Consider the following 144,179-nt stretch of genomic DNA (forward strand, 5'->3'; position numbering starts at 1 on the left):
TTTCAAAGTTCATTTTGAATTTCTGTCGTGAAATGCAAGAGTTGGAATATTTCAGTAGTGAATTGTTGTGCTTTACCTTGTCACAGTTACATTCTCTTAATTTTTCGCAGTTCATTTTGAATTTCTGTCGTGAAATGCAAGAGTTGGAATATTTCAATAGTGTTTTGTTGTGCTTTACCTTGTCACAGTTACATTCTGTTGATTTTCATAGTTCATTTTGAATTTATTTCATTGAAATGCAAGAGTTGGAATATTTCAGTAGTGTTTTGTTGTGCTTTGCCTTGTCACAGTTACATTCTCTTAATTTTTCAAAGTTCATTTTGAATTTCTTTCGTGAAATGCAAGAATTGGAATATCGTTTCTTCAACTGAAAGTAAGGAGCAACATCAAAACTTCAAAACGGACAGAAAATAGAGGCTGTTAAAAGCATATTGAGCCTGTTCATGAGACACCAGTAAAAATTGGGTATGATTAAAAATGGAATAATGATTATTCTACTGATTACGAACTAAAAGAAGACAATAACTCCATTATCAAGAGGGAACATGGTGAACTAGTTTATGGAACAGATTCAAAATTTCCAACGTTAATCATTGATATTAATAATGCATAATAATATATTTTTATATTAATATTCTGCATAGAATTATTTCATTAAAAATATTACATTGTTATGTGTTCATTATTTTTTAGAGTAGGCTAGCATATCAAGCGTTTAGAATGTCCATTAAAACATCAGAGATGTAAGAAAAGAAATTTGCGTACATCTATTGTCAGACACACTATTTCCGTAAAATCTGATCTATTAAGGGTTTTTGACCATAAACTCTAGTTTTTTGTAAGAAAATTATGAAAAATACAGTTCTCTGGTTCAAATGTGAAACTTAAGTCTATTTTTGGATCGAAAAATAAAACTATTTCCTTAAAATGTGAGCTAATAAAGGTTTTTTGACCGTAAACTCTAGTTTCTTGTAAGAAGATTATGGAAAATACAATTCTCTAGTTCAAATGTGAAACTTAAGTCCAGTTTTGGATACTCATAATGATGAGGACTGATGGTTCTAATTCAATATTTTTTTTTTTCATAAAACAAACTATTTTTTTTTAAACTTCGAAATTATTCAACTTTATTTATTTTTTATCTTTTTCTTTTGTACATATTTTAAAATGACAAAATATCTTTCTTGAATTCACCTCTTGGATACACAATATAGAAATTATAAAAAAAGAAAAAAATTTAATTTCCAGACTTCATTTGCATGCAAGAGATACCGAGAGTTCTATGACTCCTCCCCAAAATGAATTCAGATACTTTTAGGAGTCATTCCCCTTAGCCATAACTCCATTCGACCTTGAGCGAAGGTATAAAAGTTTGATTATGTATTTCTCTTTTTAACAACTAAATTAATACCTTCCAAGATGATAGGACTCTATGACACAGAATTTATTGGTTTGAAAAAATCATCTTGTGGTGTTATATTTGAATGTGCATTTTTATTATTGTCAATGGAACTTGAAGAAATTGACTGTTATCATTGGATAGTGAACTACAACATGAATGAGTATGATAAAACCTTGTGGAGTACTACATTACATCGTATAAACAGACTGGGATTCTACGATAGAGTGATTACACCACTTAATAATAGTGGTCAGGAACTGATAAATGTCCAGGAGGAAATCAGTGAAATTTGAACCTTTTTCGGGGTTGAAGCACTCTATGTAAAGGGTAATGTACCTACAGATAAAGTTTTAATTCAAAAGTGTAACCCTAGGATTCCACTTTTAAATCTAGAAGAATTTAAGTGTCCTAAATTTGAAGGGGTTTATCATCGTTCTGAAGACGAGGTCAAGTTCTTCGCGCACTGGATACCTAAGGTCATACCTGATCGTGATAAATGCATTAGACATGGTAAAAACTATTCCAAATCATGGGACCATCGTTTCTGGATGTTTAAGAGTGAACGTGTGTATGACTATTGTCATAATATAATTTTGTATTAATATTCTACGTAGCATTATTTCATTAAAAATATATTACGCATTACATTGTTATATTTTCATTATTTTTAGAGTAAGCTAGCATATCAACAGTTTAGAATGTATATTAAAACATCGGAGATTTGAGAAAAGGAATTTGCATACATCTATTGTCAGACACATGAGGTAACATTGACAAAATCTAGGTATCAGAATGAATAAATTATTTATCAACATCCGTTGTTGGATATGTCATTATGTCATTATGTCATTATGAAAAAATTGTAAGTAGGTAAGTAAGTAAGTAACAAACTCTTTCTGGAATTCACCTCGTGGACACACAAAGAAGACATTTCATTCAAGAAAATATGAAAATATTTGTAAGTAAGTAACACACTCTTTCTTGAAGTCACCCCTTGGATACACAATACAGATACTTTATTCAAGAAATTATGAAAAAATCGCAAGTAAGTAACAAACTCTTTCTTGAATTCCCCATTTGGATGCACAATACAGAAATTTAATTCAAGAAATTATGGAAAAAAATGTCAGTAAGTAAGTAACAAACTCTATGCTTTTTCTGCATCAATTGTCGGATATGTTGAATAAAATTTGCAAAGTCGACATAGCTTTATTTCATTTTTAAGGTTAATTTAGACGAGGTTACATGCGCGCACGTAACCTCGTCTAAATTAACCTTAAAAAATGAAATAAAGCTATGTCGACTTTGCATATTTTACATTATTAATATCAATGATTAACTTTGGAAATTTTGAATCTGTTCCATAAAATAGTTCACCATGTTCTCTCTTGATAATGGAGTTATTGTCTTCTCTTAGTTCGTAATCAGTAGAATAATCATTATTTCATTTTGAATCATACACAATTTTTACTGGTGTCTCATGAACAGGCTCAATATGCTTTTAACAGCCTCTATATTCTGTCTGTTTTTAAGTTTTGATGTTGCTCCTTACTTTCAATTGAAGAAACGATATTCCAATTCTTGCATTTCAGGAAAGAAGTTCAAAATGAACTTTGAAAAATTAAGAGAATGTAACTGTGACAAGGTAAAGCACAACAAAACACTACTGAAATATTCCAACTCTTGCATTTCAATGAAAGAAATACAAAATTAACTCTGAAAATCAAGAGAATGCAACTTTGAAAAGTTAAAGCACAACAAGTCACTACTGAAATATTCCAACTCTTGCATTTCACGACAGAAATTAAAAAAGAACATTTAAAAATCATGATAATGTAGATGTGACAATGTAAACCACGAAAAGACAATACTGAAATATTCCAATTCTTGCATTTCACAAAAGAAATTCAAAATGAACTTTGAAAAATTAATAGAATGTAACTGTGACAAGGTAAAGCACAACAAAACACTACTGAAATATTCCAACTCTTGCATTTCAATGAAAGAAATTTAAAGTGAACTATGAAAATCAACAGAATGTAACTGTGACAAGGTAAAGCACAACAAAACAATACTGAAATATTCCAACTCTTACATTTCACGAAAGAAATTCAAAATGAACTTCGAAAAATCAACAGAATGTAACTGTGACAAGGTAAAGCACAACAAGTTACTACTGAAACATTCCAACTCTTGCATTTCAACGAAAGAAATCCAAAATAAACTTTGAAAAATAATGAGAATGTAGCTGTGACAAGGTAAACCACGACAAGACACTACTGAAATATTCCAATTCTTGCATTTCACGAAGGAAATTCAAAATGAACTTTGGAAAATCAAGAGAATCTAACTGTGACAAGGTAAAGCACAACAAAACACTACTGAAATATTGCAACTCTTGCATTTCAATTAAAGAAATTCAAAATGAACTATGAAAATCAACAGAATGTAACTGTGACAAGGTAAAGCACAACAAAACTTTACTGAAATATTTCAACTCTTGAATTTTACGAAAGAAATTCAAAATGAACGTCGAAAAATCAAGAGAACGTAACTGTGAGAAGGTAAAGCACAACAAGTCACTACTGAAATATTCCAACTCTTGCATTTCACGACAGAAATTCAAAATGAACTTTGAAAAATCATGAGAATGTAGCTGTGACAAGGTAAACCACGACAAGACACTACTGAAATATTCCAATTCTTGCATTTCACGAAAGAAATTCAAAATGAACTTTGAAAAATTAAGAGAATGTAACTGTGACAAGGTAAAGCACAACAAAACACTACTGAAATATTCCAACTCTTGCATTTCAATGAAAGAATTTCAAGAAATTCATTGAAAAATCATGAGAATGTAGCTGTGACAAGGTAAACCACGACAAGACACTACTGAAATATTCCAATTCTTGCATTTCAAGAAAGAAATTCAAAATAAACTTTGAAAAATTAAGAGAATGTAACTGTGACAAGGTAAAGCACAACAAAACACTAGTGAAATATTCCAACTCTTGCATTTCAATGAAAGAAATTCAAAATGAACTATTAAAATCAACAGAATGTAATTGTGACAAGGTAAAGCACAACAAAACAATACTGAAATATTCCAACTCTTGCATTTCACGACAGAAAAACAAAATGAACTTCGAAAAATAAAGAGAATGTAACTGTGACAAGGTAAAGCACAACAAGTCACTACTGAAATATTCCAACTCTTGCATTTCGCGAAAGAAATTCAAAATGAACTTTGAAAAATTAAGAGAATGTAACTGTGACAAGGTAAAGCACAACAAAACACTACTGAAATATTCCAACTCTTGCATTTCAATGAAAGAAATTCAAAATTAACTATGAAAATCAACAGAATGTAACTGTGACAAGGTAAAGCACAACAAAACACTACTGAAATATTCCAACTCTTGCATTTCATGACAGAAATCCGAAATGAACTTTGAAAAATCATGAGAATGTAGCTGTGACAAGGTTAACCACGACAAGACACTACTGAAATATTCCAATTCTTGCATTTCACTAAATAAATTCAAAATTAAATTTGAAAAATTAAGAGAATGTAACTGTGACAAGTTAAAGCACAACTAAACACTACTGAAATATTCCAACTCTTGCATTTCAATGAAAGAAATTCAAAATGAAATATGAAAATCAAGAGAATGTAACTGTGACAAGGTAAAGCACAACAAAACACTACTGAAATATTCCAACTCCTGCATTTCAATACAGAAATTCAAAATGAACTTATAAAAATAAAGAGAATGTAACTGTGAAAAGGGAAAGCACAACAATTCAATACTGAAATATTCCAACTCTTGCATTTCAACGAAAGAAATCCAAAATGAACTTTGAAATATCATGAGAATGTAGCTGTGACAAGGTAAACCACGACAAGACACTACTGAAATATTCCAATTCTTGCATTTCACGAAAGAAATTCAAAATGAACTTCGAAAAATTAAGAGAATGTAACTGTGACAAGGTAAAGCTTCACAAAGGATCGTATTGAACCAGAGGTCATAGAATATTGAGAGAGTGGTCATTTAAAAGAAAATCATAACAGATAGTGCTCTTTTTAAATAATAAAAGAGATTACAGGACAATACTACTACTACTACTACTACTAACAACTCACCACAGCACCAAGCCACCTGAGGCCAACACGGCTACGTACGCTCCTCCTCCATCCCAATTTGTTCAAAGCCTCCCTCTTTGCACCCTCCCAAGAAGGTCCCAGTTCCTTTAAATCTTTCTTTATGACGTCCTCCCACCCCAGACGGGGACGACCTGCTTTCCGTTTAGCCCTAGATGGTTGGCCGAAAAGAACAATCTTTGGCAATCTGTGATCCTTCATCCGTACAACATGCCCTAACCACCTCAACCTTTCTTTCATTATAGCCCTAGAGAGCGGTATTGAGCCACATTTTTCGTATAGCCTATTGTTTGAAATACGGTCAGTCAGCCGGGTACCCAGAACAATCCTTAAGCAATTTCTCTGGAAAACATCTAGCAAATCATCATCCGCTCTTCGGAGCGTCCATGCTTTAGAGCCAAATTTGACCACTGTCATGACTGTAGCTTCTAATATTCTAATCTTGGTTTGCAGACTTATCTTCCTGTTCTTCCAGATTTTTATTAACTGTGAAAAAACACCCCGAGCCTTGGCTATTCTATTTTTAACATCTTCATTGCTCCCACCATCTTTACTAATATTACTACCAAGATAAGTGAAGCTGCCCGCCTGATCAATCTTTTCATTACCCAAAGTCACCTTTTCATCATCACTTATTCCTAGCCTTAGTGACTTAGTCTTCCTAACATTAATTTTCAAACCAACTCTAGCACCCTGAAGTCGCAAAACCTCTAAAACTTCATTCATTTTGCTCACACTTTCATCTAAGATGCTTAAATCATCAGCATAATCCAAGTCCAGGAGACTTTTTCCTCCCCATTTGATTCCGTGGTCTGCCATTGCCTTTCCTGTGCTCCTTAATACAAAGTCCATCAAAATAATCCATATAAAGGGGGATAGAACACAGCCCTGCTTAACTCCTGATTTAATACAAAACCAGCTGCTAACCTCATTTCCTACCTTAACCGCAGCAGTGTTATTCTCGTACTTAGCAGTAATCACTTTAATGTATTTGTCTGGTATATATACCATACAAGGATAAAAACCTTTACTAAAGCTCTTCTATCAAAAGAATCGAACGCTTGCTCGTAATATATAAAACTGAGGACCAAAGGTGTTTGAAAACTCAGGCACTTCTCAATTATTAGCCTAAGAGTGAAAATTTGGTCGACGCATCCTCTACCTTTTCTAAAACCGCACTGCTCTTCTCTTAAAACTTTGTCTATCGCATCTCTTAGTCTAAAAAGCATCATATTACTAAGTAATTTACTACCTACAGAGACCAGAGTAATGCCTCGATAATTACCACACTCACTTTTATTACCTTTCTTATAATGCGGCTTAATTAAGGTTCTTCTAAAAATCGCTAGGTACTTCCCCGTTTTCAAAAATTATATTCATAATCATCAATATCATATTTCTCACCTTAAAACCACCATATTCAAGAAATTCATTTACCACCCTATCAGCACCTGGAGCCTCATTATTCTTTAATCCTTTTAGTACTGTTGCTAATTCCTCCTCACAAAACAAATCTTCCTTCACATCTAAAGTATCACAAACTTTTTCATTTTCCTCTATATTTTTTCCTGCAACTCTATCTCGGTTAAGCAAAATCTCAAAATGTTCGGCCCATCTCTCTTTAGTTTTTTCCTTATCGCTAACTGCGACCCCATTCCTATCTTTAACTGGGACAAGTCCGGATTGACTACTCCCTCTCAATTTGTTAACGTGCCAGTACAATATTTTACTATTATGCCATCTAGCTGCATCTTCCAGATCCTCTGCTTTTTTATCCATGGCCTCCACTTCACACCTCCTTAGTTCATATTTTAATGCTTTCTCCACTTTCTTTACATTTCTTTTGTTTTCATACGATCTATCACTTAGATAATTCTTGTACAAGTCCTTTCTCCTTTCTATTAAACATAAAGCTTTTTCACTAATATTCTTAGCTGTAGTTCTAGCTTTCTTCCCTAATACACCTTCAGCAACTTCACAAATTATTTTTCTAAAATTATTCCAACCATCTTCCACATTATCAAATATTAAACTCTCAAGTTTAGTATTCAATTGTTCCTGGAAAGTTTGTCTCAAATTCTCATCCTGGAGTCTACCAACATCATAACTTCCCGGGAGGTAGTTACCCTTCCGATATTTCAGCTTTAAATTAACCCTTGACACTACTAGATGGTGATCTTTACTTTTAACATCAATAACAGTACTCTTGTATACCCTAGTATCTTTTATTGATCCTGCCAGTCTTCGGTTTACTATAACATAATCAATAAAGTTTGCTGGCTCACCATCACGTGAATACCATGTTAACTTATGAGCCATTTTATGACCAAACACCGTATTGGTTATAACTAGATTGCTATACCTGCAAAATTGCAAGAGTCTGTATCCATTACTGTTTTCTTTTCCTACACCAAATTTACCTAGGCTGGGATACCATCTATCCCTATTTCTACCAACCTGGACGATAAAATCTCCCAGTAATAACATCATATTTCTACCTGGGACCTTGTCTATTTGCTCCTGTAACTGTATCTAAAATTCATCTGAGTCACTAGTATCTACGCCAGTTGATTGTACAGGGGCGTGTACTACTATAACTGATACCCTGAACTTTTTAGTCATAAAATGAACAATTAGCATTCTATTATTAATACCTTCCCAGCCTAAACAAGACTTAGCAGCTTCCTTATTCATCATGAGACCTACTCCCTGTCTATGTACCCCATCCTTCCTGTTTGAGTAAACAAATTCTATATCACCTAATTTCATACTTCCTATCCCTGGGATATGAGTTTCTGAAACTCCTAATAAATCCAGTTCGAATCGTCTGCATTCGTCAGTCAAAATGTCGATACAATAGTCATTTTTTAATGTCGTAACATTCCAAGTTCCAATTTTCATGTTCTTTAAATCATTGAAATTATTTTCGCCTCAGGAAAAGCAATGATCCCGGATACCAGTGCAGGATGGGGATCACATGTCTTCTCAAGTCTACACCGAAGTGCTTAAGCCGGCTTAGAACCGTACAGCAAGAAGTCCCTGGGACCTCCATGAATGGAGGGTTTGTGCAATCCTGGGCTCATCTTTGTCACAAAATGGTTTTCAGCCCTTGGCAATGCTCTTATATCAACAAGAGTCGAAATCCTGCAAAGACATTCTCAAGCCTATTACCTCCGACTCATTATATATTCATGCCTACAAATATTATGCTACTACGGGGAGGCAACCCATAATAGATAAATCAGCTAGGAAGAGGGTTTTCAGCCCAAAGACGCCCATCTAAACATACTAAGCCCAGAAGAATTGTTCATTAGTCGGAATCCCCTGCGAATGCTGTGTCGTTTACTAGGCTATAATTTCCTCGAGGGGCGCCACTCCTCAAGTGGGAATAGAGTTGACCGCAAGGTCCCCAGTCTTGCAGGTACCCCGAAAAGGTCGAGGCAACCCTTTCCAGAGGCCTTTGTCCATAGATCTGGATCTTACGCCCTGCCACAGTTGTCCTCCTATAGAGGATCCTCCCGTGATGGTGTTCTGCATCACCATGCAATTTAACCCATTACTGGGAGAAGGCTTGCAACTCATGGGACTTGTGGACAAACCAGTGGGTCCTTTTGAGTGTATATTTGAGGGGCCTTCTTCCTCCTCCGCTTGTATTTATGACCCCAGGCGAGGGTGCCACAGTTTTTATTATAGACTCCCAGGGACAAGATCCCCCCTTGGTCCATGCCACCTATGGAGGTACCGAAACATGCAAACTACTTATAAATATATATAACTCACTGAATATATAAGTTATATACAGAAATATAGAACTCACTGAAATATTTAACCTACTACTTATAAATATATATAACTCACTGAATATATAAGTTATATACAGAAATATAGAACTCACTGACATATTTAACCTACTACTTATAAATATATATATAACTCACTGAATATATAAGTTATATACAGAAATATATAACTTACTGACATATTTAACCTACTACTTATAAATATATATAACTCACTGAATATATAAGTTATATACAGAAATATATAACTTACTGACATATTTAATCTACTACTTATAAATATACATAACTAACTGAATATATAAGTTATATACAGAAATATATAACTTACTGACATATTTAACCTACAACTTATAAAAATATGTAACTCACTGAATATATAAGTTATATACAGAAATATATAACTTACTGACATATTTAACCTACTACTTATAAATATATAAAAATTCTGGTGAAATTACCTCCTCCTTATAAATGTCTAGTCAAAGAATTTAGTTCATTCTGAAGACTTTTCTGGCAATTCGACTACCATTGGGTCACGGCCCAGTGTCAAGTACTCAAAGTTATTATTTTAAATAACGAAAATCGTCTAAAGACTGTAATCTAGAAGGTACGAAACCAGATGATAAGTTTCTCTTGAGCGAAAAGGAAAAGAAAAATTAGTTTGTCGCCTGGTTACCAGCCATCCCAGTTTTCGAAAGTCTTTACAAACGACTTAGAAAAATAGACTATGAAACCAAAACAATCAGTCATAAGGACGTCTGTCCATTTCCATTTCACCCTCCTCAAAATCTTTAATATGCTCGGGTTTTTGTATAATATCTTGTATCTTCCCTTTATAATTCGCGTATTTTGGGATTTTTTACGTAAAACATTATTACAACATATACCATACTACAAATGGGAGTGGTTGAGGGGGAGAGGGCTGTCTCCTGCCTAAGATAGGTCCAAAAGACCCTAATCAAAGTAATTATGGCATAAAAGGCGTATATAGAAATATTAAGAACTTCCTTTCGTGGCAATATAGAAAAACATGCTCGATACCCTCCTGTGGCAAAATATTGACTTTGTGACCCTATACCATACAGCAGTGAATATGACACAATTTCTATTGAACTTGTAAAGGCAGGCGGATCCGAGCGAAGTTAACTAAAGCAGCTATAATAGCCCTTCCACTTGAATGATCACCTTTAGAGGCTATTAAATAGAAAAAAAACAATTTTTTTTTAAATTGAAAGTAAGGATCGACATTAAAACTTAAAACGAACAGAAATTATTCCGTATATGAAAGGGGCGGTCCCCTCCTCAACGCCTCGCTCTTTACGCTAATGTTGATCTTTCAATCCAATCGTTAGTCAGTCATATTCAAAGTAAAATTCTAACTGATAGTTACATTAGCAACAGCCTCTGGATTTACCTTAATATAAGCCTATGTTATATATTTTAATACGTTTAGCTATATTTGGACCTCCCATCCTCAAAGCGAATAGACGAAACTGTGAATAGTCCTTGCTATTATTTCTTTATTGAAACAATATAAGACGTTTCTTTTGAGTGGTGCCAATTTTATTGTTGTCATTATAAAAAAAAAATAATGAAGCGACATTTCTAAGAAATATTCTTTCTACGCATGCTTCTTGGACATCGGCTCCATCCGCATATAACGATTCCACATACAGGAGAGGTTTCTGAATTCTCTCGAATTATCTATCTTAGCAGCGGAAATTCGCATGGATAAACACATCTGTTCAGTCACGAAACTAATGTTTATCATCACGAAACCATGAACTTCGCTTGCTTTTTATTATCTAACATGTTGCTCATACCAGGCTTATAGAAGCCATAAGCAGGCTGAGAAGGAGTAAGGTTACTTGCGAGATTTGTCTACTATGTTCTGTTAGCCCCACAATGGCATATTTTATGCCACAATGGCATAAAAAGGGCTATGTTTAGTGCCATTTGGCACTTGCAGATCATGAAATTTATAAAAAGCACATAGACATGAGAAATAAATTTTGAATGAGCCGTTAAGCCTCTCTCTATGATGTTAAGGTAGGAAATGAGGTTAGCAGCTGGTTTTGTATTAAATCAGGAGTTAAGCAGGGCTGTGTTCTATCCCCCTTCATATGGATTATTTTGATGGACTTTGTTTTAAGGAGCACAGAAAAGGCAATAGGAGACCACGGAATCAAAAGGGGAGGAAAAAGTCTCCTGGACTTGGATTATGCTGATGATTTAAGCATCCTAGATGAAAGTGTGAGCAAAATGAATGAAGTTTTAGAGGTTTTGCGAGTTCAGGGTGCTAGAATCGGTTTGAAAATTAATGTTAGGAAGACCAAGTCACTAAGGCTAGGAATAAGTGAAGATGAAAAGGTGACATTGGGTAACGAAAAGACTGATCAGGTGGACAGCTTCACTTACCTTGGTAGTATTATTGGTAAAGATGGTAGGAGCATTGAAGATGTTAAAAGTAGAATAGCCAAGGCTCAGGGTGTTTTTTCACAGTTAAAAAAAGTCTGGAAGAATAGGAAGATAAGTCTGCAAACCAATATTAGAATATGAGAAGCTACAGTGATGACAGTGGTCAAATATGGCTCTGAAGCATGGACGCTCCGAAAATCGGATGAAGACTTGCTAGATTTTTTCCAGAGAAATTACTTAAGGGATGTTCTGGGTACCCAGCTGACTGACCTTATTTCCAACTATAGTTTGCACAACATCTAAATTTCCATAACATTCTCTATAGTTATCATGAAAGAATGGTTGAGTTGGTTAGGACACGTTGTGCGGATGAAGGATGACAGATTGCCGAAGATTGTTCCTTTCGGCCAACCATCTACGGCTAAATGGAAAGCAGGTCGTCCCCGTCTGGGGTGGGAGGACGTCATAAAAAAAGATTTAAAGGAAATGGGAACTTCGTGGGCAGGTGTAAAAAGGGAGGCTTTGAATAGATGGGGGTGGAGGAAGATCGTGCGTAGCTGTGTTGGCCTCAGGCGACTTGGTGCTGCGGTTAGTTGTTAGTAGTAGTAGTAGTATGATGTTTTGGTAACCCAATAGAACTGGAAAAAGAAAAAAAAAAACGGGAGACAGATCACAGATACCGATGCAAAAGTGATTTTCCTTGTTGTTGTGTATAGAACTAACAACGACAATAAAAGGGCGTTTTCTACCGTTTTGTGCCACAAAAACATAAATCTTGCCCGACGTCCAAGACTCTAAACAGGAGGTATCCAACAAGTCCAAATTCTTATCTTCAGCATTTCTAGAGACGTAAATGACGTCAAAAGCTAGGAGGATTGTTACTTGAAATGATGTGGATTATGTGCGGATAAGTTACACCTGCTAACCCCAGAAAATGCAGGATCGTATGTAACCAAAAAATTCAATCACCAAAAAAAAAAGAAAACAAAATTTTCCAATGAAAGTAAAATGCCATTTATTTTGTTTTTCGTTAAAACAACTGATTTTTTTGTGAGCCAATTCTCAAAGATACCGATGAAAACTGAAACGATGAAAGATCCCAAACTCTTTATTTTTGTGGTGTATTTATTTGCCCAGCCTGGGGGTGTGCAACAATTACATATATTTTGTGAGAAACTTTAAAGGAGATAAGAAATCATACCTAAACTTAATGACCTATTTTAACAAAAAAAAAAACAAAAAAAAACAACATCCTGACTTATTCAATTTCATCGCCTGAAATATCTTTTTTAAAGATTTATTGCATAAAAAAGGCTTTGCAGATTACACAAGAAATATTGACAAAACCAGCACGAACAAAATAGCTCGTGATATTTCTAGAAAAGACTTTAAGAGTCTTTAGAAAAGACTACTTACACACAAGAGCCTTGATTTTAAATGAGAAATAGTTTTGAAGAGCTTTAGGACTTTAGCGCAAAGAACGAGTGTTGAGGACGAGGTAGCCCCCCCCCCCCCATAATATACAAAATAATTTCCGTTTGTTTTAATTTTTAATGTTACTTCTTACTTCCAGTTGAAAAAACTTGTTTGTTTTTTTATTCTATAGGAAGAATGACAACTCATTGTGGTCTAGAATTTGAAAATACTATAAAGCTAACCTTGATTTAATAGTACAAGTAGGGAAAGAGGTACCATTTTGCCCAGGTTATGTTCCCTGGCAGCTTTCCAAGACAGATTACCAGACTAGTTATTTGGCAGTGCATAATGTGGTCAAACAGGTTTTTTTTTGTTTTTATTGTCAATTGTACAATGAATGTACGTCATGAGTTCACGTGCACATTCTTAAAAAAAACTGATATGATATAAAGTAGTCAAACATGTTTTGACAGTATGGTCGTAATAATAATATAATTTAAGCAGACAGGTTTTTTTCTGTTTTTGATAAGAATTGCACAATGAATGTACATCGTGAGTTCACGTGCACATTTTTCTTAAGAAACTGGTACATTTAAAAAGGGGTAATGAGATTTGCGAATTGGAGTGTAGAATCCGCGAATTTGATCCTATTAAGGTGGAGAAAAAAAGAAAAGGGTTTAGCATTTGCAAATACTTCAATGTGTTGTCAATTTAAAATAGTTTAGAAATAAAAAAATTTAACAAGAAGTGAGTGAAAAGTGTTTTGGGGGAGATGGGGTGATTGTGTACTGTATAATTCTCATGTGATGTTTGGACAGTGTTGTCAATTTAAAATAGTTTAACGTGCCCTTCGTTCCCCCATTTCTGAGAGCAGGGGAGGGGGGTCAATTTTGGAGGGACAACAAAAAATACTCAGAATCGAAAATAAAGTGTGATCTGCCTCATGGGTAAGGCTCAAAGGCCCCTCCTTCCTCCATTTCTGAGGGCAGGGGAGGGGAGGGGGTCAATTTTGGAGGGAAAACCAAAAACACTCAGAATCAAAAATAAACGGGATCTGCCTCAAGGGGAAGGCTCAGAGGCCCTTCGTTCCCTCATTTCTGAGGGCAGGGCAGGGGAGGTCAATTTTGGAGGGAAAACTAAAAATACTCAGAATCGAAAATAAATGGGATCTGCCTCAAGGGGAAGGCTCAGCGCCCCTTCGTTCCCCCATTTCTGAGGGCAGGGGGAGGGGGGGGGTCAATTTTGGAGGTAAAACCAAAAATACTCAGAATCGAAAATAAAAGGGATCTGTCTCAAGGGGAAGGCTTAGAGACCCTTCGTTCCCCCATTTCTGAGGGCAGGGGAGGGGGGTCAATTTTGGTGGGAAAAACAAAAATACTCAGAATCGAAAATAAATGCGATCGGCCTGACGGGGATGACACCGAGGTCCTGCGTTCCCCCATTTATGAGGGCAGGGGAGGGGGGGGTCAATTTTTGACGGAAAATCAAAAATACTCACACGCAAAAATAAATGGGATCTACCTCACGGGGCAGGCTCAGAGGCCCCTCCTTTCTCCATTTCTGAGGACAGGGGAAGAGGGTGGGAGTAAATTTTGGAGGGAAAACAAAAAATACTCAGAAGCGAAAATAAATGGGATCTTCATGAAGGACAAGGCTCAGAGGCCCTTCGTTCCCCAATTTCTGGGGGCAGGGAAGGGGGGAAGGGTCAATTTTGGAGGGAAAATCAAAAATACTCAGAATCAAAATAAAGCGTGATCTGCCTCAAGGGCAAGGCTCAGAGGCCCCTCCTTCGTCCATTTCTGAGGGCAGGGGAGGGGGAGTCAATTTTGGAGTAGTGTTTTGTCGTGGTTTACCTTGTCACAGTTACATTCTCTTGACGTTTCAAAGTTCATTTTGGATTTCTTTCGTTGAAATGCAAGAGTTGGAATATTTCAGTAGTGTTTTGTTGTGCTTTACCTTGTCACAGTTACATTCTGTTGATTTTCATAGTTCATTTTGAATTTCTTTAATTGAAATGCAAGAGTTGGAATATTTCAGTAGTGTTTTGTTGTGCTTTACCTTGTCACAGTTACATTCTCTTAATTTTTCAAAGTTCATTTTGAATTTCTTTCGTGAAATGCAAGAATTAAAATATTTCAGTAGTGTCTTGCCGTGGTTTACCTTGTCACAGCTACATTCTCATTATTTTTCAAAGTTCATTTTGGATTTCTTTCGTTGAAATGCAAGAGTTGGAATATTTCAGTAGTGACTTGTTGTGCTTTACCTTGTCACAGTTACATTCTCTTGATTTTTCGAAGTTCATTTTGAATTTATGTAGTGAAATGCAAGAGTTGTAATATTTCAGTAGTGTCTTGTAGTGCTTTAAATTGTCACACCTACATTCTCATGATTTTTCAAAGTTCATTTTGGATTTCTTTCTTTGAAATGCAAGAGTTGGAATATTTCAGTTGTGACTTGTAGTGCTTTACCTTGTCACAGTTACATTCTCATGATTTTTAGAATTTAATTTTGAATTTCTGTCGTAAAATACGAGATTTGGAATATTTCAGTAGTGTTTTGTTGTGATTTACCTTGTCACAGTTATATTCTGTTCATTTTCATAGTTCATTTTGAATTTCGTTCATTGAAATGCAAGAGTTGGAATATTTCAGTAGTGTTTTGTTGTGCTTTACCTTGTCACAGTTACATTCTCTTGATTTTCATAGTTCATTTTGAATTTCTTTCATTGAAATGCAAGAGTTGGAATATTTCAGTAGTGTTTTGTTGTGCTTTACCTTGTCACAGTTACATTCTCTTTATTTTTCAAAGTTCATTTTGATTTTCTTTCGTGAAATGCAAGAATTGGAATATTTCAGTAGTGTTTTGTTGTGCTTTACCTTGTCACAGTTACATTCTGTTGATTTTCATAGTTCATTTTGAATTTCTTTCATTGAAATGCAATAGTTGGAATATTTCAGTAGTGTTTTGTTGTGCTTTACCTTTTCACAGTTACATTCTGTTGATTTTCATAGTTCATTTTGAATTTTTTTCATTGAAATGCAAGAGTTGGAATATTTCAGTAGTTTTTGTTGTGCTTTACCTTGTCACAGTTAAATTCTCTTAATTTTTCAAAGTTCATTTTGAATTTCTTTCGTGAAATGAAAGAATTGGAATATTTCAGTAGTGTCTTGTCGTGGTTTACCATGTCACAGCTACATTCTCATTATTTTTCAAAGTTCATTTTGAATTTCTTTCGTGAAATGCAAGAGTTGGAATATTTCAGTAGTGACTTGTTGTGCTTTACCTTGTCACAGTTATATTCTCTTGATTTTTCGAAGTTCATTTTGAATTTATGTCGTGAAATGCAAGAGTTGGAATATTTCAGTAGTGTTTTGTTGTGCTTTACCTTGTCACAGTTACATTCTGTTGTTTTTCATAGTTAATTTTGAATTTCTGTCATTGAAATGCAAGAGTTGTAATATTTCAGTAGTGTTTTGTTGTGCTTTACCTTGTCACAGTTACATTCTCTTAATTTTTCAAAGTTCATTTTGAATTTCTTTCGTGAAATGCAAGAATTGGAATATTTCAGTAGTGTCTTGTCGTGGTTTACCTTGTCACAGCTACATTCTCATGATTTTTCAAAGTACATTTTGGATTTCTTTCGTTGAAATGCAAGAGTTGAAATATTTCAGTAGTGACTTGTTGTGCTTTACCTTGTCACAGTTACATTCTCTTGATTTTTCGAAGTTCATTTTGAATTTCTGTCGTGAAAAGCAAGAGTTGGAATATTTCAATAGTGTTTTGTTGTGCTTTACCTTGTCACAGTTACATTCCGTTGATTTTCATAGTTCATTTGAATTTCTTTCATTGAAATGCAAGAGTTGGAATATTTCAGTAGTGTTTTGTTATGATTTACCTTGTCACTGTTACATTCTCTTAATTTTTCAAAGTTCATTTTGAATTTCTTTCGTGAAATGCAAGAGTTGGAATATTTCAGTAGTTTCTTGTCGTGGTTTACCTTGTCACAGCTACATTCTCATGATTTTTCAAAGTTCATTTTGAATTTCTGTCGTGAAATGCAAGAGTTGGAATATTTCAGTAGTGACTTGTTGTGCTTTACCTTGTCACAGTTACATTCTCTTGATTTTTCGCAGTTCATTTTGAATTTCTGTCGTGAAATGCAAGAGTTGGAATATTTCAATAGTGTTTTGTTGTGCTTTACATTGTCAAAGTTACATTCTGTTGATTTTCATAGTTCATTTTGAATTTCTTTTATTGAAATGCAAGAGTTGGAATATTTCAGTAATGTTTTGTTGTGCTTTACTTTGTCACAGTTACATTCTCTTAATTTTTCAAAGTTCATTTTGAATTTCTTTCGTGAAATTCCAGAATTGGAATATCGTTTCTTCAACTGAAAGTAAGGAGCAACATCAAAACTTAAAAACGGAGAGAAAATAGAGGCTGTTAAAAGCATATTGAGCCTGTTCATGAGACACCAGTAAAAATTGTGTATGATTCCAAATGGAATAATGATTATTCTACTGATAACGAACTAAGAGAAGACAATAACTCCATTATCAAGAGAGAACATGGTGAACTATTTTATGAAACAGATTCAAAATGTCCAAAGTTAATCATTGATATTAATAATGTATCATAATATATTTTTGTATTAATATTCTGCATAGCATTATTTCATTAAAAATATTACATTGTTATGTGTTCATTATTTTTTAGAGTAGGCTAGCATATCAAGCGTTTAGAATGTCCATTAAAACATCAGAGATGTAAGAAAAGAAATTTGCGTACATCTATTGTCAGACACACTATTTCCGTAAAATCTGATCTATTAAGGGTTTTTGACCGTAAACTCTAGTTTTTTGTAAGAAAATTATGGAATATACAGTTCTCTGGTTCAAATGTGAAACTTAAGTCTATTTTTGGATCGAAAAATAAAACTATTTCCTTAAAATCTGAGCAAATAAGGGTTTTTTGACAAGAAACTCTAGTTTCTTGTAAGAAAATTATGGAAAATACAATTCTCTAGTTCAAATGTGAAACTTAAGTCCAGTTTTGGATACTCATAATGATGAGGACTGATGGTTCTAATTCAATAATTTTTTTTTTCATAAAACAAACAATTTTTTTTTAAACTTCGAAATTATTCAACTTTATTTATTTTTTATCATTTTCTATTGTGCATATCTTAAAATGACAAAATATCTTTCTTGAATTCACCTCTTGGATACACAATATAGAAATAAAAAAAAATAAAAAAAATGTAATTTCCAGACTTCATTTGCATGCAAGAGATACCGAGAGTTATATGACTCCTCCCCAAAATGAATTCAGATGCTTTTAGGAGTCATCCCCCTTAGCCATAACTCCATTCGACCTTGAGCGAAGGTATAAAAGTTTGATGATGTATTTCTCTTCTTAACAAGTACATTAATACCTTCCAAGATGATCGGACTCTATGACACAGAATTTATCGGTTTGAAAAAATCATCTTGTGGTGTTATCTTTGAATGTGCATTTTTATTATTGTCAATGGAACTTGAAGAAATTGACTGTTATCATTGGATAGTGAACTACAACATGTATGAGTATGATAAAAGCTTGTGGAGTACTACATTACATCGTATAAACAGACTGGGATTCTACGATAGAGAGATTACACCACTTAATAATAGTGGTCAGGAACTGAGAAATGTCCAGGAGGAAGTCAGTGAAATTTGCAGCTTTTTCGGGGTTGAAGCACTCTATGTAAAGGGTAATGTACCTACAGATAAAGTTTTAATTCAAAAGTATAACCCTAGGATTCCACTTTTCAATCTAGAAGAATTTAAGTGTCCTAAATTTGAAGGGCTTTATCGTCGTCCTAAAGACGAGGTCAGGTTCTTCACGCACTGGATACCTAAGGTCATACCTGATCGTGATAAATGCATTAGACATGGTAAAAACTATTCCATATCATGGAACCATCGTTTCTGGATGTTTAAGAGTGAACGTGTGTATGACTATTGTCATAATATAATTTTGTATTAATATTCTACAAAGCATTATTTCATTAAAAATATTTTATGCATTACATTGTTATATTTTCATTATTTTTAGAGTAAGCTAGCATATCAACAGTATAGAATGTATATTAAAACATCGGAGATTTGAGAAAAGGAATTTGCATACATCTATTGTCAGACACATGAGGTAAAATTGACAAAATCTAGGTATCAGAATGAATAAATTCTTTATCAACATCCGTTGTTGGATATGTCATTATGTCATTATGAAAAAATTGTAAGTAGGTAAGTAAGTAAGTAACAAACTCTTTCTTGAATTCACCTCGTGGATACACAAAGAAGACATTTCATTCAAGAAAATATGAAAAGATTTGTAAGTAAGTAACACACTCTTTCTTGAAGTCACCCCTTGGATACACAATACAGATACTTTATTCAAGAAATTATGAAAAAATCACAAGTAAGTAACAAACTCTTTCTTGAATTCCCCATTTGGATTCACAATACAGAAATTTAATTCAAGAAATTATGGAAAAAAATGTAAGTAAGTAAGTAACAAACTCTATGCTTTTTCTGCATCAATTGTCGGATATGTTGAATAAAATATGCAAAGTCGACATAGCTTTATTTCATTTTTAAGGTTAATTTAGACGAGGTTACATGCGCGCACGTAACCTCGTCTAAATTAACCTTAAAAAATGAAATAAAGCTATGTCGACTTTGCATCAAGGGCCTCTGAGCCTTGCCCTTGATGCAGATCACGCTTTATTTTCGATTCTGAGTATTTTTGATTTTCCCTCCAAAATTCGCCCCCCCTCCCCTTCCCTCAGAAATGGGGGAACGAAGGGCCTCTGAGCCTTCCCCTTGAGGCGGATCCCATTTATTTTCGATTCTGAGTATTTTTGGTTTTTCCTCCGAAATTGATCCCCCCCTCCCCTGCCCTCAGACATGGGGGAACGAAGGGCCTCTGAGCCGTCTCCTTCAGGCAGATCCCATTTATTTTCGATTCTGAGCATTTTTGATTTTCCCTCCAAAACTGACACCCCCTCCTCCCCTGCCCTCAGAAATGGAGGAAGGAGGGGCCTCTGAGCCTTGCCCTTGAGGCAGATCCCATTTAGTTTCTATTCTGATTATTTTTGGTTTTCCCTCCAAAATTGACCCCTCCCCTCCTCTGCCCTCAGAAATGGAGGAAGGAGGGACCTCTGAGCCTTGCCCTTGAGGCAGATCCCATTTATTTTCGATTCTGAGTATTTTTGATTTTCCCTCCAAAATTGACCCCCCCCTGCCCTCAGAAATGGGGGAACGAAGGTCCTCTGAGCCTTCCCCTTGAGGCAGATCCGGTTTATTTTCGATTCTGAGTATTTTTGGTTTTCCCACCCAAATTGACCCCCCCCCATCCCCTGCCCTCAGAAATGGGGGAACGAAGGGTCTCTGAGCCATCCCCTTGAGGCAGATCCCCTTTATTTTCGATTCTGAGTATTTTTGGTTTTACCTCCAAAATTGACCCCCCCCCTCCCCTGCCCTCAGAAATGGGGGGACGAAGGGCACGTTAAACTATTTTAAAATGACAACACAGTCCAAACATCACATGTGTATTATACAGTACACAATCACCCCATCTCCCCAAAAACACTTTTCAGTCACTTCTTGTTAAATTTTTTTATTTCTAAACTATTTTAAATTGACAACACATTGAAGTATTTGCAAATGCTAAACCCTTTTCTTTTTTCTCCACCTTAATAGGATCAAATTCACGGATCCGACACTCCAATTCGCAAATCTCATTACCCCTTTTTAAATGTACCAGTTTTTTAAGAAAAATGTGCACGTGAACTCACGATGTACATTCATTGAGCAATTCTTATCAAAAACAGAAAAAAACCTGTCTGCTTAAATTATATTATTATTACGACCATACTCTCAAAACATGTTTGACTACTTTATATCATATCAGTTTTTTTTAAAGAATGTGCACGTGAACTCATGACGTACATTCATTGTGCAATTGATAACAAAACAGAAAAAAACCTGTTTGACCACATTATACACTGCCAAATAACTAGTCTGGTAATCTGTCTTGGAAAGCTGCCAGGGAACATAACCTGGGCAAAATGGTACCTCTTTCCCTACTAGTACAATCAAAACTCTTAAGAAAATGAGATTTTTGTTTTATCAACATTCAACTTAATTAAAATCCAATATCAGTTACAATTTCCCAAGCATTTCCTATTTCAATTTCACAACAGTTTATGATTCTTCTTGAAAACGACAGCCAAGTTTAAAATTTGTGGGAAGACCTATTGGTATAAATCTCTCTGCCTACTTAGTAGATTCCGACCATGATCCTTTTTGTGAGCCTTACACGGAGAATCCAGTTGACAGGTCAATACACTTACAACCCATCACTCACGCCATGTATATGAAATTATTTTCGAGATGAAAAGTAGGTCGGCGGATACAGATTCAATTAATTTTTATGTGTTTAAAAGACTGTCTCCTTACATTTCGGACGGTTTTACTTCTCTTGTTAACATGTGTTTTAAACGGATAGATTTACTGACAGTAGAGGAAAGACACGGGAAAAAATGGTATCGGGGAAATTGCAAAAAAAAATTTTTTACAACAAAATGTTTAGAAAAAGCAGTTGAATTATACAAGAAATCCACCAAAATCCCCCTTGCACAAGTGTCCCAAATTTGCCCTTGAAGGGGGAAATCGATTTTTGGGTTTATAAATACTTCGGAGTTTAAATAGTTGTTTCCTATCAAATCAAGCATGCTGACTCCAAATTTGAATTCAGGTTTCCATTTTTCGCACCCTTATATCCATTTCCAGCCTAAAAGGATGGGGATGGGGGTGGGAGGTTTAAAACTCGAAATTAAGGGGCTGTCTTATTTTTTCATCATTTCCTATGAAATGAATGGTGTCAATTCGAAAATAAAGTTAAAAACGTGATTTTACATAGTCAAGTACCTCATCTTACCTAAAACAGTTGTGAAAATTGATCTTTATAAACTAGTTATTTTAATCTTCTTTGGTCGATTTACTAATTCCTATCAACCTAGGAATGGCGTCTTAGAATATGAGTCTCAAACGGTTTAATTTCAAACCAGCATTCTAGAATCCTCTTCCGCCTTCAGTTTGCGGTTTCAATTCCCTAGTGCCATTCGTTAGCTGATCTAATCGATAGAGCCATCTACCATAGTACTTGCTACATGACTGGGTTCAAGGCTATCTAAAAGGTTCGTGCCGTTTTATTTACTTAAAAAAAAAAAAAAAAAAAAAAAAAAAAAAAAAAAAAACAAACTGGGATCCGCGAGCATTGAGTAGAAATATTTTGTGAGATATTGTTTAGGATTATCCTTCCGGTTTTAAAAAAGAGTGGATAATCATTTCTGATTTTCAATAATTTTGAAAAACTCTTGTCATTATCATTGACCAACCACTTTACTGAAAGGCAAAGTGTATCGTCGATGCATAGCCTGCCACAACTGCTTTAAGAAATGCTATTGTTGTCCTAGGTCGATTTAACACCCGCATCAGTTTTCTAGGACCCATTGGCTTCCTTATGGCTGACTCGGGACTTTTGGAAATCATAAGTCAAGTATACGTGCCTAACACTGGGCGAAGTATGTTACAAGGCAAAGCTGTCTCTCATGCTTTGCGAGGCCACGGTATGTTAGAGATAGCCATTTATGCGAACCTTTCATCATCAGAACTGAATAGCAGAGTTTTTGATGGCAATGATATACTACCAGAACCCCTTGAAAAGGCAAAACAGGCATACGAGTCGCTCCTTGAGGGAGATACCATTGACGAAGCGCAGGTGTCGGAAGCAGCGGAACTTATCCACGAAATCTTGCATAGTATAGAAGACGGATTATCAAACAGTTCGTGGTAACGAACTGTAAGTAAGGAGTAACCCGGCTCAATGGTAACCAAAACTGTAGAAAACGGAATTTTGATACCAATAGATACATCAAAATAATCAGATCTAAATGCGGCTATCAAATATATAAGTTATATAAAGTTTGGTCCACTCCATCAAGTTACGCGCCTGAAAAAATTTGGCTCATTTTCGAAAAAAAGGGGAAAGACCCCCTAAAAAGTATAGAACCTTAATGAAAATCATACCATCATATTTAGCGTATCAGAGAACCCTACTGCAGAGGTTCCAAGCTCCTATCTACAAAAATGTGGAATTTTGCATTTTTTGCCAGAAGAAAGATCAGGGATGCGTGTTTATTTGTTTGTTTTTTTTGCCAGGGGTGATCGTATCAACCCAGTGGTCCTAGAACATCGTGAGAGGGCTCATTGGAACGGAAATTAAAAGTTTTAGTTCCCTTTTTAAGTGACCAAAAAAATGAAGGACAACTAGGCCCCCCCCCCGCTCATTTTTTCCCAAAGTCACCCGATCAAAATTTTGAGATAGCCATTTTGTTCAGCATGGTCGAAAATATGATAACTATGTCTTTTAGGATGACTTATTCCCCCGAAGTCCTCAGGGGGAGGGTTGAAAGTTATGAACTTTACCCAATGTTAACATATAGTATTGGTTATTGGGAAGTATACAGACTTTTTCAGGGGGGATTTTTTCTGGTAGTGGGGTGGGGGGGGGAGTGGGTCGGGGGTTATGTGGGAGGATATGTCCATGAAGCAAGTTTTCATGGGGGAAGGGACATTGCTATGAAGGGGCGCTGGATTTCCCTGCATTATTTAAAAAAACATCAGAAATTATATATAAAAAAATAAGTTTTTCAACTGAAAGTAAGGAGCAACATCAAAACTTAAAACGACAGAAAACATTACGTAAATGATCGGGTTCACACCTTAGTCAATACCTCACTCTTTAAGCCAGAAATTATTCCGTGTATGAAAGGGGACCTCCTCAACGCCTCGCTCTTTACGCTAAAGTTTGACTTTCTCACAACTCTTTTTTTTTAAACAATGAAAAACTTTAGCGTGAAGAGCGAAGCATTGAGGAGGGGACAGCCCCTTTCATACACGTAATAATTTTTGTTCGTTTTAAGTTTTAACGTCGTTCCTTAATTCAGTTAAAAAACTTGTTTTTGTTTTTATTTTCCTAGTCCAGAACTGCCCGCCTTTGGTTTCAGTATCTGGGCCTGCTTGGAATCTCGAGGAAGAACCGGAGAGCTGAACAAAGTGGTAATTTTGAGCTTTATCTACAGTCTTTGTTAGAAATGCTTCCTTACTTTGCTGCTTCCCACCACAATCTTTACACGAACTCTACTTGGCTGTTCGTGCAGTCGATTTTTCAATTGAGGAAAACAACCCAGAGCAGTACAGAATGTTACAGGAATACCTGTTCATCCGGAGAACTGATAACTACTGTGCGGCACTTCCTCCTGATTTGGTGATAAAACAAACGTGAAGCATGAAAACGAGTGGCGGCCTGACGAGAGGTAGAGGCATGGCTGAATTGCAGCAGATAATTTGGACATCTGCTATGCCTACTTTGGTTCTCCTTAACAAATGAATGCAGAACCTGACTGGTCTTGCAGAGTTGACTATTAAAAATCACGCAGGAGCAATATCTTCGAGGAATGCTAGATATCTAGTGGACATAGAAAAGATAGTTCGATAAAATGAGCCGCTAGAACCATTTAGACAGGATTCACAGCTGTTGAACGTGGTTACTAGTGTCCGAGCTTCATCATCTGTAAACGTAGTCGATGACAAATCTGTGGGAGAAAAGATTCTAAAGGACATGGAAGCGAAAGAAATTGACAAACATGTTTTCAGGAGAAATCTGTAACTATAGCTGAGAAGCAGCTCTAGTCTTCCAACGTCTAGCCGCAGTGGCTAGACGTACTTAAAAATCAAAATATTTTTGTGATTAATTTAGCAGAGTTTTAAACGTTTCTTTTTATAACTGATCGATCTGAAGTTTTGACCTCGATTAAAGAATTGATTTTCAAAAAATTATACTTGTCAATCCTTCATATTACATGGCCCTCAGAGGTGGAAATCAGATAAATAGTAAAAATAACTACTTTTTGACCTCATATTTGGCATTTCATTACTTTATTTGATATACAATGGTTCTGCGTATTTTACCCGTCCCTCCCCCCATTCCATGAAGGTGGAAATTGATATCAAGATACAGAAAACTGGATTCCTGACGTCGTGTTCGGATTTGTCATGCTTGTTAGGAAACGACTATTTAAACTCCAAAACATTTATAAACGTAAAGTTGATTTTCCCTTCTTATTCTCCTCCTTCAACGGAAAATTTGGGACGCTTGTGTAAGAGGAATCTTGGTTTTTTTTTCGTAATTCAGCTGATTTTTCAGAACATTCTGGTGTAGAAAAAGAATCTGTTGCAATTTTCTGAGGTCAGACCGTATTTTTACTCCCCTATGAGTACTTAAAGGCCACTACAACAACTCATATTATTAGGGGATGTAATAGGAATGTTCCTGAGAATGATTAAATAAAAAATAAATAAGCTTTTTAACCGAAAGTAAGGAGCAACATTAAAACAAGCAGAAATTATTACGTATATGAGGAGAGTTGCTCCTCCTGAAAACCTCGCTCTTTACGCAAAAGTTTTTTTTCAGTACTTGAAAAAAACCCTTCTTATTGTTCTTATTAAACGATCCTTGTGTTTCAGGAGTTTTTTTTTTAAAGAATTGAGACAAAATTCAAACTTTAGCGTAAAGAACGAGGTGTTGAGGAGCAACCCCCCTCATATACGGGGTAATTTCTATTCGTTTTAAGTTTTAATGTTTCTCCTTACTTCCAGTTAAAAAGCTTATTTTTTAAATTTCTTATCACTTTTCTATATAACGCCAGGATATCTGGCTTCACTTCCAAGGAAAAATCCCTCCTCCCCACCGATATATTGTCTAGACAATTCAATCCAGGTGAAAATTTCCCTAGGACAATCGTCCTTAACATCTCCACGCGTAAAACTGAGTCAGCAAAGAGAAACCAAGACATAAGAAGAATTTCGTAGAGAAATTCTGACAAATTCACTCCCCATGGAAGGGGGTAAATAATTCCCAATAACAAATTTTATCATAGGCAGTGCGCTAGCGCTGCCTAAGTAAAGAACGATGTGGGCACAATGCGTTTTTTTTGTTCTCCAACCGGGCACTTCGCATCGAAGGAGTTGTCGTAGAAACTTCGAAAATGGCTCAGTCGATTTGAAATTGGAATGGCTAGTGCCCTTTTTAATAGTCGAAAGTGATTGGAGGGCAACTAGCCCCCCCCCCACGCCCCCCATTCCCCCCAACACATCCAATCAAAATTTTGAGATAGCCATTTTGTTCAGCGTAGTTGATTTCCAGATAGAAAATATGTTTTTGAGGAGTCCCCCACAACCCTCGGGGCAAGGGTTTTAAGTTATGCCCTGAGGGGATATAAGAACGATGTTGGCACAATGTACTATTCATTCTGTTTCCTTTAGAGCAGGGCACTTTATATGGAAGGCGTCGTCGTAAAAACTTCAAAAAGGGCTCATGAGACTGGAAATTGAGAGTTCTAGGGCCCTTTTTAATAGTCAAAAGTGATTAGAGGGCAACTAGCCCCCCCCACGCCCATCATTCCCCCAAACACATCCAATCAAAATTTTGAGATAGCCATTTTGTTCAGCGTAGTTGATTTCAAGATAGAAAATATGTTTTTGAGGAGGACACTCCCCAACAACCCGTAGGGCAAGGGTTTTAAGTTATACCCTGGGGGAATATTAGGTTTTTTTATAGACGGCGTTGACATAGAAACTTCAAAACAGGCTCATTCAAATGGAAATTCGAATGGCTAGTACCCTTTTTAATATTCGAAAGTGATTGGGGGGCAACTGCCCCCCCACGCCGCTCCTTCCCCCAAACAAATCCAAGCAATATTTTGAGATAGCCATTTTGTTCAGCTTAGTTGATTTACAGATAGAAAATACGTTTTTGAGGAGGACTCTCCCCCACAACCCTCGGGGCAAGGGTTTTAAGTTAGGGCCTGGGGGCATATAAGGTTTTTTTATAGAAGGCGTTGTCATAGAAACTTCAAAACAGGCTCATTCAATTGGAAATTCGAAGGGCTAGTACCCTTTTTAATAGTCGAAAGTGACTGGAGGGCAACTGGCCCCCCACGCCCATCATTCCCCCAAACATATCCAATCAAAATTTTAAGATAGCCATTTTGTTTAGAGTAGTTGATTTCCAAATAGAAAGTATGTTTTTGAGGAGGACACTCCCCCACAATCCTCAGGGCAAGGGTTTTAAGTTATGCCCTGGGGCATATAATTTTTTTTTTATAGAAGGTGTTGTCCTAGAAACTTCAAAAAGGGCTCATTCGATTGGAAATTCAAAGGGTTAGTGCCCTTTTTTATAGTCGAAAGTGACTGGAGGGCAACTAGCACCCCCCCCACGCACATCATTCCCGCAAACACATTCAATCAAAATTTTGAGATAGCCATTTTGTTCAGCGTAGTTTATTTCCAGATAGAAAATGTATTTTTGAGAAGAATAACCCCCCCCACAGCCCTCACGGCAAGGATATTGAGTTAGGCCCTGGGGCATGTTAGGTTTATATAGAAGACATTGTCGTAAAAACTTCAAAAGGGGCTCATTCGATTGGAAATTCAAAGGACTAGTACCCTTTTTAATAGTCGAAAGTGATTGGAGGGCAACTAGCCCCCCCCCCCACGCCCATCATTCCCCCAAACACATCCAATCAAAATTTTGAGATAGCCATTTTGTTCAGCGTAGTTGATTTCCAGATAGAAAATATGTTTTTGAGGAGGACACTCCCCCACATCCCTCAGGGCAAGGTTTTTAAGTTATACCCTGGAGGCATATAAGGTTTTTTATAGAAGGCGTTGTCGTAGAAACTTGAAAAAGGGCCCATTCGATTTGTAATTCAAAGGGCTAGTACTGTTTTTTATAGTCGAAAGTGATTAGTGATATTTTTTGTCGTTGTTTAGACCAGGGCACTTCGTATCGAAGGAGTTGTCGTGGGATCTTCGAAAAGGGCTCATTCGATTGAAAATAGAAAGGGCTGATGCTCTTTTCAATAGTCGAAAGTGATTGGAGGGCAACTAGTACCCCTTCCAAGTCCACCCACTCCTTTTCCCATCATTCTTAAAAACTAAATGTTGCCTCAAGATTTAATAAAAATGCACTGTGATAATGCTAATTCCCAATAAGACATCTCAGCAGTATCCCATGAACGACTGAGGGTAATATGTTCAAACCTTCGGGGCTACTTCTGCTCTTAAAATTTAACCAACTCAAAATAGCGTAAGCGTATCCAAGCTATCAAAGAAAGTAAACAGATTTTTTTGCGAAAGGTATCAAGTTTTCCATTTCAGGTCAAGTAGAGGAGGTATAAAACTACATTAAACAGTACTATTTGTGTCCAGATTTTTAAGTGTGTATGTTGTTAAAAATTCCTGAAAATTTTTCTCCAGCATACAAATAGCAGGCCAAACTATAGTCTTAGAAAACGAAAAGATTTAAAGTATTATTTCCTTTTTCCCTGAAAAGACGATGTCAATATAAAACGAACAGAAATTAATTAAAAAAACTTTTTACACAAAATAAATTTTTCAAAGAAAAGTAAAGAACTCCATTAAACAAAAAATGAGCAAAAATAAAATCAAATAATCTACCAAGCGTGAAACTACCACAAATCAGCATCGATAAATAAATGAAACCCAAAACGAACAGAAATTACAATAAATAACCGAGTCAAACTCAAAACGAGTAGAAATTAACATAAGTTGGGCGCAAAACCCCTATGCCTTACCAAGGCCAGAATAAAATTTGAACTTTACTGAAAAAATACAAATGAATGTGCATTGTTAGTTTAATATACATATACTGATGCTTAGTAATCAAAATGTTAATATTATTTGATTTATTAAAAGTTATAAAAGTAAAAACATTTATATCTTTTATAAAATATAAATGTTTTGCCGGGTCGCTCCTTACTTACAGTTGGTTACCACGAACTGTTTGATCGACAAATTTCGGCTCTTACGGTCATATCACATGTTCTAGAGAAGTGTATTAATGTTAGAATTTATGATCATCTGGAACTGCACTAATCATAGCTACTTCCAAATCAATTGGCTTTCATGAACAGTAGATCCCCAGAGATATGAACATCCTATAGAACTCCAACAATTAAGAGCTTTTGATCAAAAAAATTAGGGTAACAGTTTCATTTTTGGATATGATAAAAGCATTTGACACAGTAGACCACTAAACACTATTATGAGTGTGTAGAGTGCAACATGTTCACAAAGCTAACTCACTTTCTTGTTTTTACCAACGACCTATCTAATGCTGTTAGCACCTTTTCTCAAGTTAATGATGTTGTTGACCCTGCACCTCCTTAGATCAAATTGTCTACAACTTCATTTGCAGACGATACAGTCTTGATGTGTGTTGCTCCAAGTAAACGGTTAAAGCAGCCATTACCAAGTCGTGTCTGTGGTTATGTGTAGTTAGTCTTAGCTTGAATATTGGCACATCAAATTTTCTAATCTTCAAATTTTTTGCAGCTTGATAAATACATAATTGAAGATTAAAGCGGATTATTTGAACTTAATTTAGTTTCCTTCTTATTATTTGATTGATTAATTTCAACTGTAACTAAAAACCATTAAATGAAAATAAAAGAAGGAAATAGTTGTATTATTCCAGGCCCTGAAATGCAGTGTTTTAATGTATTTGCCAGTTTGTGTTTCATTCAAGTACAAGGGCTCACCCTCTAATTCTTAAAATGTTTCAAAATTTACTTCATAGTATTTATTAAATTCTATTTATGCTTTCTGTTTCTTGTTGTCATTGTTTTCACAACATACACTAGCAAACTTGGCTTTTTGTGTTTTGGCGATTGTTTGTTTTTTTGTTATTTTGTTTTACAATAAATTATTCTACTATTAGAAATACAAATTCTTGATCGAGTCCTTTGAACTAATAGTTCAACATGACGCATACTTTAAATGGCCGTTGACAAATACATAATAACACATGATATACGGAACACAAAATATATTTCTTTCATGGTTTAACGCATTTTCATGGAGATATAAATAGTAACAGTCTCCGAATCTATGTCAACCACAAAAGTTCTTATTTGTCAAACAGCTATCTGAGCAAACAGTATATTTGGACTTACTGCATTTTAAGATTCGGATGGTGATAGGATACTTACCGTTGTATTGTGGTCAGAGTTAAGCCCTTTTATTTCACACTTCCTAGACTATCACCCTGACAAATATAAAACTTCCCAAAATAGCAGTATGCATGTTATCTTACTTTATATATAATGGACTACAGGTGGGATTTGGTCATTTAATAGCGAATCTAAAAACTGTGATCTAAATCCACAAAGTGAGTAGCAGAACAATTCCGCCAATTGGTCCATAGATGGTTACAAGAGAGCAAGGCCGTACCAGGGGGGGGGTTGTTTTTCTGGCTCGTAAAAACGTAACAAAATGGATATAAACATTTTTTTTATGCATTTTTTTGTGTATAGCCCCTCCTTCGAAAAAAAAACTTTGAGTAACCCCCCCCCCCAAAAAAAAAAATCCTGGGTACGGTCTTGCAAAGAGAGCATGTGTATTTTTGGCCTAAAGGCAAGGGACTATATCTCGTTATAGTGATTAGACACTGTCATTAGGTTTCATTAAAAGGAGTCAACAATTATACGTAGTTTGGCAAGTTTTGTTTCACGGTTGGGGGAAGCTAGCATGAACTTTCAGGAAAATTTATTCTTTCTTGGAAGGCGGAGGGGAGGGGGGTAAAGGGACCTAAATTTCTTTATTTAAGGGGGGGGAATTCTTTTTCATCGGTCCCCACTAAACAGTATATGCAGTTTTTTATGCATGTTGTTGGACGGGCTTTTTGGCTAGTTATATAAAACAAATGGAATCAACAAAGAAAAAGAGACAAAATATCAAAACAAATTTATTTAAGTTATCCGAAACTTTTCATCACATGCAAACTTTTTCAGCAGTAAAAATGTACGATCATGGATATTTACTTAACTTCTAAGCCAGCTTTTAAATTCCGCATTCCTATCTCAACACATCGTACAAAAAAAAAAAAAAAAAAAAAAAAAAAAAAAAAAAAAAAAACCAACAACAACAACAATCTGTACATATAAACACAATCAATGACTACTGAAGATACCAATGTACTGTAAAATGTGTGTCAAATAAATACCTAATATTTATAATTAATCAGGGAGAAAAAAAAAAAAAAACAACTAATCCTTCTTTCAATCTTTTGGCCCCTTCAACTTAGCCCTAGTAACTCTTCCATTTCTCACGCCTTGTAAAGTCTCTAGGCCTTTCAGTCTTAACTCTTTACATTCATCACGTTCAAGTCTTTTCAATTCTAGACTCTTTCCCCTTTTTCGACTCCCCAATCTTTGAACTATAAATTCTGGAGGAGCGTAGACTTTTCTTTGTCTTGACGAAACACGAGGAACGATTTTCGGTACTTCAGCAGAAATAGTTTTGGTTTTTGAATCAGGAGAGCCATTTTTAACTGCTTTCCTTACTGAAGTTTTTGTACAATTAACACAACAGCTACCATTACAGTCAGATGAATGAGATCTTACACCATCAGCTTTAACAAGTTCGCTTAAAAAGATTTCATCATCTTTGTCACAATTTATCACAAGATCGACCTTATTTTCATCATTAATTGCTGCCTTCTCAGTTTCATTATCGGAAGATTCACTTTCAGGGGTATTACAATACACGCTGTCACCCTTTAAGGATCTTTCATCTAACGGCTCAAGAGAATCAGCCTCTTCTTTTGGGAGATTCTCACTTTCATCACTATTCAAAGTATTCTGAGGAGAAGACAAATTTTCTAACCCAGGGATTGGGGATGAACTAACATTCAAAATAAAACTACTATCATCAGCTTCTGAGCCTCTTTTTTCCGAACTGTCATCATCATCAGGCTCAGTTGCATTTCCCACTATTTCATTAGCTTCCTCCTGATGATATAAAAATTCTGAAGTATTCACTAGATAATCATTATGCATATAAATTGCATGCTGTTCTACTTCCCCATCATTTTCCATTTCTTCCAAAAGCATTTGCACAGCTTGGGCTGTTTCTGGAGACATTTCTTCATTTTGCAAGTCGTTTGGAGATGGTGCCAACAAAGCTGATTCAGGTGACAAAACTCGAGGAAGGGGCAACGGCGACGGTCCATAAAGACATGAAATCGGATCCAGCACATCAACGTCCATTGTGTCGTTAACTGTTGGAAGGTTTTCATCCTTAGTATCAATGTCAAAAGCATTACTCCCTGTTGGCATGGTTTCAACCTGCACATGAACATCTATTGGATCATCAGATATCAGAAGGTTTTCAGTCTGTTCATCATTGGATACCAACAGGGTTTCAGCCTGTGCATTAAAATCTGAAGGCTGTTTATCATTATGCGCCAACAGGGTTTCAGCCTGTGCATCAAAATCTGCCTTGTCCGTAATTGCAACAAGATTTTCAGCCTGTTTATCAGTATCTGCTGCATCTTGTGTTGTCACCTGAGTTTCAGCCGGAGTATCCAAATAGGCCTTGTCCTCGGTTGTTACCAGGGCTTCAGCCTGCTTATCAACATCTGCTATATCACTAGGTGTTGGCAGGGTTTTAACCTGAATATCTACATCTTGTGTGTCACTAGCTGTCACCACGGTTTCAGCATGCGTATCTACATCCATTTTATCATTGTCTGTCTTTGGGGTTTCACATACATATGCCGCAGTTGCAACTGGGGAATCAATATCTAATCTTGAATTTAAGTTAATCGTTTCTTTTGAATCAAATGTTACTGGTTTGTCTACATCTGACGTCATATCTGCCTCTGTATTAGAACTTTGATTTTCTTCTACAGTTACCGTAAGTTTTTCATCCAAATTCAGATCAGAATCCCTTTTGACTGTGTCTTTTGATACTACTTCATTCTCAGATCCACCGATTTGACTAATTTGTCCTATTGCAGGTGCAGAACCATGACTAACAATCTCTTCACTTTCTTTCAAATCGGATATAGAATCACGCCTATCATTTGCGGTGGAACATGGACTTGACTCTACATTTGAATCTAAAAAACTATTATCTTTTAAACTATGTACAGGGTCAACTCCTAAATCAGTGACTGAGTTATCTTTCAAATCTGGCATACAATCGTTATTTGGATCAGACATAGTACCAACCTCTTGGTTTATATCAGTCTCAAGCTCTAAATTTGGCATTACATCAACTGCAGAGTCAAGAACATTATCACTTGTAAAATCCAACTTTGCATGATCTTTTGAGTCTAACTTGGAAGAACTTATTTCAGACAACAACTCGGTCAATTTCTCCTCCACAACTGATGCCTGGTTAGAGATATCACCAGTATTTGAGACTTCTAAATTCTCTTTTTCTTCAAGTTTATCTAGTTCTTGTTTAGATGTTGGTATAGGATGACTCCAAACTTGGTTATCTAGTGGAGCATCAACTGCTAAATTAGGAAGAGTTAGTGGTGAGATCGGAGGTATCGGAGAAGCCCTCAAATATCGATTAACAGGAGATTCTGAAGGAGAGTCACTCTTTTGAACCATGCGTCGAGTGACATGTCCTTTTTCTGTTAATAAAAGGTTTCTCAGACCTTTTGACTTAAGTTCTTTGCATTCATCACGAAGTAATGATTTTTGTTCACGTGTGAGTTTTTTGATATCTAGTGGCAATGGAATCTCCGTTTCAGAGACAATTAGAGGGGGATTGGCATTCACGTCTTTTTTAGGCTTTTGTATTGTTTTAGATAAATTAGTAAAAACTCTCTTCCTTTTCTTCTTTCTTCTACGTCCAGCAAAAAATACGGCTGTCCTTTTAACACCCTGAACCTTAATATTCATGACCTTTTCTATTTCTTCAAGAGACGAGACACTTACACTACTTTTAAAAGATTTTCGGGCTTTTTGGATTTTGAAACCATTTTGCTCGACAGTAGGTGTCTTCGGCTCATTTGTAACAACATTCTTTACTTTAGATGGCCTAGCAGCAGTGGTGATAGACATAGCACCATTTGGCATAGCCCGTATTCGTATAGGGGGAACTCTTGGAGTCATCTTTGTGTATTTTGGAGTCACATCTTTGATGATCTCCAATTTTTTGGAAAGAGGACAGGGCTTTTTGATCTCCATTTTAAGGCTTCGATGAACAACTTTGAAATCTTCTACTAAATATCGTTTCCAATCTTTTACGTCAGTCTGGGTTAATTTGTGTATCCTCAATAATGGCTTTTTGCATGCTCGCTTTAAGGTCCGACTTCTTTTGGTTAAACCTAGAAGAAAACAGACAAAATAACATGTTGTTAAGATCAACTTAAAACACACAGGCAATAAGTCTTATAAACAGGGGAGTAGGGTGTTGTAGTATTTTTACACACAAAGCCCGCAGCTTTTCCCATTTCCCACGGCGATCCTTAGAACCAAACTTGGGGAAGTCCAAATTATTCCGGAAAGACAAAGTTAACGAATCAAAACACGGGTACTTGGATTATCATTTTACTGTTAATTTAAAAAAGAAGAAAGAATTTCCTTAATAACAAAATTATGCAAGAAAAAAAAAATATCAGACACAAACAAATCTTTTTTTTGGCAACAGAAAAGATAAAATTCTTGTCAGACACGGAGAAATGCTGCAAAATTGGAACAAGAAAGCAAAATAATAGCAGAGAATATGACAAAAGTTAAAAATGAAATAGGTTTTCTACATTCTCTGATTTATATTCTCTGTTTTATTCAGTTTAAGATTCTTTGAAAGAAGCTATCTTGGATACATGTGATACTATAGGCATATAGATACTATGATAGTATATTATGATACTATACTATATGCCCAAAAATCCAGCATCGAAAAAAAAAAAACAAATCCATTAGATCCTTGAATAATCAATTCTGTTATAAGACAACCTTCTCTTCCTTGTTATATACCTTCAGGTGTTTAGATTGACAGCAAATCGTAACGGGGGAGAGCTAAAAGTTTTAAGTACTGTTTACTTCCTATTTCGCTAACATCCGCAAAACTACAGCCTCTTCTGTCAATCCTACTTCTTCTCTACCTGCTTCTAGGTCTTATCTTGCACCTCCTTGTCTTGAATTCATGGTTTTGAAACCAGTCTGTGAAGCCGAAATAGCAAGTTGTCACCGGCTTGAGGGGTTCCTTATCTTTTGCCCCAGACCGTATTCCTAGTAAGGTTGTCGAGTGCATTCTTCCTGTCACCATTTCTGTCCTAACAAAACTTAACAATCTTTCTTTTGAAAATGGCGTATTTCCAAATGTTTTAAAGCGTGCCTGTGTTATCATTCTTTATAAAGATGGATCACAGAATGACCCTGCAAATTATCGTCCCACATCTCTTTTATTAGTGTTTAGTAAATTTTTTTTCAAGCTAAGCTTTCTCAGCTTCTTCATTTTCTTAATGCCAAACATATTTTTTGTGATTTTCAGTTTGGCTTTAGCGTGAAGCATTGATCTGAGCATGCATGTGGGACTCTCTTGAATTATTTACATTCAGCTCTTGTCTCTAGTCTGATACCTGTTTCTCTTTTTCTCTATATACGAAAAGGATTCTATTCAATAACCCACAAGATTCTTCTTTGGAAACTGCCTCATTTGTAGAAGAGGGAATACTGATTCTTCGTTTCTTCCATATTTACCTGGTCGTGTCATCTCAGTTGATCTTCTCTTTTGTAACCCTCCTGAAATGGAGTTCGGCGTTCCGCAAGGATTTCCAGTTTCGCCGATACCCTTTTTGACATACGTCAATGATCTTAGTAATTTGGTCTAATTCAAAACGTACGATTTGCTGTCGTCTTCGTCAATAAGTATCTGCCACTAATTGTGACATGAGTTCGTCTTTTCCAGATGCACTTATTGCTTTTGCTAATGAAAGTAGTCTTGGCAGAGCCGTTAGAACTGAGTCTAATCTTGTTCAAAAATTACAGCCCTTTTTTAAAGCCATCCAACGGCTTAATGTAAATTACCTTACTTTAATTGTTGGGACATAATATTTTCTCATTTTCTGAAGTCTTGAAGGCTTGCTCTGGCTTAGATGAAATATGCGGATCAAAAGTTTCACTAGGTAGACCAAAGGATCGTCACGTTGGATTCCTAGGCATCTTGCTTTATGAAAATCTTTGATTTAAGGATCATGTGGCTTGAACAGAAAAGTCTCCACTGGAGTTCCAGAATCGCTGCAAAGCTAAAACACACATTTTCAGCAAGGGCGCCGGCATACAATTTTTCAGGGGGGGGGGGGCAGGCGCCAAAATAGCAGTGGTGGTTGGGTGACAGTTTAGGTGGTTTAGGGCACCAAACTACGACTTTACCCCGAAGAGGACGAATTTACAATCAATATTTTTCTTTTTCTATTTATATTAAGTATCAATAGCTATATTTTAGGCTTCCCAGTTGCAAAAAGAGTAATGCCACACGGTGGCAGTACTGGATTCGACCAAGTTGATTCGCTTTATTTGTAACGAAATTAGGCTACGTTTGGTGATCTGTAATTGCGTATCAGTTATAATGGGGGGGGGGAGTCATTTTCTAGGTGGGGGTAGGGTAAATTCCCGTAAAAGTACATTTTAATGGACAAACTGCTTACTCTTCATGAGGCTCCAGATGAATGTTGAAAGAGGTAGGGGGAGGGGAGTAGCAATTAATTAAGATGATTCTCTATACAGCTAATATGCTACATTCCCATATCTACCAGCACAGAGGTGGAAAAGGCAAGGCAGGTCATCATTAGCCCCACCATGAAATTTCTATGGGGTGGCAAATACTGCTAGGAGCTTAGTTTTCAACAATTTTAAATGGGAATATTTTTCTTTTTCTATTTATATTAAGTACTTCAATGTATGTAATTTATTTATCGATAAGAAAATACTATTGTAGAGGTCGTGATGGCTTCAGTTATGTAGAAGATCAAAAGTTTCACAGAAGGTCCATCCATACAAGCAATAATACTCCTTTTCATCCAACCGAAATTATTTAGTAGTACTATTAATAAGGACTTTTCACCAAAATTACTATTCATCGCCAATTTTTATCAAATTTTATCCAAAATTGAAACAGCAAATTTAAACGTAGGACGGTACTAATCGACGCACAATTATTGACTTACATATTTTAAAGCAGTTAACCAGGGATTTAAGGGACAGATACCTCAAATTATATCGTGGTTAGGCCTAGGTATGATTTGGACAGCTATCAGAAATTAAATAAAAAAAAAGCTTTTCAATTGAGCAAGGAACAGATTTGAAACCTATTTGAACTGATTATTCTTTGGATGAAGGGGGATGTCTCCTCCTTACCTCATTACTGTTTACTGTTAAGTTTGGCTTTTTTCCAATTTTCTTAAGAAAATTTGCAATTGAAAAAAAAAAAGATTTTTCAAAGCACTAAAATACTTTTGTTTAATGAGCAAGGTCTTGAGAAGGGCTGAAGTGGGCCAGTCCCCCTTATATAAAGAGTAATTTATATTTGTTTAAAGTTTTAAACTTGGTCCTTACTTTAGTTGAAAAACCTTTTCTATTTGCTTAATTACATTTCATGAAACTGTAAAGTTTAATGAATACAATACTTTTGATAACACAGAAAAAACGATCAATATTTCAATGATCTCTGTTTGGATTTTGATGGGCAATCAAACAGTTCGTGGTAATGAACTGTAAGTAAGGAGTGACCCGGCTCACTAGTAACCAAAACTTTAAAAAAACGGAATTTTGATACCATTAGATATATCAGAAGAATTGGCTCATGATGCTGATTCCAAATATGTAAGTTTCATTAAGTTTAGTCTTACCCATCAAAAGCTACGAGCCTGAGAAAATTTTCGAAAAAAAGGGGAAAGACTCCTTTGAAGTCACATGGTTTTAATGAAAAGCACACCATCTGATTCAGCGTATCAAAGAATCCTAATATAGAGGTTTCAAGCTCATATCTGCAAAAATGTGGAATTTTGTAATCTTTGCCAGAATAAAAATCACGGATCCGTGTTTACTTTTTTTTTTCAGGGGTGATCTTTTCGACCCAGTGGGCCTAGAACGTCGGCAGACGGCTCATTCTAACGGAAATGAAAAGTACTAGCGCCCTTTTTAAGTGACCAAAAAATTGGATGGCAACTAAGCCCCTTACCACGCCACTTTTTCCCAAAATCGTCCGATCAAAATTTTGATGTTTTTTTTGTTCAGCATAGTTGAAAGGCCCAATAACTATGTCCTTGGATATAAAATGACCGGTGGGGAGGGGAGGGAATTCTTCTGCTGGAAGAATTTTCCATGGAGACGGTACTTTCCAGGGGGTGGACTTTTCAGGGGAAATTTTACACTGGGTGAATTTTCCAGAATTCCTATACAAAAGTTCTTTATGTCTTACTTTCTCTTTACCGATTCAATTTTATGCGTAGAGATATTAAGGGTAATTGTCCGGGATAAATTTTCGCCAGGAATGAATTGTCCAGAGGATATTTCTATGAGGAGGGAGATTCTTCCGTAGACGTTGAGCCAGGTATCCTGGCGTTATTTAAAAAACGATCAGAAAGCAAAAAAAAAAACTTTTTCAAATGAAAGTAAGGAGCAACATTAATACTTAAAACTCACAGAAATTATTATATATATGAAGGGGGTTGTCCCTCCTCAACACCTCGCTCTATATGCTAAAGTTTAAATTTTTTCTCAATTCTTTAGAAACGACTCCTGAAACACAAGGGTCGTCTAACTAGAACAATAAGTAACTTGTTTTAAAATTCCAAAAAAACTGTAACGTGAAGAGCGAGGTGCTTAGGAGGGGGTAAACCTCCCTCATATATGCAATAATTCCTGTTCGTGTTAAGTTTTAATGTTACTTCTTACTTTTAGTTGAAAAAACTATTTTTTTTCTTTATTTAACGAAGCTTAGAGACAAACATTTTTCTAAAGGCAATGGAAAAAGTATCTCAATTGAAGTAAAAGCATATAAAAATTATCAAAGTAGTTTGTTCAAAGAAAAACATTAAAGCAAAGATTAAGAAAATCAAATAAAAAATTTTAATTCAATATTTTTAATTTAATTTTGAATACCAAAAGTCAATGTATTTGACATCTTTATACTTCATAACGACGAAAAATTAAATCTTTGTCAAAGCGACAACTAGATAAATACAATCACTCCGGGAAAAAAATGATAATAAAACACAAAAACGTATCCGTTCAGGGAGAAAATACAGAAATTCCCAGCATTCCGTTTAGGGGAAACATTTCTGATTTTAGTGGCTTCATATATCAGCTCATGGGTACTCTTACAATGCAAGCAAAAGTTGATAGCATATTCTTACCCTTATTAAATTCCCCCTTATTAAGTTGTTTTCCTTGTGTTTTCAATAATTGTACGAACTTTCTTGTGTTCTAATAACTGCACTAATTACTAATAAACAAATACATATTTAACATCACCATAAAAACCTGATTCCTTTATTCAATCTTATCAATAGTTAGGCTCTTATAAGGGGCATCCCCCCCCTGCCGGCGCCCATGATTTTCAGGGTCGATTCTTAGAATGCTCTTCTACAGCTTAGTTCAGTTTATGTTTCATATGGTTCCCTCGTCACTCAACACACTCTTACAAATTTATTTTAAAGCAAGTGCAATTGTTCAGGAAACTACCCATTCTTCATTTAAACCCTTGCTTGATTTGAAATTTCGTTATTTCCCGTCGTGCACTATTTTAATTTTTTTTTTAATTTTTGATTAATCGCCTAGTGATCTCGGTACTTCCATAAACATACAAATTTCTCAGACTCCTTCAGTGCGGTCTGACTTCAAAACTCTGATAGCTGGCAACATGATCGAAAACACGCTTCCAGAACCTGTACGAAACTGCTACTCTTTTGCTATCTTCAAAAAGAATGCTGAGGATTTATAGCTAATAACTGAGTATTTTTCCTGTTTCCCCTGGAGTCTTTGTCTCTGGATTCGGTTGGATGTTTATCAAAGTTTGTTGAATCATGCGTTAATCCCTTGCCTAGCTTGTGATTTTGTGGATTTTTTAGATGGGCAACTGGATTTTGTATTTCGTTCATATTTTTGCCCGTGTTCTTTCCTGACCACGGAGCCTTACGGAGGAGACTATTTTGAAGCTGATTTTTTGTTGCTGCTGTGAGTTTATAGTTAAGCTTAAGAGCTTAGCAGTCATCTGGTGAAAATTCTAATCATCTGAAGTCTCAGTTTATGAGTTGTATTGTCTATCCAGACAACGACAAATTTGGGAAATAAATATTCAGAGGGATCTTTGAGTAAATTGAAATCTAACATTTTCAAAGGATTTATGAAAAGAGTTCTAATTGACGTATAGATCAAAAGGACTCTACCCAGCTCCTTCCAATTAGTAGTTAGAAAGATTCTGTGAAGACAGTTTAGCTAAAAAATGTGTTTCTCTTGCACTGCTTTAGTCATTCTCTGGGCTTGACATGACGTAATTTTTTTTTTGTCTTTTGTGTTTTTACGGTGAGAATGTATTTCCAAGAAACAGATTTTAAAAGACAGAACAATTAGAGCAGATACTTGAAAGATACTTGAAATGTGACCTTAGCTTGAGATGCAGGTGTATATTACACCTGACAGCTTAAATTTATGAGAAGTCAGTGCCCTGGAAGGGGAAAGGCGTGGGGATAGAAAATTGAAAATCCCTTTCAAGGCCTTGATTTAGGCTTTAGCCCCATATCCCCCAGTCTTCAACTAAATAATTCCTAAGACCACACTGGATATGTAAGACAAAATGAAGCAAATTATAAAGAAGAAAAAACAAGGATATTTCAAGCCAGTGAAAAAAAAAGAAGGAAGGATAAGTATGCAGATTTTAATCAAGACCTCTGCTCCACCCTCCTCAGGTATATATAGCAAAATTTATGTTCGTTGTATGTTTTAAAGCCACTTTTTTACTTTCACGAAAAAACCCGTTTTATTTCTCTAAATTTATATTTCCATTTTATTTTCCGTAATAATTGGCCAATAAAAGCTATAAGCGTGGGGAACTTACAGTAAAGATGATATTTTTAGAAATGCCAAATTTAGTCGAACAAGCTTCAATCCTTGCTGCTTTTTATTTGACTCTTACTCAAACTAAGCACAAGTTTAGGCGCAATATTATACGAAAATTTTTACTTGTGCATTATGGATAAGATGTTGCCAGTATGAATAATGAATACTAAATTAAAAGTTCCATCAAAATCATTCATACTTCCCAAAACAATACGACGGAAATTGAAATGACACAAAGTGAATTAAGATTTTTCTATAGCAAACCATGTAAAGATTGAAGATGGGTTACAGGGTTACGAAAATACTACTTTTTAAAAAGGAAATTGAACAAAGTAAGCATTAAAAAACAAAAATAATATAAAATTTTATTAAATGTATACAACAAAAAAAAGTTTCCAATTTATAGAAAATAAACTACTGCATTCAATTAATCTATGAAAAACAAAATTAAACTTGATCAAATTCTGATGAATCCAAAATGGGCGTTGTCGTAAGTCGGCTTTCTTTCACAAAAAATTGGTCCAATGTTTGCTGAACAGTTTTTTTTTTCAAAGTAAAATAAATTTCCTTGTAGCAATTGATATTCGTAGCTACCGCCTGGGACACTTTAAAACTCCTTCCGCTATCAGGATCGTTAAAAAAAAACTTCATACCTTCGTCAATCAAACACATCGCTTTGGAAATTTGTTTTGAGGTTAAACTTTGTTTTTTGGAAATTAGAATTTTAATTAGAAATTAGAAATTGAACGGTCACTGTCACCTTCTTCATTAACGAATTCCATTTCCAGTTGCAACAGTTCTTCATTAGAGAATTTTGCGTTGGGCAAAGTTAGCAAATCATTTATGTCAGTCTCCTCCATACCTTCAAAATTAGACTCACCCGGGATGTGACGAACGGAGACCAGCCAATAAAATCCCCAGCAGTGTGACATAAAACGACACGTAATCCACAATGTATGAACTAATTCACCCTCTCATCCCTAATTGAATCTTAGCCAAACTGGCATATAAAAATACATTTTAAACAGGGATGAGTCACCCTTTTAACTGTGCAGCTAATTGAAACACCTGCGAGAAAAAAGGAAAACCGTAATTATTACTTAAAAGAGAGAACCAAAGAAAACCAAATAAGTAAAAGGAAAGATGAAGTCAAGTTTACAAAAAGGGCATTTATCTGAAAAAAAAAAAAAAAAAAAATCGAGACTCGAATCCAAAACAACGCACCCTCGAAAACCTAACGATGCGAAATGAAAATTAGAACTAATGTATATGACAATTTTTCAGATGCAAAAGAGCATCTCCACTTTTCAGTAATCCAGGAAGTCATAGACTGGATTTTGCAGCAAGTTAATGAAAGAACTAAAGAGTATAGGTAGCTTATAAGAGTTGAAACAGGCACTGGTATCAAAAGAATCACCAATACCATCTAGCGTTTGACATTTTTGGTACTTTTCTCAAGCTTAGTAATTTCTGTTCAGAAACTGATAGTAGACACATATTACTAAGTTAATTTTGCCAATTACAAGTATTACGCCAAATTTACCTTATCATCACAGTGAAAAAATTCAAGAAATGTCAAACGCTAGATGGCGTTTATTTCGGCACTAGCACCAGTTTCTAATATTGTAAGCTACCCATATTCTTTGTGAAGGACCACGAACACATAAAATCTGGAGCCTGACTTACTACACAACCGAAAGTCAGACCTCAAGACATTATAGTCGTTAATGTCAATATACGTACTTTTGGCTTTAGAGTATCACAGATTCATAGAAGTTCTTCAGCTATACATAATTTCTGTCAATAGCTGGTTAAGAAAATTTTTGCCCATATATTGTTTGAATTAGTCAATTATTTTTACAAGGGTAATGTAAAAAAATTGCGATATCACAATAACACAATGACCTTTTATTTTTTGCAGAATCTCTAAGTTACGATGGTTGACAAGAGCTTCTAGAGTAAATAAACAACAATGCTTCATCTTTTTTCAATTTCCATGGAATTTTCGCGAGTAATCTTTTTTCTATGAGAATAACTCACCTGTTTTCAGATATTTATATCTTGCTCGTCGTTCTTTAGCAGAGAAGCAATACTCATGTTGGTAGTCCCTTGCACGTCTTACACCTGACTGAAGACGCTGTGCTAAAAGGGATGTATCTCTGGCGGACACTCGTATTGTTTGGGCGACGTCGTCTCTTGCAGTAGAACAGAACCGTTCATATTTCTCTATCTGAGGCCGCAGTGCGTTGGCACTCAACACTTTACTTGACAAGGAAACAAAGGTACGACCCATGTAACAGGACGATGGGATATTCATGTGCCTGAAATGAATATAAATTATAAGAACATGATATCTATGTTCTAAGAACATAACAAAGGTACGACCCATGTAACAGGACGATGGGATATTCATGTGCCTGAAATGAGTATAAATTATAAGAACATGATATCTATGATATAAGAACATAAAAAAGGTACGACCCATGTAACAGGACGATGGGATATTCATGTGCCTGAAATGAATATAAATTATAAGAACATGATATCTATGTTCTAAGAACATAACAAAGGTACGACCCATGTAACAGGACGATGGGATATTCATGTGCCTGAAATGAGTATAAATTATAAGAACATGATATCTATGCTATAAGAACATAAAAAAGGTACGACCCATGTAACAGGACGATGGGATATTCATGTGCCTGAAATGAATATAAATTATAAGAACATGATATCTATGTGATAAGAACATAACAAAGGTACGACCCATGTAACAGGACAATGGGATATTCATATGCCTGAAATGAATATATAATTATAAGAACATGACTGTACAATAACATAGATTGCACACAGTTCTCAAAAAGCACAGAGAGAGTAAGTGAGAGCGAGTGAGCGATAAAGAGAATACGTATTTTTGACGTATTAAAGTCTTCGACCATAAAAGTAAAAAAAAAGCAAACAAACAATAAAAGAAGAATTAAAAGTACTCTTCAATTAAATTATAATATTGGTAAGCTTTTCACCATTTACTGAAATGATCCTTAAGGACACGCCAAAAGGTCGATCATTTTAATCAATAGCTCTTGTCCATCGACTGATTCAATGACGATTGACCTCCCCTAAGTCGGCTGGACGCTTTTTTGAAGCGTTGATAGCGAGGAGTAGAAAGATTGAAAGACTAAAGTGCTTAAAGAGGTTGGTCACACGTTTACATCACAGTTCTTCAAATATTGCCTGAATTACACGCCATCAATAATTAAAGATATTCCAGAAGGAAGCAAAAATATGGAGCGCGAGTTAATTTGTTTATTAATTGAGTTATACCGGAATCACCCTGAGTAACGGAAAGTTAAAAGTACAGACTATTTTAACCGAAATGAGAAAAGTGCAGCATTGGGCAGGATATTGCAGGCGGTAAAGATGTTGAAACCAGATTATACAGTTCTCGAACTAAAAAAGAAAATAAATGTTTTCAGAACGAATTTCAATCGCGAATACAAGGCGGTCGAGCAAAAAAAAGAAGTCTGGGTACTTTTCAATTAGCTGGTCCCCACGCGAGGAGTCAAGTTTGGTCAATGCTAATGAAATAAAACAAAATATGATATAATAGTTTAGAAACCAATTTGGGCAATATATTTGCACATTGGAGGGGCGGGGTGTACTAACCCCCCCCCCCCCATAGTTTAAATATTGTAAACGCAACGACCGGCCATGGTTTGCGATCCGATTCTCTATTGACAGATACCCGTTTGACTAGTTTCCTTTACCATCTTCCGTCTTCCCTATACAATATCGCGTGGTTACCAGCTCCGAAGTATCGAAGTCTGTAGCGTCAGTAGATGACATCCTACAACCTTCCCTGTGGTACTAAAATGACCTTGCATTTATTAGGGATCAGATTAAAATTTATGAAACAAAAGCAACAGAGGTAAGAATTGTGCTTTATTGTACTAGCAGTAGTAACTCATTTATTTGGTGGGCGGCGTTTATCCCCAACGGAAAATTCCCCCCCCCCCCGCGGAAAATCTCCCCTCGGAAAATAACACTCCTATGCGGCTGGTCGGCTTTTTAAAAAATCCCTTTGCACTTTAAAAAAAGGACTAGAACTCTCAATTTCTGGTCTAATGAGCACACTTTAAAGTTTCTGCGATTATGAGGTGGAAGAAGGGATGAGGAAGGGGCAGTCCCCTCCTATACAGAATATATTCTGCTCATTTTGGGGTTTAATGTTACTCTTTAATTTCATAATAGCAGCGTAGACCAGAATTATTCCCAGAAATCATAAGAGAGTAGATATCAATTTCACAATTTTGATGAGTTCTGTAATGTTTCTGTTTTATACCTCTTGCCTTCCGAAAAAACTTTTGGTGAAAAATACCCTTTTGCTGGGTTTTTGATGGAAAACCCTTCCACGGAGGAGGGGATTACCGGAATGATTTTAAAAGCAATCAAAAATTAGTTTTTTTTTGTAAATTAAAGTGTGCTAAGAAAAATTTTCACTCGAGTTCATCCGCAAGAAATTTGTTGGTGGAATTCTCAGCTAGAATGGAAAAAAGGGAAAAAAAAGAGGAAAAAAGGAAAAAAAAAGTCAGCCAGATTCCACTGACCAACTTGTGGAGTTAGCTACGGAATACTTCAAGCAACCTCAGACAGAAGAGAATATTCTACCTTAAGGTTGGGCTATGAAAATGAAGAAGTTACGCCCAGACCAAAAACGATTTGCTGAAAAAATTATTAATGATACACTTTTTGAAGCGGAGTTTTGCAATCTGACGAGAGAAGGAGTGCAGTTCTCATCTTTATCCCCTATATTGGGCCGTAATAACTTGAGTAAAAAATCAAAACCATCTTGGTCAATTGTGATAAATTTCCTGCAGTCCTCTCGTTCTGTATTGCGCAAAATGTTGAGTAAATTATCATTAGTGAAGTTACTTCTCATCTTGTACAACTCCTTCGACCAACGATGTTTCCTATTTTCTTTTTTTTTCTGCTTTAGAGGAACCAAAGTACATGCAAGAAAAGCCAAATCAGAATTATTCTGTATTTCACACACGACAGACACTTCACTTCCCGACAACTGAAACTAAAAATCTGGCCGAGAGTTAAAATTAAACTTTAAATTAGCTTTGATCAAAATTTAAGGATTGATTGAAGGGTCGATTGAAGGTTGATTGAAGCACACGTCAATCGATTGACAGAAGCTTTTGGTCAAATGATTGACCGTTTAGAGTGTCCTTTAATTTTTCTTTTATTATCAACCTTAAGCAGTTTTTTGGTTGTCCAGATCAAAACTGTCTCGATATTCCCCTCCTAAAGGCCAAAAAAAAGAAAAAAAGAAAATGAAAGAAGATGAAAAACATTTGCAACATGACACTTAACAATTCCTAAGTTTCTCAATTGTACGAATTGAAAAATATAGACAAAGCTACTATAAAAACTGATTTAACATCCCCTGCATAACCATTTAGCAGACACCACCGCATCTTTTATAATTAGATTAAGTGAACAGCCTCCCAGAAGAGCAGGATTATCTTCACAAGCCAAGTCAGTAACTCTTTTTTCTATTGCTTGGTCAATTGAGGACGCTTCAAATAGTTGCGACATTTCCGGTTACGATATTGAATTTACTTGGATCCCAGCCCACATAGGTACATACTTTAACGGAAGGGCAGATAATCTGGCATTAGGCTGCAATTTATTGCGCATGTCACTGTAGCTACATATATTTTAGCTTTGTGCTAATGTCCGATCCAAGAGAACAAGTTAGAAATACTGCACTTACTATTCCGAATCGCTGCTTAAACTATTCCAAATAATTAATTTTTGAGATTTTCTAATTCCAAATTTTTCAAACTTTTGCTATCCAAATAGGAAAGTGACAGCAATCCTATTTAGAGTTACAACTGGACATGCAAAATCAGGGAAGTAAACCATTTAAATAGTATTATGCTGATTTATCAAAGTGTGATGTTTGCTTCGTAGTCCCAGTAATGGGTTACTGGGATTACTTGTAGTCCTAGTAATGGGTTAAATTGCATGGTGATGCAGAACACCATCACCATCGCGGGAGATCCTCTATAGGAGGACAACTACGCCAGGGCGTAAGATCCAGATCTATGGACAACGACCTCTACAAAGGGCTGCCTCGACCCTTTCGGGGTACCTGCAAGACTGGGGACCTTGCGGTCAACTCTATTCCCACTTGAGGAGTGGTGCCCCTCGAGGAAATTATAGCCTAGAAAACGACACAGCATTCGGACGGGATTCTGACTAATGGACAATTCTTCTGGGCTTGGTATGTTTTGACTGGCGTCTTCGGGCTGAAAAACCTCTTCCTAGCTAATTTATCTATTATGAACTGCCTCCCCGTAGTAGCATAATATTTGTAGGCATAAATATATAATAAGTCAAAGGTAATAGGCTTGAGATTGTTAATGCAGGATTTCGACTTTTATTTATAGAAGAGCATCGGCAAGTGTTGAAAACCACGTTTAGACCAATATGGCCCCAGGATTGCCAAAGCCCCCATTCATGGAGGTTCCAGGGACTTCTTGCTGTCCGGCTCTAAGCCGGCTTAAGCGCTTCGGTGTAGATTTGAGAAGATGTGTGATCCCCGTCCTGCACTGGTATCCGGGATCATTGTTTTTCCTGAGGCGAAAATAATTTCAATGATTTAAAGAACATGAAAATTGGAACTTGGAATGTTACGACGTTAAAAAATGACTATCGTGTCGACATTTTGACAGAGGAATTCAGACTATTCTAACTGGATTTATTAGGAGTTTCAGAAACTCATATGCCCGGGGTAGGAAGCATGAAATTAGGTGATATAGAATTTGTTTACTCAGAAAGGAAGGATGGGCTACATAAACAGGGAATAAGACTCACGATGAATAAGGAAGCTGTCAAGTCTTGTATAGGCTGGGAAGGTATTAATAATAGTATACTAATTGCTAATTTTAAGACTAAAAAGCTCAGAGCATCAGTTATATTTGTATATGCCCCTGTAGAACCGACTGACGGAGATACTCGTGACTCAGATGAATTTTACTTGCAGTTACAGGAGCAAATAGACAGGGTCCCAGGTAGAAATATGATGTTTTTCCTAGGAGATTTTAACGCCCAGGTCGGCAGAAATGAGGATAGATGGTATCCTTGCCTAGGTAAATTTGGTGTAGGAAAAGAAAACAGTAATGGATACAGACTTTTGCAATTCTGTAGGTATAACAATCTAGTTATAACCAATACGGTGTTTGGTTATAAAATGGCTCATAAGTAAACATGGTATTCACGTGATGGTAAGACCGCAAACCTTATTGATTATGTTATAGTAAACCGAAGACTGGCAGGATCAATACAAGATACTAGGGTATATAGGAGTGCTGTTATTGATGTTAAAAGTAAAGATCACTATCTAGTAGTGTCAAGGGTCAATTTCAAGCTGAAATATCAGAAGGGTAACTACCTCCCGGGAAGTTACGATGTTGGTAGATTCCAGGATGAGAATTTGAGAGAAACTTTCCCGGAACAGTTGAGTACTAAACTTGAGAGTTTAAAACTTGATTATGTGGAAGACGGTTGGAATAATTTTAGAAAAATAATTTGTGAAGATGCTGAAGGTGTCTCAGGGAAGAGAGATAGAACTGCGGCTAGGAATATTGTTAAAAAAGCTTTATCTTTGATAGAAAGGAGGAGGGACTTGTACAAGAATTATCTGAGTGATAGAGCATATAAAAACGAAAGGAATGTAAAGAAAGTGGAGAAACTAATACAATATGAACTAAGGTGGTGTAAAGTGGAGGCCATGGATAAAATTGCCGAGGATCTGGAAGATGCAGCTAGACGGCATAATAGTAAAATATTGTACTGGCATGTTAACAAATTGAGAGGGAGTAGTCAATCCGTATTTGGCCCAGTTAAAGATAGGAATGGGGCCGCAATTAGCCATAAGGAAAAAACTAAAGAGAAATGGGCCAAATATTTTGAAAATTTGCTTAACCGAGATAGAGTTGCAGGAAAAGATATAGAGGAAAATGAAAAAATTTGTGATACCTTGGTTGTGAAGGAAGATTTGTTTTGTGAGGAGGAATTAGCGACAGTACTAAAAGGATTAAAAACAAAAGGAATGTAAAGAAAGTGGAGAAAGCATTAAAATATGAACTAAGGAGGTGTGAAGTGGAGGCCATGGATAAAATTGCCGAGGATATGGAAGATGCAGCTAGACGGCATAACAGTAAAATATTGTACTGGCATGTTAACAAATTGAGAGGGAGTAGTCAATCCGGACTTGGCCCAGTTAAAGATACGAATGGAACCGCAATTAGCGATAAGGAAAGAACTAAAGAGAAATGGGCCGAACATTTTGAGAGTTTGCTTAACTGAGAGAGTTGCAGGGAAAGATATAGAGGAAAATGAAAAAGTTTGTGATACCTTGGATGTGAAGGAAGACTTGTTTTGTGAGGAGGAATTAGAGACAGTACGAAAAGGATTAAAAATATTAAGGCTGCAGGTGCTGATAGGGTGGTAAATGAGTTTCATCAATATGGTGGCTCTGAGGCTAGAAATGAGTTACTGAAGATTCTGAATATTAATTTGAAAAAAGGGGAGGTACCTAACGATTTTAGGTTAAGCGTTCGATTCTGTTGATAGAAAAGATTTAGTAAAGGTTTTACCCTTGTATGGTATACCAGACAAACACATTAAAGTGATTAGTGCTATGTACGAGAATAATACTGCTGCGGTTAAGGTAGGAAATAAGGTTAGCAGCTGGTTTTGTATTAAATCAGGAGTTAAGCAGGGTTGTGTTCTATTCCCCTTTTTATGGATTAGTTTGATGGACTTTGTCTTAAGGGGCACAGGAAAGGCAATGGCAGACCACGGAATAAAATGCGGAGGAAAAAGTCTCCTGGACTTAAGATTATGCTGATGATTTAAGCATCCTTGATGAGAGTGTGAGCAAAATGAATGAAGTTTTAGAGGTTTTGCAAGTTCAGGGTGCTAGAATAGGTTCGAAAATCAATGTTAAGAAGACTAGGCCACTAAGGCTAGGAATAAGTCAAGATGAAAAGGTGACGTTGGGTAATGAAAAGATTGATCAGGTGGGCAGCTTCACTTACCTTGGTAGTATTGTTAGTAAAGATGGTGGGAACACTGAAGATGCTAAAAGTAGAATAGCGAAGGCTATTCTACTTTTTCAGAGTTAAAAAAGTTTGGAAGAATAGGAAGATAAGTCTACAAACCAAGATTTTAGAAGCTACATTGATGAAAGCGGTCAAATATGGCTCTGAAGCATGGACGCTCCGAAAAGCGGATGAAGATTTGCCAGATGTTTTCCAGAGAAATTGCTTAAGGATTGTTCTGGGTACCCGGCTGACAGACCGTATTTCAAACAATAGGCTATACGAAAAATGTGGTTCAATACCGCTCTCTAGGGCTATAATGAAAGAAAGGTTGAGGTGGTTAGGGCACGTTGTGCGGATGACAGATTGCCGGAGATTGTTCTTTTCGGACAACCGTCTAGGGCTAAACGGAAAGCAGGTCGTCCTCGTTTGGGATAGGAGGACATCACAAAGAAAGAATTAAAGGAAATGGGAACTTCGTGGGCGGGTGTAAAAGGGGAGCATGCTCAGCTGTGTTGGCCTCAGGCGGCTTGGTGCTGCAGTGAGTTGTTAGTAGTAGTAGTAGTAAGCACATTACGATGAGTTGAAATGTATTGTTATTATCAGAAAACGCTTTGTCTAAAATATTTTGGTGCATTTTCCTCTCAGGAAAGTTTTAGGCTTTGCAGACTCACCTAGTGGTTCTAGGAAAGTATTTTGTTAGTGACCCACTTATACAATGTTCCTTAGTTTTTAAACAACGATTCTGACGCATGTTCTTTGACGTTATTATTTATACTACTGACTTCATTTTTTACCGACTATATGTTTAAACAAATTCTTTGAATTTGTACTATTTTTGTTTCTATGTCCTTTCTTATAGCCAACAACCTGTGAGCCAGCTTTATGTAAAAGACTTAGCGTTAATCTTGGAAAGAAGATAAGAAAGACCATAGGGCAAGAAGAAAATTAAGAAGAACAAGTACGAAAATTATTTCTTAATACAGAAAACTTTAAAACTTAATTTCCTGTGTAAAAAAAACTTTAAAAAGCTGAATAAAAATGTGTTATGATGCATTTTTGTTACGTTTTTCCGAGTCAGACAAACATTCCGGGGGTGGGCGATTCAAACCCCTTCACCAAACCCTCCCCTGAACACGGCCGTGATTCTTGCCCATGTTTGTGATCTAGATTTAAAAATAAACTGCATTTTTTTCTACAGTCCACGTTTGATGCATAATACTTTGTAGTTTTTTTTGGAGGGGAGGGGAGTTTCAGCGGTTTTCTCCTTTCACGTTTTGGGCGATTCAGCCGCCAAAGGCTTAAAGATCGTACTAAAGCATGCTTAAAGATACAATAGCCTTTTTTCAGGTTTCTGACCCACTCTTAGATGTAATCAAGCCATTAGTATATATTCTTCGTCAAATTTTTAATTTTTTTCCCACTGACTTGGCTGATTTGGAAAGGCAACACTCATACATTGTTCAGAGACTTACCGGAGTTGATGGACCAAGAAAAGCTTTCTAGGAGCCTCGTCGATCACCTTCGGTAAAAATTTTCTACTTCTTCCGACTTCCGACTTCAATCCCTGCACCAATCCATAATACTTTAAAAAGTCAATCTGAAATATAATAAAAATAACTTACACGGTTACCACTTAATGAATAAAAACTACAAGACAATCGCGAAAAATACAGCAGGTGCTTAGACATAAAATGTCTAGGCATGGGATAAATAGTTACGCCATCTAGATTTTTCCTTGCTATAAATAAATTAGGTACATGCCCAACACAAATGGTATAACTAATTTACTGTATTTTCATTGGAGAGCGTACGTAAAATTTTAAAGCCTTCCACGGGAACTATGGTTTTAGAATTAAATTGCTTATTTATCTACTCAAAGATATCTGTTTGGATATTGACGAACTATGTTTATTTTTATCGATTTTCCCGTTTAAGGCTTTTACCATTTTTCGCTGGTACTGTGAAACGCACATACTGACTATTTTTATAGTGGATCTAAAGATAAACAGTTAATAAAACAATAGGAAATTTTTAAAAAGTTTTGATCTTTTAGAGCACGATATTTAGAGTAATACTAGACATTAATAAATAATTTTTTTTCGTCCATATATTAAAATAAGCTATTGCCAAAGGCCATTCATAGCCTTAATATCCTTATTTTTAAGAACTATGGTCTCTTTCTGTTTATATTCTGTTATTGGGATTATATAATAACTTGTAATCAGGTAATTTGCAATACCAACAACGCCAGAATAGGCACGATATAGCTAGTCCCTTATCTAGCTCCAAGAAACCCATTTTATTTAATTTTGCTCCATTTTAATTCCAAGAAATCAACAGACGGCTTTGGTAGAAGGATCCCTAGGGCAAACTACTCCGAATTGATCTGCATAAAGTTGCCCCCAACAGTGGGTCATGCACCCACGAGTTTGTAACACTTTACATTTTTTAAGGAAGTTCCTCAAGGAAAATTCTACGAATAAAACTTGGCAATGAGCTGCAAAATGTGAACAAATCAATGAAGTTGCCTCATCCCTTCCAATATAGCAGGGAAGAGAAGAATAGGTGGTAAAAAACACAAAGAAATGAATGTAAAGACGACAAACGGATCTATGGCCAGTAAATGAAAAGGGAACAACAACAAAATCAAACGAATATTTCGCCCGTATCTAACAAGGCGTCTTCAGCATAGAAAAATAAAAATAAAATAAAATATATATATAAAATAGACTAACCTAATATATATAATATTCAATTACTTAACATTTACAATTTATAGCTACCTTCATCAAACCACAAAAGTAACAGGATTGAAAATTTTAAAATAACAAATGAACTAGGAATATATTATTGCGACATTTGATGCTGCTATTTGCTAAGGTTTGTTACTTTGATGGCTCAGATATGACCTTCGAATGAACAAAGAGTGTATACCTAGAATAGTTCATTACATGCCTGTCAACAATAGAAGTTTCTAGCAAGATCATATGGATCTGGCGAGATCATCAATGTGTTAAGTTCTTTATAATTAATATGGGACACATGGCGATGTATACAATTGACACTAGAATTGATCAAAATAAAACTTACTGGATTATCATCTGAAATTTCAACTATTTCTGGCTCGGGCGGCTTGGTGATGGCAGATAGTCGCTTGGTAGCAGTGACTTTACTTTTAGCTTCACATGTCGCTTCGTGCACCTTAAATATACAAAATGTAAGCGACTATTAATCAAACAATTGGCATACTTTGATTTTTGTAATTGCCAAATGAGTAATATTCTTTGTTGGGAAAACAACAAGACAAGAAATAGTCAAAAAGCTAAAAAATAAATGTAAGTTACTGCAAGAACATCTGTAGAAAAAAGAAAAGAAAAAAGATTAGAATCAAAACTTGCAATATCTATTGTTTCTTAAATTGAATAAAGTGCTTCTACTTCTTCAATGAAGCTACAAAACTATATAGAAACCAAGACATAAGATCTCACTCTATGCCAGTTCACTTATAGAGCGGTAGGAAATTTGTATGTAAAGCAAAATGGGTATGAATTTACTTAGCTCGATTTGGCTATCGAGATAAATCTAACATTTCAAGACCAAGTTTATCGGTCACTGACATCCTTTAATGTAAAATGATAATGTTAGATTAAAGTATTTTCTTTCTGGTGGGGGGGGGGGGGGACAAACACGAAAAGTGCGTCCATCATTCACAATTTTTCTAGCAGTTATTAGAGGTCCTTCGGACGAATATTGGGGCCGGTAATGTATTCGGAAATCGAAAGGTACGGCTAATTTCTGCTACTAAGCAGCATTCCATATTGTCCAGATAAGTTCTCAAGAATTTGATCCGCCATAAAATTTTGTCAGTTACGTTGATTTGGTGAAGCAGCAATTAGAAAAAATATGGAGGTCAAATTAGAACCGCGAAGGTCGATTGACTGAAATTATCTAATTACTCTATAAATCATTTGAAAGCCGTTAGGATGTTAAAATTACAAGTTTCCTGTACACATCACGTGCTGTTAAGTATCCAACATGACTCTGGTTGGTTGCCCACATGGGAACGGCTTTTATACCTATTGAATGACGTTCACTCCTCAATACCCCGAAAACCGGTAAAGGTAAAATATTCATTTTAATATCAGGAAAAACTCATTTCTATAGATGTCAGATACGACACTATTTGATATATACGTCCTTTGCACATTTGGTTATATAAAAATTATGGTTCATTCAATATTTGTTGGTTAGTTGAAAAAAGTTAAGACGGATACTAACCCATAAAGATATGAATGCCAAAAAAGATAAATTGTTATGTAAACTTTCCGGGTGAAATGCGTTTAAATATTCAACTAAAGAAGTTAAAGAAGACAAACTCGGTAGCCTATTTCTTAAAATTGCAAATTTCGGTAAGGGGTGCATTATACGATATTTCGATTTCTTTTTCGAGACCTTCCTTTCAGTTCCTTCGGCCGCTGTCTTTACTGAATTTAAGAGAAAGTCTAAACTGCATTGATCTCATCTTGAGGTCGAAAGAAAGTCAAAACCCTTTTTCGCCCTTCTATAAAACTCGACTTTTCTATGTTGTTCTATTAAAACGCTAAACCACTAAATGATAAACTCCTAAGCAGTTAGAACACCTCCAGAGTGCTTTCTTGTTTTTCATTGTCAGCGAGATAAAGGGGAAGTTGCTTATGGGCAAAGTATAATCACCTACGGAACAAGTACTGACAAAACTCTCCAAAAGTGACCCCGCGTACCTCAGCGCCTCTAGACGCAAAATGCTGTACTACTTGATCGCTCCGAGCCAATAAATTATGCTAGAGCGTGATTCATGCAACGAGTGACCGGGAAATTATCGAATATTAGCAGGTTGAAATTAAAGAGTAAATCGTGAGATATGCATATGAAGAAGTATTGTTCCTAGAGAACTGATTATTATTAACTGCTGCCGGCTAACAACCAGAATGGGCGTTCGATGCCTTTTCGAAGGGTGCGATAATAATCGAAAAAATGCAAAAGAAAAAGGAGTCAAATTACTTGCTGTGCCAAATAACAGGTAGGCTATGAAATATTTGAAATGTTTTTTTTTTCAAACTTCAGAAAAGTTCTATTCTTATACCATAATGAGATAGCTAAGAAATAAAAATATAATGATCTACTTAGAATTCAATGTTAAAGGCTATCAAAATATAAGTTTAGAAAATTAAGGAATAGTGGGATTCCTTTCATCCCCTAGATTCTATAAAACAAACTTTTCGAGGAGATGGAGGAATTCAGGATAGGGTCCCGGGGCCTAGACCCGAACCCCGAGTGAGCCGAAAACTAGCAAATACTGACCTAGTCTATGCTATAGGTTATAGGATAATGAGAAATCTGGAAATTGGCCGTAGTTATACACGTTTTATTGGGTTAATTCAAGGCTTTAGCCTAATCAGTGAGAAATAGTGAGCAAACAAAAATGATTAAGGGAAATATTTTACAATTTACACTAATTATAAAGACGATGAATGACAGGAAAATCACAGCTGTATAGCTCAATTTCAAATACTTTGGCTACTTACCCCCAAACTTAAGGTCAATTTATGGGAAGGTGCAGCTTTTAATGGTAAACCCCAATATTTCGAAGTTTCAAAGCACAAAAAAGTTATGTAGAAAAAACTAGCACTTTTAAGCCTCTCGAAATCCAAGTTTCGTCTTAGATACTATATTTTTTGTTTATTGTTTCCATTTCCTTGTAAGAGGAGATGTTGTTTTGTAAGAGGAAATGCTGTTTTGTACAGTATTTTTTTCGAATGCGTATCTTCTACATCACTAAATTTGAAAACCAGAAGATGGAAAGAAGTGCTCTATGCGGAAAAATTAAAAGCAGCTAAGTTAAAAGGATTTAATTTTAAATATTTTTTATTCCGTGGTTAGCCATATTTATCTGTTCTTATATTGTTTGAATTTGCTAAAAACTTTTTTGGATTATTCTAAAAAGAATTTTTTCTAAAGCAATGGTACTTCTAGCGATTCTCGATTCTCTTAAAACTATTTTACAGAAATGAAAAATATTTTATGGAATGATTGTCAATTATGATTTTGGAATGGAAAATTATTCAGCAAATTAATAGGTTGGGATTATTTATTTTCTTCTTTCAATTAAAAAAAAAAAGAAAAAATTGGAAGAACTATTAATACAGCGGTCATGTACCATTAAACAACATCTGCAAACCCACTTCTGATCAAGATTATCATTATCCTAACTGTTCTTGAAACTCATTCCAACGTTTCGGGGTAGTATTTTTCACAAGAAAGTCATGTTTGTTTTTATCAATCAATAGTAATTCCCCCTTGTCTTTTTTGCTTTTTCTTTGATCCGCAAGTAGCGATGATGTTCCACGAGAAAATCCGTAAACGCTTCGAAGGAGAAGTGAAAGAACTCTAGAGAATAGCATACTGATTTTCAAACGAAATTGTTTTACAACAAACTACGTCGTTTTGATTTTTCTTTCCATTATTTTATGAGCTTCTATCAAAGCAACAATTATTGCCTGGAACAACGGATAGATTTCCAGTCTGGAAATTGGAATTTCTTTATGATTCGCAGGTCTACTTTAAGTAACCATCGCAAATTATTTCGGTAAGTAAGGAGAGGAAATCATTGTCTTTACGTTGATGATCTACTTTCATTCCAAATAAAGCACACTTTTATTCGTCTGTTTCGTATTACTCATATATAGGACTAATCTGGTTTCAAATAAGCTCTGAAAAAGCGAGCTAAATTCGTGCGAAACGAAAAAAAAAAAAATCTGAATCAGTTGACGAGTGTTCCATACTATAATTAATTTTGCAGCACACAACAATAAAAATACATGTAAAAGCTGCTCATGAAACAAAGCATCCCATATGTGTGTGCTTTTTTTTGCTTTCCTTCCAAAGAGTATAGTGGGCCTATATCAGCATATCCCGGCCGCCAATCAAGGAGCTTAGGGGACACACAAGAAGTAAATTTCGTACGGTTCTGAACCAAATTAAATAAAAGTAGATTCTATCAAATACTATCAACACAATTTACGCGGCTAATTTCTTTAATCCAGTTGCCATGCAATGACAAGAAAAATAAATACTTTCGAAATAAATTATCATATTTTCAAGTTTCGACGTCAATAACATTGAGAAAAAGGGATAGATTAGAGGAAGATGAATACAATTATATTAATCAAAGCAATTTTCCATTCGATATGCGAGTAATTACGCGTAGCACTCTCAAATCATAAATATAGGCGTGATAAATGGGTGTCGATAAACATCAAAAAAAATCTAATAGGGTATGGTGAAACAATTTCATAATAGAAGGCATTAATTTAAATATGCTCCGCAATAAAACACCCTCATTTTTTCATTATCCTAATTCTAATCACAAGCTTTATATCAGGATCCGTCTCTTTATTGCAGACCACATCTGATCAAAGCATAATCACCTACGGAACCGGTTCCGTAGGTGATTATACTTTGCATCTGATCGAGACGCAATCTATTCTCCTAAGTTGTATTGAATTGTGTAACTACGCTATGTAGTTGCCAGGTTCGCATAGGTATGGAATCGTCTCCGGAGACGCGGACAAAGGGTCACTTTTTTTGTGTGGAGAGGATAGGTTTTGTCAGTACTTGTTCCGTAGGTGATAATGAAAATACTCCTTGCGAACGTGGCAGACTTTAGCCTATGTAAAGCAACTAGGAATAGCGGTTCATCCAAAGGGTAATACTAAGGCGAGGAGGGGGAGGAAATAGAAATATTTAAAAGAGGTTAGGGCATTTCCCTTAGATGGTAGCTCTTGTTGAAAGGATCAGAGTCCACTCTAAAGATGGGATTTTAGTTAAACTAAAGCTCGACGAAAGTAAGACGTGCCCATATGGAGTGGAAGGATGCCGTAAAGAAAGATTTAAGTGAAATAGGAACTTCATAGGAGAATGTAAAGAGTGGGGCTTTAAATAGATTGGAATGGAGGAGAGGCGGGCGTATCTTTTTGCCTCAGGTAGGATGGTGCTGCAGTGACGTGTAGTACTAGTATAGTTTAGAATAAAAGCCAGTAAGCTAACATAGCAGTGAATGAGAAGGACCCCTTCAATGTCGTACATTCGGTTTGTCACTCTCATGACCAGTAAGAGTAATAGGTATTGTCGCTTTTTACCAATTAAAGCACTATTTTACCAGAAACAAATTTAATTTAGAATAAGCCTCTAATATAAGTAAATGAAATTTCTTAGAAGAAACTTGATCATACATAATAAAATTGGCATTTGCGGATATTGCATATTGGATATTGCGGGCAAGGAAATACATGGTTGAAGGTTGAGTAAGAACTGAATCCAAAACGACAATAAATCAAAGATTTGGCAACAATACCGCATATAATAAAAAAAAAGGAAGTCAAAAGACCTTTGTTTGTTGAAGACTAGTAAACTGCTTGTCACAAAAATCGCATAAATAGATATCAACAATGTCCTCATTTTGAGCCATCGGTCGCTGGACCTTAGGAAGGAGTGACGGTCTACTTTTGGTTCTCGGGAGAGACTTCCTAGGCGTTGTTTTAGGGCTCTCATTTTTGACAGGAGTCACATTCTTTGCTTGATTGTTCTTTTGCACATGTTGGGCAGACGCTGTTGGAGTTGCCTGGAAAAAATGATTAATTAGTTTATAAGAAAAAAAAGAGGCGAAGTTACAAAACATGAACTTACAGCACAGCAAAAAAATTAAAAAGCTTCTCTTTTAGTATTATTTTTTTTTTTTGGGGGGGGGGGGGCTGTTTCGTTTTCTCATAAGAATCAAGTGAGATCTCGGGTTCAAAACGCAGATGCCAGACGTTCCGCATACTCAGTTTAGAGGGATACGCTACGGATTTCAATTTCAACTCGACAGCTGGCACGCTGACAAAACAACCATTTTTTGAACATACAAATAATTAATCGCTATCAACCTATTACAATCTTGCACTGATACCTAAATTCTCTCAGTCTGATAAAAAGGCTGGTCCTGAAATGCACATTTCAGACTTAATGAGAAGCTAGGTTCATATATATGTCTTCACACAAACTGCAAGGTTATGCGATATTCAGCATAATTTTAGGAGAATCGTTACGAATTTTCTGCATTAATGAGACAATTTAATTTTTTTTTTCATACTTTGAGCAAGGGTATGCAGAGTCAAAGGTGTTGCTACATGCGTCGATGAAACATGTTAGGAATAACAAAGAAGCCTGGCTATTCAAACAAAACGACAAACTGGACACATTAAAATCATGAAATAATACTAAATAACTGAAACTATATTTCTCTTTACAAGTGTAACAGTTTTGCACCAAAATATAATAGGGTGCATTTCTGCTTAGAAAATACGTGTGTGACCCTAGAGTGAGAAAGAGAGTGTGAAGGACAGGAAGAAAGAGTGTGCGAGAGAGAGAGAGGAGAGAGATAGAGGAGAGAAAGAGTTGGAGGGGAAGGCTAGTTGTTCTTCGATCACTTTTGACTCTTAAAAAGCGCACTAGAACTCTCGATTTGCAATCGAATGAGGCCCCTTTGAAATTAATACGACGACCTCTTCCATATGAAGTGCCTCTGAAAAAAAAAAAAAAAAAAAAAAAAAAAAATCCTAGGCAACGCTATAGCGTTGCCTATAGTAAAGGCAATACGTCTCCAATGTTTTTTTTTCCCCAATTGAAAATATTTTTTTCCCAAAAAAGAAAATATTTTAAATAAATTTATATATTTTAAATATTTTAAATAGTTTAAATAAATATTTTAAATATATTTTAAATAAAAATATTTAAAATGAAGTATTTCAAATAAAACTCATTCACACGTATCAGAGGCATCGCTATTGTATCTGATACGTGTGAATGAGATTTGCTGTAAGAAGCATATGTAAGCTCAAAAGCGATGGATTTTTCTTTCTCTCTGGGTAAATAGTGATACAATCTACAAACATAGCCGTAACAAAATTTCAAAATTGAAGACTCGCAGAAGATCGTTTTGTCCTAAGAATGCATAGACCTTCTTCTTGATTAACTTAAACTATTTTATCTTTGTTCCCCCGTAAATATAACGATACTTTTCTGTCCTCTGAAGTTATATAAAACTGAAGATTTAAAATTTTTTGATATCCATGGAACAAACATGGACAGAACAGTGATAGTAGGAGACCTTCTTATTTACAAAAATATTGTGAAAACAACATGACTTGGACATCCACGCCAAAAAAACTTAATACACGAAATCAATCTTCTTGTAAGTACCCTATAATTTTGACTGCAAGTAGAGGTGCAAACCCATCCAACTGTTAACATAAGGTGGGAGTACAAAACTGTGGATATTAAGGCTCCTATTTTTCAGCGCTTCCTGGAGGATGGGACCCTTCGGTCTCATAGTGTGCAGCTGTGACTTCAGAAAGATTCGATCCTTGTTGAGAAATGACCTGTTTTAGAAAAAATACAAGAACAAGCCTCCAAAAACCTTTCCATCTCTTTCCCGTTGCTAGCTTTGTAAGGGGGTCCGTGAAACTTCTATAAAAAAATTCAATGTCAGCTAGACTTATAACAATTAGGCTAAAAACAGACAAAGACATACTTGAGGAGATGAAGATCCAATTGGTGCAACTGATGGTCCAGGTATAACCGTCAAGGATGGTTTTATCGGTGCATCAGCCACAGGGGCAGGTTTTGGTTTATCATTTGGCAGTTGGATAGAGACAGAATTTCCCAGCTAAAAAATGAAAAATGAAAATGATTAGTATGTCTAACGTTAATTTCTTCAAAATGTAAAACATCAATGAGAATTCAAAATATCCTTCCTGCGAATAAACAGGATCTATAGTCCGCACTACAATAAATAAATAAATAAAATATTCTACAAATAATAAAACAAATACAAATCTGAACGTATATAAAAATGTACAAAGATAGACCCATGAAAAATGAAGCAAATCTTATGAATAGCAACAGAAATGAAAGACTGGAAGAAAAACAGGACAAGAGAGAAAGAGAGAGAGCGAGGGGGAGGGACAAAACATAGTGAGGGAGGGAGCAAGATAGAGAGACAGTATTAGATAGACATCCTTAATGTTATGTTTATTTACCATGTTTTTTGTTTTTTTCTGGGGATTTCTATAACTGAAACGTGGTTAAATTATCATATCTCGCCATCACTGGATATTTCTGGATGTAAACAATAGGTAATAAGTCGAGTGCATTACCAACAAAAGAGGGTTTTCAGCTTAAATTAAAGGTGAGTAATAAGATCGTAGTAAGAGAAGATTTATCAGTAAATAGGGAGCAGGTTTATAGATGTTTCTTTCTATGTCACAGGAAGTAAATTGAATTTCTGTGTTGTTGCATGTAGACGTCCTCAATGCTTTCATTGTTTTCAGGACCCATCTAAAGAGCAATTAATAAAACGACAGATGAGGAATTTTTACATTGATCTTATGAATTAATATTTTACCACTTCGAAGTTTAAGCTAGTTACTCTATTTGCATCAAAAGGAATTAAAGATAAAAAATCAAGAATTATTCCAATGATCAACCAAGCTGCAATGATAAAACTTAAAAAGGAGACTGGGATGACATTCCAGGCGAGGTCCAGGATGTAAGTTTGAAGTTTACTTTATTTTACGAGAAGTCGCAGTTTTATTAGTTAAGCTGTTGCATTGAAGCCATTTGACAGAGATTCTTTTTTGGATTATTCTAGTGATTATGAAAAAAAAAAAAAAATATATTAAAGATAATATTTTTACAGCTCAATTAGTTAACCCGACAAAAAAAAAAAAAAAAAAAAGTGAGCGAACGAACAAGGAATTATGCATAGCTTGGCGAAATAAACTGAATACAAGTCTAAGAAATGCAGAAAAGAAGTATTTTTGAGCAAAAGCTTAAAGAGAAAGAAGGATAGCCACAGAAAACTTGGGAACTAACAAGAGAAATGATTGATTGAAAATAAATAGTGCAACGGGAGAAATATTGACCCTGGAGAATGATGTATGTGATGTGTGATGAACTTCAACTATTTTTTTTAATATTGGTCCAAATTTATCCAGGTCAGTTGCAACAAATAAAGATGATAAGTTTGAGTTTTTAGAGTGACCCGGATGATGTCTTTCTTCACATGTTATACTATATAACATGTGACTATATGTTATATAGTCATTTATCATTATTTTTTCAGATAATTTTTACCTATCCTAAAAAAGGTTTTAAGGTTTTAAAAAAGATTTTTACCTATCCTAATTTTACCTATCCTAAAAAAGGGAAAACTGCATTCTTCTTGATCGTCGTATAGGTCCATCACAGTTTCTAGTGTTTTTGCGAAGATTTTCGAGTCGTTGATCGTAGATCGGGTAAATGAGCGTTGTATTACGCCCCCGTTTCAGTTTGGGTTTCAATCGGGCCTAGGATGTTTCCATGCTTTACGAAGTTTATGTTCTATTCTTCAAGATACGGAGGTGTCGGGGAGTACGTTGATATTACGTGCACATGATGTGACAAATGCTTTCGGTTCACTTCTTCACTTTCAAGCAATGCTTGAAATACATAACCTCGGTGTTAGCCTAGACATTATAATGCCTCTTTACTGCATGTATCACCGTCTGAAAGTCCGGTTGAAACTCGGTGACTCGTTCGCTGAAGAAGACCTCCTAGTTTACGTTGGTATAAAACAAAGAGCAATAGCCTCCCCGACCATTTATAATAATGCCGCTTTCCCTGCCCAGGCTGATATTCCTACTAGCTACGTATCTAGAGGTTGTGTTACATCTGTACTCTATTATGCCGACGACCTAGTGAACCTGTGCCGTTCCATTACCAGTTTACAATGTAAATTTGATGAGCTTGCAACTCGCTATGATAACATAGGTCTATCTATTAATGCTGCTAATTCAAAAGTGTTATTTTTGATTGCCCTGATTCTTTTGTCCCAGAAAGCGTAGACTAGGTTTTTCAGATACTGCCCCTAAATCAGAGCTAGTTTACCTTGGTTTACCGACTGGGTCTTCCCTTAGGAATGCAAGAAAGCTCCTTATTAAGCATTCTGAGACAAAAATACGTGCAGCATATGCTAGTATTGTTCATTCGCAAGTTAGCCTTAAACGTAAGCTACTGGCCAAGTTGTACAACAGTATCGCCCTTCCGCATATACTGTATCTAACGCCTTTTTGGGACGTTTTGACCGATGTTGATAAGCAATCTCTGATAAGCAAATCTTATTTTAACTTTGCGAAGTACCTTCTACAGATCCCTAGGTGGTTTAGAAACGGTTATGTGGTTCGACGTGTCGGTCTTACGGAGCCCCTCCCTGCAGGGGACTCTCAGTTCAAATGTTTATCAAACCGCCCATCTTCACACCACTGGAAAATGAATATTTTGATTTTGTTTTGATGTTTATGTCATGTGTTCAGAGTTCGTTTCTTTTTCTTTCTTTTATTTTCATAATACTCCATCGCGTTTTGTTGTTTAACTGTATGATGGGAAATGAATATTCATTCATTCATTCATGTAACTTATAATAGTTGATGAACTCAAATACACATGGTTTGCCCAGTCATTTGGGAATTTTTTAAAGCGTATTTTTAGCTTTTGTTCTTTCGCTAGACTTAAATACCTGAAGCTATAGTGATAAGTCTGACAGAAAAAAAAAGAAAAAAAAAAAGCTTGCACAAACAGCGAGACTGTTTCAGCGCAAGGAAAAAAGAAGTGAACGAATCAAAAAAAAAAAAAAAAAAAAAAAAAAAAAAAAAAAAAAAACAGCTGTCCACACCACATCGAGTAATTTGGACAGGATTAACCCAGTTGCTCAGAAAAAGATCAAAATAGGTTTGAAAGAACGGAAAAATTATAAAAAAACTATAAAAAAAAACTAATAACTAGATCCACATATTAGATGGCAAGGCAAAATAGACATAGATTTTCACGTTCATGACGTAAAACCTGATTAACAACAGCCTATTCCGCGAGTTTTCATTTCAACCACATACTCTCATAGCACATCCCTGAATACCACTATATATATCATGTAAGCATAACTTAAAAATAGCCTACGCCACAAATTCATTTTTAAACCGACTTTTTTGAGACAGGCATTGCTAAACTAGAACGTAAAATCTAATATTGCAAAGAAATTTAATAAAAACTAAGCGTGCTTAATAATCCAATTAAAAAAAATCCTTTTTTTTATAAGAAGGCTCTCTTAGTAGAAGTTTTGTTGAATATAAACATTCATTTTAAATTTTATTAGGATTATCCGTCTGTTTATATTAATTTTAAAATAATTTCGTTATTTTCTTCCTTTTTTTTGAAGATTGCCAGAAAATTCAAATTGCAAATGGAAGGAATTTGTGGAAAAATCTTAAGACAAACGATCTAGAATAGCTTACTTGCAGCGACTTTAACAAATTTGCCACATTTTGTGGGACTTGTTGTTTAGGATCTGATTTCGCTGGCTGAGTATTGGCTGGTCTAATAGTTGTATTGTGTAGCTTCTTTTGCAATGCCATTGTAACTTCTCGACTTATAGAACTGGCAGGATTTTGCGTAGATACTTCAACAATGTTTTTTTGGAGTTGAGATCGTTGTGAAGGTGCCTGAAATAAACATGGTTATTAACTTCATCGGTAATTTTAAGTGCCAAAAAATCGCGTCCTGCTAGCTTTGGAACGTGATATTAAAAAATGAAACGATCGGAGGTACACTAGAGGGAAAGAAAGTACGCATGAACAAGAGCTTTCACAGCAGTGGGTTTGACAACAGTGAGGGATGTCGCTGCATGGCCTAAAAGAAACTCCGAGAATAATGCAGCATGTCGGACAACAGCCATAAAAAAATGGAATAAAAAAAAAACTGTAGCGGATCTCTTTTCTGAGGATAGGATAAAAATTATTTTGACCCGCCCGTCGTCAAATCTTTCGTCATACCTTGACGATAATTTTATGATTTAACAGCTTTTTTCATAACAATAGAGTATGTTTCACAATTAATATTAGTGAACGGGTGTCGCATAAAAATTGTGGCTACTTATGGCATGTCACAATGATGTAAATTCTGCAAAGTAAATAAAAGACACTATGATGTTCTCTATATGTACTATATAACTCAATAGTGTCCATTCGAAGGGTGGCTGCCCCCCTCTCAGATTTTGAATGTTTTTTTTTGTGTAAAAACTGAAAAAAAACGACAAATTTGCCCTCCTCTAACTATCAAAAAATACGTTTTGACTCCTTCTCCAGACATTTTTTTTTGTTTTTAATCTACATTACTGATATCCGTCCTAGATAAATGTATCGAAGTGTTTTCCCCTTTAGTTCGTTAGAAAAACACTAGATAAAAAAGCCCCTTCTGGTGAAAAAAGAAGGAAAAAACATATTATAGAGCACCCTACCTTAAAAGGGGTTGACAGTTTAGGAAAAGAGTGGGGAGTTAAAAGATAAGAACATAAACGAATAAATGGGTAATGTTCACATACTTAAATATCAAATTAAAAACAGCCGTGATTTCTTTTGTAAAAGAAAAGGTAAAGAAAGATAATAATAGAAAAACAGCAGCAGCAAATTAAACGAATCAAGCTCAAGTGGATTTTAGAGATGTAGCGATACCGCAAAAAAAAAAAAAAAAAAAAAAAAAAAAAAAAAAAACAAGAAACACCTACTTTAGTGTTCTTTTTAAGCGCTTTTATTTTCTTTTATTTTTTTTTGTATTTTTCGTCGTTTTACTATTCACACAATTTTTTTTCGAACTACGAGTTACTTGGAAAGAGCGCTCAAAAAGTGCGATTAACCGTAGAATTTATAACACATACTAAAGATTGTTGTAATGTGGATCTTATTCAATATATAAATAAAAAAAAAAAAACCAACCGAGAACGTCTACAATTGTGAACTAAGTTTTACAAAGTACTAAAAAGTGATCAAATAAGGAGATGGGGAGGATTATAATCAGAAGAAGCGAGAAATCAAGTTATGCAGGAGTCTTAGCATTCCTTGGAATTTCAAACATAGTTTTCCTGGGTAGATTTTGAGAGTTCTATTTAACAGTTAAGCTTAGTTATGTCTTTTATTGTCCAATTAAGTGAAAATCGACCTTTTATTCTCATTTGAAATTACTGTAAAGTGTCTCTAAGCTTTTTTAGTATCAAACAATAAACTAAAAAAAATGTTAAAATATTATTAAGATTAAATAATACTAAAAATAACAGAAAATCAATGATGGACAAGGGGACCAAAACCATATCCAATGCCTAGGGAGTTGAGCCTCAGTAATACAAAAAAGTATTAAAATGGCTACCCAAAATCCACCAACGTTTGCCTTTAACTCATTCAGCTCAGATTAAACCCAGCCCCTAATATCTTCATGAATATACAAAGGAGACTGGAATGTGAGTGTTTAATGACTTTGAACATTTTTCCAACTAATGCACCAACCAACTAAAAAAAATGAAAAAATTTTGTTTTTCATTTGACCTCCAATTAAATTGAACTCAAGAGGCAATCTTTTTTTTTATCAGACTTCCATGCCATATTCAAGAAATGAAATTTGACCTACCCATCATGTGATGACAAATTATCCTATAGCGGGTAGGTCAAATGTCATTTAAATTTTGAAAATGGCATTAAAATCTGATCAAAGAATCACTCTTATACATTCAATTCACTACAAATGCATGTTTAAAACTACGAGGCCGAAATTCGTTTAATTAGTTGATTAATACGGTTACATATTAACATAAGCGTTATGTTAGTCTTCAGTTTAAATAAGCTGGAAGTCATAAAATTATGCTGCTATGTGATAGAAAATGACGCAAATTCTTAGTGATTTTTAAGGGTGACAAAGGCTTAAAGCAACTTTAAATAACGCTGGATAGATCGGGAGATACCAGTGTGTGGCATTAGACAGATAACAATAGGTTAGGTACAGTAGTGGTAAGTTCTAATACCTAAACCCTTATAACATTTGAGAGAGAGAGATAAGTATACCTATTATTTAGAAAAAAAAATATAATAGTTTATTCAGATGTCTCGCTATTCAATTACAACACAGCATGTTCAAAATTTATTGTAAAAACTTACCACTTGTAATGAAGGAACTTTTTTCTGTTCAGTATTCCATTGCGCATTAGAAATGCTAGATGTTGTTGCCGGTAGAATTGGCCTTTTTGAAGTAACTGGTTTGATTGCCAAATCAGGACGGTTAGACAATATTTGAATATGTTCATACGCATTTAGAGAGGTGGAAGAGGTGCCAGGCACTGGACGCATCGGAACATTTCCTCTAACACCCTGCAATGGAGCTGGGGGTTTTGGCTGCACCAGCCTTGACTGAGGAGATGGTTGTAAGTGTGACACAGGCCGGATTTCGGGCACACTTCCAGGTGGAGGTATAGATGCAGTAACAATTCTACGCTGCTGAGGGGGGCTTACAAAGGGAGAAGGCGATACAAGTTGTGTTGGCATTACTGGCAAGGTCGCCATACGCATAGTAGGTGTTTGCCGATAAGCGAGATCATAATCCTAAAAAGAAATATAAAAAAATACACACATAAGTGGTAATAGGGCAATCCGAAAGGAGTAATTTAAAAGTTTAGAATATTTTTGGTGAAATCCTGGAAAGAACATTACAGATTATTTCTGAAAGACTTAAAAAGGAGATTAAAGTAAAATAAATCAACAGTTAACTAAGAAGCTTCTTCACTACATATATGCAGTACAACAAAAATTTCATTTGATACAAAATTTGTAACTTTGTCTAAAAAAACACAAACAAAAGGCAAAAGAAAAAAAAAACAGAAAAAATTTGTATCCAAAACAAGAGAACAAATGAAAAGTATAGCTCTTGTGCGTTTAAGTGAGCCTAGTTCTCATTTGTCAGGAATTATCTATATAGAAAAAAAAGAACAACAAAAAACTCTGTCACAAACGCAGATGACAGGTAAGATTTTGATTATTAAACCAAGTCATGCCAGGTCTATGCCAACTGGGCGAAAAGGGTGCCGGACAACTTCTCCAAGAAAAGGGAATAAAAAAAAAAGAAAAAAAAGATTTCTCCCTATTCTCTTGGGTAACAAATTTACAATAATTATTTATATTTTATAACATTTACCCACTGTATTTGAAAAAGCTGCCAACTATGCTCTGGTAATGGCCGCTTAAAACCAAAAATATAACACCATAATCAAAATATCCATAGAAAGAAAGAAAGAGAAAGAGAGAAGAACTCCCTTTATGTATTATTTATTGGATTCTACCCAGTTTGTCTGTATTAGACACTGCCTTGAACCTTGTTGCTCTCTTCTGATCAAATCTTAAAATAGAGTTTGATACTTATCAATAAAGTTTAAAAGTATTAAAATATGAACAAAAACTGAGATTTTTCAATTGTTATGACATAAGTGATCATAACCTAAAACAGAGATCCCACAAGATATTTGACCAGTTTTACTCGTTCGTTTAAAGCTTGGTTCTCGCCATAGACCTTAAAACACTATCCATACGAAACTGCAGTATTTCAAGCCATCCCCAAGCGTATTTTCTTTATGGCCAAGAGCATCATTATAAACAGATAGAATTAAGCAGAAAAAGATCACGGCAGAATACCCATTTGGCAAATCAAGTACATTCTGCCTAAGGGAAGTATAAATTAACGTAATTATACAAAAGGGTCTTTGGTTGTCACTCATGACAGTCAAAAACTTAAATTTGACTAAAAAAAAAGTCTCATTCACATTTTTTTGTCTTTACAAAGTAAACATTAGAACTGGGCTTTCGAAAAACAGACAAAAAAAACGGAATTAAAAAAATTAATAGCATGTGGACTCACATTAAAATTAACTAGGAGAGGACTTGGAATTTTGTGTTTGGGGGGAGGAGGCAAAATATTTTTCTCTTGTACTTGTAAAAGACTATACACTATAGCTTAACCAGAGTCGACTAAGCTCTAAATGGGTACCTGGAGAAATCTGGGGAAGGTAAGCAGGAAGGGTGTGCGAAAGCACAGGATGGCGGGCCCCCAGCCCCCCCCCCCATTGCACTTCCTGGCTGAAGGGCCAGAAAACGGAGATCAGCACCACCGGTTTGGACCTTAAGGGTCTAGTACCGTCATACTTACTCTTTTACTTTTCTATCCGAAGGCTTTTACAAGTCATAAAAAAGTGCATGTATTGTCTGCTTCCTGGAGTTCTTTGACTCCCCCGCCCCCCCCCCCCAAAAAGAAGAAGAAAAAAAGTCCAGTCATTTTGCATATTCTTCCCAACAAAGAGTATTTAGAGTTGGAAGAGAAGTCCAGTCGACATTGTCCGTCATAGGTCAACCCAAAGATCTCGATTATCCCTTAATTCTATGACTATCTACCTTAGTTTAAAGAACAAAATAAACAAACAAAAAACATAAAGAAAAAAAGGACCACCATTATTACCTACCCTATTTACATCTCTAAATTTGACTAAAAGTTTTCCTTCAGTCCTATCAAACATGGAGATTGTTCCATCATTATTCCTCTGATAGGTAACGCCTTTCCTATCACAGTCACGCAGGTACGCTGAGAAATCGAGAAGGTATTTGCAGCCATAGTGGATATAACAGTTATTCACGAGTACTCGAAATCGACTTGTCCAAACCTGGTTTTAAAAGGAAGTTTAGTTTTTGTTAATTAAAGATATACATAATATTATGCCACTAGATAATAGATTTTCTAAACACTCACATTCTATTCTACCCCTGATTTTTACATCAAAGTTTAATCTTAGCATTACATTGTGTCAAAATCGATAACCATCACGAAAAAATGTACCCTTAAATATTTCTCAAGAGGGAGGGTTGAAATATCAAAAACAAATTTTGGGGTCACATTTTTTTTTTATAGGGATGTCCCGATTGACACGGCAAAGAAAGAGGAATAGGGCGCAATACCCCCCCCCCCCCGGGAAACAGGAATACATGAACATATATAAAAATAGGAAAATAAGAAATTTTCCAATTCAAAATATTTATAAAAATAAAGCTCCAAGTAGTTCTTGCTTCCCCTCTGCCTCAGGAAAAATTTTTCGATGGTGCTCATGATCTCTGTATTGTGCAGGCATGCATATGAATGTAACATTTTATTTTACGCTTAAAATATTTATCGAATGAGGGCGGAGCTATCACCCTCCAGCACCCAAATTACAGGCTTTAGTCCAAATGATTGGGAAATAGAGATCGAATCCTGTTCCCTCTCTTATCCTTCCTTCTATGTTTGTCTGAAGAATCACCGAAAATTAGAAAATTTCATCTTAGAAATATGCTTTTTGAGGCTTCAAACACCTCCCCTACCAGCGCAAAGATCTATTAGCCCTCCTCCATAATATCTGATGCGCAATTATATACCACAGTACATAGTTTTACGAAGCCTCAAATGTATCAACTCAGTTGAATAAAACTTTTAGGTACGTATCTGCGAACGCCTGGCATAATGACTGCAAAAATTGGAATGCCCAATACATAGTTTTGCATACAATAGATATTCAGTACAATTTTGAGTCGATTGAATATCTCATAATCTCACTCGATACCATTTTTGCCACTTTTGGGCTGAAATTGTTGTTATGCACCACAAAATGGTAGAAAACTTAACTTTCCAGTGGCGCAATCACTTTTGCTGCAATCACATCTGATTTTAAAAATCTTCAGAATATCTGTTTTTGATCTAGGACAAGTCAAATGTAGATTACAGGGATGTATCCCATGTACTCGTGCTGCACATATTCAAATTACTAAAATTAGTAATTGTAAAATATTACAACTACTGTTACTGATCTACCAAGCTTGCCACAACACATTAGGAGCGTAAAGTATATTTTATGCCAGAAGAATGCTCATTTCCATTCATTATAACATCTATGTGAAGCATATTTCTTGAGTCACTACTGCACCTGATCTGGAAGGATATCAGATTTGGCAAAATTAAATTGTTCTGACTTCACAGAGCAAGATGCCTTTAAAACAGCTCGACGTACAAAAACTACATATTAAACTCCCAAAGAAGAAAGACTTACCTGATTTATATCACTAATAGCTAAACTTGGGTAAATAATTTCTTGAGAGAAGGGAACATCAGTTGGCCACCAATATGGCTTTTGTAAGGTTTCCCAGTACTTTGGATCTTGTCCTGTGGCACACTTCATTAAGAACGGGATAAAATACTGAAGGTCCACCTATGCAAGGAAATTGGTAACTATCATAAAAAAAAAAACACATAATGGAATCTAAAAAAGAAAGAAAAGATATGCAGACTCAAAAGTGAATCTGCGTTCAAGGCTCTGACTACAGCTGTTTTTGCAATACTAAATGCCAAGGAAAAATATAACATAAGTTTTCTCCAAGAATATTTATACAAAGTCCATCAAGGTACTTAGGTGAATACTTAGGCTTCGTTTAAAATATTCTTGTTTCAATCTTTCTTTACCATATCAACGAATGGACAGCGTTGCCACCTTTGATCAGACAGTATTCCATTGTAAAAGTACCAGCAATTTATTGACCCGATCCTGAGTCAGTTCTAAGTTTTATCAGCAGAGGTGTACAAAAAAGGGCAAGCTGCTTCAGGTTTCAGAGCTGGGAGGTGTATCATGGCCAATATTTTTAAGGTGACTAACATAAAATTTGCTAGTTTACAAACAAAATTTGCTAATATTTGCTAGTTAACATAAAAATTTCCACTTGGAAGTGGGGAGGTTAATTATTTTCTGGGCACCACCCACCCTAGGAACAAACCCTGTTCAACAGGAAGCAGTTGAGGATTTTCTACAAATGAGCCTTAGAATTCATTTAAAAAAAAAAAAAAAAGTTTAGATTCTTCAGTTATGCTAGCTCCCATTACACAGTTAATGTAACCCAGGGGTTACAGTCATAGGTGCAAACACAATGAGATGATTTTTCCGGATAGGGGTGGGAAATCAAAATAATAAAAAAAAGCCGTTTTAGGCCATAATCTTTTCACTTCTTTTGTTGGATAGATACCCTTTAAAATAATTACAAAGTATGGTGATACGGTTGCTCTCATTCCCTATTCCTGTGAAGGAGCACGATCACATCAATACCCTCTCACACAAATGTGCACGTTGAATTTTTTTTTTTTTTACACGGAGCAAAACTTTTGAATGTGGAGGATGGTCTCTGATGGTACAGTGGGCACCATTCCTGTCTGTCATGCGTAGGATGCATAACCGTATTTCTAAGCATCCGAAAAAACCTATTTCACAGACAGATAAAGAAATGAAACGAAGGATTTGATAGAACGGGAGCCGGTTCCAATACACCCCCCCCCCCACCCCAAAGCTTGTTGGTTTCCAATTACTTTCGACTTAATGAGCATCCTCCGAAGTTTCTGCGACCATAAGGTGGAGGTGGAGGCGAGGAAGATGAAGTCCCTCTCCTATACGGAATAAATTCTACTCATTTTGGGGTTTAATTTTAGTCTTCACTTTCATAATAACAGCGTAGATTAGAAATATTCCGAGAAACCAAGAGGGATTAAATGTCCATTTCACATTTTTGATACGTTTTTTTTTGTAGCCCCCCCCCCCCAAATAAAGTCATGGATACGGCCCTGGGAATTTTTCATCAATTTCTACCTCCACCCTTTCCTTGTCTTTCACTCAGAACTAATTCTGTGTTTATCTGAAAGCTCAATGAGAGTTGGAAAGTTTTGGCATTAAAATGCACCCTTTGAGGCATCTCCCTCCTTCCCTAACTGCAAAACAGTCAGGAGACCCTATTGTAGAGGTTTAAAGCCCTTACATGCAAATGCTTGGAATTGTAAAACAACAGAGAATTTATCTAAGACAGTAAAACTTGTTTAGACCTTGAAAATATTTCGGCTAGCTAGGCAGAAACTTCGGAGGATGCTCATTAGATTAGAAATTGAGAGTTCTGGTCCTATTTTATAAGTCGAAAGTGATTGGAGACCAACCAGCCATGGGGGGTATTTTCCAGGGGTGGGGGTAAAATCCTAGAGCATGATAGGACATAGAAGGTTGCTATCTTTGTCGATGATCACGTTCGTTAAAAAAAGAGGGTAATTTGGTCAGAGGGTAAGTTACAGATTGGTCAGGTTTTTTTTTTGTTGCCTTGCCAATGAGGTTTAAATATGAAGTGAGCCAAAAATTGCAAAACAGAATGAATAAACTAGGAAAGGAATACAACTTATTTAAATAAAATGCTACTTAAATGAGAGAAGAGCCAAACTTGTTTTCAGTTAGAACTAAACTTGTGCAGCTATATTTATCTTAAACAACAAACAAATTCCTTTCTTGAAAATTTCAGCAAAAGTCTTAAGCAGATTAAAATTGCTTAAAGAGCCACAAATTTCCACTCCTAGGTATGGTTGTGATCTTATTTGAAAATAACTATTTTTAAATTGTTAAATCAATAACTTTCTAACTGAATTCTTTTGAACAACTAAATTGGTGTTACAAATTGGTTCAAAAAATAAAGATACTAAAAATAAAAATAAAGATGTCCTAATACATAATCTTGCTATAGTATACTTGTTCAGTGTTGCATTCTGGTTTAACGAGACTGTGTACAATACTCGAAAATGCAAGAAAAGGTCCTTAGACCATTCTTTGATGATGTTCGAAAGTGAAAAATATTTTAATCATGGAATTTCAACTAACATGATGAAAAGAAATATTCGTCTCTTATTTCTTTTATACATAATTTTTTCTTACTTACATTTGATTTAAATCATAATTCTTACTATCTTTTATGTTCTTTTGATATCTTTAAGTTTAATAAATTACTCTTACATACGCCAGATTATTTTTTTATTTAAACAATCTTGACAAGGCTCAAACTTTCATTTAAAACTTAAACACAGGGAAGGAAGGGACAGAAAGACAAAAAAAGAAGAGAGAGAAAGAGACAGAGAGAGAGAGAGACTTACTAGAGACATGGCATTAAGTGATGTAGGCTGGCCATTTGCAAACAATAGGGGCAGGTTTGAAACCATAACATTGTCTCCAGATGACCTTGAAGCCATTTTTATAAGAATTATGTAAAGGCGGACCTGAAATAAATAAGTCAGGGATGATTTTCTTACTTGAAACTAAGACTTGTTGAAATTTGCACACATGGAATGGTAATGCAACTGCTACTGTTGGCAACTCATTGCAGCACGAAGCTAACAGAGGCCAGCCTACATAGTGCTGCATGCCCTTCTTCCAACCCAAACTTTTCCTAGCTTCATTCTTTACTCCCACCCATGAAGTCCTGTTTCTTCCAGTCCTTATTTAGAACTTCTTAACACTGCATTTGGGGATGTCTTACTCTTTATTTAGTCCCTAATGCACTGCAAACAAGCACAATCTTTCTTAACCTATCATTGTATTTATGTAAAACATGAGATAATCATCTTTCAACCGTTCTTTTATAATAGCCTGGGAAAGTGGGACTGAATAACGTTTTTCATACAATTATTTTAAGACTGGTCTTCCAAATTCTTGCAAAATTTTTCAAGGTACAAAAACACCCTGCAGCTTGACAATTCTATTTTTTATATCTTCACTGCATCCACCATCCTTGCTAGTAATTCAACCTGTGTAAGGGAAGCTAACCAATTGACCAATATTTGTGTCACCTAACATCAACTTTTCATCCTAGTTTAGTTATAATTTGGAAGGACAACAAGTTGTCCTTCCATCTCTTTGGGGGGCACCCTCTAGGTCAGGAACCATGTACCCAGCCTTCACAGGGTATCTTTGGGAGAAAAGTGCTATCTATACAATGCATGTGCCCTAGCAATCTAAGATGCTGCAGTTTTATTCGGTTGAGAATGGCTAGTTTGACTTGGAGATTGTTAAGATAAACCAAATAGCTATCTCAAAATTCCATTTGGATGTCGTTGGGGAAAAAGGGGGTATGGATAGGGGACTAGTTGCCCTCTATTCTGATTGGTCAATTAACAGGGCACTTTCAACTTTGCATTTTTGTTCAAATGAGCCCTCTCCCAATCCTCTAGGACCCTTGGTTCAATACAATTATTCCTGGAAAAAAAAACAACACACATCCATGACCTTTAAATAACAACAACGACCACAATGCCTTTTGATAATAAAACAAACAAATAAACTTTCAAATGGGGATAAATCCATTTATTTAGACAGTGAAAAAACAGGTACAACAGTCCAGATATTTCAGTCACAAATACAGCAACTGTCTTCAGTAGAAATACTAAAATAATAAAATTGAAAATAGCATATTTATACACAACAAAATGAAATAACTTCTCGGCTCATTAACAAAATATTGAACTTCTGGATTATTCACTAGATTATTTTCAGAGAGAGTTCATTGACAAAGTTCATTCAAAGTTCTTGATGTTAATTTCCTTCTTTAATCTTGCCCAAGTGTAAACCAAATTTCCAATGAAAGTTACAAAGCCTTCCGTGTCTTGTAATTACAAACCAAATGTTGAGTTTATAGATGTTTACTGGGTTGGTCTCATTTCCCATATATATGTTGTATATATTTCTACTGAAGACGGTTGCTGTATATGTGACCAAAATATCTGGACTTTTGTACCTGTTTTTTCACTGTCTAAAAAAATGGATTTATCCCCATTTGAAAGTTTATTTGTTCGTCTTAGAACGGCAGTTTGGTCTAAGAAAACAACACCTAATTTAAAGGTGTTATGTCAAAAATTAGATAATAAAACAACAAACTTGGGAGCATTAAAGTTTTTCAATTTTAGTGTTAAAGATCCTATTTTATTGCAAGTTTTATTTCATTTATATGCATAGTTTGCTGAAGACAGCTCTTGAATATAGAGCCAACATATTGTTAAGGTTTAAACTAATTTCACTGTTTTAGATAAATTCTGTATTGTTTTACTTGGTGTTGTTTTTATCCATGATCATTCTTTGGCATAAATTAAATATTAAATTAATTCCAAATATATGTAGATAAGAGCTTGAAACCTCTACAATAGGGTTCTCTGATTGTTCTGTAGTTAGGGAGGGGAGTAGGTACATCAAAGGATGCATTTTAATGCCAAAACATCCTAATTCTCATTTATCCTTCATATAAAGACAGAATTAGTTCTAAGGAAGGGACAGAGGCAGAGGAGGTAGAAGTTGAAATATCCCTCTTGATTTCAGGGAATATTTCTGGTCTATGCTGGAGGATGCTCATTTGATTGTAAATTGAGAGTTCTAGTCCTGTTTCAAGTAAAAAGTCATTGGAATCCAGCCAGCAATCATCCTAGAACTGTTTTTGACATTTGTGATCACACATCCATGATTTTTCTTTGGTAAAGTATACACAATTCTAAATATTTATAGACAAGAAATTTAAACCTGTAAAGTAGTGTTGTCTATTTTTTAGTAGTTAGGGAGGGGACAGATGCCTCAAAAAACATCCTTACTCCAATTGATTCTTTGTATAAATACAGAATTAGTTCTAAGGAAGGGGGTAGAGTTAGAAGGTGATATATAGTCCCTCTTGATTTCTTGGAATATTTCTGGTCTATGCTGCTGTTATTAAAGTGAAGAGTAACATTAAACCCTAAAAACAGCAGAACTTATTCTGTAAAGGAGGGGGACTGCCCTTTCCTCATCCACAACCTCCCCCTTGAGGTCATAGAAAGATACTCATTTGATCACAAATTATCAGTTCTAGTCTTTTAAAAGTTGAAAGTTAAAAAGTTAAAAGTTGAAACCAGCGCATATCCTAGTACTTAATTTGATATCTGGTCCTTTTGTTACCCCTTAGAACATCTGATTGACACTTTGAGGCATCTATTAGGTACTTTCTCTCTATAATCTAGGATATGGGTCCATTCACCTAACCCAACAATAGTCAAAAAAAAAAAAAAAAAAAAAAAAAAAATCTAGAGTTTTATATTAAAATTAATGAGGTTTTACATGTTTATTTTTGGGTATACTTTTTTTTTCATAATGTTAGTGATTCCTCTACATTGAGTATACTGAAATAAATCCAAACTATCAGCAGGTCCCAACTATCTACCTCCTATCCAAGATTAGGAACCTTCTGTCCATGGTTATAAAAGATACATTTTAATATCTTTTTGTTTATTTACATCATTTGGTTTGCATTTTTGACAAGTCATGCCCACCCCCCTAATGGTCTTATATAGCCTTAGGCTATGTAGAAAAATAACATATCAATTGATGAAAACTGATTCACAAACAAGGAAATATGATTTATTGATACTTGCTGCATATTATAAAGTAAAAATTGCCTCATTTTTTGGTTAGCCTAGTTTCTCTATATAGCATAAGCCTATATGAGACCATTAAAGGAGGGCTGGGGACAAATTGTCAAAAATACAAACCAAACCATGAAAATAAGCATAAAATTAGCAATCTAAGTATGTGTCTCTTTTTGTTCTAACATATCTCCTTCTAAAGAGGCCTAAGTCTAAGCCATCCTGGCTAAGTGGATGCGCACTGGGTTGAGAATTCTTTGTCCAAGGGGCATGGGTTCAATCCCTTGCATGGCCAGTTATTTGGGTTTGGGACACGGGTCAGTGGTGTGACTCTGTAAGCTTAGCCAGAGTCAACCCAGCTCTAAATGGGTACCTGGAGAAATCTGGGGAAGGTAAGCAGAAAGGGTGTGCGAAAACACAGGATGGTTGGCCACCAGCCCCCAATTGCACTTACTGGCTGAAGGGCTACAAAACAGAGATCAGCACCACCAGTTTGGGGTAAAATTCTACTTTAGTTACTTTTGGCTATCTTGGAAAGGGGTTGGGTTAAGAAAATGAAACTTTCAGGGATGGATCTACATGCTAAGGTATGTCCCGGGAAGGTACTTTGAAGTACCTACCTCCACTCTTTCTCACTCTAGAGGGTCCTGAAATTTGCTTACATGACAGTTCTATACCTATTGAAATTTTGTCAAAACAACATTTTACCTTAATTTTCAGTTATCAGTTTCTTTTTCTCTGGTTTTAGTTCTGAAATGCAATTCCTGTTATTTGAGTAGAATTTTAAGTCATATTAATGTTTTTTTTTTAAAAATTCAGGAAATTTATTTGCATATCTTTAAAACATCATAAATTTGGATTGAGCAAAGTTGTGAAGCAAAAAACAATTTTATTGTACTTTATTTAAGCAAAAAATCTATTTTGCAAGGTTTCACTTTTATAATACACAGATTTTTAAAGGTCAGGACCCTCTAGAGGGAGAAGGAACGGAGGTAGGTACCTCAAAATACCATTCCCGGGACATATTTTAGCCTATAGATCCATCCTTGAAAGTTTCATTTACCTGTCCTAACCACTTCGCAAGATAGCCAAAAGTAGTTAAAGTAGAATTTTACCCCAGTTTGGACCTTAAGGGTCTAATGCCATCATACTTACTTACTTTTTTTTTAAGTCAAAACCTTTACCATTCAACTACCAAAAGAATTTAGGCTAATTCATGTCCAAGATGGGAACCTGCTGTCTATGTTTAGGAAAGTTATGTATTGATTGAACTAGCCCAGCTATTTCTCCAAGATTAGGCATTGTCTGAGCAATTGGGGTCTTACCCCAGAGACCCAAATTGGGATCCAAGAATAAATTTTCCAACTAATTGTTTGAATTCTTTTGAATTTATTATGGTCAATATATAAAAAACAATTTTTTTTTTTTTGGAATAAATTGAATGCAACATTCTTCGCCTTTTTTAGTCGTTTTACTAATTATATAATAATTAATTTTAGATACTATTTTCAGCCCCCCCCCCCTCTATAGGCTATACCTACCATAACTCGGTTGTGGACTGTATAGGGGGGGGGGCGTTAATTAATTTCCGTGATAAATGCTTATTATATTTGTTATCAGTATAAAAAAAGGCATCGAATGGTGTATTAACTTTAGTCCTAACTCAATAATATGATTTGGTAGATATTGACCTTTATTAGACCTGATAAAATTGATGACTATGGGTTCTAGGCTAAATAAAAAAAAAAAGAAAATCTAGGACCAACCCAAACTATAAACACGACCAAGTCTTTTTCTAAGTTAGCCTAAGACTGGTAGGCCTAGAGCAAAAATGATGTAGCCTAGGTAAACTATAGGAATAGGCTAACTGAAAACAAACAAAATTAGACCAAGGCTTAGTCTAGGGCTATGCACATCTTCACCAAGACCTGTGCTAACATGGCAAGTTTTAAATTAGGCTACTAAGATAGCCTACAATGTTTTAGCTTACTAAATTTTAGATTTGTACCAAGGAAAAGCATTATAAGTTTAAACATAAGCTAGACAAGTGGCTGAAATTGTAAAAACGACCAGGGGCTGATTTTTCACATAAACTTGGATTTTGGGATTTCTTTAATACCAGCAACTCAAGAAACAACCACAAGTAATAACTGTTCTTTTAGCTTCAAAGTATGTCTTAAAGTTTAAGAATTTATGTCTTATCATAATGTATAATCTCCATAGACCTAATCTTACCTTTTTTAGCTACTCAAATCTCATTATTTCCATCAATATTGGCTAATTTTGACATTAGTTGCTACACCATCAAGCGCCATTATGCGTATGTTTCTTAGCTAAGCAGTAATCCCTCGGTAGGAGGAAGTGGGGTTGACCTGTCTGCAAACTACTGAATTAAAAAAAGATTTGAATCAGAGATTTAATAAAAATGTAGCTTTTTGCTCTTTATAAGTATTTTTAATCGTTTTAGTTTACTTACTCTATTTTTAAACGCTGTTTTGTCTGAGTTTAGGGATCAAACTAGCGGGTGCGGGCGGGTGGTACTGACTTTCCACCTCCCATGCAAGTAATTATCTCCAGGTCCTGGTGTAATTAGGAAAATTCCGTATTGTAACTTTGGACATAGATACAAGCCCAAAAAGAATGGTAAATGAACGAGAAAAATTACTTTACAGAAAAAAGGAAATATAAATAAATTACATTGAACTTTTAAATAGAGTTTTTCCATCTTGTTACCGTACAGAAGAGCGAAGGGGACACCACTCTGAGGGGGTAAGGTGGTGGGGGCAATTGACCGCGCAAATTTTGGAAAATACCTTTTTGATATTTTCATTAAAAACGAAAAAAATGCAGGCCTAAATTTTGAAATCTATGTTTTTTTGGTCTTCATTTTAAAAAATTGAAAAAAAAATCCTGCGGTCCCCTACATTTTCGTAAATTAGTACCCCTAGATCAATGGCAACCAATACTGGGCTCCAGGGGACCATTTTCGCCCCTCGACTCACCCTTCTTTATTATCGCAGCACAGATGCCCATGCATTTCAAGTGTCATATAAGGGACTTTGAGTATTGGGTGTGAAGAACTTCAAGCAACATTCCCTTAGCTCCCTCCTGCAATAACAGTTTTACGTTGTATGCAGCAGCATAATTTTTCCCGAACTATTTGACAGTAAATCCTGTTTAATTTTCTAATTTCTGCGGTAAAAAGACTCTTAATTTTTTTTTAATTGTAAAAAAGATTGAAAAAATCTCGCACTGGTCACTTTTGAGGTTTGAGCTCTATATATTTTCCTGGGGGCACTACCCCCATGCACCCATCTGAAGCTTTGCCGTGAATCGTTCAAAAGACATGACACAATATTTGATAAGTTCAGACGACTGTATCTGCGCGATGTCATAAAGATGACTATGTGAGAACAGACACCCCAAACAAATTTTTTACCAAAATAGGGGGGGGGGTACAGGTGACTGATTTCATTCAACCGTTTAGAAGTTTTGGTGGAGCGGTAGGCCACTAATTTATTTTTATGTTCATTTCAAGTTTGACTTGATTTTTTATTTTATTTTTAGCTTCTGTTCGTTTTAGGTTTCAATTATTCGTCCATGGCAATATCTGCTATTTACAAATTTTACTTGATAGTCCATTTTAAATTCTGTTTGTTTTGGGCTTATTAAATCATTTGTAATAGTGTTTGTTTATTTTAAGCTTAACTAATTGTTTGCTTTTGTTTCTGGTTTTTATATAAAGAACTCCTTTTAAGAAACATCTTTAAATTCGTTTACGCACAACCCTGAAAATTCTGAGCCAGATTTGCAAACAAAGATTGTGCCTCCGCTTTAAAATTCAGAGGTTTTGGCGATTCCTCCTTAAATTCCTATATTTTAAAATCAATTCAGAAGTTTCCCGTGTTTTTCAATTTTGGCTTTCCCCCCTCTGCAAAATGAACCCTCTGATATAAATTCTCGTGCGCCTGCCTTCTTCAAATTAATAACACAAAAAAAAGTTTTTTCAACTGAAAGTAATAAGTAACATTAAAACTTAAAACGAACAGAAATTTTTGCGTATATGAGGGGGTTACCCCTCCTCAATACCTCGCTCTTTACGTTAAAGTTTGACTTTTTATTCCAATCGTTTAAGAATGACTACTGAAAAACAAAGGCCTTTTAATTAGAATAATAAGCTGTTCTAAAGTTGGAAAAACAACTTTAGCGTAAACAGCGAGGTATTGAGGAGGGGGCAACCGTCCTCAATATGCTGAATCTGATGTTTGGATTTTCATTAAGATCACTTGAAGTTTTGGGGATGTTTCCTTCCTTTTTCAAAAAGTTAAGCAAATCTCCTCAGTCTCGTAACTTTCGATGAGAAAAATCAAATTTGATGAATTTTATATTTTTTGAATAACCATCAAAACTTGATTCTTTTTATGTATCCATTGTAATCAAGGCTCTGTTTCTTAGAGTTTCGGTTACTACTGAGCCGCATTGCTCCTTACTTACAGTTCGTTACCATGAACTGTTTGAAAAGGGGACTCCCTTTCTCTCATAGGCAGCGCAATAGCACTGACTAAGTAAAGAACAATGTTGGCACAATGTATTTTTTTTTCTTGTTTTTAGACTAGGGCACTTCGTATCAAAGGAGTTGTCGTAGAAACTTGGAAAATGGCTCATTCGATTGGAAATTGGAGTGGCTTGTGCCTTTTTAATAGTCGAAAGGGATTGGATGGCAACTAACACCCCATCCACGCCCACCATTTCCCCAAACACATCCAATCAAAATTTTGAGATAGCCATTTTGTTCAGCGTAGTTGATTTCCAAATGAAAAATATATTTTTGAGGAGGACACTCCCCCACAACCCTCAGGGCAAGGGTTTCAAGTTATGCCCCTGGGGCATATAAGAACGATGTTGGCACAATGTATTATTTATTATTTTTTCCTTTAGACCTGGGCACTTCATATCGAAGAACTTGTCGTAGAAACTTCGAAAGGGGCTCATTCAATTGGAAATTGGAGTGGGTTTTGCCCTTTTTAATAGTCGGAAGTGATTGGAATTGGAAACTTCGGAAAGGGGTTATTCGATTGGAAATTGGAGTGGCTCTTGCCCTTTTTAATAGTCGAAAGTGATTGGAAGGCAACTAACACCCCTTCCACGCCCAAAAGTTTCCCCAAACACATCCAATCAAAATTTTAAGATAGCTATTTTGTTCAGCGTAGTTGATTTCCAGATAGAAATTATGTTTTGAGGACAGTCCCCCTTAGGGCAAGGGTTGTAAGTTATGCCCTGGGGGCACATAAGGTTTCATATAGAAGACTTTGTCGTAGAAACTTTAAAAAAGGCTCATTCTATTGAAAATTCAAAGGGCAAGTGTCCTTTTAAATAGTCGAAAGTGATTAGAGGGCAACTAATCCGCCTCTCACGCCCACCTTTTCCCCAAACACATCTAATCAAAACTTTGAGATAGCCATTTCATTCAACGTAGTTTTAAGTTCTGGAAATTATATCTTTGAGGATGACAACCCCCCCACTGCCCTCAGGACAAGGGTTGTAAATTGTGCCCTGGGGGCATACAAGGTTCTTATAGATAGGGTTGTCGTAAAAACTTCAAAAGGGGCTCATTCAATTGGAAATTGAGAGGGCTAGTGCCCTTTGTAATAGTCGAAAATGATTGGAAGGCAAACAACACCCCTTCCACGCCCAGAATTTTCCCAAACATATCCAATCAAAATTTTGAGGTAGCCATTTTGTTCCACGCAGTTTAAAGTTCAGGAAATTATACCTTTGAGCAGGACACTCCCGCCACAGTCTTCAGGGCAAGGGTTATAAATTATGCCCTGGGGATATATACGGTTTTTATTGAAATCTTTGTCGTAGAAACTTGAAAAAGGGCTCATTCGACTGGAAATTCAAAAAACTAGTGCCATTTTTAATAGTCGAAAGAGATTTGAGGGCAAATAACCCCCCTCTAACGCCCACCTTTTCCCCACATCCAATCAAAATTTTTAGATAGCCATTTTATTCAGCGTTGTTGAAAGTTTTGGAAATTAGGTCTTTGAGGATAACAACCCCTCCCCCCACAGCCCTCAGGGCAAGGGTTGTAAGTTATGCCCTGGGGCATATAATGTTTTTATAGAAAGCGATGTTGTGGAAACTTCACAAAGGGCTCTTTCAATTGGAAATTGAAAGAACTAGTGCCCTTTTTATAGTCAAAAGTAATTGAAGGGCAACTAACCCCCCTCTCACGCCCACCATTTTCCAAACACATCCAATCAACATATTGAGATAGCCATTTTGTTTAACATAGTTGATAGCAGGGACACCATTTGGGGGGGGGGCGGGGGGCCATTGCCCACCCTAATTTTTCTGGGGGGCCCAAGCTTCCTCACAAAAAGGCCTTTTTTTTCTTTTACAAAATATACAGGAAGAAAATTACAATTAGCAATTAGTCGAAATTTGAAACTGCTACATGTATATGTAGAATAACTTGGATAATAGTGAGATTAATAGTGCAACTGGGTCGTGCAAAGGTTGAAGTGACAGATCAGTTTCTGATTTTATTGATTCAACATCTTTCTTATGTGCTATCATGAGCAGTGTTTCCGCTTCTACTTATTTTGGTAGTAGAATACTTATTTTTGGACTATTCTACTTCCAAATATTAAATCTACTTATCCACTTACTTTCTACTTATTTTTGGAGGCATAAGTTTTCGTGCCGGCCAAGTATTTTGGTTTTGATTCCGTTGAATTGTAATCCTATTATGTCTTATAGAATGGAAGGGTGCAATTGTTTTTAGAAGGGGCATCTTTGTCGGGAACGGCAAAAAGGAAATTCGGGAAATTATAAAGATCAGTTTAAAGGAATGAATTTGTTTAAAACCGTAAGACCATCCATTTATAACCCATGTATTATTCGCCCAGTTCGCCAGTTTACTATCTAATATCAGCAGCTGAAGAGCCATTGAGAATTCTTGAGTTAGTCAAGGGCTCGACAACATAAATTGGTAGCATTGAAGAAGGAGAAAGAGGCAGAAAAAAAAATTTCTCCGAACAGATGGACTAAGAAGTAAAATCCAAGTGATCCAACTCGATAGGTAAGTACCCTACAGTATTCGTGTTTTATTAAGTCGTTTCTTTTTTTCATAATCTGGTGGACCAAAGTTACTATTCTGAACCGCGCTGGGTAGTTTATATGGTGTTAAGGGGATGCGGTACCTTAAATGTTCACCCTATCTTGCCCATTATCGACTTTTTTAGTTTGTCTGGCCAAACTATTTCGAATTGATTGGGCAGTCTTGCCCTGGCTTGTAGAGCTTGGATAAGAGATTCGAATAAGCGACACAAAACTAAAAGCCGACACCTACTTTCCCGGAAATCTTATAAAAACCATATAACTTCTCGCGGTTTGTCCCGGAAATAGAGATGTTCAGTTTTAATGAAACATATATCATCGGAAAGCCTATTTTTTATTTTTTCTATTAATCGGAGTAAATTTTCTTCTTAAAGTTCAGGAAAGGACAGTCCCTCAAAATGTATAAAATGTTTTCCTAGCATACCTGCTAGGAAAACGCCGAAAATCACCTCAAAGGAATTATCAGTTGACCAGCTTGGTCCTTTTGGGAACTCCCCATGGCGCTAAAAAAAAGCTAATTCTTTTTTACTGTTGTAAAAAAGCTAATTCAGAAGTTAGGTAGCCTCTTTTACTTTCTAGTTTTCTTCTTAGATCTTTCCTTTTTTTTCTGTCATTTAATTCTTCTTTAATAAAAAAAAAATTATAGCCCCTCAACCAATGCAGTATAGTTATCTTTAAAATTAACTAGCCTTTTACTGAAAAATAATAAATACAAAATAATACTGGATATGCAGTAGACCTGGTTTCCAATAAATTAAATAAAAAAACAAGGTTTTAAACTGAAAGTAAGGAGCGACATTAAAACTTAAAACGAACAGAAATTATTCCCTATATGAAAGGGGCTGTCCCCTCCTCAACGCTTCGCTCTTTACGCTAAAGTGTTTTATTGTTTTAAAAAATAAAGTTGTGAGACAGAGTCAAACTTTAGCGTAAAGAGCGAGGCGTTGAGGAAGGGACAGCCCCTTTCATATACGGAATAATTTCTGTTCGTTTTAAGTTTTAATGTCGCTCCTTACTTTCAGTTTGAAAAACTTGTTTTTTTAATTTAATTTCTGATCGTTTTTTAGTTAATGCAGCTTTTATTTTGGCTCATCGTCATTGAATAAGTAAACAAAATTTGCATAAAAATTTTATTTTTCTTTTGCTAAATGGATGTCTCTAAATTTGGTTATGACGTAATTTACAAATTAAATTACGTAACTAACTTCTATATTCGTATATTTTTCTTCTGGCAAAAAATACAAAGTTGCAGATTTTAGCAAATATGAGTTTGAAACCTATGTAATAGAGTTTTCTGATACGCTGAATCTGACGGTGTGATTTTCATTAAAATTCTTTCACTTGTAGGGGATGTTTCCCCCCTCTTAAAACAATCGGGTAAATTTTCTCAGGCTCGTAGCCTTTGATGAGTAATACTAAACTTAATAAAATTTATATATTTAGAATCAACATTATAAGCCCATTCTTTTGATACATTTATTGACATCAAAATTCCGGTTTTTAAAGTTTCGATTACTATTGAGCCGTATCGCTTGTTTTTTTTATTGTTTTTTTTTACTACGTATATGTTATTAAGTATATGAGAGGATTCGCCCCCTAGTCAATACCACGCTCTTTACGTTAAAAGTTAAAAACCAATTTAATTCACAAACCCCTGAATCACAAAGGCCATTTAATTAGAATAGATAGCTCTTTTGAAAGCACTAAAAAAAACTGTAGCGTAAAGAGTGAGGTATTGACTTGGGGGAGAACCCCCTCATATACGTTATAATTTCTGTTCGTTTTAAGTTCTAATGTTGCTTCTTACTTTCAGTTGAAAAAACTTGTTTTTTTAATTTAATTTCTGATCGTTTTTTAAATAATGCTTAGAAATCCGGCGCCCCCTTCATAGAAATGTCCCTTACCCCAAAGAAACATCCCCCACGGAAAGATTCTCCCGAGTAACCCCCTTCTCCATCCCTCCCCCCCCCCCCACCAGAAAAAAATCCTTCCTGAAAATGTCTGTATACTTCCCAATAACCACTAAACAATGCTGGCAAGTCCGGTGCCCCCTTCATGGCAATTTCCCTTCGCCCATGAAAACTTCCTTCATGGACAGATCCTCCAACATAACCCCCAACCCCCCCCCCCCACTACCAGAAAAAACCCTCCTGAAAACTTCTGTATACTTCCCAATAACCAATACCATATGTTAATATTGGGTAAAGTTCATAACTTTTAGCCCGCCCCCCGGGGACTTCGGGGGATTAAGTCATCCTAAAAGACATAGTTATCATATTTTCGACCATGCTGAACAAAATGGCTATCTCAAAATTTTGATCGGGTGACTTTGGGAAAAAAATGAGTGTGGGAGGGGGCCTAGTTACCCTCCATTTTTTTGGTCACTTAAAAAGGGCACTAGAACTTTTAATTTCCGTTCCAATGAGCCCTCCCATGATTTTTTAGGACTACTGGGTCGATACGATCACCCCTGGGAAAAAAAAAATAAACAACAAATAAACACGCATCCGTGATCTTTCTTCTGGCAAAAAATGGAAAATTCCACATTTTTGTAGATATGAGCTTGAAACCTCTACAGTAGGGTTCTCGGATACGCTGAATATGATGGTCTGATTTTCATTAAGGTTCTATAGCTTTTAGGGGGTCTTTCCCCCTTTTCTCAAAAAGCAGCCAAATTTTCTCAGGCGCGTAACTTTTGATGGGTAGGACTAAACTTAATGAAAGTTATATATTTAAATTCAGCATTGAAATTTGATTCTTTTGATGTATCTATTGGTATCAAAAAACCGTTTTCTGGAGTTTCAGTTACCATTGAGCCGGGTCGCTTCTTACTTAAAGTTCGTTACCACGAACTGTTTGATTAATATTACGTCTATGTTGTTTTGTTTTGTTCTTTTTTTTTCTGCAAAGCACTGTTAAATTTATGGATAACAATGCTACATGGGTTGAGGGGCATAAGCCAAAGATTGTCGTGTTTTCTTCTTTCGTTTCTTTTTATTTTTTTTTGAAACACAAAGTTTTGCAGTGCTTTTAATTTTATGGATAGAAATGCTACATGGGTTGAGGGGCATAAGCCAAAGATTGTCATTTTTTTATCTTTTCTTTCTTTTTTTTATTGATGGAATCACACAGTTTGGCAGTGCTTATAGCATTCGATTTGCTACAATGCTGACTCGTCATATGAAGCCGCATTCGATTTGCTGTAGTCACGCTTCACGTCTCGCCATTTGGTCCAAAATTATGAACCTGTTTCGTGGTCACATTTTCAGTAGTTCTTCAGGCTAAATGGGAGAACGTCGCAGAAAAAATGCAAATAAGCCCACAACGGAGAAGGACGTAACTGAAACTACTGCAAATAGAACGCGCCTATAGCTTATTTGCGATCATTCATGATATCCAAATCATTCATTCAAGGATAACTTGAAAGGCTTTTTGTTATTTGGGTTGCTATTGCATTAAGCCCAAATTTTCTATTCTTGTCTTTACAGGTAGATAAGAATCAACGCATGCATAATCATCTAATAAACGCCCTCTGTGGCCTTGCTGAAATTTCCTGTTTTTTTTCCGAAGTTCGATATACTTTAGTAAACTTTCACACCATGGAGGAGTTCTAGCACTATTTTTCCTGAACTGCTGTGCCGAAAGCGGAAACTGCTACGCACTTTGGACTTAACATACTAAAAAAAAAGCAACTGTTTAAATGTTGAAAATTAGTTCAATAGTGCTTCAAAGTACAAGAGTGGCTTTTAACCTTTGGGTATATATTTCAGGTGCTTGACTCAGCACACGAACAGTCCATTGCCGTCGCGTCGGGCCCTTCAGAGGGCAGGGGGGTCGGTCAGACTAAGCTAGCAGATAAAAGGATAGCTCAAAAAGAGACAGAGCGCCTGTCACTCCTCATGAGGCAAAAATTGGACGAGATACGACTCGAGATGAAGAGCATCATCATTCAAGTGGTCTTACTGATATTTCTTCATCCTCCCACGACCATCCATGTCAACCACAGCTGCTACGGTGCCCTGCACATGTTTCAGCAAACGGCAAGCTAAGACGGTCATTTAATATTTTGTATTATGGAAAGCATCCTTGGCTTGAGAACTCAGTTAAGGAAAATTAGGTTTTCTGTTTCTGCTGCAGACACTTTGGCGGCACGTCCACCCTTCGTGGACAGAGATACGGGGCGAGGCCTTTCATCGAGACCGGCGTTAGAAGATGGAAGGACATCTCAAGCGTTCTAGAAGAACATGCAAAAAGTGACCGCCACAGGGACAGTGCAGTTTCGTGGACGAGGTTCAAAGCTATACAAGCCAAGGAGATGCAACCCATCGCATCTATTTTGTCAACAGACAGGAATAAGGAGATGAATGAAAACAGGGAATACGTAAAGGCTTTACTGAAAGTAACGGCCCTACTAGGGCGACTGGGTACAGCCTTTCGCGGCCACGATGAGACCGAATCTTCGGCAAACAAAAGACATTTCGTTGAAACTTGCAATCTTCTCGCCGAGTATTCTCCCACGCTTTTTAACAAGATATAAAGACGATACGGCCACTATACTTCCCACTAACACTAGAACGATCTAATTTCAGTTATAGGATCTAGGCTTCGGTCTATAATAGTGCAAGAATTTAAGCGTGCCAAATACTTTGCTGTTTTTGTCGACGAGACAAAAGATAATTCGAAGAAAGAACAGCTCGCCATTCGTCTTAGGTACTTCGACCAGGGAAAAGTACAAGAAAAACCGGTAGGATACTACCATATGAAAAGCCTGGATGCTGAAAGTTTTGCTAACTTCATTCACGACACAGTGGCAAAACTTGGTCTTGACTGGAACTGTTGTGTTGCTCAGTGCTACGACGGAGCAAGCGTGATGAGCGGGCGGCCCTTCTCTGGTGTTCAAGTGCGACTGAGAGCGAAAGTGCCAAAAGCAATATTCATTAATTGCCATGCGCATAGACTAAATTTGGTCATTGCAAACTGCGTTGAAGGTATTGGGACTGTTGGCTCATTTTTTTCGTTAGTCCAAAATCTGTACACGTTCATTTCCAACAGCAACACCTGACATTAGCTTTTTGTCGAGTCGCAAAAGGCTGCTCAACTACCAGCCCTGGAATTAGAAAGGAGTGCTGCGACAAGATGGTCATACTGGTATCGATCAATATCGAAGATAAGACTCCGATATGATTGTGTTCTGGCTGTACTGTCTGCAGTCAGTGAGGGAGCTGTTAGTGAAGCTCGAGCAGAAGCAGCTGGGCTCCAGAGAAAAATAAAATCTTTCACAGTTATATTCCGGTTGATCTATATAGAAGCAATTCTGAGGACGACAAACTCCCTTTCTGAGCAGCTTCAGGCAGTTGATCTGGTAATATCTAGGTCCCGCACCTCGATTCAAGCAACAAAGAAGGAAATAGCTGAACTGCGCTCTGACACTTCATTTGCATCGCTTTTGGAGAAGGCAAAAGAGTTTGCTGAAGTTCTTGAAATTAAAGTACCTGACGTGAATAGACCCGCGACCGGATCCTCTTCTGCGGGTCAGAAGGGACGACCTAGAAGAACCCAAAAAATTATCAAACACCTGAAAGAATTCATGATCACTTTGACGTTAGGAAAAAACTTTGTTGAATCCGAAAATAGAGCTCCAACTCTAGCGGAAGAACTGAAAAGAGAATACCTGGAGACTGTAGATTATCTGATTGCGGAATTCGACAGACGGTTTACAGATAACCTACCAGTGCTCAGTACACTCGAAGCTCTTGACCCCAGCTCTACCAAGTTCATGGATGCACGGCTCCTCAAGCAATTCTCTGAACTTTATTCTGACATGGACATTGACCAGATTTTTCTTGAGGCCCAAGCTGGTATTGCCAAGCGGTTTTTGCTCGAGGAGGATGCAAAGCCGAAGAACTTCATGGACGTCATCGATAATATCGAGACACTTCCAGTGGCCTATTCAGAAATTGTCAAAGTTCTTCATATTGCTGCCACACTTCCTGTTACGACAGCCAGCAATGAACGTTTGTTTTATGGGCTGGAAATAGTGAAGAACTATCTGCGCTCGACCACAGGAGACGATCGTCTCAGTCACCTGCTTTTGATCTTTGCAGAGAAGGATTTAGTTAAAAACTTGGATTTTGACCAGCTTGTTGACGACTCTGCGAAGATGAAACCACGACGGTTCCCCTTGTTGCCTTGAGTTTTCACTGACCTGTTTCAAAATTTTGTTGCATTTTTGATTTTGTAAATATACTTGATCGAGCAAAGTTTCGCATCTTCATAGTCGGAGCGTGACTCCGACTTGTACTAAAGTATTTATTGTAAGCAGCGAGCTGAATAACTCGGCTACAGAATATACTTTAGTCAAAGCGTGAGTTTCTACAGAGTTTCGGCTTTCGTCAAGTTACAGGATCGGAAAAGTGGAAGATTCTCAAACGGCTATTTTTTTAACATCGCACATACCGTTTCCGCTTTCTTCAGATATCTGGCCTTTTCCGAACCTATGGCGTAAGAGCGAAAGAAGGAAAGGCAAAGAAATTGAGACAATTTCCTTAATTTTTACGGTAGCTCCCACGGAAGGCCGTTTTTTTTTCGGATAAAGCTAGAGGCAATTTTTTTTTTATACAATCCTGCTTCGGGGCCCTGTCGATTGCTTGCCCACCCTAAGGTTTGGCTGAAATGGCGCCTCTGGTTGATAGTTCTGGAAATCAGGTCTTTTAGGATGAAAACACCCTCAGAGCCCTCAGTGCAAGTGTTGTAAGTTATGCCCTGGGGGCACATAAGATTTATATAGAAAGCTGTTGTAGAAATTTCAAAAAGGGCTCATTTGATTGGACATTGAAATTGCCCTTTTTGATAGTTAAAAGTGAGTGGAGAGTAATTAAACCGCCCCCCCCCTCTCATGCCCGCCATTTCCCCAAGAACATTCAATCAAAGTTTATAGATAGCCATTTTGTTCAACGTAGTTGAAACTTCTGGAAATTATGTATTTAAGGATGACAAACCCCTTAGAGCCCCCAGGGCAGAGTTTGTAAGTTATGCCCTGGGGGCATATAGATCTATTATGTAAAAACCTCAAAAGGGGCTCATTCAATTGGAAATTGATAGGGCTAGTGCTTTTTTTAATAGTCGAAAGTGATTGGAGGGCAATTAACCCCCCTCCCAGGCCCATAATTTCCCCATACACATTCGATCAACATTTTGATATAGCCATTTTGTTCAACGTGGTTGAAAGTTCTGGAAATTAGGTCTTTGAGGATGACAACCCCCTCCCCAGTCCTCAGGGCAAGGGTTGTAAGTTATGCCCTGGGGGCATATAAGGTTTTTCTTGAGCGTTGTCATAGAAACTTCAAACGGGCTCATTTAATTGGAAATTGAAAGGGCCTTTTTTAATAGTTGAAAGTGATTGGAGAGCCCTCTCATGCCCACTATTTTCCCAAACACATCCAATCAAAATTTTGTGATAGCGATTTTGTTTAACGTAGTTGAAAGTTCTGGAAATTAGGTCTTAGAGGATGACAACCACCCTAACAGGCCTTAGGGTAAGGGTTGTATTTATGCCATATTGTGCATATTGTAAATAAATGAAACCCAAAACGAGCAGAAATTAGAATAAATAACCGGCTCAAACTCAAAACGAGCAGAAATTAAAATAAGTTGGGCTCAAAACCCATATGCCTTCCCAAGGCCAGAACATAATTTGCACTTTACTGAAAAAAAATACAAATGAATTTGCATAGTCAGTTTAATGTACATATACTGATATTTAGTAATCAAAATTTTAATATTATTTGATTTATTAAAGTTATAAAAGTAAAAACATTTATACTTTTTTCAGCAAAGTGCAAATTATGTTCTGGCGTTGTGAAGGCATAGGGGTTTGGAGCCCAATTTATGTTAATTTCTGCTCGTTTTGAGTTTGACTCAGTTATTTATTGTAATTTCTGTTCGTTTTGGGTTTCATTATTTATCGATGCTGATTTGTGGTAGTTTCACGCTTGGTAGATAATTTGATTTGTTTTTGCTCATTTTTTGTTTAATGGAGTTGTTTACTTTTCTTTGAAAAACATTTTTTGTGGGAAACCTTTTTTAATTAATCACTGTAATTGGCAAATTTTTAATCTGTTCTACATTAGTCTGTCCTTTTAAAAGGGATGGAAAAAATAAAAATAAATACTGTCTGATTCAAGAGGAAGCTACTTTCCCCTAATCTTTAGAATTCTCCCGAAGAGATAGGGGATAGGCCGGCCTTTCATTTTAACGGTTTTCGTTAAAATTTCCAGGATCATTGTGCGCCACTGAGTTGTGACACAACAGCTGAAATTATGGGATATGGAGTGAAGTTTTCTAAGCTAATCTAAAATAGTTGGCTTTCTGACAATTTTAAAGGCATTATCAATATTTCGTACCAAAATATGGCGGAAAATCGTACTTCACTGTGCTGTGCTCTTTTTTGTTAGTTGCAAAGGATATTAAACCTAAAAATGGGTGTTATCACTAACTCTAACACTGAGGCATTTCGTATTTTCATTTTTAACTGAATTTACAAGGATGATTTTGATTTTCAAAGAGATTCAAATACTCCTGCAGGATAGTTGGTAATCGTGTAAACGGGGTAGTCATTAGATAACCGGTAATCGTGGGGTAATTTGAAATCAGCGTAAAATTATATTATATGACAATATATTTTCCCCTGAGCAATTTCTCAGTTCCTAAACTAGGATAAGTTTGAGCCGCAGGTCAGTCTTTACTACGACGGTGTACATTGTCGTGTATACCATGACCGAGCCAAGGCCATCATTCAAAGTAGTCTCGCCTTAAAGATTGATATTACAGGCAACGAAGTAGCGCTGTTTAGGAAACAGCCGTAAATCATCAATGTTATTGTTTTATGTTTTTTTCCGGCCACTTCGTACCAAAAGAATGGTTGCAGAAACTTTTGAAAGAAATCGTTTGACTGGAAATCGAAAGTTCTAGAGTCCCCTTTGAGAGTCAAAAGTGATAGGAGGGTACGCAGCTGCCATCCAGCGCCCTTTGTACCAATTTTCTCGGCCCGCATCCACCTAAGCCATCCGATCAAAATTTCAAGGCAGTTATTTTGTTCAAAAGAGTCAACCCAGCTCTAAATGGGTACCAGGAGAGATCTGAGGAAGGTAAACATGTAGGATGTGCAAAAGCAAAGGATGGCTGGCCCCCAATTCCCCATCACACTTCCTGGATGAAGGGTCATGAAATGGAGATCAGCACCGCCGGTAGGGACTGTAAATTCCAATATCGTGTTCTTTACTATTTTGTTCAAAATAGTCAAAAGGTTTCATAAATGGTTTACCTGAATAAATATGTCTGCTGGGATGTCATGACCTTCTCAGCCCCTTGGGTAAGGACCATAAATAATGCGAATTGCCGTTTGTTTAAACATAGATTTTATAGCGGAAAAGAACCTTGCTTAATGTTTGTTGTGCGATTGGCTCGAAACTTTTGGGGATCGTTTTCTTGGTCAAAAGGTTGAAATATTAGAGAGGCAGGAGGCCCGGAAATGGTCCGGGGAATAGTTTTCCCTGATCAGTTTGAAACTTACTGATGGCCTCATAATGGCATCAGGGTGGGGCTTCCACGATTTTTCCTGGCCAAAAGTGTGACTGCCAACAACTCTAAAGGGTGGCCCTGAGGAGTGGCGGCCTTCGAGGAAATTCTAGTCTAGTAAACGACACTGCATTTGCACTGGATTCTGGTTAACGGATAATTCTTCTGGGCTTCGTTTGTTTTTGCGGGCTTTTTTGGGCTGAAAAACCTTTTCATAGCTAAGTAATCTATTATTGGTTGCCTCCCTTTAATATCCTAATATTCGTAGGAATAAATGTATAATGAGTCGTAGGTAATTGGTTTGATATTGCTTGTTCAGGTGCTTGCTATAGGTTGGCTTCAGGTACCCGTACTATGGTAGGTGGTACTTTAACTGGTCAAGTTGATTCAGGTGGTCATTTCATTGTCTCTGTTGATGGTACTTCTATTGGTAAAATCGATTCAAGTCTCATTTCATTGTCTGTGCCTGTGTGTCTGACTCTGCGTGTTTGTTTATGTTTTTGTCTCTCTCTCTCTCTTTCTATGTCTCTCTCTCTCTCTCTATCTCTTTCTATGTCTCTCTCTCTCTCTCCCTCTCTCTCTCTCTCTCTCTCTCTCTCTGCGCCTGTATGTCTGAGCGTCTGTTTGTCGGTCTCTGTGTCCATGGGCGCCCATAGACTGAATTTTAGGGGGGGGGGCTAACTGGTAAAATCGGCACTTCCAGTGCTGTGTAGTTGAAATCTCAAGACAGAATATCATAGGCAGCGCGATAGCACTGCCTAAGTAAAGAGCGATGTTGGCACAATATATTATTCTTTTTAGACCAGGGCACTTCTTATAGAAAAAAATATCATAGGAACTTCAAAAGAGCTCATGGAGGGCAACCAGCCCCCCCTCTCCCATGTCAATCACTTCCCCAAGCACATCCAATCAAACTTTTGAGATAGCCATTTTGTTCAGTGTAGTTATAAGGTCCGAAAATTATAACTTTGAGAATGACACCACCCCCCACAACCCTCAGAGCAAGGGTTGTAAGTTATTCCCTGTGGGGATAAAAGGTCTTTTAAAGAAAGGGTGGTCGTATAAACCTCACATGGGGCTCATTTGATTGGTAATCCAAAGCTCTACTGGCCTTTTTAACAGTCGAAATTGATTGGAGGTCCTGCAGCCCCCCTCCCCCATACACCAATCATTTCCCCAAACACATTCAATCATAATTTTTGATATAGCCATTTTGTTCAGTGTAGTTAAAAGGTCCAGAATCTATGTCTTTACGTATAACCCCCCCCCCATTTAGCCCTCAGGTCAAGGGCTGTATGTTACGTCCTGGGGGCATATAAGGTTTCTATAGAAATGGTGGTCGTATAAACTTCAAAGAGGGCTCATTGGATTGGTAATCATAAGTTATAGTACTCTTCTTAAGAGTCAAAGCGATCTTTAGGCATATAGCCCCCCCACACATACACTTGTCGTATTTTCCAGAAACGCATCTGATAGAAATTTTAAGATGGCCATTTGTTGTCGTAGAAACTTCGAAAAGGGCTCAGTCGATTGATTGATAGGACTAGTGCCTTCTTTAGTAGTCAAAAGTGATAGGAGGACAACCCCCCCTCACGCCCATCATTTCCCCAAACACTTCCAGTCAAAATTTCGAGATAGTTATTTTGTTTGACGTAGTTTAAAAGCCCAGAAATTATGTCTTTGAGGATGAGAGCCCCCTCACAGTCCTCAGGGCAAGTTTGTAAGGTATTCCCCGAGGGCATTTAAGGTTTTTCTGGAAACGGTGGCTGTATAAACTTCGGAGGGGGCTCATTGGATTGGAAATCGGAAGCTGAAGAGCAATTTTTTAAGAGTCAAATTTATCGGAGGGCAGCTATACCCCTTACGTCGTATTTTCCCCCAATGCATCCGATAGAAATTTTAAGATACCCATTTGTTCAAAAATAGTCCAAAGATCTCATAACACTGCTTTTGGGGTTGACACAACCCCCAAAGTTTTTGTATATTGGTTTTAAGTTATGCCCGGGGGGATGTAAGGTTTTTATGAAGAGGTGGTCTTGTGAACTTAAGAGGAGGCTCATTTGATTAGAAATGCATACTTCTAGTTCCATTTTAAGAGTCAATCGTGATGGAGAGAAAGTAGACCCCTCTCCCTGATATCCTCTTTTCCCCAAACACTTTCGATCGAAATTGTGAGACAGTAATTTTGTAACCAATAGTCCAAATATAAAATAACAATGTCTTCAGTAATCAAATATATTAAATAATTAGGCGGACGTTGAATTAAATAAGAAAAAAATATTAGCATGTGGATTTCCAAAAAGCTGACAAAGCGATATCTAAAGAATAATTTATATTATTAAGTTAGATCTTAAAGAGTAAGTTGTGGGGGGTTTTGAACTAGCCAGAAGGCACTATGTGTAGACTTTTAGTACTACAACTACAGGTACTGTAACTAATGACGCTAAGAGTATTAAGGTGAAACTTCTAGGAAGTGTTAAGGGGACGTTCCAATTAAACGAAAAAACTGTATACATGCTGGCTTTCAAAGAGGCATATAAGCAATATCATAGGCAGCACCACTCTATAATGGCTAGAATATCATTGAAACATTTAAAGAAGCTATTTCGATTCAACAATTAAAAGTTCTAGGGTCCTTTCTAAGAGTAAAAAGAGATTGGAGGGCAATCAGCCCGTCTCTCGAACCGATTTATTTCCCAAACACATCTAGTCAAAATTTTGAGACAACAATTTGTTCAGCATAGAGGAACGGTCCAGCAACTATGTCTTTAGGGATATTGGGCATGTTAAACCCGCACAATTATGCCAAACTATAGCTTCTCATAGAAAAAAACCGAAAAGATATTAAATATTTTTTTTTCATGAAAATGACTTAGTCAATAAAAACCGAACAAAAATTCATCCAAAAATCTTTTTCCACAAAACAAGCTTTTCAAAGAAAAGTAAAGAGCTCCATTAAGTAAAATATGGACAGAAATGAAGTCAAGTAATCATCCAAGCGTAACAGTACCACAAATCACTATCAATAAATAAATGAAACTCAAAATGAGCAGAAATTAGAATAAATAGCGGAGTCAAACAGGAAACGAACAAAAATTAACATTAGTAGGGCTAATAACCCCCATCCCGTCTCAAGACCAGAACATAATTTGCGCTTTACTGAAAACAAAATATGTTTAAATGTTTTCCTTTTTTTTACTTAAATAAGTAAAAAACTATTTTTAACTCACTTTTTTTACCCGTTTTTTATTTTAAGGAATAAATATCCGCACAGGTAAATTAAACTGACAATCCAGGGTCATTTTTTTTTTTTTTCATTTTTTTTTCAGTAAAACCTAAGTTATGTTCTGATCTTGAGAAGGCATGGGGGTTGTCAGCCCTATTAATGTTAATTTTTGCTCGTTTTGAGTTTGACTCGGCAGTTAATTGTAATTTCTGTTCATTTTGAGTCTTATTTAATTGTTGATAGTGATTTGTGGTAGTTTTACGTTTGGGAAGATTATTTGACTTTATTTCTGCCCATTTTTGGTCTAACAGGGCTCTTTACTTTTCTTTGAAAACTTATTCTGCGGAATAAGTATCAATACATTTATTTATTTGTATCAATACATAAATGAAACTCAAAATGAACAGAAATTAGGATAAATAGCGGAGTCAAACTCGAAACGAGCAAAAATTAACATTAGTAGGGCTAATAACCCCCATGCCTTCTCAAGACCAGAACATAATTTGCGCTTTACTGAAAACAAAATATGTTTAAATGTTTTTACTTTTTTTGCTTAAATAAGTAAAAAACTATTTTAACTCACTTTTTTTACCCATTTTTTTATTTTAAGGAATAAATATCAGTACAGGTAAATTAAACTGACAATCCACATTCATTTTTTTTATTTTTATTTTTTTTCAGTAAAGTCTAAGTTATATCCGGGTCTTTAAAAGGCATGGGGGTTGTCAGCCCTAGTAATGCTAATTTTTGCTCGTTTTGAGTTTGACTTGGCAATATATTATAATTTCTGTTCGTTTTGAGTTTAATTTAATTCTTGATAGTGATTTGTGGTCGTTTTACGCTTGGGAAGATTATTTGACTTTATTTCTGCCCGTTTTTGGCTTAACAGAGATCTACTTTTCTATGAAAACTTATTCTGTGGAAAGTTTTTTAAATTAATACAAATATAAGTAGTGTTATATCAATTAAAGAGGGAAGACAGGTAGAACATTACTGTTTCAATTAAAGAGGGAAGACACATAGGAGATTACTGTGTCCATCTAAGAGAGAAGACAGATTGTGTCAATCTAAGAGAGAAGACACATAGGACATTACTGTGTCAATCTAGGGTAGAAGTCAGGTGGGACATTACTGTGTCAATAATAGGTACGGGGCAGGTAGGACATTACTATGTCAATCTAAGGAAGCGGACAGTACTCCCACCATACAAGCGGGGTATCATTCCTATCAGATACATAGTCAATCTTATGCTGGTTGTTTTTTGTAGGGATGGTTTTGTTTTTTTATATATGGTTGATTCTGTGTGTTACTTTATGCCTGATTGTACGTATTGTTGTATGGTTGGTGTTTTATTTAATGTTTGTCTTTTTTGTATGGATGTTTTATTGTATGGATAAATGGATTTTTATTTTAATAGTTTTTTATTGATGTCTCTTTATTGTACTCTAATGATGATATATTTTCTTTTCCAACGATACGATTTTTTACATTCTAAGCAAATTCCCATTGATTTTATGAAATTTATGTTTGATGTAGGAATCGAACGTGAGACCCGTGATTTCCTAAGGAAAAGAACGACACGTTACTCGACTGAACCAACAAGCCATTGAACATATTATGATTTTAGTAATGTTTTGTTTCCGGGACATTAGCCAACAGATTTTAAGCGTCAAAATATCGTAACATGTTATTTGCACATTCGATTTATCAATTGGATTTTTGGTAAGTGTTAACAGTGATCTGTTTCGGGGCATTTTTATGGCATCATCGTAAGAATATGCATACCACGATGATTTGAGATGCATACTGGACAGACAATTTCTTCTGCTGCTTGGGCCCCAAGTCGTCCCCTATCACTACATCCCTCCCTCCCTCAACCCTTCCCCCTCCAGCCCTCCCCCAACCTCTACCCCCCCCCCCACTTTTTTTTACAGTTTTTTTCAACTTTTTTTTTACTCGTCTTAGAATGACATGAAACATACTTAAAACATAAAAAATTCACATTTAATATTTTCCAAATTCAAAATGAGAATGATATAGATATGATAGTTGTGACTTTTACTAATAGAAAAATAATATTTGTAGTGACCATTTTTTTTAACTGAAATTTTACACCCTTTTTTTTCAATGTATTAAAATCATACCAGAAAAAAATGACATTTTTGATTTACATTTTAAGTCACATTCTTGTGCTTACCCAACACCTATTGATGAGTACTGACGGTTCTCATTCAATATTTTTTCATGAAAAACAAACTTATTTTTTTCCAGGATTTCCCAGAGCTCCCCCTACCCGCTAAGAAGACAAGGAGTGGCGAAGCAATGAATTATTCTAAGAAAGTGTGTACACATAATAGAGTTGTCGTAGCAATGATTGCTGACAAAGATCAATATTTGAACTATGAAACAAGGACTAGTGGTAACATTATTGGGAATTTATGGGTGTACTGTAATGAAAGTGAGAGATTTGATTTCTTTAGACTACCCAAAGCATTCAATTATGTTGGTGGTAGATTTCCAAGAGTATCATTCCCAGAGATGATAATGTTCAAAGAGAAGGCAAGCTTGAAATTAATAGTTAATGAAGAGGGGCAACTTCTTGCTCATAGTGTGGGTAACACGTTACCTGTTGATAGACCCTATCACCAGTGTTCTGGTATCAGCATTCAAATGAAAGCGAAGAGAAAAAGAAAGGCATTCTGCTCCACTAATATCATAAACCATATCTTATCTTTATGCCAAAACTGTCAGCTATGTAAAAATAATGTGGTAATAGACCATGAAATCGAAAGCAAAATAAAAATGTCATTGGTAGATATTATCACTAATGAATATAAAGATGAATTGATGGAAAATAAAGCGCAAGTGAACCTTATTACTACTATTGATCATGTAGTCAATCAGCCTAATAATACCAAAGATGAAACGCATATTGAACCTGTAGATGACATCCCAGTAAAAATAGAGAGAACATGATGAATTATTTCATGGAACAGATTCAAAATGTCCAAAGTTTTTCAATGATGTTAATAATGTATAATAATGTATGAAACATATTTGTATATTAATATTCAACATGTCACTATTTCATTAAAAATATATAGTACATTACTTTTCTACGCGAACATTATTTTTAGGGTATGTCAGAACGTCAATGATTTAGAATATCTATTAAAAAGTTGGAGATGTAAGAAATAGAATTGACAAAAATATAGATACTACTACTAGTAGGCTCATAGAGGATATATTAGAAAATGAGATAGGTTAAAAGAGCTTTTACCAAAGTCCGAGAGAGATGACCTGAATATTTTTCCTCAAAAATCTCCATAGACAAGCAAACGTCCGTCCAGACACACAGCCAGAGAGAGTTTTCAGTTTTTAGAAACAGGGACATCCATTTTTGAAATACATCTGATTCTATTAATTATATTTAATTTTTAATAAAGCCGTAACAAACTCTTTCTTGAATTCGCCTCTTGGATACTCAATACAGACATTTCATTCAACTAGTTATGAAAAAAATTGTAAGTAGGTAACAGACTCTTTCTTGAATTCGCCTCTTGGATACACAATACAGAAATTTTACTTAAGAAATTATGAAAAATTGTAAGTAAGTAACAAACTCCTTCTTGAATTCACCTCTTGGTTACACAATACATACATTTCATTCAAGAAATTATGAAAAAATTGTAAGTAAGTAACAAACTCTTTCTTGAATTCACCGCTTGGATTCACAATATGGACATTTTATTCAGGAAATTAGGAAAATATTGTAAGTAAGTTACAAACTCTATCTTGAATTCACCTCTTGGATACACAATATGGAAATTTCATTCAAGAAATTATACAAAAATAGTTAGTAAGTAACAAACTCTTTCTTGAATTTACCTCTTGGATATACAATACAAAATTTCATTCAAGAAATTATGAAAAAATTGTAAGTAAGTAACAAACTCTTTCATGAATTCACCTCTTGGATACACAATATGGAAATTTCATTCAAGAAATTATAAAATTGTAAGTAAGTAAATAACTCTTTCTTGAATTCACCTCTTGGATACTCAATACAGAAATTTCATTCATGAAATTATGAAAAAATTGTAAGTAACAAACTCTTTCTTGAATTCACCTCTTGGGTACACAATACAGACATTCTATTCAAGAAATTATGAAAAATTGTAAGTAAGTAACAAAATTCTACTTGAATTCACCTCTTGGGTAAACAATACAGACATTCTATTCAAGAAACTATGAAAAATTGCAAGTAAGTAACAAACTTTTTCTTGAATTCACCTCTTGAATACACAATATAGAAATTTCATTCAAGAAAATATGAAAAAATTGTAAGTAAGTAACAAACTCTTTCTTGAATTCACCTCTTGGATACACAATACAGAAATTTCATTTAAGAAATTATGAAAAAAATTGCAAGTAAGCAACAAACTCTTTTTTGAATTCATCTCTTGGATACACAATACAGAAATTTCATTCATGAAATTATGAAAAATTGTAAGTAACGAACTCTTTCTTGAATTCACCTAGTGGATACACGATACAGAAATTTCATTCAAGACATTATGAAAAATTGTAACAAAGTTACAAACTCTTTCTTGAATTCGCCTCTTGGATACACAATAGAGAAATTTCATTCAAGAAATTATGAAAAAATTGCAAGTAAGTAACAAACCCTTTCTCGAATTCACCTCCTGGATACACAATAGACGTTTTATTCAAGAAATTGTTCAAAAGATTTTATTCAGTGAACCTAAATGAACCTAACTTGAATACAGTTATTTACAAAAAGGTCGTATTGTAGTTTACCTGCAGGTACCCAGGTGAAGGTAAAAAAATCAGTTGTGCTACCATCTATAGCTAAATTCAAATAGATGGTAGTACTTGTGCTATTGTAGGTTGGCTGCAGGTATCCAGGTGGAGGTAAAAATCAGTTGTGCTGCCATCTATACTCAAATTGAAATAGAAGGCAACACTTGGTTTAGTAAAAAAAAGAGAAGAATATCATCATAAAAGAATGAACACCTTAAATCTACTCATAAAATACTTCATGTTTTTTCTCCAGATGTCATATATTTTCATTTCAGGGGTATACACAATTTTTAACAACCTCATCATAAAATTTCACTGTCGATAAAACCGATTTCATGAACTTCACCCGTTGGTAAACCCATTATGGTAGCAGTAACGTTTGCTGATGCTTTGCCTTTCATCAATTCATCTTTATATTCCTTGCTGATATTATCTTTCACAGCCATTTTTATTTTGCATGCTTATTCTTCTTAATGTTTTCTCGTGAATGGGCACATATTGCCTTTATGTGTCATAAGTGACTTTTTATCTGGTTTCAGTTACATTCACATCATACATCTCATCATTGGTATATGTTTCTTCATTGACAGTATCTGATGGTAAATTATATGATGAATATCATCATAAAAAATGAACACCTTAAATCTACTCATAAAATACTTCATGTTTTTTCTCAGATGTCATATATTTCCATTTCAAGGTTATGCATAACTTATAACAACTTCTTTATATTTTTCATTGTAAATATTACTTATTGCACGGACTTCTCTGGATTGTGTATTCAAGAGGTGAATTCAAAAAAGAGTTTGTTACTTACTTACTTAAAAAAATTTCATAATTTCTTGAATGGAGTGTCCGTAAGGTCTATCTAAGAGATGAATACATGAATGAGTTTGTTACTAACTTACAGTTTTTTTTATAATTTCTTGAATGAAATTTCTGTATTGTGTATCCAAGAGGTGAATTCAAGAAGGAGTTTATTACTTATTTCATGAATAAAATGTCTGTATTGTGTATCCAGGAGGTGAATTCAAGAAAGAGTTTGTTACTTACTTAGAATTTTTTCATAATTTGTTGAATGAAATTTCTGTGTTGTGTATCCAAGAGGCGAATTCAAGAAAGAGTTTGTTACTTACTTACAATTTTTCATAATTTCTTGAATGAAATTTCTGTATTGTGTATCCAAGAGGTGAATTCAAGAAAGAGTTTGTTACTTACAATTTTTTCATAATATCATGAATGAAATTTCTGTATTGTTTATCCAGGAGGTGAATTCAAGAAAGAGTTTGTTACTTACTTACAAATTTTACATAATTTCTTGAATGAAATTTCCATATTGTGTATCCAAGAGATGAATTCAAGCAGGAGTTTGTTTCTTGCTTAAAATTATCCCATAATTTCCTGAATGAAATTTCTGTATTTTGTATCCAAAAGGTGAATTCAAGAAAGAGTTTGTTACTTACTTACAATTTTTTTATTTCTTGAATGAAAATTCCATATTGTGTATCCAAGAGGTGAATTCAAGAAAGAGTTTTTTACTTACTTACAATATTTTTCTAATTTATTGAATGAAATTATTTGTATTGTGTATTCAAGAGGTGAATTCAATAAAGAGTTCTGAATTTCTTTATTAAAATTGTCTTCTTAGCATCTACATCTCTATTAGTCTCAACTTATTAGTGTACTCCAATGCTAAGGCATATTTTATATTAATAACACCGCTGAATTGGTACTTGTGTATTATACAGAACACACCCGAGAAATAAAGCTAGGTCAACTCACAAGGTCATCTTGGCGCCTACAACGCTATTAGTTTCAGATTTTTAGTATACTAGAATGTTAAAGCATATTTTATATTGATAACACTACTCAAATGGTACTTATGTATTATACAGAACACAGCCATGAAGTAAAGCTAAGTCAAGTCCTGTGGTCACCTTGTCATCGTTAACCATTTCCATAGATTGATACCAATGATGTTATTCCAAATTTATATTAAATTGCGTAAGAGTTACCACCCCCCTGGGCTTACCTTAACTGGTAAGCAGTTTAACTCTTTTTACCACTTTCATACAATCCAGTTAAAAATATTATCGTGCTCTGTGTCCCCCTATTATTCAATCACCAATTAAGATCATTCAGAGCAGAGTTATGCAAATGGAATAGCTTTTCGCAAGTTGAATCCTTTTTACGCAAATGATACAACTTTTTGATATCTACAATAATGTATGCAGTCATTTAACCTAACTATGAAACTATTACATGCTCAGCTTGGCTGTTAACCAGCTAGGCTGTCAACCTTAGAAACCCGTCTGACAAGTCTTGTCCCGTTGAAAGTGCACACATATTCCGGTATATTTCCTTGTAGGGTTCAAATTTATTACACTTTTGAGCATATTATACCAAGGTATTTAGTTTTGGGTGTTGAACCTAGAAAAATCTGTCTGGTTGCATTATACCGTCTCGTCCCTGAATATCTAATTCCAAAATGTAACGTGTTTGGTCTGTTTATACAACCCCCCGTTTGCTTTTTGCAATCCCTGTGCGCGTCTATAGATGACTTACTGCTTATATAAGGTTTTATGGAGGAGGTAGTCGTATAGACTTCCGAGGGACTCAAATGATTAGAAATTGAAAGTTCCAGTTCCCTTTTAAAGTTGAAAGTGATCCGATGACAACTAGCCCCCCCCCCCCCCACTAGCCCTATTTCCCCCAAATGCATCCGATCGAATTATTTATATAGCCATTTTGTTCAAAATCGACCAAAATCATATAACAAAAACTCCAGGAATCTCATAGCCCCCATCCCAGAACCCGGGGGCAAGTGTTGTGAATTATGCAAGTGTGATTGTAAATAAGAATTTCTAGTACCTTTTATAAAAGTCAAAGTGATCGGAGGGCAACTAGCCCCCCCCCCTCACAGGCCCCTTTTCCCCAAACTTATCCAATCAAAATTTACATATGGCTAATTTTTTCAAATTAGTTTAAAGATAAAATAACAAAAACTCTGGGTTTTTGTTATTTGCCCCCAGAGCCAGGGGGCAAGTGTTGTAATTTATGCACCAGGGCATCTAAGGTATTTTATGTAAACTTCAGAGGTGGCTCATTTTGTTGTGAAATTGAAAGTTCTAGTTACCTTTTTAAGAGTCAAAAGTAAATGGAGGGCATCTCCCCCCCCCCCCGCTTCACACACACCCTCTTTTCCCCAAACGCATGCAATAAATTTTTTTTAAATAGCTATTTTTTTTAAATAATCCAGCAATCAAATAACAAAGACTTTGGGGTCAACATACTCACCCCCCCCCCGGAGCCCGGTGGAAGCGTTGTATATTATTCCCGGAGGCATATAGATTTTTATGGAAGAGGTAAACTTCGGAGGGGACTCAAATGACTAGAAATTTAAAGTTCTAGTTACCTTTTTGAGAGTCCAAAGTAATCTTATTGATCTGAGTAATCTGTGTCCAAACTAAACGATATTTTATTCCGCAAATTATGGGAACTCACCCCTGCCCCACTTCGGCCCGACCCACCTGCCTCCCAAAAAACGACAAAACAAACTTATTAACAATATTTTATTCCAAAACTGATGAGAGGCATCCCCTTGTCCTCAATTTTTTTGTCTTAATTTGTCTTTGCCAGCTAAATTTTACATTCGGGCATGTTCCGGGAAATTTCTCAGCAGGGTTGGAATTGTCTTGAGGGTTTTTTTTATGGGAGGGGGGTCTTCGGGAAAAATTCTTTTTCATGAGGGAAGAGGTCCATGGGAAAAATTCTACTTTGGGGAATTATCCGCGGGAGCAACTTTTCACTGTGGGTGGGGGGATTTTCAGGAAAAAATTTTGACGCGGGGGGAGGGGGGGAATTTATCGCATGATTCAAAAAATGACCAGAAATTAAAGTCTTTTTCAAACAAAATTATGTTAAGGAGAGTTTTTCAGGCGATGTCCTGACAAAATCTGTCAGAACACCAATAAAAAAATTTATAAGTTTATATAATAGTAATAAGTATATAATAGTTTAGAAACAAATTTCGGCTATATATTAGCACATCAGGGGGATGGGGGTAAAGCATAGTATATATTAAATACGTAACCTAACCTAACCTAAACCCCCCAAAAAACTAAAGTTTTAAAATTTTAGATGTTATGACAGATTTCCTCGATGTCCTAACGCGTCGATGTTATAACTGTCGACGTTCTGACGGGTAGCAATTGTGATTGCCGATGAACTGAAGTGTCAATGTTATGACTGTCGATGTCCTAATGTGTCGATGTTCTGACTGTCGATGTCCTGACGATTAGTGGTTCTGACGGACTTTTGTTGATGTTATGACGGATTTTGTAGATGTCTTGACGGTAGTGGTCCTGACGTGTCGATGCCCTGACGCCTTCCCCCTGAACTTAGTAGACTTCCCATTGATAAATCTACTTGTTTAGAGCGTGTATCTAGTGTGAGATATTTAGGTGTGCTAGTTGATTAGATTATGAATTAGAAGGAACACATTGCTAAATTACAGATGAAGTTGGGAAGAAATGTTGGAATATTGCGGCAATTGAAATTTATTCTTCCTTTTCATGCAATGAGATCGGTGTATTTTGCCCTTGTCCATTCTTATCTGAGTTATTGTCCCCTGATTTACCTGAGTACGTTTAAAACTCATATAAAACCACTTCTAAGACAGCAAAATAAAGCTATGCGTATCCTAAAAATTTTCATTCCCTCCCCAATATCCCTACTATCAAAATCACCAATTAAAAGTATATATTATTTCCTTGATATATTACCTGTGGAATTATTATTATCTTTTCATGGAATGATGTTTTGTATTAAGTATTTTGCCAAAATTATACCGATTAATTTTTATGCCATGGAACTATTTAACCGACGTGAGCATGATTATGGAACGAGGGGATGTTCTAAGTATGTTGAACCCCGAGCGTGCACTGAAAGAACGAAGTTGTCACTAAGGCACTGCATAACCAAACCTTAGAATGTGCATGGGTCGGGTCTTAATCTTGGTCTTTCTGTTGGTACACTACGGGAGCAACTAAAAACTCTTTTACTAACCCTTCGATCAATTCATTTTTTTACTTTCTTTTTATTTTTATATGTCTATGTGTGTGTATGTGTATGTGTATATATGTGTGTATGTATGTATATGTATATATATATATATATATATATATATATATATATATATATATATATATATATATATATATATATATATATATATATATATATATATATATATATATATATATATATATATATATATATATATATATATATATATATATATATATATATATATATATATATATATATATATATATATATATATATATATACATATATATATATATATATATATATATATATATATATATATATATATATATATATATATATATATATATATATATATACATATATATATATATATATATATATATATATATATATATATATATATATATATATATATATATATATATATATATATATATATATATATATATATATATATATATATATATATATATATATATATATATATATATATATATATATATATAGTATATATATATATATATATATATATATATATATATATATATATATGTGTGTGTGTGTATATATATATATATATATATTTGTATATTTAGTTATGGTCGTCCTGCTGATTCTTTCTCTTGGTCGAGTTTCCCCGCGGCTTCACTTCACTATTTTTTTGGGGGGGGGGTGACTTGTTTTGGTAACTTCTCCATTTGGCTGCTGGCTTGGGGTGATGCTTGCATGGGTGCCCATAAGGGTAGGGGGGGGGCAAGGGGGAGGGGGCTGCCCCCCCCACCCCTCCTGGCTGAATGAAGGTGTTATATATTTGTATTAATTTTAAAACTTTTTCCACAGAATAAGTTTTCAAAGAAAAGTGAAGAGCTCTATTAAGTCAAAAATGGGCAGAAATAAAGTCAAAAAATCTTCCAAGCGTAAAACTACCACAAATCACAATCAATAATTAAATGAAACTCAAGACAAACAGAAATTATAATAATAGCCGAGTCAAACCCACAACGAGCAAAAATTAACATTACTAGGGCTGACAACCCCCATGCCTTCTCAAGACCAGAATATAACTTAGCCTTTAGTGAAAAAAAAACCAAACAAATGGTCGTGGATTGTCAGTTTAATATACCTATACTGATATTTATTCTTTAAAATAAAAAAGGCTAAAAAAAGTGAGTAAAAAGAGTATTTTCCCTATTTCAGTAAAAAAAGTGAAAAAATTTAAACATATTTTGTTTTCAGTAAAGCGCAAATTATGGTTTGGTCTTGAGAAGGCATGAGAGTTATCAGCCCCCTTGGTAAAAGTATACACATAGTGTCTTCTGGCTAGTTCAAAATCCCCAAAAGTTAACTTTTAAAGATCTAACTTAATAATATAAGCTGTTCTTGAGCCATTACTTTGCCACCTTTTGGAAAATCCGGATGCTCAAAGTTTGTTATGATCTAGCTCAACATTTGCCTAAATATTTCTTTTATTTGTTTACTGAAGACATTGTTATATTCTCTTTGGAATATTGGCTAATGAATTAATGGATTAAAATGGAACTAGAATTATGCATTTAAAATCGAATGATTGGAAACCATAATTTCTGGACTTTAGAGAAGTTCTTGTGAACTTCTCTAAAGTTCACTTAACTTAATAATATAAGCTGTTCTATAGATATTGCTTTGTCACCTTTTTGAAAGCCCACATGCTCATAGTCTGTTTTGATTTAGTTCAACGTCCGCCTAAATATTTATTATATTTGATTACTGAAGACATTGTTGTATTCTTTTTGGAATATAGGCTAATGGCTAAGGGGTTAAAATAGAACTAGAACTATGCATTTGCAATCAAATGATTGGAAGCCATAATTTCTGACTTTAGAGAACTTTTTGTGAACTGTGGTCTTGTGAACGCAAAACCCCTATGCCTTCCCAAGGCCAGAACAAACTTTACACTTTACTGAAAAAATACAAATGAATGTGCATTGTCAGTTTAATATACATATACTGATATTTAGTAATCAAAATGTTAAAATTATTTGATTTATTAAAGTTATAAAAGTAATAACATTTATATTTTTTGAGTAAAGTGTAAATTTTGTTCTGGCCTTGGGAAGGCATAGGGGTTTTGCGCCCAACTTATGTTAATTTCTGCTCGTTTTGAGTCTGACTCGGTTATTTATTTTAATTTCTGTTCGTTTTGGGTTTCATTTATTTATCGATGCTGATTTGTGGTAGTTTCGAGCTTGGTAGATTATTTTATTTTATTTTTGCTCATTTTTTGTTTAATGGAGTTCTTTACTTTTCTTTAAAAAACTTATTTTGCGGAAAAAGTTTTTTTAATTAATTTCTGTTCGTTTTATATTGACATAGTCTTTTCAGGGAAAAAGAAAATAACACTTTAAATCTTTTCGTCTCTTAAGAATTTATAGTTCTGCCTGCTATTTGTATGCTGGAGGAAAATTTTCAGCAATTTGTAACAAAATACACCATTTTAAAAATCTGGACACAAGTAGTACTGTTTAACTTAGTTTCATACCTCCTCTAGTTGACCTGAAATGGAAAATTTGATACCATTCGCAAAACAGTCTGTTTACTTTCTTTGATAGCTTTGATACACTTACACTATATTGATTTGGTTAAATTTTAAGACCAGAAGTAGCCTCGAAAGTTTGAACATAATATCCTCAGTCGTTCTTGCCCTCCAATCCCTTTCGACAATTAAAAAGGGCACTAGCCCTTTGAATTTCCAATCGAATGAGCCTCTTTTGAAGTTTCTACGACAACGCCTTTTATTTAAAACCTTATATGGCCCAGGGCATAACTTAAAACCCTTGCCCCAGGGGTTGATGGGGAGTGTCCTCCTCAAAAAGATATTTTTATCTGGAAATCAGCTACGCTGACAAAATGCCTATATCACAATTTTGATTGCATGTGTTTGGGGGAAAGATGGGTGTGGGGGGGCTAGTTGCCCTCCAATCGCTTTCGACTTTTAAAAAGGGTACTAGCTCTGCAATCGCTTTCGACTTTTAAAAAGGACACTAACCCTTTGAATTTCCAATCGAATGAGCCTGTTTTGAAGTTTCTACGACAACACCTTCTATAAAAACCTTATATGCCCCCAGGGCATAACTTAAAAACCTCACCCTGAGGGTTGTGGGGGAGTGACCTTCTCAAAAACATATTTTATATCTGGAAATCAACTGGCCTACGATTAAAAAAATGGCAATCTCAAAATTTTGATTGGATGTGTTTAGCTGAAATTCAAAGAGGGTTGTGGGGGAGTGTCCTCCTCAAAAACATATTTTCTATTTGGAAATCAACTACGCTGAACAAAATGACCATCTCAAAATTTTGATTGGATGTGTTTGGGGGAATGATGGGCGTGGGGGGGGGAGGGGGCTAGTTGCCCTCCAAACACTTTCGATTTTTAAAAAGGGCACTAGCCCTTTGGATTTCCAATCGAATGAGTCTGTTTTGAAGTTTCTACGACAACGCTTTCTATAAAAACCTTATATGCCCCCAGGGCATATACTTAAAACCATTGCCCTGGGGGTTGCGGGGGAGAGTCCTCCTCAAAAACATATTTTCTATTTGAAAATCAACTAACCTACGCTGAACTAAATGGCTATCTCTAAATTTTGATTGGATGTCTTTTGGGGAATAATGGGCGTGGGGGGGGGGGACTAGGTGCCTTCCAATCACTTTCGACTTTTAAAAAGAGCACTACCCCTTTGAATTTCCAATCAAATGAACCTGTTTAGAAGTTTCTACGACAACGCCAATCACTAAATTGGACGTGTTTGGGAGAATGATGGGCGTGGGGGAGGGGCTAGTTCCCCTCCAATCACTTTTGACTATTAAGAAGGGCACTAGCCCTTTGAACTCACAATCCAATGAGCCTGTTTTGAAGTTTCTGCGACAACGCCTTCTATAGAAACCTTATATGCCCCCAGGGCATAACTTAAAACCTTTGCCCTGAGGATTTTGGGGAGTGTCCTCCTCAAAAGCATATTTTCTATCTGGAAATCAACTACGCTGAACAAAATGGCTATCTCAAAATTTTGATTGGATGTGTTTGGGGGAATGATGGGCGTGGGGGGGGGGGGGGCTAGTTGCCCTCCAATAACTTTCGACTTTTAAAAAGGGCAGTAGCCCTTTGAATTTCCAATCGAATGAGCCTGTTTTGAAGTTTCTACGACAACGCTTTCTATAAGAACCTTATATGCCTTCAGGGCATAACCTAAAACCTTTACCCTGAGGGTTGCGGGGGACTGTCCTCCTCAAAAACACATTTTCTATTTGAAAATCAACTAGCCTACACTGGACAAAATGGCTATCGCAAAATTTTGATTGGATGTCTTTTGGGGAATGATGGGTGTGAGGGGGGGGGGGGGCTAGGTGCCTTCCAATCACTTTCGACTATTAAAAAGGACACTAGCCCTTTGAATTTCCAATCGAATAAGCCTGTTTTGAAGTTTCTACGACAACGCCTTCTATAAAAACCTTATATTCCCCCAAGACTTAACTTAAAACCCTTAACCTGAGGGTTGTTGGGGAGTGTCCTCCTCAAAAAGATATTTAATATGTGGATATCAGCTACGCTAACAAAATTCGTATCTCAAAATTTTGATTGGATGTGTTTTGGGGAATGATTGGCGTGAAGGGGGGGGGGCTAGTTGCTGTCCAATCACTTTCGAATATTAAAAAGGGCACTAGCCCTTTGAATTTCCAATGAAATGAGCCTGTTTTGAAGTTTCTACTACAACACCTTCTATAAAAGCCTTATATGCCCCCAGGGCATAACTTAAAACCCCTGCCCTGAGGGTTTTGGGGGAGTGTCCTCATCAAAAACCTATTTTCTATCTGGAAATCAACTACGTTGAACAAAATGGCTATCTCACAATTTTGATTGCATGTGTTTGGGGGAAAGATGGGCTTGAGGGGGGGGGGGCTAGTTCTCCCCAATCCCTTTCGACAGTTAAAAAGGGCACAAGCCCTTTGAATTTCCAATCAAATGAGCCTGTTTTGAAGTTTCTACGACAACGCCTTCTATAAAAACCTTATATGCCCCCAGGGCATAATTTAAAACCCTTGCCCTGAGGGTTGTGGGGGAGGGTCCTCCTCAAAAAGATATTTTCTATCTGGAAATCAGCTACGCTGAACACAATGGCTATCTCACAATTTTGATTGGATGTGTTTGGGTTAATGATTGGCGTGGGGAGGGGGTCTAGTTGTCCTCCAATCACTTTCGACAATTAAAAAGGACCCTATCCCTTTGAATTTCCAATCGAATGAGCCTGTTTTGAAGTTTCTACGACAACGCCTTCTATTAAAAACCTTATATGGCCCAGGGCATAACTTAAACCCTTGCCCCGAGGGTTGGGGGGAGTGTCCTCCTCAAAAAGATATTTTTTATCTGGAAATCAGCTGACAAAATGCCTATCTCACAATTTTAATTGGATGTATTTGGGAGAATGATGGGCGTGGGGGGGGGGGGGCTAGTTGCCCTCCAATCACTTTCGACTTTTAAAAAGGGCACTATCCCTTTGAATTTTCAATCAAATAAGCCTTTTTGGAAGTTTTTACGACTACACCTTCTATAAAAACCTTATATGCCCTCAGGGTATAACTTAAAACCTTTGCCCTGAGGGTTGTGGGGGAGTGTCCTTCTCAAAAACATACTTTCTATCTGGAAATTAACTAGCCTATGCTAAACAAAATGGCTATCTCAAAATTTTAATTGGATGTGTTTGGGTGAATGAGGGACGTGAGGAGGGGCTAGTTGCCTTCCAATCACTTTCAACTATTAAAAAGGGCATTAGCCCTTTGAATTTCCAATCAAATGAGCCGCTTTTGAAGTTTCTTTGACAAAACCTTCTATAAAAACCTTATATTCCCCAGGACATAACTTAAAACCCTTGCCTTAAGGGTTGTTGGGGAGAGTAGAAAGGCCCTGTCGACTCGTGACCCTACACCATATATGGGCATAGCGTCCCTAGGGAGATGGTTTTTGTCACTGAGAATGAAAAAACAGAATTTTTCTCAGTTGAAAAAACAGGATTTTTTTCACTTTTATGGATGTTTTTATGGTTTTTCTCACTGAGAATGAAAAAATTGGATTTTTCTCACTTGAAAAACAGGAATTTTCTCACTTTTATGGATGTTTCTTGGATGTCAACAACAATTGATGTATGTAGACATAAGTTCAACAAGAATTGCTGGATGTATACATAAGTTCATCAACAAGTCTTGGAGAATTGTTTCCGGGCGAAGTTTATTAATATATTTGGTGTTCGTCCAGGAGAATTGTTTCCGGGTGAAGTATATTAATGTCTGACAGATGATGTCAAGGTTGATTGATTTGTCACGAAAGGGGAATTAATTTGTTGTTTCTAAGGGGAAATATTGATCTACGAAAGGGGAATTAATTTGTTTTTTCTAAGGGGAATTATTGATTCAAGAAAGGGAAATTAATTTGTTGTTTCTAAGGGGATTTATTGATCTACGAAAGGGGAATTAATTTGTTGTTTGTAAGGGGAATTATTGATTCACGAAAGGGGAATTAATTTGTTGTTTCTAAGGGGAATTATTGATTCAAAAAACGGGAATTAATTTGTTGTTTCTAAGGGGGAGGTGGGGAAGAACGTTTTGATCTTAGAGATGAAGAGATTTACGGGGGAAAGCGTTTCCTAGGCATTTCAAATGTGACAGCGCAGGGATGTCAAAACAAAAAGAACACGCTAAAAATACGTTTAGATATTATTTGGGTGAAACCATTTTAGGCATTTTAGGGATTATTTGGGCGAAACTGTTTTAGGCATTTTAGGGAATTATTTGGGGGAAACAGTTTGAGGCATTTTAAAAAATGATTTGAGACACAAAAGGGCCCCATCCCCCCAACTTTTGGCTCCCCCTCGAATATATTTTTCAGAACAAGTTCTTTATGTAATGTCCTTCCCAAACCCATTTTACAAGTTGAAGTACCCATCCTTTTCACCCACAACTTTACTTTACAGCTTTTGGGCCCCAAGTCCTACCCCTATCCCTCAACCCTATCCCTCCACCCTCCCTCCAACCCCTCCACCTCCTCCCTCCCACCAACCCCCCCCCAAACTTTTTGAGTTTTTTTTTCTTTTTTGAGTTTTTTTTATTTTTTTTTAGTTTGTTTTTAACTTTTTTTTTACATCTCATAGAATGTCTTGAAACACACATAAAACACAAAAAATCATTATTTAATATTTTCCAACTTCAAAATGGGAATGATATAGATATGTGTGTCGCAACTTTTACTATTATAAAAATAATGTTTGTAGTGACCAATTTTTTTTTTTTTTACTTTTTTTTACATCTTAGAATGTCATGAAACACACTTAAAACACAAGTGTTTTATGCCTACGTACAACCTAACTTTATGTAATGTTTTCAAAGGCATTTCAGAGCAAGTTCCTTTCTTAATGTCCATCCTAAACCCATTTTACAAGTTGAAGTACCCATCCTTTTCACCCACAACTTTACTTTACAGCTTTTTGGATACCTCAACATCAAGCAATACTTTTCAAAAGGCATTTTAGAGCAAGTTCTTTTCATAATGTCCCTCCTAAACCCATTTTACAAGTTGAAGCATCCATCCTTTTCACCCACAACTTTACTTTACAGCTTTTTGGATATCTCAACACCAAGCAATACTTTTCAAAGGCATTTCAGAGCAAGTTCCTTTCTTAATGTCCCTCCTAAACCCATTTTACAAGTTGAAGTACCCATCCTTTTCACCCAAAACTTTACTTTACAGATTTTTGGATACCTCAACACCAAGCAATACTTTCAGAAGGCATTTCAGAGCAAGTTCTTTTCTTAATGCCCCTCCTAAACCCATTTTACAACTTGAAGTAGCCATCCTTTTCACCCACAACTTTACTTTGCAGCTTTTAGGATACCTCAACACCAAGCAATACTTTTTTTTACATCAGAATGTCATGAAACACTTAAAACACAAAAAATTCATATTTAATATTTTCCAAATTCAAAATGGGCACACACACAAAAACTTACACACACACAAAAAATTACACAAACACAAAAAATTACACACACACAAAAAAAACTTACACACACAAAAACTTACATGCACAAAGAAACTTACACACACACAAAAACATACACACACACAAAAACTAAAACAAACAACAAAACAAAAACAAACACACACACAAACAAAAACACAAAAAAACTTACAAACACAAACTCAATTAAACACACACAAACACTGACACACACACACAAACTTACACACACACACAAAAACTTACACAAACACACACACAAACTTACACACACACACACAAAAACTTACACACACACATAAAAACTAACAAACACACACAAAAAAACAATTACACACACAAAAAAAATTTACACACACACAAAAACTTAAACACACACAAAAACTTACTTTACTTTAAAGCTTTTTGGATACCTCAACACCAAGCAATACTTTCAAAAGGCATTTCAGAGCAAGTTCTTTTCTTAATGCCCCACCTAAACCCATTTTACAACTTGAAGTAGCCATCCTTTTCACCCACAACTTTACTTTGCAGCTTTAGGAAACCACAACACCAAACAATACTTTTACACATCAGAATGTCATGAAACACTTAAAACACACACATTCACATTAACATTTTCACAACTTCAAAATGGGCACACAAACAAAAACTTACACACACGGAAAAACTTACACACACAAAAACTTACACACACAAACAAAAACTTACACACACAAAAACTTACACACACACAAAAACTTACACACACATACAAACTTACACACACACAAAAAACTAAACACAGACACAAAAACTTACTCACACACACAAACTTACACACACACAAAAACTTCACACACACAAAAACTTACACACACACAAAAACTTAGCACACACACAAAACTTACACACACACAAAACTACACACACACAAATACACACACACAAAAACACACACACACAAAAACTTACACACACACACAAAAACTTACACACACACACACACACAAACTTACACACACACAAAAACTTAGACACACACACAAAACTTACACACACACAAAAACTTACACACACACAAAAACTTACAAACACACAAAAATTTACACACACACAAAAACTTACACACACACAAAAACTTACACACACACACAAAAACTTACACACACACAAAAACTTACACACACACACAAAAATACACACACAGAAAAACTTACACACACAAAAACTTACACACACACAAAAACTTACACACACACATAAAACTTACACACACAGAAAAACTTACACACACAAAAAATCTTAAACACACACAAAAACTTAAAAACACACAAAAACTTAAACACACAATAAAACTAACACACACAAAAAAACTAACACACACACAAAAACTTACACACACACACAACAACTCATAAACACACAATAAATAAAAAACAAACAAACAAATACACACACACAAACTATTAAACAAAAAAAAAAACGTACACACACACAATCTAATACACACACACAAACTATTAAAAACTCAAACAAACTTACACACACAAAAAAAATTACACACACACAAAAACTTACACACACACAAAAACTTACACACACACACAAACTACACACACACAAAAACTAACACACACACAAAAACTTACACACACACAAAAACTTACACACAAACACACAGAACTCACATACACACACACACTTACACATAAACACAATAGTACATACACACGAAAACTTACACACACACAAAAACTTACACACACACACACACAAACATACACACACACAAAAACATACACACACACAAAAACTTACACACACACAAAAACTTAAAACCAAAAACAAACATACATCCTAAAACAAACTTAAAAACACACAAACACAAACTACACACACACACAAAAATTACACACACACAGAAACTTACACACACATAAAACTTACATACACACAAAAACATACAAAGACACAAAAACTTACACACACACAAAAACTGACAAAAACACAAAAACTTACACACACACAAAAACTTACACACATACACAAAAACTTAGACACACACAAACAAAAACACACACACACACACACAAACTGACACACACACAAAAACTTACACACACACAAAGAAACTTACACACACACACAAAACTTACACACACACAAAAACTTACACACACACAAAGACTTACACACACACACAGACTTACACACACACAAAGGCTTACACACACACAAAAACTTACACACACACAAAACTTACACACACACAAAAACTTACACACACACAAAACTTACACACACATACACAAACACTAAACACACACACACAAAACTTACACACACACAAAAAACTTACACACACACAAAAACTTACACACACACACAAACTTACACACACACACAAAGCTTACACACACACAAAAACTTACACAGACACAGAACTTACACACACACAAAACTTACAACACACACAAAAACTTACACACACACAAAAACTTACACACACACACAAAAACTTACACACACAGAAACTTACACACACAAAGAAACTTACACACACACAAAAACTTACACACACACACAAAACTTACACACACACACAAAACTACACACACACAAAAACTTACACACACACAAAAACTTACACAAATACAAAAAAAATTATACACACACAAAAACTTACACACAAACACAAAAACTTACACACACACAAAAACTTACACACACACACACACAAAACTTACACACACACAAAAACATAAACACACACAAAAACTTAAACACACACACAAAAAATTACACACACACAAAAACGTACACACACACAAAAAATTACACACACACAAAAACTGACACATACATAAAAACTAACACACACACACACAAAAACTTACACACACACAAAAACTTACACACACACAAAAAAAAATTACACACACACATACACTTACACACACACACACACACAAAAACTCACACACACACAAAAAAAATTACACACACATAAAAACTTACAAACACACAAAAACGTACACACACACACAAGAACTTACACGCACACACACAAAAACTTACACACGCACACAAAAACTTACACACACACAACAACTTACACACACACACACACAAAAAACTGACACACACACAAAAAATGATACACAAAAAAACAATAAAACCCAAAAACAAAATTACACACACAAAAAAAATTACACACACACAAAAACTTACACACACAAAAATTTACACACACACATAAAACTTACACACACGTGTGTAAGTTTTTGTGTGTGTGTAAGTTTTTTTTGTGTGTGTGTAAGTTTTTGTGTGTTTGTAAGATTTTTGTGTGTGTAAGTTTTTTTTGTGTGTGTAATTTTTTATGTGTGTGTAAGTTTTTATGTGTGTGTAATTTTTTTTGTGTGTGTAAGTTTTTTTGTTTGTTTAAGTTTTTGTGTGTATAAGTTTTTTTGTGTGTTTTAGTTTTTGTGTGTGTCTTTAAGTTTTTGTGTGTGTTTTTGTTTGTGTGTTTGTTTAAGTTTGTGTGTGTGTGTAAGTTTGTGTGTGTGTGTAAGTTTTTGTGTGTGTGTAAATTCTTGTGTGTGTGTAAGATTTTGTGTGTGTGTAAGTTTTTGTGTGTGTGTAAGTTTTTTGCGTTTGTGTGTAAGTTTTTTTTGTATGTGTGTAAGTTTTTGTGTGTGTGTAAGTTTTTGTGTGTGTGTAAGTTTTTTGTTTGTGTAAGTTTTTGTGTGTATGTAAGTTTTTTTTTGTGTGTAAGTTTTTGTCTTTGTGTAAGTTTTTGTGTGTGTGTAAGTTTTTATGTGTGTTTAAGTTTTTGTCTGTGTGTAAGTTTTTGTGTGTGTGTAAGTTTTTGTGTGTGTGTAAGTTTTTGTGTGTGTGTGTGAGATTTTTGTGTGTGTGTGTTTTTGTGTGTGTGTGTAAGTTTTTGTGTGTGTTTTTGTTTGTGTGTGTGTTTTATTTTTTGTGTGTGGGTTATTTTTTTTTTTTTTTTTTATTTTGTTTTTTTGGGTAAGTTTTTTTGTTGGTGTAATTTCTTTTTTTTTTGTAATTTTTTTTTTGTTTATTTTTTTTTGTGTGTGTGTAAGTTTTTTTGTTTGTTTTAGTTTTTGTGTGTGCGTCAGTTTTTTTTTGTGTGTTAGTTTTTTTGTATGTGTAAGTTTTTGTGTGTGTGTAAGTTTTTGTGTGTGTGTAAGTTTTTTTGTGTTTGTAAGTTTTTGTGTGTGTGTAAGTTTTGTGTGTGTGTGTAAGTTTTTGTGTGTGTATAAGTTTTTTGTGTGTGTGTAAGTTTTTTTTGTGTGTGGGTAAGTTTGTGTGTGTGTGTGTAGGTTTTGTGTGTGTGTAAGTGTGTGTGTTTTTTAGTTTTTGTGTGTGTGTATTTTTTTGTGTGCGTGTCAGTTTTTTTTTGTGTGTAAGTTTATGTGTGTGTGTAAGTTTTTGTGTTTGTGTGTAAGTTTTTGTGTGTGTGTGTAATTTTTTGTGTGTGTGCGTGTGTAAGTTTTTGTGTGTGTTAAAGTTTTTTTGTGTGTGTGTAAGTTTTTGTTTGTTTGTAAGTTTTTTTGTGTGTGTAAGTCTTTTTGTATGTATCTTAGTTTTTTTGTGTCTGTGTAAGTTTTTATGTGTGTGTAATTTCTTATGTCTGTATAATTTTTTTTTTGTGTGTAAGTTTTTGCGTGTGTAAGTTTTTTGTGTGTGTGTTTTAGTTTTTGTGTGTGTGTAAGTTTTTGTGTGTGTTTTAGTTTTTTTGTGTTTGTCAGTTTTTTGTTTGTGTGTAATAAAGTGTGTGTTTTTAAGTTTATTTTTGTTTTTGTAAGTTTGTTTGTGTGTTTAAGTTTTTGTGTGTGTGTAAGTTTTTGTGTGTGTGTAAGTATTTGTGTGTGTGTCAGTTTTTGTGTGTGTGTAAGTTTTTGTGTGTGTGTAAGTTTTTGTGTGTGTATAAGTTTTTTGTGTGTGTTTAAGTTTTTTGTGTGTGTATGTAAGTTTTTGTGTGCGTGTGTAAGTTTTTTGTGTGTGTGTGTAAGTTTTTGTGTAAATTTTTGTGTGTGTGTAAGTTTTTGTGTGTGTGTAAGTTTTTGTGTGTGTTTAATTTTTTGTGTGTGTGTGTAAGTTTTCTTGTGTGTGTATAATTTTTTGTGTGTGTGTGTATGTTTTTGTGTGTGAGTGTAATTTTTTTTTTGTGTGTTAGTTTTTGTATGTGTGTTAGTTTTTTTGTGTGTATGTGTAAGATTTTTTGTGTGTGTGTAAGATTTTGTGTGTGTGTGTAAGTTTATGTGTGTGTGTAAGTTTTTATGTGTGTGTAAGTTTTTTGTGTGTGTAAGTTTTTGTGTGTGTGTAAGTTTTTGTGTGTGTGTAAGTTTTTTTGTGTGTGTAAGTTTTTTTTTTGTTTGTTTAATTTTTTTTTGTTTGTGTGTAAGTTTTTTTGTGTGTTTTATTTTTTGTGTGTGTGTAATTATTTTTTTGTGTGTTAGTTTTTGTGTGTATGTTAGTTTGTGTGTTTGTTTAAGTTTATTTGTGTGTGTAAGTTTTTGTGGTTGTGTTAGTTTTTGTTTGTGTTTAAGTTTTTGTGTGTGTGTAACTTTTTTTGTGTGTGTCAGTTTTTTTGTGTGTGTAAGTTTTTGTATGTTTGTAATATTTTGTTTTTGTGTCATTTTTTTTTGTGTGTAATTATTTATGTGTGTGTGTTAGTTTTTGTGTGTGTGTAAGTTTTTGTGTGTGTGTGTAAGTTCTTTTCTGTGTGTAAGTTTTTGTGTGTGTAAGTTTTTGTTTGTGTGTGTGTTAGTTTTTTTGTGTGTGTCTAAGTTTTTTTTGTGTGTGTCTAAGTTTTTGCGTGTGTGTAAGTTTTTTTTGTGTGTGTAAGTTTTTGTGTGTGTGATTTTGTGTGTGTGTGTAAGTTTATATGTGTGTGTAAGTTTTTGTGTGTGTTTAATTGTTTTTGTGTGTGTAAGTTTTTTGTGTGTGTGTTTAAGTTTTTGTGTGTGTTTAATTTTTTTTGTGTGTGTGTTAGTTTTTTTGTGTGTGTTTTAGTTTTTGTGTGTGTGTAATTTTTTTTGTGTGTTTCATTTTTTTTGTGTATTTATGTTTTTTTTTGTGTGTGTAATATTTTGTTTATTTGTTAGTTTTTGTGTGTGTGTAATTTTTTGTGTGTGTGTAAGTTATTTTTGTGTATGTGTAAGTTTTTTTTTGTATATGTGTAAGTTCTTATGTGTGTGTAAGTTTTTGTGTGTGTGTAAGTTTTTGTGTGTGTGTAAGTTTATGTGTGTGTGTAAGTTTTTTTGTGTTTGTTAGTTTATGTTTTTGTGTATGTTTTTTTTTGTTTGTAAGTTTTTGTGTCTGTGTAATTTTTTTTGTGTGTGTAAGTTTTTGTGTGTGTGTAAGTTTTTTTGTTTGTGTTAGTTTCTGTGTAAGTTTTTGTGTTTTTGAGTTAGTTTTTGTTTTTGTGTTATTTTGTGTTTGTGTGTTAGTTTTTGTGTGTTTGTAAGTTTTATGTGTGTAATTTTTTTTGTGTGTTTAATTTTTTTTGTTTGTGTAATTTTTTATGTGTGTCTTAGTTTTTGTGTGTGTAATTTTTTTTGTGTGTGTGTAAGTTTTTGTGTGTGTGTAAGTTTTTGTGTGTGTGTGTAAGTTTATGTGTCTGTGTAAGTTTTTTTGTGCGCGTAAGTTTTTGTGTGCGTGTAAGTTTTTGTGTGTGAGTAAGTTTTTGTGTGTGTGTAAGTTTTTGTGTGTGTGTAAGTTTTTTTGTGTGTGTGTAAGTTTTTTTGTGTGTGTAAGTTTTTTTGTGTGTGTGTAAGTTTTTTTGTGTGTGTGTAAGTTTTTGTGTGTGTGTGTAATTTTTTGTGTGTGTGTAATTTTATGTTTGTGTGTAAGTTTTTGTGTGTGTTTAAGTTTTTGTGTGTTTGTCAGTTTTTGTGTGTGTGTAAGTTGTTGTGTGTGTGTATAAGTTTTTTTGTGTGTTAGTTTTTGTGTGTGTGTGTGTGTGTAATTTTTTGTGTGTGTGTGTGTAATTTTTTTTGTGTGTGTAATTTTTTATTTGTTTTTAAGTTTTTGTGTGTTTGTAAGTTTTTTTTGTGTGTTTTTGATATTTTGTGTTTTTTTGTTAGTTTATGTGTCTGTGTAAGTTTTTTTGTGTGTGTGTAAGTTTTTGTGTGTGTGTAAGTTTTTGTGTGTGTGTAAGTTTTTTTGTGTGTGTAAGTTTTTGTGTGTGTTAGTTTTTGTGTGTGTGTGAAAGATTTTGTTTGTGTGTGTAAGTTAATGTGTGTGTGTAAGTTTTTGTGTGTGTGTAAGTTTTTGTGTGTTTGTCATTTTTTGTTTGTGAGTAATTTTGTGTGTGTGTGTATAAGTTTTTTTTTGTGTTAGTTTTTTTGTGTGTGTGTGTTTGTAAGTTTTTGTGTGTGTGTGTGTAATTTTTTTTGTGTGTGTTATTTTTTATTTGTTTTTAATTTTTTGTGTGTGTGTAAGTTTTTGAGTGTTAGTTAGTTTTTTTGTGTGTGTGTAAGTTTTTATTTGTTTGTGTTTTAGTTTTTGTTTGTGTTTTAGTTTTTGTGTGTGTAATTTTTTTTGTGTGTGTGTTAGTTTTTGTGTTTGTGTGTAAGTCTTTTGGTGTTTATGTGTTTATTTTTTTATTTGTGTGTAAGTTTTTGTGTGTGTGTAATTTTGTGTGTTTTTGTAATTTTTTGTGTTTTTGTGAAATTTTTTTTGTGTGTATATTTTTTTTTTGTTTGTGTTTAATTTTGTGTTTGTGTGTAAGTTTTTGTTTGTGCTTTAGTTTTTGCGTGTTTGTAAGTTTTTGTGTGTGTGTGTTAGTTTTTTTGTGTGTGTGTGTTAGTTTTTGTGTGTGTGTTAGTTTTTGTGTGTGTAAGTTTTTGTGTGTTTTTGTTAGTTTTTGTGTTTGTTTCTTTTTTTTTTTGTTTGTTTATGTTTTTTTGTTTGTGTAAGTTTTTATGTGTTTGTAATTTTTTTTGTTTTTGTAAGTTTTTGTTTTTTTTTTAGTTTTTTTTTGTGTGTTAGTTTTTTTTGTGCGTGTTTAAGTTTTTGTGTGTTTGAATTTTTTTTTTGTGTGTAAGTATTTGTGTGTGTGTATAAGTTTTGTGTATGTGTGTGTAATTTTTTTTGTTTTTTTATGTTTTTTTGTTTGTTTAAGTTTCTGTGTGTGTTTAAGTTTTTTCGTGTTTTTTTTTTGTTTGTGTCTGTGTAAGTTTTTGTGTGTGTTTATGTTTTTTTGTTTGTTTAAGTTTGTGTGTGTTTTTTAGTTTTTTTTTGTTTTTTAGTTTTTTTTGTGTGTATATGTTTTTGTGTTTTTGTAAGTTTTTTTTGTGTGTGTGTGTGTGTGTAAGTTTTTTTGTGTTTGTAAGTTTTTTTGTGTGTGTAAGTTTTTGTGTTTGTGTAAGTTTTTTGTGTTTGTGTAATTTTTTTTGTGTGTGTGTAAGTTTTTTTGTGCGTTTAAGTTTTTTTTGTGTTTGTAAGTTTTTGTGTTTGTAAGTGTTTGTTTGTGTGTGTAAGTTTTTGTGCGTGTGTTCATTTTTGTGTTTGTGTAAGTTTTTTTGTGTGTGTGTTAGTTTTTGTGTGTGTGTGTAAGTTTTTGTGTGTGTGTGTAAGTTTGTGTTTTTCTGTGTTTGTTTTTGTGTGTGTGTGTAATTTTTTGTGTGTGTGTTAGTTTGTGTGTGTGTGTAAGTTTTTTTGTTTTTGTAAGTTTTTGTGTGTGTCTAAGTTTTTGTTTGTGTGTGTAAGATTTTGTGTGTTTGTGTAAGTTTATGTGTGTTTCTCAGTTTTTGTTTGTGAGTAAGTTTTTGTTTGTTTGTCATTTTTTGTGTGTGTGTAAGTTTTATTGTGTGTGTAAGTTTTTGTGTGTGTGTGTAAGTTTTTTGTTTGTTTTTAAGTTTTTTTTTGTATGTGTGTTAGTTTTTGTGTGTGTGTAAGTTTTTGTGTGTGTGTAAGTTTTTGTGTGTGTGTAAGTTTATGTGTGTATGTTAGTTTTTGTGTGTGTGTAAGTTTTTGTGTGTGTAAGTTTGTGTGTGTGTGTAAGTTTTTATGTGTGTATTTAAGTTTTTGTGTGTTTGTAATTTTTTGTGTGTGTGTAATTTTTTATGTGTGTGTAATTTTTTTTTTGTGTGTTATTTTTTGTGTTTGTTTAAGTTTTTGTGTGTTTAAGTTTTTGTGTGTGTGTTAGTTTTTTGTGTGTTTGTAAGTTTGTGTGTGTGTGTAAGTTTTTGTTTGTGTGTAAGTTTTTGAGTGTGTTAGTATTTGTTTGTGTGTAAGTTTTTGTGTGTGTGTAAGTTTTTGTGTTTGTGTGTAAGATTTTGTGTGTGTGTGTAAGTTTATGTGTGTGTGTAAGTTTTTATTTGTGTGTGATTTTTTTTGTGTGTGTAAGTTTTTGTGTGTGTGTAAGTTTTTTTTGTGTGTGTAAGTGTGTTTGTTTTTTTAAGTTTTTATGTGTGTGTGAGTTTGTGTTTGTGTGTAAGTTTTTGTGTGTGTGTAATTTTGTTTGTGTGTTTAAGTTTTTGTGTCCGTGTAAGTTTTTGTGTGTGTAAGTTTTTGTGTGTGTGTAAGTTTTTGTGTGTGTGTAAGTTTTTGTGTGTGTGTGTAAGATTTTGTGTGTGTGTGTAATTTTATGTGTGTGTGTAAGTTTTTATGTGTGTGTAAGTTGTTTTTTGTGTGTAATTTGTTGTGTGTGTGTTAGTTTTTGTTTGTGTGTTAGTTTTTGTGTGTGTGTTAGTTTTTTGTGTGTGTATGTAAGTTTTTTTTTGTATATTTGTAAGTTTTTGTGTGTGTGTAATTTTTTTTGTTTGTGTAATTTTTTTTGTGTGTATAAGTTTATTTGTTTATGTTATAGATTGTGTGTTTTTTAGTTTATTTCTTTGTGTAATTTTTTTTGTGTTTGTAATTTTTTATTTGTGTGTAAGTTTTTGTCTGTGTGTAAGTTTTTGTGTTTGTGTAAGTTTTTGTGTGTGTGTAAGTTTTTGTGTGTGTGTAAGTTTTTTTGTTTGTTTAAGTTTTTTTGTGTGTGTGTAAGTTTTTTTTGTGTGTGCAAGTTTTTATGTGTGTGTAAGTTTTTGTGTATGTAAGTTTTTGTGTGTGTGTAAGTTTTTGTGTGTGTGTAAGTTTTTTTGTGTGCGTAATTTTTTGTTTCTGTGTAAGTTTTTTTGTATGTGTAAGTTTTTGTGTGTGTAATTTTTTGTGTTTGTTTAAGTTTATATTTTTGTGTAATTTTGTTTTTGTTTGTGATGTTTTGTTATTTTTTTTTAGTTTATCTTTTTTTGTTTGTAAGTTTTTGTTTTTGTTGAATTTTTTTTTGTGTGTGGGTAATTTTTTTTTTGTGTTTGTAGTTTGTTGTGTGTGTGTAAATTTGTTTGTGTGTAAATTTGTGTGTGTGTCTAAGTTTTTGTGTGTGTGTAAGTTTTTTGTATGTGTAAGTTGCTGTGTGTGTGTTAGTTTTTGTGTTTGTGTGTAAGTTTGTGTGTGTGTGTGTAAGTTTTCGTTTGTGTGTGTGTAAGTTTTTGTGTGTGTGAAAGTTTTTTTTGTTTTTGTTTAATTTTTTTTGTGTTTTTTAGTTTTTGTGTGTGTGTGTAAGTTTTTGTGTGTGTGTGTAAGTTTTTTTGTGTCTGTGTTAGTTTTTTTTTGTTTTTTTGTTTTTATGTGTGTGGTTTTTTCTTTGAATTTTTAAGTTTTTGCGATTTTTTTTTTTTTTTTGTTGATTTTTTGTTTTTGTTTGTGTTTTGGTTTTTGTTTTTTTTTTAGTTTGTTTTTTTTGTCTAGTTTTTTGTGTGTTTTTAATATTTTGTTTTTTTTTATTTTTATTTTTGTGTGTGTAAGTTTTTGTGTGTGTGTAAGTTTTTTTGTGTGTGTAAGTTTTTGTGTGTTTTCAAGTTTTTGTTTGTGTGTAATTTTTTTTGTGTGTGTAAGTTTTTGTGTGTGTGTAAGTTTTTGTGTGTGTGTAAGTTTTTTGTGTTTGTGTAAGTTTTTGTGTGTGTTTGTAAGTTTTTTTGTGTGTGTGTAAGTTTTTTTTTGTGTGTGTAAGTTTTTGTTAAAATTTTTGTGTTTGTGTAAGTTTTTGTGTGTGTGTGTGTAAGTTTTTGTGTTTGTGTAAGTTTTTGTGTGTGTCTGTAAGTTTTTGTGTGTGTGTATAAGTTTTTGTGTGTGTGTGTAAGTTTTTTTTTGTGTGTGTAAGTTTTTGTGTGTGTGTAAGTTTTTTGTGTGTATGTAAGTTTTTTTGTGTGTATTAGTTTGTGTGTGTGTAAGTTTTTGTGTGTGTGTGTAAGATTTTGTGTGTGTATGTGTAAGTTTATGTGTGTGTGTAAGTTTTTTTGTGTGTGTAAGTTTCTGTGTGTGTTTAAGTTTTTGTGTGTGTGTAAGTTTTTCTGTGTGTGTAAGTTTTTGTGTGTGTGTAAGTTTTTGTGTTTGTGTTAGTTTTTTGTGTGTGTATGTAAGTTTTTTTTTGTATATGTGTAAGTTTTTGTGTGTGAGTAAGTTTTTGTGTGTGAGTAAGTTTATGTGTGTGTGTTAGTTTTTGTGTGTGTTTAATTTATTATGTGTGTTTAAGTTTTTGTCTGTGTGTAAGTTTTTGTTTGTGAGTAAGTTTTTGTGTGTATTTGAGATTCTGTGTGTGTGTTAGATTTTGTATGTGTGTTTAAGTTTTTTTGTGTGTTTATAGTTTTTGTGTGTGTGTAAGTTTTTGTGTGTGTGTAAGTTTTGTGTCTGTGTAAGTTTTTTTGTGTGTGTAAGTTTTTGTGTGTAAGATTTTGTGTGTGTGTGTAAGTTTATATGTGTGTGTAAGTTTTTGTGTGTGTTTTAGTGTTTTTGTGTGTGTAAGTTTTTTTTTGTGTGTGTGTAAGTTTTTGTGTGTGTGTGTAAGTTTTTGTGTGTGTTTAAGTTTTTGTGTGTGTGTAAGTTTTTATGTGTTTGTAAGTTTTTGTGTGTGTGTAAGTTTTTTTTTGTGTGTGTAAGTTTTTGTGTGTGTGTATGTTTTTGTTTGTGTTTAAGTTTTTTTTTGTTTGGGTAAGTTTTTTTGTGTGTGTAAGTTTTTGTGTGTGTGTAAGTTTTTGTGTGTGTGTAAGTTTTTGTGGGTGTGTGTTAGTTTTGTGTGTGTGTGTAAGTTTTTTGTGTGTGTGTGTAAGTTTTTATGTGTGCGTAAGTTTTTGTGTGTGTGTAATTTTTCGTGTTTGTGTAAGTTTTTGTTGTCTGTGTAAGTTTTTATGTGTGTGTAAATTTTTTTGTGTGTTTTAGGTTTTGTGTGTTTGTTAGTTTTTTTGTGTGTTTAAGTTTTTGTGCGTGTGTAATTTTTTGTTTGTGTGTGTAAGTTTGTGTGTTTGTGTAATTTTATTTTTTTTTGTTTTAGTTTGTGTGTGTGTGTGAAAGTTTTTTGTGTGTGTGTGTAATTTTTTGTGTTTTTGTTTATTTTTTATTTTGTTTTTTATCTTTTATGTTTTCGTTTTTTTTTATGTTTGTGTATGATTTTGTTTTTAAGTATTATTGTTTTTTTGTGTGTTAGTTTTTGTGTTTGTTTTAGTTTTTTGTGTGTGTGTGTAAGTTTTTGTGTGTGTGTGTAAGTTTTTGTGTGTGTGTAAGTTTATGTCTGTGTATAAGTTTTTGTGTTTGTTTAAGTTTTTATGTGTCTGTAAGTTTTTGTGTGTGTGTAAGTTTTTGTGTGTTTGTAAGTTTTTTTGTGTGTGTTTAAGTTTTTTTTGTGTGTGAAATTTTTTATTTTTGTGTTAGTTTTTGTGTATGTAAGTTTTTTTGTGTGTGTGTAAGTTTGTGTGTGTGTGTAAGTTTTTGTGTGTGTGTAAGTTTTTGTGTCTGTGTATGTTTTAGTTTTTATGTGTAAGTTTTTGTGTGTGTGTATGTTTTTTTGTGTGTGTAAGTTTTTATGTGTTTGTTATTTTTTGTTTTAGTAATTTTTTTTTGTGTGTTTAAGATTCTTTTTGTTTTTTAGTTTTTTGTGTTTTTGTAAGTTTTTTTTGTGTTTTTTTTAGTTTTTGTGTGTGTGTGTAATTTTTTGTGTGTTTGTTAATTTTTTTGTGTGTAAGTTTTTTTATACGTGTAAGTTTTTGTGTGTGTGTCGATGTTTTTGTTTGTTTAAGTATCTGTTTGTGTGTTAGTTTTTGTGTGTGTGTGTTAGTTTTTGTGTGTGTGTGTAATTTTCTGTGTGTGTGTGTGTTATTTTTTGTGTGTGTGAAATTTTTTTTTGTGTGTGTTTTATTTTTTGGGTGTGTGTTAGTTTTTGTGTGTGTGTAAGTCTTTGTTTGCGTGTGTTATTTTTTTTGTGTGTGTGTAAGTTTTTATGTGTGTGTAAGTTTTTTTGTGTGTGTAAGTTTCTGTGAGTTTGTAAGTTTTTGTGTGTGTTAGTTTTTTTTGTGTAAGTGTAAGTTTTTTTTGTTTGTGTGTTTGTTTTTTTGTGTGTTTAATTTTTTTTGTTTTTGTTAGTTTTTTTTGTATGTGTTATTTTTTTTGTGTTTGTTTTTTTATTTTTTTGTTTGTTTGTTTTTGTGTGTGTGTAAGTTTTTTTGTTTTTGTTTTTTTTTTTTTGTTTGTTAGTTTTTTGTGTGTTTGTAATTTTGTGTTTTTTTTTATGTTTTTGTTTTTTTTTAGTTTTTGTTTTTGTTTAAGTTTTTTGTGTGTTTGTAAGTTTTTGTGTTTGTTTAAGTTTTTGTGTGTGTGTAAGTTTTTGTGTTTGGATGTAATTTTTTGTTAAAATTTTTTTTTGTGTGTTTGTTTTTTTGTGTTTGTGTTATTTTATTTGTGTTTTTTATTGTTTTTTTGTTTTTGTAAGTTTTTGTGTGTGTATATAATTTTTTTTGTGTGTGTGTAAGTTTTTTTTTGTTTGTGTAATTTTTTGTTTGTTTTTTATTTTTTGTGTTTTTTTTTTTTTTTTTTTTTTTGTTAGTTTTTTGTTTTTTGTTTTTTTTTTTGTGTGTGTTTAATATTTTGTGTGTGTGTGTAAGTTTATGTGTGTGTGTAAGTTTTTGTGTGTGTGTTAGTTTTTATGTGTGTGTAATTTTTTTTGTTTGTTCAAGTTTTTGTGTTTTCTTTATTTTTTTTGTGTTTTTTTTTTTTTGTTAGTTTTTTAGTTTTTTTTTGGTTTGTATAAGTTTTTTTTGTTTGTGTGTAGTTTTTTTTGTGTGAGTAAGTTTTTGTTTGTGTGTAAGTTTTTGTGTGTATGTAAGTTTATTTGTGTGTGTAAGTTCTTATGTGTGTGTAAGTTTTTGTCTGTGTGTTAGTTTTTTTTTGTGTTTGTGTTTGTTTTTGTGTTTGTGTTATTTTTTTTGTTTGTGTAAGTTTTTGTGTGTGTTTGTAAGTTTTTGTGTGTGTGTAAGTTTTGTGTGTGTGTAATATTGTTTTTGTGTTTTAGTTTTTGTGTGTTTTTTAATTTTTTTTTTTGTTTTATATTTATTGTATAATATTTTGTGTGTGTGTGTATTTTTATTTTTTTGTGTAATTTTTTTTGTTTTTTTAAGTTTTTTTTTTTTTGTAATTTTTTTTTGTGTGTGTGTAAGTTTTTGTTTGTGTTTGTAATTTTTTTTGTTTTTTTAATTTTTTTTGTGTGTGTAAGTTTTTATGTGTTTGTAAGTTTTTTTGTGTGTTTTAGTTTTGTTTTGTGTGTGTATGTTTTTGTATGTTTATAAGTTTTTTTGTGTGTGTAAGTTTTTTTGTGTGTGTGTAAGTTTTTTTTTTTTTGCAAGTTTTTTTTTGTTTGTAAGTTTTTGTGTTTGTTTAAGTTTTGTGTGTGTGTGTAAGTTTATTTTGTGTGTGTGTAAGTTTTTGTGTGTGTGTGTAAGTTTTTGTGTGTTTTAATTTGTGTGTGTGTGTAAGTTTTTGTGTGTGTGTGTAAGTTTTTGGGTGTTTGTAAGTTTTTGTGTGTTTATAAGTTTTTGTTTGAGTGGAAGTTTGTGTTTGTGTGTAATTTTTTTTGAGTGTTTTAGTTTTTTTTTGTGTGTGTAAGTTTTTGTGTGTGTGTAAGTTTTTTTGTGTGTGTAAGATTGTGTGTGTGTGTGTAAGTTTGTGTGTGTGTGTAAGTTTTTGTGTGTGTGTGTAAGTTTTTGTGTGTGTGTATAAGTTTTTGTGTGTGTGTATAACTTTTTTTGTGTGTGTAAGTTTTTTTGTGTGTGTAAGTTTTTGTGTGTGTGTTAGTTTGTGTGTGTTTGTAAGTTTCTGTTTGTGTTTATGTTTTGTGTGTTTATGTAAGTGGGTATGTGATTGTGTAATTTTTGGTGAGTGGGTATGTTATTTTGTGTTTGATAGTTTTTGTGTGTGTGTAAGTTTTTTTGTGTGTGTAAGTTTTTGTGTGTGTGTAAGTTTTTGTGTGTGTGTAAGTTTTTGTGTGTGTGTAAGTTTTTGTGTGTGTGTAATTTTTGGTTTGTTGGTGTAAGTTTTTGGGTGTTGTTAAGTGCGTGGGGGTGTTCAATTTTTTGTGGGCTTTTTAGTTTTTGTGTGTGTGTAAGTTTTTGTGTGTGTGTAAGTTTTTGATAGTTTGTTGAAGTTTTTGTGTGCTCGCTAGTTTTTTTGTGTGTGTAAGTTTTTTGTGTGTGTGTATTTTTTTGTGTGTGTGTAAGTTTTTGTGTGGGTGTGTAGGATTTTTGTGTGTATTCTAGTTTTTGTGTGTGTGTATGTTAGTGTGTGTGTCTCAGTTTTTGTGTGTGTGTAAGTTTTTGTGTGTGTGTGTAGGTTTTTGTGTGTGTGTTTAAGTTTTTGTGTGTGTGTAAGTTTTTGTGTGTGTGTGTAAGTTTTTGTGTGTGTGTAAGTTTTTGTGTGTTCGTGTTTATTTGTGTGTGTGTGTTAGTTTTTTGTGTACGTGTAAGGTTTTTTGTATGTGTAAGCATTTGTGTGTGTATCAGTTTTTTGTGTTTGTCTTAGTTTTTTTTTGTTTGTAAGTTTTTGTGTGTGTATAAGTTTTTGTGTTTGTTTGTAAGATTTTTTGTGTTTGTGTAAGTTTTTTTGGGTGTGTAAGTTTTTTTGTGTGTGTAAGTTTTGTATGTTTGTGTAAGTTTTTGTGTGTGTTTGTAAGTTTTTTTGTGCGTTTAAGTTTTTGTGTGTGTTTTAGTTTGTTTGTGTGTTTGTAAGTTTTTTGTGTGATTTAGTTATTTTGTGTTTATGTTTTTAAGTTTTTTTGTTTGTTTAAGTTTGTTTTTTTTTTTTAGTTTTTTTGTGTGTGTTATTTTTTTTGTTTGTATATGTTTTTTTGTGTGTGTGTTAGTTTTTGTGTGTGTGTGTGTAAGTTTTTATGTGTGTATAATTTTTTTTGTGCGTGTAAGTTTTGTGTGTGTGTAAGGTTGTGTGTTCGTGTAAGTTTTTGTGTGTGTGTAAGTTTTTGTGTGTGTGTAAGTTTTTGTGTGTGTGTGTAAGTTTTTGTGTGTGTGTAAGTTTTTGTGTGTGTGTAAGTTTTTGTGTGTGTGTGTAAGTTTTTTTTGTGTTTGTAAGTTTTTTGTGTGTGTGTAAGTTTTTGTGTGCGTGTGAGTTTTTTTGTGTGTGTAACTTTTTGTGTGAGCGTTAGTTTTTTTGGGTGTGTAAGTTTCTGTTTGTGGGTGTGTAAGTTTTTTGTGTGTGTGTAAGTTTTTTGTGTCTTTAAGTTTTTGTGTGCGTGTAAGTTTTTTGTGTGTGTGTAAGTTTTTGTGTGTTTCTAAGTTTTTTTGTGTGTGTCTAAGTTTTTGTGTGTGTGTAAGTTTATTTGTGTAAGTTTTTGTGTGTGTGTGTAAGTTTTTGTGCGTGTGTTAGTTTTTTGTGTGCATGTTCTAGTTTTTGTGTGTGTGTAAGTTTTTTTGTGTGTGTAAGATTATGTATGTGTGTAAGTTTTTTGTGTGTGTAAGTTTTTGTGTGTGTGTAAGTTTTTGTGTGTGTGTAATTTTTTGTGTGTGTTTAAGTTTTTGTGTGTGTGCAATTTTTTCTGTGTATGTACGTTTTCGTGTTGGTGTAAGTTTCTGTGTGTGTGTAAGTTTTTATGTGTGTGTAAGTTTGTGTGTGTGTGTGTAAGTTTATTTGTGTGTGTGTAAGTTTTTGTGTGTGTGCATGTGTAAGTTTTTTTTTGTGTGTGTAAGTTTTTTGTGTGTGTGTAAGTTTTTTGTGTGTGTGTAAGTTTTATTGTGTGTGTAAGTTTTTATGTGTGTGTAAGTTTTTTTGTGTGTGTAAGTTTTTTGTTTTTGTGTAAGTTCTTTGTGTGTGTGTTAATTTTTGTTTGTTTCAATGTTTTTTTGTGTTTGTAAGTTTTTGTCTGTGTGTGTAAGTTTTTGTTTGTGTGTAAGTTTTTTTATGAGTGCGATAGTTTTTGTGTGTGTGTATGAATTTTTGTGGGTGGGTCAGAGTGTGTGTTTTTCTAAGTTTGTTTTTGTCCTTGTAATTTTTTGTTTGTGTGTGTCAGTTTGTGTGTGTGTGTAAGTTTTTGTTTTTGTTTTAGCTTTTTTTTTGTGTGTGTAAGTTTTTGTGTGTGTGTAGTTTTTGTGTGTGTGTGTAAGTTTGTATGTGTGTGTATAAGTTTATTTGTGTGTGTAATTACTTGTGTATGTGTAAGTTTCTGTGTGTGTGTAAGTTATTTTGTGAGTGCAATATTTTTTTTGTGTTTAATAATTTGTTTTAGTTCAATTTTTTGTTTGATAGTTAGTTTTTTTTTGTGTGTGTAAGTTTTTGTGTGTGTGTAAGTTTTTGTGTGTGTGTAAGTTTTTGTGTTTGTGTGTAAGTTTATATGTGTGTGTAAGTTTTTGTGTGTGTGTAAGTTTTTATGTGTGTGTACGTTTTTGTGTGTGTGTGTAAGTTTTTGTGTGTGTGTAAGTTTTTGTGTGTCTGAAAGTTTGTTTGTATATGTTAGTTTTTGTATGCTTGTATGTGTTTGTTTGCATTTAAGTTTTTGTGTTTGCGTAAGTTTTTGTGTTTGTGTAAGTTTTTGTGTGTTTGTTAGTATTTGTGTGTGTGTGTAAGTTTTTTGTGTCTTTAAGTTTTTTTTATCGTGTGTAAGTTTTTGTGTGTGTGTAAGTTTTTGTGTGTGTGTAAGTTTTTTTTGTGTGTGTGTAAGTTTTTTTTGTGTGTGTGTGTAAGTTTTTGTGTGTGTGTGTAAGTTTTTGTGTCTGTGTAAGCTTTTGTGTGTAAGTTTTTGTGTGTGTTGTAAGTTTTTGTGTGTTTGTAAGTTTTTTTTGTGTGTGGGTAAGTTTTTGTGTGTGTGTAAGTTTTTGTGTGTGTGTAAGTTTTTTTTGTGTGTGTGTAAGTTTTTCTGTGTGTGTGGGTTTTTATGTGTATGTAAGTTTGTGTGTGCGCGTAAGCTTGTGTGTGTGTGTAATTATTCGAGCTCTTGTAAGTTTTTGTGTGTGTGTAAGTTTTTGTGTGTGTGTAAGTTTTTGTGTGTGTGTGTAAGCTTGTATGTGTGTGTGTAATTTTATTTATGTTTGTAAGTAAGTTTTTTTGTTTGTGTAAGTTTTTTTTGTTTGTGTGTATGTTTTTGTGTGTGTGTGTAAGTTTTTGTGTGTGTGTAAGTTTTTGTGTGTGTGTGTAAGTATTTGTGTGTGTGTGTAAGTTTTTATGTGTGTGTAAGATTTTATGTCTGTGTAAGTTTCTGTGTGTGTGTAAGTTTTTGCGTGTGTAAGTTTTTTTTGTGCATGTTCAAGTTTTTGTGTGTGTGTAAGTTTTTGTGTGTTTGTGATTTTTTTTTTGTGTGTAAGTTTTTTGTGTTTGTTATTGTTTTTGCGTGTTTTAGTTTTTGTGTGTGTGTATGTTTTTGTGTTTGTGGAAGTTTGTTTTTGTGTGTAAGTTTTTTTGTGTGTATAAGTTTTTTGTACGTTTATAAGTTTGTTTGTGTGTTTAAGTTTTTTTGTGTGTGTAAATTTTTGTGTGTTTGTTATTTTTTTTGTGGGTGTAAGTTTTTTTGTGTGTGTAAGTTTTTTTGTTTGTGTGTCAGTTTTTGTTTGTGTGTAATTTTTTGTGTGTGTGTAATTTTTTTTGTGTGTGTTAGTTTTTGTGTTTGTGTAAGTTTTTATGTGTGTGTGTAAGTTTTTGTTGTGTTTGTAAGTTTTTTTGTGTGTATCTAAGGTTTTGTGTGTGTGTCTAAGTTTTTTTGTGTGTGTAAGTTTTTGTGTGTGTGTTAATTTTTATGTGTGCGTAAGTTTTTATGTGTGTGTAAGTTTTTGTGTGTGTGTAAGTTTTTATGTGTGTGTGTAAGTTTTTGTGTGTGTGTGTAAGTTTTTGTGTGTGTGTAAGTTTTTTTTTGTGTGTAAGTTTTTTTGTGTGTGAAAGTTTTTGTGTGTGTTTAAGTTTTTGTGTGTGTAAGTTGTTGTATGAGTGTAAGTTTTTGTGTGTGTGTGTAAGTTTTTTTGTGTGTGTGTAATTTTTTTTGTGTTTGTAATTTTTTGTTTTTGTGTAAGTTTTTGTGTGTGTGTAAGTTTTTGTGTGTGTGTAAGTTTTTGTTTGTGTGTAAGTTTTTTTGTGAGTGTAAGTTTTTTTGTGTTTGTTTTTTTGTGTGTGTGTGCATGGGTGTGTGCGTGGGCAAGTTTTTGTGTGTGTGTATGTTCGTTTGGGTGTGTAAGTTTTTGTGTGTGTGTAAGTTTTTGTGTGTGTGTATATTATTGTTTGTGTGTAAGTTTTTGTGTTTGTGTGTAATATTATTTGTGTGAGTTTTTGTCTGTGTTTATTTTTTTGTGAGTGTGTTTTAGTTTTTGTGTGTGTGTAAGTTTTTTTTTTTGTGTAAGTTTTTGTGTGTTTGTTAGTTTTTGTGCGTAAGTTTTTTCGTTTGTGTGAGTTTTTGTGTGTGTGTAAGTTTTTGTGTGTGTGTAAGTTTTTGTGTGTGTGTGTGTAAGTTTTTGTGTGTGTGTGTAATTTTTTGTGTGTGTGTGTGTAAGTTTTTGTGTGTGTGTAAGTATTTTTTTGTGAGTGTAAGTTTTTGTGTGTGTGTAAGTTTTTGTTTGTGTGTGTGTTTGTGTGTGTTAGTTTTTGTGTGTGTGTAAATTTCTGTTTGTGTGTAATTTTTTTTGTGTGTGTGATTTTTTGTTTTTGTTTTAGTTTTTTGTGTGTGTTTGTAAGTTTTTTTGTGTGTGTGTAAGTTTTTGTGTGTGTGTAATTTTTTGTTTGTGTGTGTAAGTTTTTGTGTGTGTGTAAGTTTTTGTGTGTGTGTGACTTTTTTTTTGTGTGTAAGTTTTTTTGTGTGTGTAAGTTTTTGTGTGTGTGCAAGTTTTTTTGTATGTGTGGTAGTTTTTGTGTGTGTGTATGGTTTAGTGTGTGTGTTAGTTTTTGTGTGTGTGTAAGTTTTTGTTTGTATGTTAGTTTCTTTGTCTTTGTGTAAGTTTTTGTGTGTATATAAGTTTTTGTGTGTGTGTAAGTTTTTGTGTGTGTGTAAGTTTTGTTTTTGTGTGTGTCAGTTTTTTTGTGTGTGTGTAAGTTTTTGTCGTGTGTGTAAGTTTTTGTGTGTATGTAAGTTTTTATGTGTGTGTAAGTTTTTTTGTGTGTGTAAGTTTTTGTGTGTGTGTGTAAGATTTTGTGTGTGTGTTAGTTTTTGTGTCTGTGTAAGTTTTTATGGGAGTTTAAATTTTTTTGTGCAAGATTTTGTGTGTGTGTGTGTGTAAGATTATGTGTGTGTGTAATATTTTTTGTGTGTTTAATTTTTTGTGTGTGTGTAAGTTTTTTGTGTGTGTTTTTATTTTTTTATGTGTTTTTAAGTTTTTCTGTGTGTTTAAGATTTTGTGTGTGTGTGTAAGTTTATGTGTGTTTGTAAGTTTTTGTGTGTTTGTAATTTTTTTTTGTGTGTTTATGTTTTTGTGTGTGTGTAAGTTTTTGCGTATGTGTAAGTTTTTGTGTGTGTGTAATTTTTTGTGTGTGTGTAAGTTTTTTGTGTGTATTTGTAAGTTTTTTTTTGTATGTGGGTAAGTTCTTATGTGTGTGTAAGTTTTTGTGTGTTTGTAAGTTTTTGTGTGTGTGTAAGTTTTTTTTTGTGTGTGTAAGTTTTAGTGTGTGTGTAAGTTTTTGTGTGTGTGTAAGTTTTTGTGTGTTTCTAAATTTTTGTGTGTGTGTGTAAGTTGTTTTGTGTGTGTTAGTTTTTGTGTGTGTGTAAGTTTTTGTTTGTGTGTTAGTTTCTGTGTGTGTGTGTAATTTTTTGTGTTTATGTGTAATTTTTTTTGTGTGTGTAAGTTTTTGTATGTGTGTAAGTTTTTGTGTGTGTGTAAGTTTTTTTGTGTGTGTTAGTTTTTTTGTGTGCGTTAGTTTTTGCGTGTGGGTCTATGATTCTGTGTGTGTGTAAGTTTTTGTGTGTGTAAGTTTTTTTGTGTGTGTGTAAGTTTCTGTCTGCTTGTAAGTTTGTGTGTGCGTAAGTTTTTTTTGTGTGTGTGTATGTTTTTTTGTGTGTGTTAGCTTTTTTGTTTGTGTAAGTTTTTGTGTGTGTGTATGTTTTTTTGTGTGTGTAAGTTTTTGTGTGTGTGTAATTTTTTTTTTGTGTTTCTTAGTTTTTGTGTGTGTGTAAGTTTTTTGTGTGTGTGTGTAAGTTTTTTTTGTGTGTGGGTAAGTTTGTGTCAGTGTGTGTAAGATTTTGTGTGTGTGTAAATTTGTGTGTGTGTGTAAGTTTTTGTGCGTGTCTAAGTTTTTGTGTGTGTGTAAGTTTTTGTGTGTGTGTGTCAGTTGTTTTGTGTGTGTATAAGTTTTTTTGTGTGTGTAAGTTTTTATGTGTGTGTGTGTAAGTTTTTGTGTGTGTGTGTAAGTTTGTGTTTGTGTGTAATTTTTTTTGTGTGTGTAAGTTTTTGTGTGTGTGTAAGTTTTGTGTGTGTGTGTGTGAGATTTTGTGTGTTTGTGTAAGTTTATGTGTGTGTGTAAGTTTTTTTGTTTGTTTTTTAGTTTTTTTGTTTGTGTGATTTTTTGTGTGTGTTTATTTTTTTTTGTGTGTTTGTAAGTTTTTATTTGTGTATGTGTAAAATTTTGTTTGTGTGTAAGTATTTTAGTGTGTTTAAGTTTTTTTTGTGTGTTCAAGTTTTTGTGTGTGTGTAAGTTTTTGTGTATTTGTTAGTTTTTGTGTGTGTGTAAGTTTTTGTGTGTGTGTGTGTAAGTTTTTTTTTGTGTCTTTAAGTTTATTATGTTTTGGTAATTTGGTGTTGGTTAGCAAGGTTGTGTTTGTTTTTAATTTTTTGTTTTGTTTTAGTTTTTGTGTGTGTGTATGTTTTTTTGTGGGAGTAAGTTTGTGTGTGTGTGTATGTTTTTGTGTGTGTGTAAGTTTTTGTGTGTGTGTTTGTATTTATGTGTGTGTAAGGTTCTGTATGTTATTTTTTTTATGTGTAGTTTCAAGTTTTTGTGTGTGTGTGTAAGTTTTTGTGTGTGTGTAAGTTTGTGTGTGTGTGTAAGCTTGTGTGTTTTATTTAGTTTTGTGTTTTTGTTATATTTTTTTTTTTGGTTTAATTTTTTTTGTGTGTTTAATATCTTATGTCCGTTTAAGTTTTTGTGTATGTAAGTTTTTTTGTGTGTGTGTAATTTTTTTTTTGTGTGTCAGTTTTTTTGTGTGTGTAAGTTTTTTTGTGTGTGTAAGTTTTTGTGTGTGTGTTAGTCTTTGTGTTTTTGTAAGATTTTGTGTGTGTGTGTAAGTTTTTATGTGTGTGTAAGTTTTTATGTGTGTTTAAGTTTTTTGTGTGTGTAAGTTTTTTGTGTGTGTGTAAGTTTTTGTGTGTGTTTAAGTTTTTTTCTGTGTGTGTAAGATTTTGTGTGTGTGTGTAAGTTTTATGTGTGTGTGTAAGTTTTTGTTGTGTGTGTGTAAGTTTTTTTGTGTGTGTAAGTTTTTTTGTGTGTGTGTAAGTTTTTTGTTTGTATGTGTGTAAGATTTTGTGTATGTGTTATTTTTTTTTTGTGTGTAAGTTTTTTGTGTGTATGTGTAAGTTTTTTTTTGTATGTGTGTAAGTTTTTGTGTGTGTGTAAGTTTTTTTGTTTTTGTTAGTTTTTGTGTGTGTGTAATTTTATTTGTGTGTATAATTTTATGTGTGTGCTTTATTTTTTTTGTGTCTGTAAGTTTTTATGTGTGTGTAAGTTTTTGTGTTTGTTTAAATTTTTGTGTGTGTGTAAGTTTTTGTGTGTGTGTAAGTTTTTGTGTGTGTGTAAGTTTGTGTGTGTGTGTGTAAGTTTTTTTGTGTGTGTGTAAGTTTTTGTGTGTGTGTAAGTTTTTGTTTGTGTGTATGTTTTTGTGTGTGTGTATGTTTTGTGTGTGTGTGTAAGTTTTTTTGTGTGGGTAAGATTTTTGTGTGTGTTTAAGTTTTTGTGTATGCGTAAGTTTTTATGTATGTAAGATTTTTTGTGTGTGTTTCCTTTTTTTTGTGTGTTTTAGTTTTTTTATGTGTAATTTTTTTTGTCTGTGTAAGTTTTTGTGTGTGTGCGTAAGTTTTTGTGTGTGTGTAAGTTTGTTTGTGTGTGTAAGTTTTTATTCGTTTGTTAGTTTTTGTGTTTAAGTTAGTTTTTTTGTGTGTGTGTATGATTTTTTGTGTGTTTTATTTGTTTTTTTTTGTGTAAGTTTTTTTTTTGTGTGGGTTATTTTGTGTGAGTGTTTTTAAGTTTTTGTGTGTGTTTAAATTTTTTTTTGTTCGTAAGTTTTTTTGTGTGTTTATGTTTCTGTGTGTTTGTAAGTTTTTGTGTGTGTGTTAGTTTTTGTGTGTGTGTATAAGTTTTTGTGTGTGTGTAAGTTTGTGTGTGTGTGTGTGTAAGTTTTTGTGTGTGTGTGTGTAAGTTTGTGTGTGTGTGTAAGTTTTTATGTGTGTGTAAGTTTTTGTGTGTGTAAGTTTTGTGTGTGTGTGTTTTTGAGCTTTTGTGTGTGTGTGTAACTTTATGTGTGTGTGTAAGTTTTTTTTGTGTGTGTGTAAGTTTTTGTGTGTGTGTAAGTTTTTTGCGTGTGTGTAAGTTTTTGTGTGTGTGTGTAAGTTTTTATGTGTGTTTGTGTAAGTTTTTGTGTGTGTGTTAGTTTTTGTGTGTGTGTAAGTTTTTGTGTGTGTGTGTGTAAGTTTTTGTGTGTGTGTGTAAGTTTTTGTGTGTGTATAAGTTTTTGTGTGTGTTTAAGTTTTGGTGTTTGTGTAAGTTTTTGTGTGTGTGTAAGTTTTTTTGTGTGTGTGTAAGTTTTTGTGTGTGTGTAAGTTTTTTTTGTGCGTGTGTAAGTTTTCGTGTGTGTGTGTGTATAAGTTTTTTTGTGTGTGTAAGTTTTTATGTGTGTGTAAGTTTTTGTGTGTGTGTAAGTTTTTTAGAGTGTAATTTTTTTGTGTGTCTGTGTAATTTTTTGTGTGTGTGTTTAAGTTTTTTTGTGTGTAAGTTTTTTTGTTTTTGTAATTTTTTTTTTGTTGGTTAGTTTTTTGTGTGTGTTTATGTATTTTTTTGTGTTTGTAAGTTTTTTTTGTGTGTGTGGGTGTGTGTTAGTTTTTGTGTTTGTGTAATTTTTTTTGTGTGTGTTAGTTTTTGTGTGTGTGTAAGTTTTTTGTGTTTTTGTAAGTTTTTGTGTGTGTAAGTATTTGTGTCTGTGTAAGTTTTTTGTGTGTGTGTAAGTTTTTGTGTGTGTGTAATTTTTTTTGTGTGTGTGTAAGTTTTTGTGTGTGTGTACAGTTTTTGTGTTTGTGTAAGTTTTTGTGTGTGTGTGTAAGTTTTTGTGTGTGTGTATAAGTTTTTTTTTGTGTGTGTAAGTTTTTGTGTTTGTGTGTTAGTTTTTGTGTGCGTGTGTAATTTTTTTTGTGTGTGTAAGTTTTTGTGTGTGTGTAAGTTTTTTTTTGTGTGTAAGTTTTTGTGTGTGTGTAAGTTTTTGTGTGTGTGTGTAAGATTTTGTTTGTGTTTTTAAGTTTGTGTGTGTGTGTAAGTTTTTGTGTGTGTGTAAGTTTTTGTGTGTGTTTAAGCTTTTGTGTGTGTGTAAGTTTTTGTGTGTGTGTAAGTTTTTGTGTGTGTGTGTAATTTTTATATGTGTGTGTGTAAGTTTTTTTTTGTATTTGTGTAAGTTTTTGTGTGTGTGTAAGTTTTTGTGTGTGTGTAAGTTTTTGTGTGTGTGTAAGTTTATGTGTGTATGTAAGTTTTTGTGTGTGTGTAAGTTTTTGGGTGTGTAAGTTTTTTTGTGTGTGTAATTTTTTGTGTGTGTGTAAGTTTTTGTGTGTGTGTAAGTTTTTGTGTGTGTGTAAGTTTTATGTGTGTGTAAGTTTTTGTTTTTGTGTAAGTTTTTTTTTGTGTGTAATTTTTTTTGTTTGTTTAAGTTTTTGTGTGTGTTAGTTTTTTTGTGTGTTTGTATGTATTTGTTTGTGTGTTTAAGTTTTTGTGTGTGTGTATATGTTTTTGCGATTGTAAGTTTTTGTGCGTGTGTAATTATTTATGTATGTGTAAGTTTTTGTGTGTGTGTAAGTTTTTTTGTGTGTGTGTAAGTTTTTGTTTGTGTTTAAGTTTTTTGTGTGTGTATAAGTTTTTTTTCTGTGTGGGTAAGTTTTTTGTGTGTGTGTAAGTTTTTGTGTGTGTGTAAGTTTTTGTGTGCGTGTCAGTTTTTTTGTGTTTGTTTGTATGTGTGTGTGTGTAAGCTTTTGTGTGTGTGTGTATTTTTGTGTGTGTGTTTTAAAGTTTTTGTGTGTGTGTGTGTGTATTTGTTTTTGTGTTTGAAATTTTTTATGTATTTGTAAGTTGTTGTGTGTGTTTTTTTTTTTTTGTGTGTGTTTGAGTTTGTGTGTGTGTGTTTAATTTTATGTGTGTGTGTAATTTTTTTTGTTTTTGTTTAAGTTTTTTTTTGTGGGTAAGTTTTTGTGTGTGTTTGTGTGTTTTTGTTTTTTTGGGTTTTTTGGTGTGTGTTTTTTTTTTTTTGTTTTTGTGTTTGTTTTTTTGTTTTTTTGTGTATTTTTATGTTTTTGTTTATGTGTTTTTTTGTGTGTAAGTTTTTGTGTGTGTGTAAGTTTTTGTGTGTGTGTATAAGTTTTTGTGTGTGTGTGTGTGTAAGTTTGTTTGTGTGTTTAATTCTGTGTGTATGGGAAAGTTTTTGTGTTTATGTAATTTTTTTGTGTGTGTAATTTTTTTTTTGTTTGTTTAATTTTTTTTGTTTGTGTAAGTTTTTTTTGTGTTTGTGTAAGTTTTTGTGTGTGTGTAAGTTTTTGTGTGTGTGTAAGTCTTTTTGTGTTTGTGTAAGTTTTTTTGTGTCTGTGTAAGTTTGTGTGTGATTTTTAGTTTTTATGTGTGTGTAAGTTTCTGTGTGTGTGTATGTATTTGTGTGTGTCTAAGTTTTTTGTGTGTGTGTGTATTTGTTTGTGTGTTTTTGGGTTTTTGTGGGTTTTTCTTTTCTTGTGTGTGTTTAAGTTTTTTGTGTGTGTGTAAGTATTTGTTTATATTTGTAAGTTTTTTTTTGTGTTTATGTGTGTTTTATTTTTTTTGTGTGTGTACGTTTTTGCGTGTGTTTAAGTTTTTATGTGTGTGTGTAATTTTTTTTTGTGTATGTAAGTTTTGTGTGTGTGTTTAATTATTTGTGTGTGTGAAAGTATTTTTGTGTGTGACATTGTTTTTTTGTGTTTAAATTTTTTTGTGTGTGTAAGTTTTTTTGTGTGTGTAAGTTTCTGTTTGTGTGTAAGTTTTTTGCGTGTGTAAGTTTTTTGTGTGTGTGTGTAAGTTTTTGTGTGTGTGTAAGTTTTTGTGTGTGTGTAAGTTTTTGTGTGTGTGTAAATTTGTGTGGGTTTGTAAGTTTTTTTGTGTGTTTATGTTTTTGTTTGTGTGTTAGTTTTTTTTGTTTGTGTTAGTTTTTGTGTGTGTGTGTGTGTAAGTTTTTGTGTGTGTGTGTGTGTGTAAGTTTTTGTGTGTGTGTAAGTTTTTGTGTGTTGTGTGAGTTTTTTTTGGTGTCTAAGTTTTTGTGTGTGTTTGTGAGTTTGTTTGTGTGTGTAAGTTTTTTTTGTGTGTGTGTAAGTTTTTTTGTGTGTTTGAATTTGTTTTGTGTGTGTAAGTTTATGTGTGTGTGTCTAAGTTTTTGTGTGTGTGTAAGTTTTTATGTGTGTGTAAGATTTTTTGTGTGTGTAAGTTTCTGTGTGTGTGTAAGTTTTTGTGTGTGTAAGTTTTTTTTGTGTGTTAGTTTTTGTGTGTGTGTGTATATTTTTTGTTTATTTGTAAGTTTTTTGTGGGTGTGTAAGTTTTTGTGTGTGTGTAAGTTTTTTTGTGTGTGTGTAAGTTTTTGTGTGTGTGCGTGTAAGTTTGTTTTGTGTGTGTGTACGTGTTTTTGTAATTTTTAGTTTTTGTGTGTGTGTGTAAGTTTTTGTGTGTGTGTAAGTTTTTGCTTGTGTAAGTTTTTGTGTGTTTAATTGTTTGTGTGTGTGTAAGTTTTTTTGTGTGTGTGTAAGTTTTTGTGTTTGTGTTAGTTTTTTTGTGTGTTTGTAAGTTTTTGTGTGTTTGTTAGTTTTTGTGTTTGTGTAAGTTTTTGTGTGTGTGTGTAAGTTTTTTTGTGTGTTTGTAAGTTTTTGTGTGTGTGTGTGTGTAAGTTTTTTTGTGTGTGTATAAGTTTTTGTGTGTGTGTGTAAGTTTTTGTGTGTGTGTGAGTTTTTGTGTGTGTGTGTTTAGGTGTTTGTGTGTTTGTTAGTTTATGTGTGTGTGTATTTTTTTGTATTTGTATTAGTTTTTGTGTGTGTATGTTTTTGTGTGTGTGTAAGATTTTGTTTGAGTATGTGAAATTATATGTGTGTGTCTAAGTTTTTATTTTTGTGTAATTTTCTTTTTGTGTTTAAGTTTTGGTTTGTGTGTAAGTTTTTGTGTGTTTGTAATTTTGTGTGTGTGTGTAAGTTTTTTGTCTGTGTGTGTAATTTTTTTTTGTATGTGCGTGTAAGTTTTTGTGTGTGTAATTTCTTTTGTGTGTGTAAGTTTGTGTGTGTTTGTAAGTTTTATGTTTGTAGTGTAAGTTTTTGTGTGTGTGTAAGTTTTTGTGTGTGTAAGTTTTTGTGTTTTTGTAAGTTTTTGTGTGTGTAAGTTTTTTTCGTGTGTGTAAGTTTTTGTGTGTGTGTAAGTTTTTTTGTGTGTGTAAGTTTTTGTGTGTGTGTAAGTTTTTATGTATGTGTAAGTTTTTTTGTGTGTGTATGTTTTTGTGTGTGTAAGTTTTTTTGTGTGTGTGTAAGTTTTTGTGTGTGTGTAATTTGGTTTATGTTTGTAATTTTTTGTATCTGTGTCAGTTTTTTTTTGTTTGTAAGTTTTTGCATTTGTGTTTTTTTATTTGTGTTAGTAAGTTTTTTTGTGTGTGTGTAAGTTTTTGTGTGTTTTTATGTTTTTGTGTGTGTGTGTAATTTTTTTTGTGGGTGTTAGTTTTTTTGTGTGTGTGTAATTTTGTGTGTTTGTGTTATTTTTTTTGTGTGTGTAAGTTTTTGTGTGTGTGTAAGTTTTTGTGTGTGTGTAAGTTTTTGTGTGTGTGTAAGTTTTTGTGTGTGTGTATGGTTTTTTTTGTGTTTGTTAGTTTGTGTATGTGTGTATAAGTTTTTTTGTGTGTTGGTCTTTTTTTGTGTGTTTGTCTTAGTTTTTGTGTGTGGTTAAGTTTTTGTGTGTGTCAGTTTTTGTGTGTGTGTGTAAGTTTTTGTGTGTGTGTGTCTGTTTTTATGTGTGTGTAAGTTTTTGTGTGTGTTTAAGATTTTTTGTTTGTTTGATTTTGTTTTTGTGTAAGTTTTTGTGTGTGTGTAATTTATTTTGTGTGTGTATAGTTTTTTTGTGTGTGTAAGTTTTTTGTGTGTGTGTGTGTAAGTTTTTTTTGTGTGTGTGTAAGTTTTTGTGTTTGTTTAAGTTTTTTTTTTTGTTTAAGTTTTTTTGTGTATTTGTAAGTTTTTGTGTGCGTGTGTTT

At 34.5% G+C, this 144,179-nt stretch overlaps 1 protein-coding gene across 1 annotated transcript; it reads right to left on the reverse strand.

The window, feature by feature from the left end:
* Positions 1 to 31,137: 31,137 nt before the first annotated feature.
* LOC148946993 (uncharacterized) lies at positions 31,138 to 79,925 on the reverse strand. Its single transcript, XM_089096794.1, has 12 exons — positions 79,841 to 79,925; positions 74,324 to 74,446; positions 71,433 to 71,591; positions 69,822 to 70,019; positions 67,477 to 67,917; positions 64,792 to 64,998; positions 60,996 to 61,130; positions 58,812 to 59,045; positions 53,477 to 53,587; positions 51,859 to 51,983; positions 43,299 to 43,579; positions 31,138 to 34,522 (listed from the first exon to the last, which is right to left on the reverse strand). The coding sequence occupies exons 2-12, from the start codon at positions 74,417 to 74,419 to the stop codon at positions 31,455 to 31,457; spliced, it is 5,055 nt and encodes a 1,684-aa protein (XP_088952920.1). The 5' UTR covers positions 74,420 to 74,446; positions 79,841 to 79,925; the 3' UTR covers positions 31,138 to 31,454.
* Positions 79,926 to 144,179: the final 64,254 nt, after the last annotated feature.

This window comes from Artemia sp. Qi Xiang Cuo, chromosome 11, assembly GCF_049724085.1.
Source record: "Artemia sp. Qi Xiang Cuo chromosome 11, ASM4972408v1, whole genome shotgun sequence".
NCBI classification, from domain to species: domain Eukaryota; kingdom Metazoa; phylum Arthropoda; class Branchiopoda; order Anostraca; family Artemiidae; genus Artemia; species Artemia sp. Qi Xiang Cuo.

What these genes read in the sequence shown, in the direction of transcription:
- LOC148946993 (XM_089096794.1), bottom strand. Translation starts at nt 74,419, where the DNA reads ATGGCTTCAAGGTCATCTGGAGACAATGTTATGGTTTCAAACCTGCCC. An exon ending in CACTTAATGCCATGTCTCTA is followed by an intron (nt 71,592 to 74,323) that starts GTAAGTCTCTCT and finishes TTCCTTGCATAG; the next exon opens with GTGGACCTTCAGTATTTTAT. An exon ending in ATTTGTTAAAGTCGCTGCAA is followed by an intron (nt 61,131 to 64,791) that starts GTAAGCTATTCT and finishes TTCATTTTTTAG; the next exon opens with CTGGGAAATTCTGTCTCTAT.